General features: G+C 45.3%; 5 protein-coding genes across 7 annotated transcripts; 2 read left to right on the top strand and 3 right to left on the bottom strand.

Annotated features, from left to right (window-relative positions):
- Window positions 1-5,391: 5,391 nt before the first annotated feature.
- NDUFAB1 (NADH:ubiquinone oxidoreductase subunit AB1) lies at window positions 5,392-16,432 on the bottom strand. Its single transcript, XM_052635466.1, has 5 exons — window positions 16,231-16,432; window positions 8,173-8,295; window positions 7,357-7,444; window positions 6,334-6,433; window positions 5,392-5,554 (listed from the first exon to the last, which is right to left on the bottom strand). Exons 1-4 carry the CDS (start codon window positions 16,396-16,398, stop codon window positions 6,342-6,344), a joined length of 471 nt encoding a protein of 156 aa, XP_052491426.1. The 5' UTR covers window positions 16,399-16,432; the 3' UTR covers window positions 5,392-5,554; window positions 6,334-6,341.
- Window positions 16,433-25,124: 8,692 nt separating this feature from the next.
- PALB2 (partner and localizer of BRCA2) lies at window positions 25,125-49,732 on the bottom strand. Of its 3 annotated transcripts, XM_052660329.1 has the most exons (13): window positions 49,614-49,732; window positions 47,270-47,329; window positions 47,033-47,135; window positions 43,237-44,727; window positions 39,469-40,283; window positions 39,068-39,136; window positions 36,807-36,968; window positions 35,670-35,755; window positions 35,251-35,412; window positions 34,020-34,136; window positions 31,152-31,239; window positions 28,641-28,789; window positions 25,125-25,524 (listed from the first exon to the last, which is right to left on the bottom strand). In XM_052660329.1, the coding sequence occupies exons 1-13, from the start codon at window positions 49,686-49,688 to the stop codon at window positions 25,317-25,319; spliced, it is 3,585 nt and encodes a 1,194-aa protein (XP_052516289.1). In that variant the 5' UTR covers window positions 49,689-49,732; the 3' UTR covers window positions 25,125-25,316. The 3 variants fall into 3 exon arrangements, with proteins under 3 accessions (XP_052516289.1, XP_052516298.1, XP_052516307.1); XM_052660338.1 differs by lacking the exons at window positions 34,020-34,136; window positions 43,237-44,727; window positions 47,033-47,135; window positions 47,270-47,329; window positions 49,614-49,732 and having other exon boundaries at window positions 39,469-40,276; XM_052660347.1 differs by lacking the exons at window positions 25,125-25,524; window positions 28,641-28,789; window positions 31,152-31,239; ... (4 more) ...; window positions 39,469-40,283; window positions 43,237-44,727 and having other exon boundaries at window positions 39,083-39,136.
- A 214-nt stretch (window positions 49,733-49,946) lies between these two features.
- Window positions 49,947-78,594, top strand: DCTN5 (dynactin subunit 5). The gene is made up of 6 exons (XM_052655002.1): window positions 49,947-50,093; window positions 50,841-50,909; window positions 65,615-65,733; window positions 68,695-68,806; window positions 74,040-74,142; window positions 77,227-78,594. Exons 1-6 carry the CDS (start codon window positions 50,046-50,048, stop codon window positions 77,322-77,324), a joined length of 549 nt encoding a protein of 182 aa, XP_052510962.1. The 5' UTR covers window positions 49,947-50,045; the 3' UTR covers window positions 77,325-78,594.
- Window positions 78,595-90,636: 12,042 nt separating this feature from the next.
- On the top strand, window positions 90,637-100,750 carry PLK1 (polo like kinase 1). The gene is made up of 10 exons (XM_052654991.1): window positions 90,637-91,038; window positions 91,696-91,864; window positions 93,263-93,407; window positions 94,365-94,458; window positions 95,696-95,915; window positions 98,470-98,625; window positions 99,628-99,705; window positions 99,872-100,026; window positions 100,121-100,303; window positions 100,544-100,750. The coding sequence occupies exons 1-10, from the start codon at window positions 90,637-90,639 to the stop codon at window positions 100,748-100,750; spliced, it is 1,809 nt and encodes a 602-aa protein (XP_052510951.1).
- Window positions 100,751-101,126: 376 nt separating this feature from the next.
- ERN2 (endoplasmic reticulum to nucleus signaling 2) lies at window positions 101,127-125,062 on the bottom strand. Its single transcript, XM_052635589.1, has 22 exons — window positions 124,979-125,062; window positions 122,636-122,741; window positions 122,262-122,295; window positions 121,964-122,036; window positions 116,297-116,369; window positions 116,050-116,157; window positions 115,623-115,724; window positions 113,773-114,037; window positions 111,688-111,766; window positions 111,448-111,595; window positions 111,225-111,346; window positions 110,381-110,536; window positions 109,945-110,119; window positions 104,849-104,933; window positions 104,530-104,719; window positions 104,349-104,448; window positions 104,075-104,274; window positions 102,437-102,584; window positions 102,221-102,348; window positions 101,584-101,707; window positions 101,430-101,497; window positions 101,127-101,339 (listed from the first exon to the last, which is right to left on the bottom strand). Exons 1-22 carry the CDS (start codon window positions 125,060-125,062, stop codon window positions 101,127-101,129), a joined length of 2,781 nt encoding a protein of 926 aa, XP_052491549.1.
- Window positions 125,063-127,497: the final 2,435 nt, after the last annotated feature.

Genomic DNA, 127,497 nt, shown 5'->3' with positions numbered 1-127,497 from the left:
TATAGCTCCTGACTTTCAAGTTTCTTCTATTTTCACCACTTTCCTCTCTATCTCATTGTAATCGCTTGCTGTCTTCCCTTTTTTGTACATTTTCAAACCTACAGAAAGTTGAAAAATGCTAGTGACCACTTCGTGCTTTCACGTGGGTTCACCAGTTGTTAAAACGTTAACTCCATTTGCCTTCTCTTCACATGCGTACTTTATTTTGCTGAGTCATTTGACCGCCTTACAGATGCCATGACATGTTTCGTGTGGATACGTAAGCAGCATCTCCAAAGAGTAAGGCCATTATTACACCTTAGCACGACACGGGTACCTCACCTAAAAACGAATATCAATTCAGTAATATCACCTAATATATAGACGATGTGAAATTAGTAATACTAGTTAATACATCTTCTAGAATGGTTCTCAATCAATAATTCTTAAGCTTCTGAGTCCTGTCTTTTTTTTTTAATATCCTTTTAACTTTGTCGTTGCTAGCCTTGCTCTCCCTTTAAAGAAACCTCCCCTCCGTGTGTGTCTAATCATCATTTGTATCCTGACCCCCTGCTCTCTCCTTCCCGTCTTGAGTGTTAGTTACCCTGTTACCAAGGCTTCTGGAGCTGTGGTTCTGGTCGTGGTCGTGAACTGGCGCCCCCACCTGGCAGAGTCGCCTTGTTCTCTGCCCTGCCCTCCCTCCCACATGTGAGACTTGCTGACTGCAGGGATCCACGACTGAGGACAAACCCAGTTCATGTGAATTACGCAAGGGGATTGTAACCAGAAAGTCGTGTCAGACCTAGGCCTGTGTGGGCCCCCAAGTCACATCCGACGCCTGACCCTCCAGCTCTCAGCTCTGCTTTATTCTCTGTTGACTCAGCTTCTAGCAGATGCAACCCCGAGGGAAAGAGAAGTGTTTTCTTGCCCAAGAATTCCAGAGTAGAAATACCAGACAGGGCTCTTACTGGCGTGTTACCCAGAGACACAATAACCTCAGCATCCGAGACGTGTTGTTCCTGGTGACTTCAGTTCACTGCAAGTCTGGGGCTTTCAGATGAACACTCCAGACTGTAGAAGACCGCCGCTGTGGCAGGCCACCCGGCAGGCTTTGGGCCTCATGCTCTGCGTCAGGCCAGTTACTGGGAAAGGACCTTCTGCAGGGCTCCAGCCTCGGGAAATAATGGGTGCTCCTGAACCCTCTCTCCAGGATGTTTAACATCAGCTCTTGCATTGAGTCTGTCCACTGCCAGGCACCGGGACAGATAAAGTGTGTGCATTCCATTGTCACCACTCCATCACCTCTTGTCCGCCCCTTTACCCATCGGAGGAAACTTTGAGAAGAGACCTAGCCAAGGTCACATGCCTGTCACAGACTGAGGCTGTGATTCAGGATCCAGATGTGCCTGACCCCAGAATCTGTGCTCCGAGATGCTGGTCTTATCGTTGAGAACTTAGGAAAGAGCTTGGCTACTTTGTTTTGGTTTCATAATTTTTTTCTTTTTTCTCCCTGGTTTGTTTATCTTAAGGGTACTAACATATGTTTGTGAGTTGTTTTTTTAACTTCGAACCTTGATATTTATTGCTTGGCCACCATGTAAAAAATCGAGACAGTAAATAGTACATGGGCTTGATAGAGAAATCTCAGATGGTAGGCAAGTCTCACGTAGTTCTAGCTCTCCACACCAGCTGTGTTCCGTCCCTGAAGCAAGCAGAGTTCACTTTAGGCTTAAGCACCAAGAGGCCATCTCATGAGCAGAGGGTCAGTCATTCCCACGTAAACCCCTTATCAGAGTCGGGGTATCCACAGAGGAACTTCAAAGCAGGAGGGAGCAGGTCCAGAGGAGGCGCCTCACAACCATACTCCAGCCTCGAGTTCCAGACCATTATCTGTCATCTGTTTGGGTGTCCCACAAGTAAATCCAACATCCCAGACTGAAACGATATCCCTTTCTTTTTCCTTTTTGGCCACTCCATGTGGCATGCCAGATGTTAGTTCCCTGATCAGGGACTGAACCCGCGTCCCAGTTCAGCGGAAGCATGGAGTTTTAACTGGCTGGGCCACCAGGGAAGCCCCTGTATCCCTCTTCAGTCTGACCCTCCTCTCTTGGCTCTTGCAGATAGCAGCTCACCCAGGACCAGTAGCCCCAAGCCATGAACTTGAGAGATACCCTAGACTCTCACTTCCTCTGTCATCTGACCACCTGCTATTTTTATCCCCAGAGTATTTTTGCAATCCCTCTTCTCTTTATCCCAGCCTCCAAATCTGCATCTTTCTCTTGGGCTCTTCTAGTGCCCAGCACTTTCATCCCCTTCAGTTTACCCTTTGCACAGCCAGCTGCCAACCACTGAGCTCGAGTATGGCTGACTGCATCTGCTCTGGGAAATCCTGCGCCTTCTGCCTACAAGTTCCTTAAAAGACAAATGAGGCCCTGCTTCGTGACCTGATCCCAGCCACAGCTTTAACCAGAGGCCACCCACCCAGGATTTCGCCCTCCAGCCCTAACCCCGGCCTGAGCCGACGGCATCTCCCCTCCTGTGCGCACGTGGTGCTGCTGTGGCTCCTGCCCGTGCCATGGGGCTGACCCCGGCGGAGCCTCAGGAGTACAGCCGAGGCTTCACTGCTTGGGAGTGCCTTTCCCAAGCCTCGGCTCCTAACGAACTCCCAGTTTTCACAGATTTCTTACTTTTTACACAACGTGTTTATATTTAGAAAACACTGATTAACAAAAATAAGCCAAGGTATTTCTACCACATGGTGGTAATCTAGCATTTTGGTATGTGTCGTATGGAAATAGAATCCTGCTGTTTATAGTCTGTTCTGTGGCTCAGCTGGTAAAGAATCTGCCAGCAATGTGGGAGACCTGGGTTCGATCCCTGGGTTGGGAAGATCCCCTGGAGAAGGAAAAAGGCTACCCACTCCAGTATTCTGGCCTGGAGAATTCCCTGGACTGTATAGTCCATGGGGTTGCAAAGAGTCGGATACGACTGAGTGACTCACTTTCACTTTTAAAATAAAATACCGACTTTTCATCGTGTAAAACTGTCCCCATTGAACCGACCCCACACTGTGGGATATCCAGCTGAATGCCGTCCATATACTTTGTTACACCCTATCATGTTGTCTTCTCCTTAACAAATTTCAAACAGGATAGTTGACGGGCTGTCACCTAGTCACCATCTGTTAACACTGCTACCATTTCTTTTTTCTTTTTCCTGAACCATTCAAAAGTTACCTACAGGGACTTCCCTGGTGGTCTAGTGGCTAAGACTTCAAGCTCCCCATGCTGGGGGCCCAGGTTCAATACCTGATCAGGGAACTACATCCCACATGCCACAACTAACACCCAGAGCAACCAGATAAATAAAGTCACCTACAGACATCTTGCTGCTTCACTTCTAAGTTCTCCTGAGCATAAGGTTAGTTCACTACACAATACTGATTATATGTAAGAAATTTAACATTGTTTTATCACCTATGTAGAGTCCAGTTGTCCTCAAAATGTCCTGTTTTTCTCCCCACACCTTTCAAGCTTCACATTTCCCGTGAAGTTAACGTGTCTCTGGTCTCCTTTAATTTAGTTACCCTGTCCTTTCTGTTCCACGTGTTTTTTTTAAAGTCCTACCTTCTGGGTTTGTCTCATGATCAGTTGGATGAAGAATACCACAAAGGTGACGTGTCCTCTCATGACTTCAGGAGCAGCTCAGTCAATGCTTGCTATCATTGGTGATGCCAAATATGAAACATCACATGGATTTTCACGGTCTCCTTTACCAGATGGTGAGCTTCCAGTGAGCAGACTTTACACTTGTGACCCAAGGCCCAGCCTGGAGGAGTGCTCCGCAATGGCTGGCACACCGTAGTTACATTGGGTGCACGAGTGCCCTGGCTGTTCGGAGGAGATAGAACAGCACTGGCCCCAGACGCAGGTCGTCACAGGCCTCCCAGCCGCCCCTTCCCAAAGGGACCTGCCTGCAGCAGACACACTGATCCTCCTGTTTGTTCTGATTGACACACTTTGGAATGCTGTATTTGGCCAGTTTGCTGCCTATGTATAGGGGCACACTGGTTTCTCAAAGAACTTCACAGCAAGTTTTTAGACCAGAAAGGCCTTTGCTGTTTGAACATGCACCCAGAGCCTAAATACCACTGTCACCAAATAATGTGTGGTTGTTCCCCGCACCTCTCCCACTGCCTCATTCTGGCTTCTTTAAGACTTCCACAGAATGGTTATGAGTGGACCATTTCACGGCAGGTATGTGGTTAAGATTTTAGCAATCTCTTTAGTGGCAGTACTGCTGACTTCAGGATTTTAGGCAGCAACAAACACATTTGCAATTTTTGGCAAAATGTGTAGTTGCTGTGGGAGATAAAACAGACAGAACATTTACCCCAGATATTAAATTAAGGTACGTTTGAATCAGGAGTCCTGTGCAGCCTATTTTTTTGCCTGCTGGATCTCTAGTGCCTAATAAGCAAACTATTTGTTTGAATAAATGCAGCTGGGAAAAAGAAAGAGGCAGTCCCTTATGTTCCAATTTTGCAGTTTTCCAAGAATATCTTAAGTACTTAAAAACGTAGCATAGCAATGAATGCTTCCTGTTTACTTAAAAAGGAGGGACACGTGACTGCTTTCTTGTCTGTAGTGGTTCTAAAGTGACACAGAAGGAACTGGCAACACCGGGTACCTCCAGGAGAAGCAGGTGTGTGGCCCAAACCCCACACCAGACTGCAGAGTCCTGTCACCTCGTCCCTCAGCCATGAGATCCTCTGCCGGCTGAGGATCACACAGCCAGCCCCTGCACCTCTGCAACGACGCTGCTTCCTACTTAAGTACACGACTTGGAGCTCCTTCCTCCTGCATACTAGAAGTTCCGCTAAAAGTAAAGCAAGTATTTTAGGATAGGTCTCTCAAGTTAAGTCTCTAAGAGCTGAGCAGTTGCCTACATCAACTCCAAAGACCTAACACAGTGCTAGGAATAAAAGGAACAGGGTTGTTACTGATGTATGACAAACAGACACAAAGTCAAAGTAACCTAGGGGGAAAGAGAACCTTTTATCTTCCCCAAATTACTAAATTACCAAAATTACTAAATGCCATTAATTCAGAAATGGATCCTCAGGACAGGGATGAAAAATTAGTCCCACACACTGGTGTCAGCCGATATGAGGAATAATCAGTAAACTAACGGGGGCACAAAGTATTTTGAGGCAAAACATCATCTTATCACTAATTCATTCCTCATACTGAAGGTGGTCAGAGAGAAACTTATTTCAAGCACTCTGCTGAAAAAGTTATATTTCTGATATCCATGAATATCAATGACAGAATAATCTTTAAAAATGCTAAGCAATGTCAATCTATTAAAAAAAGCAGTCTAGACATAAAAAACTGAAGACTCAGAAAAATCTTGGTTTTACAGATTTATTTTCAAAGGGCAAAAACACTTAAGACAATTTAAATACAAGTCTAGACAGAATTACTCTCCAAGTCAGCAATGATGCAGAAACATGTTCTCACTGCCAGACACTCGCCAGCATCTTCTGAGCCTTCTCTCAGTGAGGAAAAAGGGTCTGGCAAAAGACAAAGTAAATTCAAAAGACGAAGTAAATTCTGGTGTTACTAACTTTAAGTGATAATCTCTGAGGTGCTAAATCCAGGGTAACTAAAGTTACAGACACAAATACAATGTTTTATTTTTAAAGTCTGATCACTCATTCTACAGCCTACAGAACAACAGCTAATATTAAGAGGCTTCTTTACTTTGGGCACTGTATTAGATGACTGACACACACTACAGTTTCACCTTCACGAAAGCCCCAGGCAGGCCCTGTCATACCCCCATTTTACACATGAGGAAACTGAGGCTGCGGAGGCTGCACAGTCTGCCCAAGATCCCAGGCTCACAGGACGCGGCAGTGCTGGGTCAGCTCAGGCGTCTGTCGCCAGAGTTCATGCTCCTACCCAGAAGGCCTCTCCTGCCTACTTAGGAGCCAGGCCATCTCAGCTTCCTGGACAGCAGGCTAGATAGGCCTTGGGGTGGGGGGGTAACTGAGGGAGGCAAAGGCCTCCGCTTCGGGGTGACCTTGCTCAGTTTTTTTGTACAAGTCTGCTTTTAGGAGGAGGGCTGACAGAGTCCTGTCTAGGAATGAACTGCTGTCAATCCCTCTGGAGGATAAAGATGATCACTAGGGTTGGCCCCCTTGGAGTGGCAGATAACCAGAAGGTACCTGCATTTTATAACTCCTGAAAATCGTGTCAAGCACTTCCATTTTTCCATTTCTTCTAAGTTTTTATCGAAGAACCATGGAGAGATTAATTCTATGGGAGAACAATAAGCCAAATTGTTTACCTGATATCTTATTCATATACATCCTTCTTATCTGCAATGTAATCTACAATTTCTTGTGGGCACATTAACTTCTCCGCATCTATATCAGGAATCTCAAACCCTGAAAGTGAAATTTACGACAATGCGTGAATGTAGAAAAAGCAAATCCTTTAGAACCGAAAGCATCTAACCCTTCAACAACATGCATAAGCGCATCAAAAATGTCCAGCAATCTCGAATCCCATTTGTGAGCCTGTTATGTACCAGATGATGTATTTTTCAGACACAATTTGCATACTAGAAAATGCCCCCATTTCAAGGGCAACATTCAATGGTTTTTAGTATATTCACAAGGTTGTGCACCATCACCACTATCTAACTCTAGAAAATTTTCATTACCCCAGAAAGAAACCCCGCAGCCCTTCCGGGTACCACCCCTTTAGTTAGGGTGATCTCTGAGGAACTGTCATTAAGTTCTTCTCTGTGGGATGGCATACAAGTCCCTTGGCTTCCATTCAGGCAGTTCACCTCCTAAATGAGCCGTGGAACCTCGTAACAGTCTCGTTTGTATAACTAACCATCCCAGACAAGGATAACTTGGGAATGTGCATGGAAACCGCTGCAGGAAACCAAGATGTGTGTATGGGTGTGTGTACAGGCACACATCCTGACCTAGGCACACCCGGCGCTTTTCTAGACGTGGACACTTAGGTCTAGCTCACTGGGGGGGAGGGTTCTCCAAGCTGTCACCAGCCATCAGGTGAAGGCTACGCCCTTCATCTAGGAGCCCCACCCCAAGAATCTCAGGGCCACGCTCCCCCAGGCCTCTTCTTGTCACTGAGCCCTTGGTACTGCGCTGGGCGCTCTGCGGACCTGCTTCCCAAATATTACTAAGTACACTGTCCCTGACGTTTACTTCATCTGATAGTAAGCAGGTGGAGGTGGGGGGTAGCGCACTGCAATTGCAAATCCCCATCAGACTCCCAGCATTTCTCTGCGTTTAATCCACCTAAATCAAGAACCAAGACCCAGCCTGTGCGTTACCAAATTCGTCCTCCATGGCCATGATAATCTCCACTTGGTCCAAACTGTCTAAGCCCAGGTCTTTCATAAAATGGGAATTTACTGAAAGCTGCAAGAAAAGAACACCAAATGCAAAATTCAGTCTGTGAGAACGCTTGCTTCTCAAAATAACTGAATGGTGAAATGTCACTTAATCATTACCAAGAAGTTTTTTTTTTTATTATAAAGAGGTCATATTTTAAATATCAAGATCCATAACAATAATAATATACTTTTAACCTGTGGCAACACACACCTGGTGTGCTTTACATGTTAACTTATTCAACCTTAATTTTGAAATAGTTAGCAATATATATAAAGCTAAACTACTTTGTACATTTTACAATGATCTTTGATCACTCTTCTGAATGACATCTGAGAGTCTGTTTTTCCTTGCTGCCTTACTGACCACCAAGACACCACACCTTAGAAGTGACGTCCTCCCTCAGGAATGGCACACAGTGTCTGTTACCACATTGTCTTTAATCCAGACCTCACTATCACTAGACGAATCCTTCAAACAGTATTCACAGTATACGATCAGTTGTGTTTTTTTTAGATGGTGGGCAATAACAGATCACATAGTACGTGTAATATAAATATGTGTACTTGTGTATATATATGCCCTTCCACATGCACTGAGAAGTCTCCAAAAACACACCCAAGAAGCCAGGTCAGCTGGCACCTCCCAGAAGAGCAGGGTTCCTAGGAGCGATTTTTTGCTTTAGACACTTGGGATATTGTACCATGTGATTAAATACACATTTAAAGAAAAACCATTGAAACCACATCAATTACCTTTTCTGGGTCAATCTTGTCATAGAGTTTCAAGACATAAAGAACACGGTCCTTGATTCCCTCCAGTGTCAAAGGCGGTGCGTCGCTATACTGGCGGCACAGCGGTGTAACTCTGCCTGGAACCTAGAGCAAGGGATAAGGGAAGCGCTGCTGTGGAGCCCAAAATGCCTCTAGAGAAGGCACCGGCTACAGATGTCTTTCACAGAGCTTTCACAGGGCCAGCAAATCCACCTCCAGGGAGGCTCACTGTGGCCACCAGGACACACAGAGGCCTAATGCAGGGTAGAGTCAGAAGCCATAGCAGTTCAACAGCATAAAAATGGATTTCTTGGGACTTCCCTGGCAGTTCAGTGGTTGGAACTCCATGTTTCCAATGCAAGGTGCTCGAGTTCCATCCCGGGTCAGGGAACTAGGATCCCACACGGTGTGGCCAAAAAAAAGATCTCCTTTCCTCTGAGTCAGGACAGGCACTCTTCTCTCCTCTGGTCAGCCTCCAGGCTTTGGGACATTTGCCCCACTCAGTGAAACTGCCACGAAAACTAGAGTCTGCAGAGGACCCTAAAGCTTCTCACATCTCAAGCAGCCCACTACCCTTTTAATACCCAAGGCAAAATAACTCCTCAAAAGAGCTGTCAGGGTGAACTGACACTGAGAATCACACACAAGAAGTGTCTAATTTGGCCCTGGTGGTAATTATAGACTTTGGCAAAGACAAATGAAGCCAGTTATGAACCCAAAGAAGAGGATGAGTTCACAGGCATTAGTTTCCAATCTGTTTCCCTTCCAAGTGGGCTTGCCTTGATGCCACCCACTAAATAATGAGACATTCTGATCTTTGCCATCATTGTGTAATATCTCAAATTTCTGATCTTAGCCCACTTGGAATTCAACTAGGTATGACGGTCTTGACTGGATTCCTTCACAGAATGTGAAAGGGAGTCCAAGTCACAGATCAGCAGACTGAAGGCCATGGAAGGCATGGGGCCAAGAGGGGAAAATGAGACAGTCGTCTGGCAGTTCGTAGTATAGAAGTCTTTAACCTCAACTGGTGTGTTCACCTTCTGAAGTTGATTTTAGGTCTGCAGTTTGGAGTTCTTAGGGGATAGAAATCCATAGGAAGTGGGTTTCCTTTTTGGGATTAAGGTCCTCCAAGTCACAAAGGTCTATGAAAAACTGCAAAAACAAAAAAAACCCCCCCAAACCAAACAACACTGCCAGGACTTCCCTGGTGGCCCAGTGGTTAAGAATCCACCTGCCAGTGCAGGGGACACAGATTTGATCCCTGGTCCAGGAAGATCCCACATGCCTGAGGGCAACGAAGCCTGTGTACCACAATTACTGAGCCCTTGCCCTAGAGCTTGTGCTCTGCAACAAGAAGCCACTGCAGTGAGAATGCATTTCAGCTAGAGAATAGCCCCTGCCTGCCACAACTAGAAGCCTCTGCACAGCAGTAAAGACCCAGCGCAACCAAAATAAAATTAATGTATTTTAAAAAACTGCCGGAGCTTCCCTGGTGGCTCAGTGGTAAAGAATCCGCCTGCCAATGCGGGAGTCATCAGTTTGATTCCTGATGCGGGAGGATCCCACATGTGCCGAGCAACTAAGGCTGTGTGCCTCAACTACTGAGCCTGTGCTCTAGAGCCAGGGAACCACACTTCCTGAGCCCATGTGCCACAATTACTGACCCCCGAGTGCCCTAGAGCAGCAAGAGAAATCACTGCAATGAGAAGCCCACGCACTGCAACTGAAGAGCAGTCCCTGCTCTCTGCAGCTAAAGGAAAGCCCTCGCAGCAACGGAGACCCAGCACAACCATAAAAATGAATGATTAAAAAACAAACAAAAAAACCTGCCAATTAACCAAATCAGTACGATCTGTTTAAGAAACACTTATCTTGCAAAAAAGGAAAATCAAGTATTGGAATCAGGTTTAATCAGCAAGCTAAAGAGATCAGAGCACTTGTTCTTTTTGTTTCCATTTATGGTCTCCTTTCCTTTCCGATTACAGCATGTTAAATTAAGGAGACCTCGGATCTGGGGCTGCCACAGGCCAACTTATCAACAATGATTAGAAAAGGTTTCCAAACCACAAAAAAAAGGGAAGACGCAAAAAGGACCAAAGAGAAAGAGGGAGAAGACATGAGTTAATACTGGTAATGACAGAAAAGAAACCTGAGGTGGGAGGATCTAACAGAGGCCTCGTATGTGTGCAGCACAGCAAGAAGTGGTATGAGGTGAATTACCGCTGGGAAAGGGTGAGAGACGAGAGGCTGACGTGCACGGCACCCAAGGGAAGAGGCTGGTGAGGGCACTTTCACATGCAGCTACCCAAGTGGCCCACTAGGTGTCAGCATCGACCCCAGTAGCACTGGCAACTGCCTGCAGGGGGGTTCCCTGTGATTCAGTCAGTTCGGTTCAGTTCAGTTGCTCAGTTGTATCCGACTCTTAGCGACCCCATGAACCGCAGCACACCAGGCCTCCCTGTCCATCAACAACTCCCGGAGTCCACCCAAACCCATGTCCATCGAGTCGGTGATGCCATCCAACCATCTCATCCTCTGTCGTCCCCTTCTCCTCCTGCCCCCAATCTTTCCCAGCATCAGGGTCTTTTCCAGTCAGTCAGCTCTTCACATCAGCTGGCCAAAGTACTGGAGTTCCAGCTTTAGCACCAGTCCTTCCAATGAACACCCAGGACTGATCTCCTTTAGGATGGACTGGTTGGATCTCCTTGCAGTCCAAGGGACTCTCAAGAGTCTTCTCCAACACAGTTCAAAAGCATCAATTCTTCGGCGCTCAGCTTTCTTCACAGTCCAACTTATACATCCATACATGACCACTGGAAAAACCATAGCCTTGACTAGACGGACCTTTGTTGGCAAAGTAATGTCTCTGCTTTTTAATATGCTCTCTAGGTTGGTCATAACTTTTCTTCCAAGGAGTAAGTGTCTTTTGATTTCATGGCTGCAGTCACCATCTGCAGTGATTTTGGAGCCCAAAAAATAAAAGTCTGACACTGTTTCCAGTTTCCCCATCTATTTCCCATGAAGTGATGGGACCAGATGCCATGATCTTGGTTTTCTGAATGTTGAGCTTTAGGCCAACTTTTTCACTCTCCTCTTTCACTTTCATCAAGAGGCTTTTGAGTTCCTCTTCACTTTCTGCCATAAGGCTGGTGTCATCTGCATATCTGAAGTTATTGATATTTCTCCCGGCAAACTTGATTCCAGCTTGTGCTTCTTCCAGCCTAGCGTTTCTCATGATGTACTCTGCATATAAGTTAAATAAGCAGGATGACAATATACAGCCTTGACGTCCTCCTTTTCCTATCTGGAACCAGTCTGTTGTTCCACGTCCAGTTCTAACTGTTGCTTCCTGACCTGCATAAATGAGACTAAACAGGGCCCCACCTGGAAACCACAGGCCAGTCTCAAAAGGTGGCTGCAGTGGGCTGTGCAGGAAACAGGAGGGTGTATCACGTGGGAACTCAGGCTCTGGAAGGAGAAAGTATCCCAGCACTAGCTCTTTGTTACTAGCTCTTTGGCCTTGGGCAAGTTATTTAATCTTGCTATGCCCTAGTTTTCCTTATCTGCTAAGTGACCATAAACAAAGGTCTGTCTAGTCAAGGCTATGGTTTTTCCAGTAGTCACACATGGATGTGAGAGTTGGACTAAAATGAAAGCTGAGAGCCGAAAAATTGATGCATTTGAACTGTGGTGTTGGAGAAAACTCTTGAGAGTCCCTTGGACTGCAAGGAGATCCAACCAGTCCATCCTAAAGGAGATCAGTCCTGGGTGTTCATTGGAGGAACTGATGCTAAAGCTGAAACTCCAATACTTTGGCCACCTGATCCGAAGAGTTGACTCTTTTGAAAAGACCCTGATGCTGGGAAAGATTGAGGGCAGAAGGAAAAGGGGACGACAGAGGATGAGATGGTTGGATGGCATCACTGACTCAATGGACATGAGTTTGAGTGAACTCCAGGAGTTGGTGATGGACAGGGAGGCCTGGTGTGCTGCAGCTCATGGGGTCGCAAAGAGTTGGACACGACTGAGCAACTGAAATGAACTGAACTGACAGTACCCAAGTTCACAGGATTGTTGAGGCATCAAGGAGATAATGAAACGTAGAGGGCTTAGAACACTGCCTGGCACATACAAGTGTTATTCAGGGCTGTCTAGTAGGCTCAGGCAGAGAAGGCGATGGCACCCCACTCCAGTACTCTTGCCTGGAAAATCCCATGGATGGAGGAGCCTGGTAGGCTGCAGTCCACGGGGTCGCGAAGAGTCGGACATGATTGAGCGACTTCACTTTCACGCATTGGAGAAGGCAATGGCAACCCACTCCAGTGTTCTTGCCTGGAGAATGCCAGGATGGGGTAGCCTGGTGGGCTACCGTCTATGGGGTCACACAGAGTTGGATACAACTGAAGCGACTTAGCAGCAGCAGCAGTCGGCTCAGAAAGGCAGTGACCTGCCAGTTTGAGAGTGAGGCAGTAGTGTAGCCCAAAGTACTTGATTGACTCCTTACCTTTCTAGCCTCTTTACTGATTTCCTATCAGGTTACAGTACTGCCAATAGCACTTTACATATGTCATCTCCTTTAGAGCTAATAACAACCCTGTTTTACAGGTGAGGAAACTGAGACAAAAGGTTAGTTATCTTGCCCCAGGTCTCCCAGAATGGCCTCCTGAAGGGTCTTACTGCCTCCTTTCTGGGGATCTCAGCCACGAAAAACAGAGCGGACAAGCACTTCTGAAAAGTGTCCCCAACGGCCAACATTGTTTCTGGTGTTAATTATTCTTCCCCAAGGTCTACATTTAACAATTATATGCAACAAAATCACCTCCCTCAGACATCAGAGAAGCCACTGTCTGCAGGAAAAGAATGAGGACCCAACCCTGTGAACCAGCAGGAATAAACCTGAGTAGTTTCTATTAATATCCATCTTACCCTGAACTGGGTCCATCTCTGAGGGGAACTCAGAGGAACCTAGGTGGCTTTAAAGACCATCTCTGCAAATTACCCCCTGGATGGCTCTACCCAGGTAGCAGACATCCCACCCTCAGTTTGGTTATAAATTCCTTACCTGTCTCCAAAACACCTGCTTGCAGACCTCCATTCCTTCTCCGCCCCTGGGGGTCTAGCCGGAAACCTCAGAGCCAGCCTCCACTCTCCCCATGTTCTCACCATCATGTTTACTGGGTCACCCAGCTAAGTGGGAGGGAAGGTCTCAAATGTTCCTTCAACAAATTGCATTAATCTTTACTCCCTGTGACCCAGACAGAGAACAGCCACATTCCTCAGTGGGTGAATGAGCACCTATACAGCACCCTTCAATATACCTGTCTTCCCACCTCAACTTAGGTCTCTCCCTTTCACAGGCACCAGAAGGTCCACACTAAGTAAATGCTGGGCTCATCCCAGCCTCTGCATGTGCAACTACACCCACCCCCACTGCATGAGAAGCTGCTGCCTTCAGGACCATGCTCAGTGGGGTTTCGCTCTTCTTCTGCACTGCACACACACCTGTCCTCAAACGGCAATGCCTTGCCTTTACCTATTACCTGCCTGGCTCAGCAGCCTTTGAGCTTTACCTTATGTGCCAGGCACGGTGCAGTGGGCTGGATCCACAAAGATAAATAAAGACATCTACCCTTGGAGAAGCCTATGGTCTAATGGAAAACACTAATCCAAACAGATCATTTCAATTATAACAAAAATGTGGCAAGGGCCATGACAGGTATTTGTAGGTTGCTTCAGTAACAGAAGTTGTCATTCAATCCCTGATAGCCAGTGAGGGTAGAGATACGAGACTCGGGAATGACTGACGTGGTCGGATCACAGCCCCAAGTCCACCACCACCACACGTGTCAGTCTGGCTCCAGTACCAGGAACAGCTGAGCCTTCCCTGCACAGGAACTCTTTGGAAATTCTCTGTACTCTGGCTGCCTATCTAGGTTCAGGGCTCTGGGTCAAGTGTAAGACTTCAAGGTCCCATTTGAGGCCACTACATCTTTTTTTTTTTTGGTACCTTCTATTTTATATTGTTGTTATTTTTATATCCAGGAAAGCTGCTTCGGCTCCTTTTTTCAGGGGAAAAAAATTAGAATATAAATGAATAACTAGTTGTTCCAGGGTCTGCACAGTGGATGGATTTGAGGAGGGAAAAGCTGACAGAACAGAATAGGTAGAATGAGCAAAGGTTCAGATGAAATGAACAAAGGCTGGAGGCGGAAGTTTGGGGTGACTGGCATACAAGCAGTAAGAGAAACCAAGAGAGCAAAGAGATGGGTGAGGGAGACTGTGTGGCAAGTGATCTCTCGACCTTACCAACATTTAATGATTTGGTAGAGAAAGTTCCCAACAAGGTGGAACATGAGATGAACCAAGGGAAAATAATGTCAGAAACCACCTAGGGAAAACCGCACAGCAGGGACTAGGCAAGGTTAACATAGCGGCCACGTGTCCAATGAAGACATGAATTGATGTCTTTCTTTTGTATGCATCTCTGTATCTCTCAACTGCTAGCATAAGGCCTGGCACACAGTGCCTCAGTATCTTTGAAGGAGCAAGTATTTACTCTTCAGTTTAGTCCAAAAAGGATACAAGGCAGCTAAATGGGAGCACTTAGTCAAAACCACTCTGTAAGCATAAAGAAAATGGCTGCTCTGCTGTGTATGTAAACCCAGCAGAGGTAGTGGAACCTCTCTGAGCACCGTGCAATTCAAGGCATGGGCCAAGCAGCAGCAGCAGGATCTTCTGGAAGGCCACTGGAAATGAAGACTCTCAGGCCCTTTTCCAGAACCTGTATTTTAACGCAAGTGATCAGAACGCACAATCAAGTTTGAAGAGCAATGCTCCAAGAAGAAGGAATTATCACTTTGCCTCTTAGCCTGACACTGAAGTTGGTCTCAGAAACAAAACGGTAACTATATACACTACTCTTTGAACTTCAAGGTGATACTTTGAACTTTTTGATTCACTGACAGGACAATACCCCCTGGATGAATTTACTACACTGTCAGTAAATCTTGACACTGGCTGCACATAAGAATCACCGACAACTTTTAAAAATAGATGACCACGTTGGACTGCTAGAGATTTTAATTGATTTGGCCTGGGCATTCTTAGGTTTTATTCTAATACCTTAGTGGAGGTTGAAACCACAATTTCATGAAGTCCTAGAGTTTGAAAAGGGCATTCTCTACTTAACTTTGGGAATCTATCTACCCTTAAGACAATAGTTCTTAACCTTGATGCACTTCAGAGTCACCTGGGGAATTTACAGAGCACACATGTCAGTGCCTCATCACAGAGGTAAATCAGATGGGGGGGGCCCACGAGGAACATACTTATTTTTAAGCTACCCAGGTGATTTGAATGTGCAACTAAGGTTGAGAATCATTAACATAAGGAGAAATTCAGCCTCTAAAAGGTTTCATCAGATTTAAAAAAAACTTAAAAACTAACTTGCTTCCTATCCTTATTTGCAGGAGACCCTAAAAGAGGCAAAAGGTGCCACAGGGAGAAACCTGGGGAGAGAACTGCTGTGGAGAAGGCTGTAGGGCGGCGTGTCTTCCTCTTTGCACTCATTAGTTTTTCCCTAGAAAGCCATCACGGTATTTATCATTATCACTACGACTAACGGCGACCGGTATTTTTGAGAGCTCACCAAGCACCGCGCTCGGCATTCTACCAGTATGATCTCCTCTAAACCTCGTTGGAACTGCACAAGGTAGAGTTTTACGATTCAGACTGAGGGTGGGCGACGGTACCTGGTTTGTCCAAAGTTCTGGTCAGAGGCAAGCTGCATTCGAACCCAGGGGTATTTGACTCCAGCTCTGTGCTCTTGTTCACAATCTCTAGGTCACCCGAGTGCCGGCAGGGGTCAACCAAGCACCGTTAGGCAGTGGGAGGGGGAGCAAGCAGGTGTCCCCTGGTCATCCCCACCAACAGGAGCCACAGTAGCCGCGGCCCCGCTGCCTGGCCCCTCCCTCTCACCCCGAGTGGGCCCGACGCCTGACCCCAGCCAAGCCCCCCCACAAAGTCACCGCCAGTCACCTGCGCGAGCACCAAGGCCGGCAGCGGAGCCCCAGGCCTCGTCCGGGTCTCCGCGGCGAAGAGGGTAGTGCTGAGCGGCCGGGCCGCGGCTAGAGTGGGGAGCCTGGGCAGCGGCGCGAAGGCCGTGGGAAGTCGGCGGACACAGGCGCAAAGGACACGAACCGCCATGGCTACACCGACCCAGGATGCACTGCGCCGCGCCCTCGGATTCAGTATCCCCTTGCGCTCTGCGCAGGCGACGCACAGAGCGGCGGCTGTGGGGAGCGGCTGGCAGTGGCGGCCCCTGGCGGCTCCTGGCTGCACTGCGCCATCGGGGCGGGCGGCCTTGCAGTCCAGTTCCAGAGGCGAATAGATGCTAGAGCCAGAGCTAACATGGTGTAAATATTGTCTTTCCCCAAACACTAATCACTGACACAAGAAAGGAACTTATTTTTACTTATTCTCTGAAAGTTAAAGTTTTGATGTCGGTGATTCTGTTAGGGGCAAAGGGACAAAGTAGGTGATTAAATAGTTAATCCCACTAAGGGATTCTAAGTAGAAAAATATGGTAAACCCCTGTAAGTTAATGATCACTCAAGAAAGCAGGCTTTCTTAACAGCAAAACCAAACAGGCTTGCTTAGCAACAAAACCATGCAGAAGAAGCAGGAGACATACCCCCAAACAATAAAATAATGGGTGCGTGAGACCTACATCCTGCCCATTAAGTTCAGTAAGTTAATGACCCCTAGGTCATGCTCTCTGCACAGGTAAGAAACAATAATTTACAGAAAACTAACATTTCAAAATAAAGACCCTCATTGTACTGAGATCTGAAATATTCCCATAGTGCCTTAACAGTCCTGCTTGACCCTGTAGGGACAAGAAAACTCCCTTGCCCAACCTGGAGGAGCTGATGATGAAAGCATGATGTCTAGCCAAGAATGAGGAAGAAAGTGGTCTCTTACCCAGCCCCGATTTTTCCTTTGATTATAAAACTGTAGCCCACTAAGTTCTCAGGGTGCGGCATCTCTCACCTGCTGGATTGTAAGCCTCACTAGCGTCCTAGTCTAATAAATCACTTATCTATCACTTTGCCTCTCACTGGAGTCTTTCTGAGCAGAGACATAAAGGACTGATATACCTTTATGGAGCCACCTGAAATGACACCAAATGGTTCCAGTTCTTCATATTAAGTTTATTGAATAGGTCAAAACTCAGCATAAAAGAAGAATGTGAGTCATGTAAATGTATAACTAAGACTAATAAATGTGGGACAATAAAAGTAATGTACATATTTAAAAACTTGACAGTGTGTAAACTATATAGCTCACAGAAATGGGAACATGGGAGTAAGCTGAAGAGTGCTAATTCATTCATATTTTTCAGCAGGGAAATCGAAACCTTTGAACAGTGGCTTCAAACTCGGAATACTGCCTGGATGAACACTCCAATCATGCCTTCAGTTTACTTATTTCTTTTTACTTTCATTAAATCCAAGTAAAATAAAATGCACTGCCTTGTAATTTCTATTTATGAATTCATGAAAATATCAATAATCTGCTATGTGCTAGTTGTTGAGGCTACATCAGTGAGCAAACCAGATTGGCAATCTATTTTCAGATAGATTGGACAGATATAGAATAAACAACAAAAAATATAACACCTCCCCCCAAAAGAACCCTCCAGGAAGTAGTGATAAGTACAATGAGAACCAATAAAGCAGAGAAGGGGGTAGTGGGGGCTATGAGAGGTGTGCTATTTTAGATAGGGTGGTCCTTGAAGGCCTGTCTTTTGAGGTGACACTTGAGCCAAGACTTTCATCAGTCTGTTCAGTTCAGTCGCTCAGTCGTGTCCGACTCTTTGCGACCCCGTGAATCGCAGCACGCTAGGCCTCCCTGTCTATCACCAACTCCTGGAGTTCACTCAGACTCACATCCATCGAATCAGTGATGCCATCCAGCCATCTCATCCTCGGTCGTCCCCTTCTCCTCCTGCCCCCAATCCCTCCCAGCATCAGAGTCTTTTCCAATGAGTCAACTCTTTGCATGAGGTGGCCAAAGTACTGGAGTTTCAGCTTTAGCATCAGTCCTTCCAAAGAAATCCCAGGGCTGATCTCCTTCAGAATGGACTGGTTGGATCTCCTTGCAGTCCAAGGGATTCTCAAGAGTCTTCTCCAACACCACAGTTCAAAAGCATCAATTCTTCGGTGCTCAGCTTTCTTTATAGTCCAACTCTCACATCCATACATGACCACTGGAAAAACGATAGCCTTGACTAGATGGACCTTAGTAGGCAAAGTAATGTCTCTGCTTTTGAATATACTATCTAGGTTGGTCATAACTTTTCTTCCAAGGAGTAAGCATCTTTTAATTTCATGGCTGCAGTCACCATTTGCAGTGATTCTGGAGCCCAGAAAAATAAAGTCTGACACTGTTTCCACTGTTTCCCCATCTATTTCCCATGAAGTGATGGGACCAGATGCCATGATCTTCGTTTTCTGAATGTTGAGCTTTAGGCCAACTTTTTCACTCTCCTCTTTCACTTTCATCAAAAGGCTTTTGAGTTCCTCTTCACTTTCTGCCATAAGGATGGTGTCATCTGCATATCTGAGGTTATTGATATTTCTCCCAGAAATCTTGATTCCAGCTTGTGCTTCTTCCAGCCCAGCGTTTCTCATGATGTACTCTGCATACAAGTTAAATAAGCAGGGTGACAATATATAGCCTTTATGTACTCCTTTTCCTATTTGGAACCAGTCTGTTGTTCCACATCCAGTTCTAACTGTTGCTTCCTGACCTGCATACAGATTTCTCAAGAGGCAGGTCAGGTGGTCTGGTATGCCCATCTCGTTCAGAATTTTCCACAGTTGATTGTGATCCACACAGTCAAAGGCTTTGGCATAGTCAATAAAGCAGAAATAGACGTTTTTCTGGAACTCTCTTGCTTTTTCGATGATCCAGCGGATGTTGGCAATTTGGTCTCTGGTTCCTCTGCCTTTTCTAAAACCAGGTTGAACATCAGGAAGTTCACATATTACTGAAGCCTGGCTTGGAGAATTTTGAGCATTACTTTACTAGCATGTGAGATGAGTGCAATTGTGCAGTAGTTTGAGCATTCTTTGGCATTGCCTTTCTTTGGAATTGGAATGAAAACTGACCTTTTCCAGTCCTGTGGCCACTGCTGAGTTTTCCAAATTTGCTGGCATATTGAATGAAGCACTTTCACAGCATCATCTTTCAGGATTTGAAACAGCTCAACTAGAATTCCATCACCTCCACTAGCTTTGTTCATAGCGATGCTTTCCAAGGCCCACTTGACTTCACATTTCATCAGCCAGGAGGATGGAAAAGAAACCCTTGAGAGTCACCCTGCTGTTGCTGATGCCAATCAGTCCCTGTGGCTGTGCTCGCGGTCCACCCCAGGCTTCTCCTGCATCCTGTTTTCAACACCACCACTTCACTGCTTATTAAGCAATCATATCACCTCTTTGGAATTGTCAGTGAATAAATGGCCAAGTTCCACATCGAGTAGCAGACTTTCATTTCTGTAGAAAACTGACAGGCACCTGACTGGAGTCCTAGGACTAGGGCCAATAATATCTGCTTAAGTCACCAGTGACAGCCTGGCCTCTGATTGTGCCTTCCTGGCCATGCTCTGTGGCAGACCCACGGGACAGACCTATGATGGTCTCAGAAGAGGGAGCAGTCGCGAAGAGCTCTATTCCCACCAAGTCCACATGTAGGACCCTCTCTTCCCATAACCTCTCTGTATTTCTGTTACATTTGATTCTTTTGGTCAAACACAACAAATTACCTCATTTATTTTTTTAACTTTTTATTTTCTAGTGGGGTATAGCCAATTAACAGTGTTGTGATAGTTTCAGGTGAACAGCAAAGGGACTCAGCCATGTACATGGATGTATCCATTCTCCCCCAAACTCCCTCCCATCCAGGCTGCCCCATAACATGGAGCAGAGTTCCACGTGCTATACAGTAGGTCCTTGTTGGTTATCCATTTTAAATATAGCAGAATCACCTCTTATTTAAATGACATATTTTGGGAGAGATACTTTTCCTTCAGCGAACAAAGAGAAAAATGTCAGCCAAGACAGTCCATAGGGTAAGAGGTTCATTACTGAGATCGAATCCTTAGCAGCTGGGGAAGACTTAAGAGAGCACCAGTGCTCTTCAGGAGCACTTCCATCAAAGGGATATGAACACAGACTATGTCAGCTTCCTGCACACATCACCCTCCCAGCCCACCCGTCAGCCCTCCCTCTGCCCCACACATCTGTACTACCGTCACGTCCCCTCCTGGATCCCCTGGCATCTTATACCACTAATTCTCTCTTCTCCCCGCTATCTTCAACCTTTCCTTCCCTTCTAGCTCTTTTTCTTGAGCCCCTAAACATGCCAAAGTTCCTCCCCACCTAAAAACAAGGCCAGAGGCCTTCTCCAGTGACCTTTACTATACCTCTAATATCACCATTTCCCTTTCCATTCATAGTCAACCTCTCAGAAAAAAAAATTATTTGGCTGATCTGGGTCTTAGTTGCCGTATGCAGGATCTTCGTTGCATAATGAGGAATCTTTAGGTGTGGTATGCAAACTCTTAGTTGCGGCATATGGGATCTAGTGTCCGGACCAGGGACTGAACAGGAGCCCCCTGCATTGGCAGCCTGGAGTCTGAAGCCACTGGACCATGAGGGAAGTCCCCATAGTCAACCTTCTTGAAGGAATAATCTACTGTTTTAAATCTTCAATTCCTCACTTCCTATTCATTCTTTTTTAAAATTAATTTTCATTGGTGTACAGTTGATTTACAATGTTGCATTAGTTTGTGTTGTCCAGCAAAGTGAATCAGTTATATATACACATATATCCACTCTTTTAGATTCTTTTCAATACTTTACAGAGTACTGAGTAGAGTTCCTTGTGTTATACCGTAGGTCCCCATTAGTTATCTATTTTATATATAGGAAGTAGTATGTACATGTCAATCCCAATCTCCCAATTTATCCCTCCCGCCTCCTTTCCCCCTTGGTAGCCGTAAGTTTTTCTACATCTGTGACTCTATTTCTGTTTTGTACGTAAGTTCATTTGTCCTATTCATTAATCCATTCTAATCTAGATTATACTTGACCCCTACTCCCACCAGTGAAACTTCATAAACTGCATCTTAATTGAAGTCCAGTAGATACAACCTCTCTGACCATTCCTTTTCTGCCCTCTTCATGGCCCTATTTTCTCTGCTCATCATTTAAATATTGATCCCTGTGGGGGGTTTGTCCTTGACCCATTCTTGACTTTAAACATATACGTTTTCAGGACTGATTCGCTCTAGAGGCTTTAATTGCCACCTCCATCCAGCCTGGCCTCTTCTTTGGGCTTTGTAGTCCTAGATCCAAATGCCTGTTGCCAGAAGATCTAAAAGCACTCTTTCCCTCCTCTTAAACTTAGGGTATCATGTTTCTCAGGGTTCCTGAGTAAATTAAATCTTTATGAAAATCCCTCAATTGGCCATGATGTGCTTGCAAAGTTATTAACTCATTTGAGGTTAGAGACCGTGAGGACAGAGTTAGGATAGGAGAGAAAGTGAAATCTTTTATGCAAAGGTTATTAAAGGGTTCATGGGGTCACAAAGAGTCTGACACGACTGAGCGACTGATTAAAGGGTAGTAATGAAATTAGCAAAACCCACTATAGATATATCATTAAAAGGCATCTTTAAAAGGGAAGTAATGGTGTATGGGATTTCCCTGGTAGTCCAGTGGTTAAGACTTCACACTTCCACTGCAGGGGATGCAGGTTCCATTCCTGTTAAGGGAAATAAGATCCTGCATGCTGCATGTGGTGTGGCCAAAAAAAAAGAGAGATCATGCATATATACTCTCAATATACTCAAGTTCAGTTCAGTTCAGTCTCTCAGTCGTGTCCAACTCTTTGCGAACCTATGAACCGCAGCACACCAGGCCTCCCTGTCCATCAACAACTCCCGGAGTTCACCCAAACTCATGTCCATCAAGTCAGTGATGCCATCCAGCCATCTCATCCTCTGTCGTCCCCTTCTCCTCCTGCCCCCAATCCCTCCCAGCATCAGAGTCTTTTCCAATGAGTCAACTCTTCGCATGAGGTAGCCAAAGTACTGGAGTTTCAGCTTTAGCATCAGTCCTTCCAGTGAACACCCAGGACTGATCTCATTTAGGATGGACTGGTTGGATCTCCTTGCAGTCCAAGGGATTCTCAAGAGTCTTCTCCAACACCACACTTCAAAAGCATCAATTCGTCGGTGCTCAGCTTTCTTCACAGTCCAACTTTCACATCCATACATGACCACTGGAAAAACCATAGCCTTGACTAGATGGACCTTTGTTGGCAAAGTAATGTCTCTGCTTTTTAATATGCTCTCTAGGTTGGTCATAACTTTTCTTCCAAGGAGTAAGTGTCTTTTAATTTCATGGCTGCAATCACCATCTGCAGTGATTTTGGAGCCCCCCAAAATAAAGTCTGACACTGTTTCCACTGTTTCCCCATCTATTTCCCATGAAGTGATGGGACCAGATGCCATGATCTTCGTTTTCTGAATGTTGAGCTTTAGGCCAACTTTTTCACTCTCCACTTTCACTTTCATCAAGAGGCTTTTGAGTTCCTCTTCATTTTCTGCCATAAGGCTGGTGTCATCTGCATATCTGAAGTTATTGATATTTCTCCCGGCAAACTTGATTCCAGCTTGTGCTTCTTCCAGCCCAGCGTTTCTCATGATATACTCTGCATAGAAGTTAAATTAGCAGGGTGACAATATAAAGCCCTGATGTACTCCTTTTCCTACTTGGAACCAGTCTGTTGTTCCATGTCCAGTTCTAACTGTTGCTTCCTGACCTGCATGCAGATTTCTCAAGAGGCAGGTTAGGTGGTCTGGTATTCCCATCTTTCAGAATTTTCCAGTTTATTGTGATCCACAGTCAAAGGCTTTGGCATAGTCAATAAAGCAGAAATAGATGTTTTTCTGGAACTCTCTTGCTTTTTTGATGATCCAGCAGATGTTGGCAATTTGATCTCTGGTTCCTCTGCCTTTTCTAAAACCAGCTTGAACATCGGGAAGTTCACGGTTCACGTATTGCTAAAGCCCGGCTTGGAGAATTTTGAGCATTACTATACTAGCATGTGCTGCTACTGCTGCTAAGTCGCTTCAGTCGTGTCTGACTCTGTGCGACCCCATAGACGGCAGCCCACCAGGCTCCCTCATCCCTGGGATTCTCCAGGCAAGAACACTGGAGTGGGTTGCCATCTCCTTCTCCAATGCATGAAAGTGAAAAGTGAAAGTGAAGTCGCTCAGTCGTGTCCGACTCCTAGCGACCCCATGGAATGCACCCCACTAGGCCCCTCTGTCCATGGGATTTTCCAGGCAAGAGTCCTGGAGTGGGTTGCCATTATGTGTGCAATTGTGCAGTAGTTTGAGCATTCTTTGGCATTGCCTTTGTTTGGGATTGGAATGAAAACTGCCCTTTTCCAGTCCTGTGGCCACTGCTGAGTTTTCCAAATTTGCTGCCATATTGAGTGCAGATTAGGGCTTTAAAAATTGCCATCTCTAGCTCTTCCCTGCTGGTGTAGTGGTTAAGAATCCACCTTGCAATCCAAGGGACATTGGTTCCATCCTTGGTCCAGGAAAATCCCACATGCCGTGAAGCAACTAAGCCCAAGTGCCACAATTACTGAGCTTACCAGCTGTAACTAGTGAAACCTGCACGCCCTAGATCCTGTGTTCCACAAGAGAAGTCACCACGATGAGAAGCCCCCACTCATTGCAACTACAGAAAGCCTGCACAGCAACAAAGACCCATCACAGCCAATAAATAATCTGGAAAAAAAATTGCTGTCTCTCAAACCACTTAGGGAAAGGTGAAGATGATGTCCTCAGTACAGCTGTGCTGTTGACTGACTCTTGTGAAATGCAGGTACTGGTATCAAGGATGCATGTGAGAATGCAAATGAACAACAGCATTTCTAAATTAGCATTTGAAATAGGCTTTGCGTTACTTTTAGTAGGCATGTGAAAATATTACAAATTTCATAAAAGTATATCGCAGGACTTTCCTGATAGCACAGTTAGTAAAGAATCCGCCTGCGACGCAAGAGACCGAGGTTCGATTCCTGGGTTGGGAAGATCCACCTAGAGAAGGGATAGGCTACCCACTCCAGTATCCTTGGGCTTCCTTTGTGACTCAGCTGGTAAAGAATCTGCCTGCAAGGTGGGAGACCTGGGTTCGATCCCTGGGTTGGGAAGATCCCCTGCAGAAGGGAAAGGCTACCCACGCTAGTATTCTGGCCTGGAGAATTCCATGGACTGTATAGTCCATAGGGTTACAAAGAGTTGGACACAACTGAGTGACTTTCAGTTTGTTCCCTGGCAGTCCAGTCGTTAAGAATCCATGTGCTAATGCAGGGGAAACGGGTCTGATCCCTGATCTGAGAAGATTTCACCTGCTGTGGGGCAACTAAGCCCACGCACCACAACTAGTGAAGGCTCAGCGCCCTAGAGCTTGTGCTCTACAATAAGAGAAATCAGATGGATGAAAAGCCCAGCGCCATAACTAGGCAGTAGCCCCTGCTTGCCACAACTAAAGAAAACCCGTGTGTAGCAACGAAGACTTAGTGCAGTCAAAAACAAACGTATATTGCATATTAGTACACTAAGTTAACTGAGATTTACTGTGTAAGTATCACTGAGTAAATATTCTAGCTGTAAATAATTAGTTCTTGTTTCTGAAAATCATCTTTACAGGATAGGAAAAAATATGCCAAACAGGACGTATCAAAATGAATATTTATTAACATTTCAAGCTTTATGTACATAACCTTTAAAAGGAAATGTGCAAATGTGAGTAATCACAAAAATCCACTTATATACCCTCTCTCCCAAAGTAAGTACAAATGAGCATTCAAAATCAGTAGTGCCCCACCATCAGAACACAGTTTGTCAGAATGAACACAGGTAAGTAAATGTTTTAAAACTCTTTCAAATAGTCTCCTTTAAAGGAGCAACTCCCAAGAGTACTAAGAGGCCAAAAATACCCAGAACACTGTGTTTTCCAGGTTACCCTAACTTTTTAGTAGCGGTATACAAATATATTTCCATCTTTTTGTCCAGCCAACAAATGAGAATCTGTACCTGACCATTTAACAAAAGACCAATTCTGGCCAGAGACAGGAGGAAGGAGGGCAGTGCAGTGACCCAAGAGTAAGTCCCAAACGGCAATGGTTCCAGAAGTCAATATTGCTGCTGCGAAATGGTCTTTCACGTCGCCTTCCAGGAACCTAGCAGCAAGCAGAGGAGAGACAATTCAAATCACATATCAAAAACAAACAAAAAGACATTAAAACAAGAATGGGCCCAAACCATGGTCTCTAAAGCAACAAGAACAAAGACACGTGGGAACACGCATGCGTCCGTGTGAAGTCCTAGGGCTGCTGGCCACGGTCGCTAGCGGCCCTGCCTGTCTCTCTGATGCACCTCTGCATCTCCTCACGACAGCTCACAGTGACCTGCTTCCCACCCGCCAAACCAGCCGAGCCTGGCCTCGCCGTGGTGTCTTTGCTTTTGCTTGTCCCTCTCCTTGACAGGTCTCCCCCCAGGGCATAGCCTGGCTGGGTGTTAGTCATTGTTCAGGCTTGTTGCCCACATAAAGTCACACCTATTCAGCAATCTGAGCTTGCACACACATATACACTCTGCTCCTTGTCTATCGCAGCACCTTTTTACCTTTACAGCAATGTGAGACTATTTGCCTCCGTATCTCTGAGAATATGAATTTGAGATTCTCATTTCTATATTTGGGGGCTGTCTGTCCCACAGAAAATATAAACATCATGAAACAAATCTGGCTGTCTTTTTAAAGACGGGGCTCTGCAGTCAGCTACTGGGGTTTGAAAGAGTGCCAAATTCTAACCACTAGACCATCGGGGATGGTACTGGGGTTTGAATTCTAACAAAGTAAGAGATGTGTGACCCTGCAAGTTATTTAACTTCATCAGTAAAATAGAGATAGATGATACAAGTATCTACTTCATAGGACTGCTTTGGAGTTTAATAAAACAGTTGATATAAAAAGCTTAGTGCAGTACCTAACATGTAAGAAATGCTTTGTTGTTCAGTTGCTCAGCTGTGTCCGACTCTTTGCGACCTGCAGTCCCGCCAGGTTTCCCTGTCCTTCACCATCTCCCAGAGCTTGCTCAAACTCACGTTCATTGAGTCAGTGATGCCATCCAACCATCCTGTCCTCTTTCGTCCCCTTCTCTTCCTGCCCTCAGTCTTTCCCAGCATCAGGGTCTTTTAAATGAGTCAGCTCTTCGCCTCAGGTGGCCAAAATATTGGAGCTTCAGCTCCAGCATCAGTCCTTCCAATGAATATTCAGGACTGATTTCCTTGCTTTCCAAGGGACTCTCAAGAGTCTTCTCCACACCACAGTTTGAAAGCATCAATTCTTTGGCACTCAGCCTTCTTTATGGTCCAACTCTCACATCCACAAATGACTACTGGAAAAACCATAGCTTTCACATCGATACATGACTACTGGAAAAACCACAGCTTTGACTAGCTGGACCTTTGTTGGCAAAGTAATGTCTCTGCTTTTTAATATGCTGTCTAGTTTTATCATAGCTTTTCTTCCAAGGAGTAAGCGCCTTTTAATTTCATGCCTGCAGTCATTGTCCACAGTGATTTAAGAAATCCTTAATAAAAATTAATTATTCCTCACTGCCACATCACCAGTGCCTTGTAGAGTACCTGGTACAGAGTCAACTTTAAGTGAATATTCTGAGTGAACTGAATGATATATTTTATCTCTGGCTCACACCCAACTTTTTTTTTTTGCACTCAACTTTGTGTAGCTGTCTCTTAGCTCATCTTTTGAAAATCCATAACGTTTTCCTTGACAGTCTCTCCCCAACCCTCCACTGCCAATTAAAGTGCCCTTCCATCCCAAACAGTGCAAGCCTTCTGGCATTATGCACACCAAACAGCAAAAAAATTTGTTTCTTTTTTCTTTTCTTTTTTGAGCAGAGAAGGATTTACTGTAAGGGCCAAGCAAACAAGGAGAATAGGTGACTTGTGCTCAAACACCTGAGCTCATTATTTTCTAACTTCTATGAGATTAGAAACAGTAGTGCTTCCTACAGGACTGGTACCAAATAGGCTTTCAAGATTTGCTAAACAAATAGGTTTGCAAAGGGACGAAAGAAATGCTTGACCTAGTAGTTCCATGTGTCTTCAATTTCTGGGCCTATGACTATGCTTCTCTCTTTATATTCAATAAAACAAGTTTTACATAAGCACATATTATAAACAAGAGTTCTGAGGTACTTGTTGCACTAAGAACACTTGCAGAAATTCCACAGGTGGCTACATGCACAAGGAGAGGGACTTTTAGAACATGTACCACCAAGCAAGCTTTGCACAAGATCCAAACAAAGAGAAACACACATATAACCATCAAGGATGCTTACCCCTGTGACTTACTAAAGCCAAACTTTGTGATCCTGATTTACTAGGTCTATTTTCAAACATTAATAAAAGGAGTATTTAGAAATGATACCTTCGATGGTGCTCACTTCACCTAAGAATATGAGCACTACTTCAGAGCTTTATATAGCTCAGAAAACTGTTGGGATGCCCATAACTGTGGCATTGGTAAATAGATCTTCTCATCAGTCAACAGGTAAAATATTTATCAAAAGATAAATATCAACTGCCTACATGATGGAGGTACAGTCAATATTTCAAAGTACATATATCTTCTTTTTTAAAAAAATTATTTGTTTTTGGCTGTGCTGGGTCTTTCTGTTGCTACACGCAGGCTTCTGCAGTTGCGGCAGCAGGGGCTTCTCTTAGTTGTTGTGTGTGAATTCCTTATTGTGGGGCTTCTCTTGTTGCAGAGCACAGGCTCTAGGAAACAGGCTCAGCAGCTGCAGCACAGGCTTCACTGCTCCATGGCAAGCGGAACTGTCCCAGATTGAACTTGCGTCTTCTGTATGGGCAGGGGGATTCCTATCCAATGTACTGCCAGGGAAGTCTAACAGATCTTAAGTGCATTTAAAACTTCCTTAACTTTTATGGAAAGAACATAAACAATAAGTTTCTTGTAGAGAATGTTAATTACTCTGATGTGTTTCGGTGTGGGGAAAAACAAGGCTTGACTATACATAAAATACCTATCTAGGGCCATACTGGTGGGCAATCATTGGATGGCAGGAATCTGAACTTTGACTCAGATCTAGTAAACGTCACACTTCAACCTACTTCTTAGTATTCTTTACCATGATCTGTAGTATTTCATGTTTCCATTCACGTCAGTCACAGAAAAATATTTGGTTTCTATATATGCACAGATGTTTCTCACAATGTCACACTCATTGGACGGCAATCACACACTTGCCTTCCAGCTTGCCCGTGAGGAAGGCAGTAGAGCATCACACCCATACTCAGGGTTGTCTTCGGGTTAATCACAATCAGCTGAAACACAGGGCTTCCCAATAACTCGTTCTCTTTGGTGCAAGGGTGACTCAGAACAACAAACAGGAGCCCCTGACGTAGGAGAAAAATTAACGACCAAATAAATCATCAAGAGTATGTAGGGGGAAAATAAAGCACTGGCAGAGACAAAACTATAGAATCACAGGAATGGCCAACAGACTCTTAAGTCTCGAGGATTTAATCCCTGGATCACTCTTTTTCAGGCCTGAGGGGACCACTGAGCTGGACCTTGGGCTTCTCCAGCACAGGGCTCCCCACAACTTTACAGCCAGTCTTTGCAGGTATGAATCTAGCTGACTTACCAGCTTCCTCAACTTTAGAGCCTACTAACATTCATGCCATCTACCTGGGGAAATGCTGGTGTTAAGAAAAGAGGGCATAGAAATACCTGGAGGGAGTCTTCAAACCAGAAATGTTCACCTGTAAGTTGGTTTTGAAAATTTGGAGCACATTTTCCCATAAAAACAATCTTTCAGTAGTGACAGGATTTTCAGGCTAGTTTGCAAAAGCCTATTTACTTATAGACTAAAAATGACCCAAAAAAGGCACCATCACCTATGGTTATTTCTGCGGGAAAATGGGTTACAGACCTCCCATGACTTTAAAATTACATGTTCTAATAATAACATCTTTAGGTATGAAAATCTATGTCACACACATGTATATTGTTGAAAGTAATTATTTCAGGGGTAAAACGGGAAAGTAATTATTTGGGGGGTAAAATGGGAAAAATTAATTACTAGGTCATCTTAGGATTAACAACATTCATTTCGAATTCATACATTTCTGTAATGACTGAATTCTTATAAGGATAATTAATTACCATTATAATTCATTGGTTGTTAAACAACTGAAAGTCAAAAAATGTTAAATGCTATACATTTAACTAGGGGTTGGCAAACTCTGACCTACAGGTCAAATCTGGCTCAATGCTTATCTTCGTATGGTTCATGAGCTAAGAATGGTTTCTGCATTTTGAAATAGTTAGAAAAAAGAGGAAGACCGTTTTGTGTCATATGAAAATTATATATGAAACTCAAGTTTCAGAAAGCTTTATTGTCCAAAAAGTTTTATTGGCACATAGTCACATGATTTGTTTATATGTTACCTCTGGCTGACCTGGGGCTGCAGTGGTAGAGGAGTTATGACAGAGACCACATGGCCTGCAAAACTGAAAATATTTACTAACTGGCCCTTCACAGAAAAAGTTTGCCGATTCCTATACTGAACTATTCGGAGAAGGCAATGGCACCCCATTCCAGTACTCTTCCCTGGAAAATCCCATAGGCGGAGGAGCCTGGTGGGCTGCAGTCCATGGGGTAGCTAAGAGTTGGACATGACTGAGCGACTTCACTTTCACTTTTCACTTTCATGCACTGGAGAAGGAAATGACAACCCATTCCAGTGTTCTTGCTTGGAGAATCCCAGGGATGGGGGAGCCTGGTGGGCTGCTGTCTATGGGGTCACACAGAGTCGGACACGACTGAAGTGACTTAGCAGCATACTGAACTATTAACTATTATTTCTGGAGGTTGGCTTCATGGTGACATTTTACTTCCTATATCATATATTTCTGCATTAAATGTTTTAATATCAAACAGGTATCAATGTAATAACAAAAATGTAAAATTATTTAAATGCTTAGTAGGTGTATTCCAGAGATGAACTTAACCCTCTTATTTTAGAATAAAGAAAGTTAGCCCAAGATGATGTGATAGGCTACCTAAGATCACACAGCAGTTGAGTTCATTTCCACAGAAGTTGCTAGGCTAGAGGGAGATGCACCCTTTGTGTTCAGAGCCTGTGGGTGCTGATGAGCGCAGGGCTGCCACTGCTCTGGGCAAGTCAGTCTCCGCCCAGCGCTGAGCCAGCTGCTTCTGCCTCTGCTTGTGGCTCAGCAGTCCCTGTTACTCAGGCAGTTACCTCTGACTCCTTCACAAGCACCTTCAGCCTGTTCAGATGTTAAAACTGGACTGTAAGCCAAGTCTACTGACACAGCGCCTAAGAAGCTGTGTTTGTTTCTATACAGTAATGCTAAAGCCTGAGAGAAAACCATGTCGAGGACCCTGTAATCACCCTTCCTAAGGGGATTCATTCACATCATAAATCATTTATGGCAATGTGGCTGGGAGCCAAATCTGAAAATCAGCATATTGTTTCTAGGTACAGTCTAGAACTCAAGGTTTGCCCTTAAGTCATACAGTCAGAAATTTTACCCAGTCATATTGTACGATCACTTATACGCACTCATAAATTTCAAGAAAGAGCAAGGACTGCTATCCAATTTTGAAAAAAAAACAGGCGCCAGAGAGGGCCCAGAAATTATGACTTGCTAAGTTACCACTCTCATTCAGTGAGACCAATAGTAACACACAGACTAGACACAAAGTGGTCCCAGCAGATCAAGACTTACCATTTCAGAGTAAGCTTTGTGACAGACTGAAGCTTGGTAGGAATCATCGATGTGCATCTTTTTCAGGAGCTGACCAGTTTTTAAGTTCCTTGGACACCAAAAATAAATAAGCTCATATCATTCTTCTGACAAACTGGTTTTCACATAATATTCTCTTAGGTATCACAGCATCCTTCAGGAGGTGACCAAGGGAAAAACTAAGGGACACAGGACCTTAGTTCTGATTAGCCACTGATTTAGCTAAAAACAGAACTACAGTTTAACTTTGCCAATAGTGTAATTTGATAGTTTAGCTTTAGACTGAACCTGCTATGCCATTAGGGATAAATCTTTTCAAATTCCAGGAGAAAAGTTTTCCGGGATCTCATTTCACTTGTATTGAAATTAGGCACAGGGCATAGCTCTATCATTGATCTTATTATATGTCTAAATTTTCCATGTAAGTCAACGGTTAGGAAACCAAATCTGGTTAGGAGAGAAACTACATCTAGAATAGACTTATAATTATGTCTCTATAATATGTTAATACTAGAGCTAGACTAAGATAACACAGAGAGAAGGGAAGACTGAGATGGAATAAAAAATGGAAAAAGGAAGACAGAAGACAGTGAATATAAAGAAAAAAAAGTTTGTTGGAACCACTCCTTAGTTCTACTGAGGATGTGACACTGATTTACTGTTCTACCATGTGACTCCACTTATGAGAAACCCTCGGTGTTTTGGCCATGCCACATGGCCATGTGAGATCCTAGTTGAGGTCCTCAGTGAGAGAGAGAACCCACACCCCCTGCAATGGAAGCCCAGAGTCTTAACCACTGGACCACCAGGGAAGCGCTGAGGTGCTGCAACAGAATTTAAGCCAACTGTGGGGCTGAACATACCCCCTTAAACTTAGAACTTAAACTGATACTTAGAAGCTCTAAGAATAGTCCCTTCCCAGCCTCGAATTCTACTGTGATCCCTTATTGACAAAATGCCAAAAGGCTATTATTAGAAAAAGAGGGAAACTGAAGGATGGAATGAAAAAAGGGAGAGTAGGGAACAGCTGGTAAAGAATTTTTGTAATGAAACATTAGGGAAATGGAAGGTGGAGAATGCAAACATGGACCCCACTGAAGGTTTTATTTGGTGGGGGGGGGGGTGGAGAATGAGTATTTATAAAGTGATAGTATAAAATATAATCTGGAGATTGAGTATTGAGACTAATCACTAGATTACATTAATAGTTTAGGAGCCAAACAATGAAGGACCAGACTACAGAAACAGCAGACAGAACAGCAAAGACAATGTTTACAAAGAACGTTGTCTGAAATAAGACCTATGTGCAGAAGCCCCGAGGCAAGTGCCAAACGTGGAAACCTGGTAGGTTAGGTCAGGGTCAAACTCCAGAGGCTCCCTGGTCAGGAGAGACAAAGTTTCTCTCGGGGCCACACTTGCCTAGTTTATTCCTAGAGGGTTAGGGTTGAACAATGCAGAACGGGCGCGTAGGAAGGACACTCATAACTTTCTCTCACCAAGACCCATTCTGGCCTCAAGGGAGTAATTACTGGAGAGTCTTCTGAGGAAAAAAGCCAATCTCTTCCCCTACCACAGATTAACCTTGCAAGTGAAAAGGCCTGATGTGGCTCTCCCCTGTGGTCGGGAAAGAGGTGCCTGGGGACTTCCACTGTCATTTCCCTATCACAAATTTGTTCATGTGAATCATCTAATCTAACAAGTTTTACACATCCAGTAATTTTGGATTGTATTGTAGACACAATGACACATCATATAAACTCTGCATTCTGCTCCTCTGAAGAATACTGATTTTGTTTTTAACTCTAGTCAACAGTTAAATTGGCTAAACTCAAATTCTAAATGCTGAAAACCCAGTTCAGTTCCTTTGCTTTATCTTTTCTTTGCTTCTGCATTAAAAACAGTATTAAAAATCAAGCCTTTTCTACCAAAGCAGTTTCTAAGCAGCCCTTCTGCATATTATTGAATAATGCATGCATGCAGTTTAAAGGTCAGCCAGATATTTAACTAGAGTTCAGGGCTCCTTCCAGAGAAGACAATGGCACCCCACTCCAGTACTCTTGCCTGGAGGAGCCTAGTGGGCTGTAGTCCATGGGGTCGCTAAGAGTCGGACACAACTGAGCGACTTCAGTTTCACTTTTCACTTTCATGCACTGGAGCAGGAAATGGCAACCCACTCCAGTGTTCTTGCCTGGAGAATCCCAGGGAGGGCGGAGCCTGGTGGGCTGCTGTCTATGGGGTTGCACAGAATCGGACACGACTGAAGCGACTTAGCAGCAGCAGCAGCAGCAGCAGCAGCAGCAGCAGCAGGGCTCCTCTGGCTATTTTTCGGGATTTTTCTTTCTTGCTTTATAGCTGCTGCAATCACCTTGATTTCTATCCTTTGGTCCTTTAAGGCAGTAGAACAGAAGTTTTTCTGTAACCAAGTGTGCAGAGTGGGGCCTCACCTTCGAACAGGAAACTTGCCCAGTGACATTTCCTTCCTCTACATATTGAATTTCCTCCAATATATATTTTTTCTCCCTCTTTAGTGCTTTCAGATATTTGTTCTCTTTTGCACAGAATTCATAGGTATTTGAAGTAGAAGAGTTAATCTCAGAAAGCTACTCAGCCATTAACCAGAAAGAGTACATTTTTTACAACAATAAAATTTCACTTATTTTAAAGTACTCTGCTTGGACTATTTGAATTAATATGATGTTCTCATTAAGATAAGTATATAGCATCTGACAGTAAACAAACAATAACACAATCATATTTACAGAGTTTCTTAATCTTAATAACCCTGTAAAAATAAGAGATATATCCTTATATTACAGATGAGAAAAACAGGGCTCTCAAGGGGAAGCTTACCAAATAACAATGTTGTTCATTATAGTGGTACCAAGCAGAGCTTCCTGCATCCCTTGAACCTCAGCAAAAGTTAGTATGGTCTCTTCAGGGGGCATCAAAAGCTGTTTTTCTTTGCTTCTGTATTAAAAACAGTATTAAAAATCAAGCCTTTTCTACCAAAGCAGTTTCTAAGCAGCCCTTCTGCATATTATTGAACAATACATAAGAGACACTAACCTAATGACAGAAAAAAAAAATTCACCCGGAAAACATGTGTATTCTAAACATTCCACAATGAACATATACTTTCACATTATCTATCTGGATATATAGTAAGCACCTCATATTCATCTTCTCCAAAATTAAACTTACCAGCTCTCTCTTTAAACCTGTTTCTTTCAGCACTGCTATCTCAACTGACTGTTCCACCACTACCCAGATGAGCAACCCAGAAACTTGGACTGTATTCTTATCTCTTTCCTCTCTATTTACTCAATCACCAGGTCCTAATGACTTTATTATCTCATCTCTCTCAAATCCACTGCTTCTCCCCACCTCCACTAACATTTTCCTAATTTAAGCAATTATTTATTTTGTACCTGTTTTATTGCAACGCAGTTCATGCAGTCGCAAAGAGTTGGACATGACTTAGCGAACGAACAATTTACTGCAACAGGTCATGGATAAATAAGACTAATGAGGTTCGTACCCTCTGTTATTAGGAAAGACAGATAAATCTAATAAAGTGTAATGAGTATATGACAGACATAGAAGATGCTGAGTTCTGTTTTTAGCATGTTGAATTTGAGGTAACCATGAGATATCTAATAAACAGGCATGTAGGTCCAGAGGTTGGAAAGAGCTCAGAGTTAGAAATATATGTTTGCAAGCAGCCAGGATTCAGATGGTACCTGAAGCAATGGAAACCAAGTATGTGGAACCAGGTAAGTGTATAGGATCTTGAGGTATCTGTAACACTTAAAGGACACACAGAGGTCAAAGGAGACTGAAGGAAGAAGAGACTACGCTTGCTGAGCCCCTCTGCTCCCTGCCCTCTTCCCTGCCATGTCTGGCTCCACCTCCCTACATTGCTTCTGTGTAACAGCCCAGGACAGAGGCAGAGCCTGCTGAACTACACATACAGCGGAGAAAACAAGATGCTACTGATTCAACTTTCTCTGAAGCCCTGTGATGAAATCATTTTTGGTCTAATAGTAAAATCAACCAATGCTTTTCTTCAACCAATGCTTACCCTCCATCTTCGGCAAATGTCATAATTTCGACTTGCTGATCACAAAGGGTCCCACTGCTACTGACAAGCCTCCTCTTTGCCAGGCCAAGCACAGCTTTTATATTTCCAGAACTCAGGAGCACTTGCTTTTCACTTTTACCATCGGGAGAACAAAGTAGTGCCCTAAACCACATATAAGGGAAAATGCAGAGCAGTCAGGAGCAAGCCTTTAATATGAGAAGACTAGGCTCAAACTTTCAAAGGAAATTTCAGTCAGGGATGTCACTCTATTGATAGCTTTTTTCAAAATGAGTCTCTCTTTGGACCTAAATTTAGAGTCTTTCAAGACCCAAGCCTAGGTTATAATTTGCACTCAAAACTCAAAACAAGCTGACAAACATCCAGATAAAGAAAAAAACCCACGCCTTGAGATTACTTACCTGATTTCTCTGATTTCCAAATTTCCCAAAGCCACACACACAAGATTGCAAACATCAGGCACTGCAACTATCTGTAATACTGGAACCTAAATAAAGCAGCCCAAAATTATATTTGGTTATTTCATTTTTAATTAATCTAAATTTTCCAAAATTTGCCACATTTCTTTCTAGTGTCACCGTATCTAGTTTCAAACACTTGAAACGTTCAGCAAACATCCTCTTTTTGCAAGATGTAAACTCAAATAAGCTACGTGCATGATCGTGTTTACTGTGGCGTTTATTTAACATACTAAGTGCTTCTAGCAACAGGAGAATAATTAAATTCTGGTATGTGGACGAATGGAACAATATGCAACCATTTAAGACAAGTTTATGTACTGAACAAATATTTATGAGCAGCACTCTGCCAAACACACTGCTACTGGCTGTGGGTATACTGGAGTACAAGAATGAAATTTGCTAAGACAGTCGATCTTAAGCATTCTCACCAAGGGAAAAAAAGGAAACCGTGAGGTGATATGCTGGTTAACTTGATTATGGAAACCCTTTCACAGTGTGTATGTACATCAAATCATCACACTATGCACTTTAAATATATGACATTTGTCAATTACACCTCAATAAAGCTGGAAAAATAAAATTCAAAATAAACAAGTAGGAAGAATATGTAGAAACAAGCAAACATATTTATATGGTAAGAAAAGACAGAAAAATTTTAAGCATATTCAGACTGCAACCATGTAAAATATATACAAAGGTAGACAAGGACAGAAGAAACTACAGCTAAAAGAAAGCAGAAATAACATTCTGGTGAGAGTTCTCAGTAAGTTTAGAAGTCAGAATAGACATGAAATTTCAAGCTTCTCCAGCAGGTACAGTGTAAAAATCCACCTCTGGAAAAACATATGATAAAGTATGGTATTGACTTTACACTCTACGTGCTGGGCATATGGGTGCTCCCTATATCACTTTCCCATATATTTGGAAATTTTCATAATTAAAGACTGGGGGAAAAAAACATCGTTTTTCTGCTCTGTCTTGCATAGTCACAGATCCCATCTTTTTGGTAAGCTGCCCATCTGTATTACCATGCAACTGATTGCAAAGATCTCTTTCAGCTATAAGATTCTGATTTACCTCTGTAAAGTGCCAGGAATAAATTTTTTCCCACTGCCAAGCATCCAGAGGTTTCCAAAGAGAAACGACGTATTCACAAGCAGTTATGATACACGGCTCTTTGAAACCAGCTATTTCCCACCACGTGGCACTCACATCCACAGAACAAGAACCTGAAGGATTCTGACAGAATGGCAACAACAATGACGTTAAAAGGATTCTTGGGGGCAGAATAAACATCAACAGTGATGGATCACAAGGATTAGATGAAATACCAACTGAATGTGATTAAACTTTCATGCAGGTCAAAGAGACTTGTGGGTCTTATGTAATCACAAAAATTGCCATACACACTCACAGTGATTGACTTTAAAACGTGTAGCTCCAGACTGGAACAGTCAGATTTAATCATCAAAACAGACCATAGGCCATAAGAACTAATTGAAACATTAGTTCCTTAAGAACCTTTGGAAATGAAACATTCTAATGAAATACCCATAGGTTGAAGAGGGAATAAAACTGAAACAACATACTATTTCTAAATGAAGATGCAGAATGTGGTGGCCAAAGCAGTACTTTAAAAAACTCCTATAATTATAAAGGTATTAATATTTATAAAAAATTAATACAGATAAAAATAAAGTAAGCAAGCAGATCAAGAAGTTAGTAAAAGAATAATGAAATTCATGTCAATGTACGGCAAAACCAATACAGTACTGTAAAGTAAAATAAAGTAAAAAAAAAAAGAATAATGAAATAGGCACAATGAAAAACAGAAGGACTTACTAACAATAAAAACAGGAAAAAAAAATGAAAGAGGAAACCAAACACTCAATTAACAATCAACACAACAAAAAACTAGGTTTTGGGGAAGACTTACAGAATGGACAAACCTCTTAAGTCTGATGTAGGGAAAAAAATGCTTTCAGAGGGCTTCCCTGGTGGTCCACTGGTTAAGAATACATCTTGCAATGCAAGATACACCAGTTTGATCCCTCGTCCAAGAAGATCCCACATGCTGCAGGTCAACTAAGCCCCTGTACCCTAGAGCCCAGGCTCCACAATAAGAGAAGTCACTACAATGTGAGCCCATGCCCCACCTAGAGAGCAGCCCCCCGCTCAGTGCAACTATGGAAAAGCCTGTGCAGAGCAACAAAGACCCAGCGCAGTCAAAAATAAAGCAAGTATGCATGCTGATGTATGGCAAAACCAATACAGTACTGTAAAGTAAAATAAAAAAATAAATAAATAAAGCAAGTAAGTAAATAAAAAAAAAACAAACCACTTTTAGAAATGGAGAGTGAGGAGAGGCTTAACTATACATAACAGACCAAAAACTGTAACAACAACAAGTAACTTTTTACCTACAAATTTGAAAATATGAATGAAATGGCTGATTCCTTTCAGAAACTGTTATTAAAATTGATTTAAGAATAGTTTCGAAACAACATAAGTGTATCTTTTACAGAAAAGGAATCTGGGACCCAGAAGCTAAACAGTTTGTGCCAGGTCACATAATAGCCAGTGATCCGGAGAAACAGTGATTCGGAATACGTGGATTTAAATCTTTTTTTCAACACCAGTTGTTCTCAATTAGGGGTGGTGATTTTGCAACCCTCCCCAGGGGGGACAGTTAGCAATATCTGGAGACACTGCTGTCATCACTGCTGGGGTGGGAGGGGTGTGATTGGTAGAGACCACGGCTGTTGCTAAATACCATACAATGCACAGGCCAGTCCCTAACAATAGAGAATAATCCAGCCCCAAATGTTAACAGCAATAAGACTGAAGACCCTTGCTGTGTACCATCCTATTTCAAGTATAAAAAGTTAACCAGGACATGGGTCCAATTCACTTCACAGGATTTACCAGAATATTATTTATATTTCTCAGAACCATATACATCACACAGCCTATGAAAATTAACCATTCACTATGTTATAATCGAGAACTGTTACCCATTTTCTTATAAAGTAAGTGATTCTTCTAGAAGTACTATATTATTTGGGTAGGAGAGTCATGAATGACCCCTCTCTCTCTGTCAAAATGCCTGATTCAAACTTAGATACAAAGTCGAGCTCCCTAGCTTAAGTTTTTCTTGGCAATAGCTTGACATAAAAACTTCTTTAGAAGATCTCAGAATATATATAACAGGTAAATACTGTGAAAAAGAATTTAAATGTTTTTCTGAATCTATTTTATCAAGGATCAAAATCTTCTGAATTTTCCAACCAGTTCATTGCATTTTTCGCATGTAAGACACAAGAGATAAGTCTTCTGACCTTTAACTTTGAAACCAGCTGTAGGGTGCCCGGGTTTAAGCTATCCCAACCAGGAACCTCAATTTCAGTCTGTGGAAACAAAAGTCACATCATTAATGTATATATTATACATGGTATCTGTCTGTATCACTCATTCTTCAAACTATTTCCTATGTTTTATTTTCTATAACAGCAGCAAAGCTCCAAATGCAACTGCTTCATGAATAACAAAGAGAACAGCATCCCTTAAAAATACACATATTTTAATTAATCCTAATTTCCCCAGAATGAACTTAATATTTACAGTGAAGTCATATCAAAGAAACATGGTAAAACGTTTTAAAACACTGAGAAACTGAGTCCACATTCACTAAGACACTTCATTCCTTCAGAGAAAATTTCATGAAGGATGCAGTCTGTACCTGCTCAGCAGAATGTCTCTGTGATCCCTGGAGTTGACTTGCTTCGAAGGTGAAAGACTCGGTGGGCAGAGTTGTTGCTTGGGGACCAGAGTCAGGGTCGCAGGAAGGCTGTCCTGCTCTTCCTGCAACATGCTGGCTGCCATCTAATCTCGGGGGGCTGCTCCAGCTGTTGCACTGTTTACGACTGCTAGGCAGGCTGACTGTGGCTTTTAAGCGAGAAAGACGGAGTGGCGAGCATGTTTGTCCACCCGCCTCTGCAGACACCTTTTCCTTGTGGGCTTGGGAGCCAAAAGCTGGAGTAGCGCCTAATATGGGGAAAGCAGGTGAGCACAGGTCTGCGGTCAGTCTGTCATTATCATCAGAGGCAACAGAATTCAAAGGAGTGAAAAGTAAAATGGACGAAGAAAGGTCCTTTCCCCGAGGCTGGCTTCTTTGGCTTGGCATTCTAGAATGTGCCTTTCCTGGTAGAGTAATTAGTTCCTCTTCCATGCCCTCCTTTTCTATATTGCTTTGTTTAGGGCTTGGTTCGTCCACAACAATGTAACTTTCCCCTTTAAGATGCCCCTCTCCATGTACTTTTGATCCAAAAGGCTCCATCCGCTTTTCTGAGCAGGACTTCAGTTTTTCAAGCTTAAGAAACCCAAAGTCTTCGTCAGGTAACTGAAAGTCTGTGATTTTGAGAAAAGATGACAGATGCTTTAAACTTAGCATTTTGTTCTTATGAGATGGAGTGCTGAAAGCATCATCATCCGAAGAGAAATAAGCGTAATTACTGTAAGAAAGGGAGTCCTCTTTTTGACAATGACTTTCCTTCCCTAAAACAGAAAGCAACAACAAAAACAGATACTCACGAATTCCCACCAAAGAGTGAGTTTCTAAACTCCAAAGTCATGCAGTGTTTTCCCATCCAGGACTCTAAAACTTTTGTGGACAGTTCAACAACCAGACACATAGGTTAGTGCATACTGAGCAGCTCTCCTCTGTAGGACCAAAACCAGACACCGCTGCCTGGGACCAGTCCTGTGCCAGCTCTGCCACTGGTTCGCTATGTTATCCGGGGCAAGTCAAACTCACTTCATTTCCCCTTGTCCCTTCTGAGGGAGCTGGGTTAAGAATCTCTAAAAGTCCTTTCTGATCCACAACTATCATTCCAACAGGCTATCAGAGTAGAGTCTACAAAATGCTGGCTCTTCACACTGAAGAAAACATAGTTCCCTTTTCAAAGATTAATTAGACTTCTAGCAACAGAAGCTCTGTATCATTCAAAATGTAGCTGCATCCAATATCTTATAAACGGATAAGAGAGCTGTGCTACATGTATACAGTGGAATTATTACTCAGCCATGAATATGAATGGAGTGCTGATACATGCTACAATGTAGATGAATCTCGAAAACTAGCTAAGTAAGCGAAAGCAGCCAGACATGAAAGGTCACATATTGTATACTTCCATTAATACAAAATACCCAAAATAAGTAAATCCACCGAGACAGAATACAGATTAGTATTTGCCAAGGGCTGTCAAAAGAAAAAATGGGGAGAAACTGCTTAACGGGTACAGGGTTTCCCTTTGGGATAATGAAAATGTTTTGGAACTACACAGGGATTATGGTGATAAACCACTGTGAATGTAACTAAATGCCACTGAATTGTTCACTTAACTGAAAACGGTGAACTACGTTACATGAAGGTCACCTCAAGAAAAAAAAATTTTCTATGTACCTGTAGGTTACTGAAATCACAGTAGATTATTTCAAAGTATACAAAACAACATTTCAAGCTTATTATTAGATTGTCCTGCTTTCCAGTTCCTTTCTTGCTGGCATAAAAGATGATGATTTTTAAAGTTATGATTATTTTTTCAAAAAACTTTTTATTGGAGTATAGTTTATTTACAAGGTTGCATTAGTTTCTGCTGTTCAGCAAAGTGAATCAGTTATACATACATATGTATTCACTCTTTTTTAAGATTCTATTTACAGGTCATTACAGAATAGTTTCCCCGTGCTATAATTAGGCTCTTATTAGTTATCTATTTTATGTACAGTAGTGAATATATGTCAATCCCAACCTCCTGAAACTATTTTTTTTTTTAAAGAAACTATCTGATTCTTTAACCATGGAAAGGAAGAACAATCCAGACAGAGAGAACTGTAAGTTTATATAAGCATAAAGACCCTAAGGCAGCAACCTGATAGATGAGTTCAAATAAAAGCTAGAAGGCCAGTGTGGCTGGAGCATCATGAGAAAGAGGAGACCCTCTGAGAGAAAACAAAAATTCTTGGCTTTTGTCATACACCAATTTCCAAGGTGTCAATATTTCCATCATGGCCAACTTCAAGCTACCAACATGGTATCAATAAATGCAAAGTTGGAAAGCCATGCAGAGAGTCATCTCAGAAACAGATGTAAGTGGCTTTAGCACATTACTGAGAGTGGTATGAAATGAAACTGGTAAGGACCACTATCATCAGGTGTTATAAATGATTATTATTTTTAAAAAAATATTTTAAATTTATTTGGCTGCACTGGGTCTTAGTTGCAGCATGTGAACTCTTTTAAGTTTACCTGTGGGATCTAGTTCCCTGACCAGGAAATATGGAGTCTTAGCTAATGGACCACCAGTGGAGTCCCCATGATTATTATTTTTATTTAAATTAATTAATAAATTGTGGCTCATAAGTCAAAGCCTGTCCAATGGTACAGAGCTGCTGGCTGCCTGTTTCTGTAAATAAAGTTTTAGTGAGACACAGTCACATTTACACATTACGTATGGTTACTTCCACATTACACTTGAATAGCTATGACTGAGCACAGAGACTGTATTTCCTATTTGGCCCTTTATAGAAAGTTTGCTGAGCTCTCACACATAGACTGTATTTCCTATTTGGCCCTTTATAGAAAGTTTGCTGAGCTCTTACACTTGAATAGCTATGACTGAGCACAGAGACTGTATTTCCTATTTGGCCCTTTATAGAAAGTTTGCTGAGCTTTCACACAGAACTGGAGTGAATTATCTAAATTCCGTGCTCAGTTTATCAGATACATCTCCCGAGTAAATGAATAAAGAAGTTTAAATTATAACTTGTCACTTGATATCCTCCAAAATCTTGTGTCCCAGGAACCTCAGAGACACTATTAGACAGCTTACCTCCCAAAGTGGCTAAGACCTGTTACATTTTATTACACAATCATTCCTAAGGGAGTTTGTCAGTCAATTCTTACTCTGACACTGATTTAATTTCAAATATACTTCCCTGTATTAGTTATTTCTCCCCATGGATAAAAGACTGTATTGTAGTTGAATAAACACTAATTTTAGGTAAACATCCAACACATTTTCCCTCTCAGTGTCAACTTTTTCAACCATATTTGTGAACTCTGACACCATGCAGCCAGATTTGAACCTTTACCCTGTGGCTTTAAAGACACTTTGATCACCTGGCCTTCAATTCCTCATCTGTAAAGTGAGGATAAAAATAGATTCTGGGAACTTCTCTAGTGGTCTAGTGGCTAAGACTCTGCACTCCCAATGCAGGGTTGCCTGGTTTTGACCCCGGTCAAGGAACTAGATCCCACAGGCTGCAACTAAAAAAGATTCCATGTGCTGCCAAATATATATATAAGTAATAAAAAAAATAGATTCTGCCTCATGTACAGCTGGTGTGATGATTCAGTGAGTATCTACATAACATTTAGAAAGTGACGAGCATATAGTGTTAGCGACCACCATCATCAGCCACCACCATCAACCACATCTCGATTTACCTTTAACTCTCTTCTTACTGTGAATAATTGCCTTTTCATTCTGATCTTTGTGCAAGGCAATTTCTTCCTTGGACTTCTTAACACCTGATGTGCCAGAAGTTGGCAAAAGTAGTTCATGGTGGTCTAACAGAGAGGTGCACGCTGACTTTCTTTTTCCTCTGCATTTTTTACCTGATGGCTTGGTAACTGTCTTCCTGGAAAAGTCATCTTCTGTGGAGTCAGTGGAAAAGCTGACTTCAGTTAATGAGAGAAGTTTCTGAGGACTTCCTGAACTTGGTTGTTCTGCGTGTGTGTCAGACACCTTAATTTCACTTTGCTTAGTTTTTTCGTTGGAAACATTAAATTTTTTAGCAGATTTTGTACTCATATTTTTAAAGCTTTTTTTCCTGACACCTAAATGACTCTGAATTACAGCCTCCAGTGCTACTTTCCTCTGGCAGCTTGACATGCGCCGTGTTGTCCTAACGTAATATTCTGCAGGAAAGAGAAGGCCTTCAAGCATTGTGCAAGAATGTATTTGATCTTCTGTAGAAACAGGAGAAATTACTCCCAGGCTAAGATTCTTAGACTGACTTAGAACTTCTTTTTCTAGAAGACTTTCATTTCTACCACCGAGAGCATCATTGGGAGATTCAAGAGACATCTCTGTGTGATTTTGTTCTTTTAAGTTTTGGTTTTCATTTTCCACTAAGTTATCACAAGTGAGTTCATTTATAAAACATAAATTATCTGCCCCTAAGTTAGGACTTCTAGCTGCCTGGCCACTTATACTTCCAACTTTGTTTACCTCTGGGTTATCTGTAGAGACAGTCATTTTTTCCTTCTGTACCTGCAAGTTTACAGGTGAAGCAGAGCTAATGTTTCTTAAGCTGTGAGTAGTAAGTTCACAGTTACTTTGAGAGCGCTTGTGTTCGAGGAGCTGACCGCTACTGCTGTCTGATGGCGTAGGCAGAGGAAGAGTAGTCGCCCTGGGGAAATCATTTCCTCTAAGGAGGGCATCAACATCTCTCTGTGGTTTGGTGCTTGGTAGAATTAATACACTCCCTACATTAGTTTCTGTAACTGGTGCTGGAGAATTTGGAATGGCACACTTAGGACTTGAAAGGGGGTAAGTTCTTAGTTCAGTTACAGGTGTTTTGGGATTTTCTCTATTGATTTTTTCCTGTTCCTTTAGTCTTTTTCCAGAGAGTATGAGTGAATCAGTATCAGAGAGAGGTTCTCTCTCCTGTGAAATATATCTTCTCTCCTCTTTCTTTCTTCTCCCCAGCAGCTTTCTCTGCCTTTTCTTAGCATCAGGGCGATTGACCCTGAAAGGAAAATGTTTCTGATTATCATCTGATCCTTGTATGCGTGATCCTTCCACTGAGACACGTCCAGAGCTAAACAACACAGGCTCAATGTCAAGTGAGCTGGGTGTCTTTTCTCCAGTTTCTTCATCAACATGGGTATTGATCTGCAACGTGTCATGAGGAGATACTGTATTTTTAGGTTCTGAAGAAGAAAAATTATATAGTTAATATTTTTAAAATAAAACAAAAACTACCCCATATTTATTTTTAAATATTACATACAAATATTACCAAACATTTATTTAAAAGAGAGTCAATGGTATATCATTTAGGCAGATCAAAGTAAGTTTTTAATAATCTTACAAACTATAGTAATATTAAGTAAATGTAACAAAAATGGAATTGTGCTGGAAAAATTATTTTCAAACTAAACAATTATCTATTCTTGGGACTTCTCTGGTGGTCCAGTGGCTAAGAGTCCGTGCTCCCAATGTAGGGGGCCCAGGTTTCATCCCTGGTCAGCAAACTAGATCCCACTGCTGCCACTAAAGATCCCACATGCAGCAACTAAGACCCGGTGCAGCCACATAAATTATAAATATTAAAAAAGATGATTCTTTATTGCAATCATCTTTTCTTAGTTTTTTCTTCTTTAAAACTTTACTGAACTACAACTGACAGATAAAAATTGCACATAGTTAAAGTGATGTTTTGAAACATGTATACATTGTGAAATGCTGGCACAATCAAGCTAACTAGCATATCCATCACTTCACATAGCTATGATTTTTTTGTGTGTGATGAGAAGACTTAAAGTCGGCTCTCTCAGCAAATTTCAAGTATATAATATAGTATTATTAACTACTGTCACCATGCCGTACATTAGCTCTCTAGGACTTATTCATTCTGCATAACTGTAACTCTTGACCCTTTGACCAACATATCCTCATTTCCCCCATATCTCACCTGATTTTTTACTTCATGTCCCTTTTTGGGCTCAAGTAATTTTCTTACCACTTTTCTATTTCATTAGCTTCCGATTTTATGATTATAAATTAGCTGACTTTTAACATGAGAAATGACCATTGTTTTTTATTAAAGTATTTCCACCCAGACTTTCATCTTTGTGCACATATACACACTTAACTAAAAAAAAACCATCTTTCCATATTTAAGCAATAAATATAAATTCTAAAAGTTAAAATAGAGAAAAAGAGCAACTGAATAAGCAATCCAAATAAAGTATAGTTTCTCGCTCACAGAATGAGAGAAAATATTTACAAATCATGTATCTGATAAGGGTCCAATAGCTAGAATATATGAAGAACACTTAAAACTCATCAATAAAAGGACAAATAACCTAACAAAAATAGATATTTCTCCAAAGAAGATATACAAGCACACAAAAAGATGTTCAATATCATTAGTCACTAGGAAATGCAAATCAAAACCACAATTAGATACCACTTCTATCTATCAGAACGGTTATAATTCATAAGTATTAACAAAGATGTGGAGAGACTGAAACTCTTGTGCGTTGTGGTAGGAAAGAAAAATGGTACAGTCACTGTAGAAAACAGTTTGGTAGTTCCTCAAAATTAAACACAGAATTATCATATAACCCAGAAATTTCACTCCTAGGTACATATAGAGAGAACTGAAAATATATGTCCCCCAAACAACTTGTACATGAATCTTTACAGCAGCATAAAAGCCAAAATTTATAATAGCCAAAAAGTAGAAACAACCCAAGTGTCCATTAACTGATGAATAGATATACAAACTATATCATATCATATTATATTATGGCTCATAGCTTCACTGAGTTACACAAGCCCCTTCACCATGACAAGGCTGTGATCCATGAAGGGAAATGAAACATTCAACTGCAAAAAGGAATGAAGTACTGATGCATGCTTAGATGAACATATAGATGGATAAATAAAGGTTGAAAACATTATGCCAAGTAAAAGAAGAGAGTCACAAAAGGCCACGTATTGTATGGTTCCATCTATATGAAATGTCCAGAATAGGAAAATCCACAGAAACCAAAAGCAGATTAGTAGTTGTCCAGGGGTTAAGGGTAGGATGGGTACAGGGTTTCTTTTTCAGGTGGTAAAAATGTTCTGAAATTAAGACAGTGATGATGGTTATATAATCTTGATGATGATTATACAAAGAAGCAATGAACTGTAGACTCTAAAGAGTCTACTGTTACTCCTTATCTTCTGACTGTGACAAAAAGAACCACAGCTAGGAGATTTCCCTGGTGGTCCAGTGGTTAAGAATCTGCCTTCTAAGGCAGAGGATGGGGGTTCACTCCTTGGTCGGGGAACTAAGATTCCCCCACGACAGGGGACAACTAAGTCCATGTGGCCCAACAAAAATCCGGTGTGCCACAACTAAGACGCAGCCAAACAAATAAATATATTTAAAAAGAGAATCACAGGCAAATTTACATGGGAAATGAGTAATAAAGAAAGCATAAGAGAATGGGCTAGCCTTACCTGTGTGGGTTAGCTGTGTTGAAACTTCCTGCTGGAGTGAGGAATCTTGTTCTTCCACTGTTCTCCTAAGAGAATTTTTAAACTTCTCAGCTCTTTGGGCACGCTAGAGAAAACAAAAGCAACTCAAAAAACAACTTTATGAAAAAGAAATAAATTTTTGTTAACAGCTTAAATAAAGAGCTGTCTTTATATACTTTGTGGCATTAACAGCAATTTGAGAGAATGTGATTTACTTACTTGAAGGCGGGCCAATGTCTTGGTGTATTCCCTTTTCAGGAATGCTAATTTTTCTTTCAACTGGAAGAGGAAAAACAGCAAACAAAACTGAGCAGGTGGAAAGAAGGCATTAGAGAGAAGGGATGCAGGGCCTACTGGATACCAGCGAGCAGTGGTCAGCAGGTCCCTCCGCTGGAGGTGGGGAGGAAGCGGTACTGCCTCACTCTACTTCCAGTTCTCACAAAACACCAAGTTCTCTAACGCATCTCTGCAAAACTTGTTCCTATCACCTGGAGCAACTCTCCTCAACTTACTTTGCTAATTCCTACTGATTCCTCAAGCCTCAGCTTAGATTTTTATTTCCCTGAGGGAAACTTCTAGGGAAGTTTCTAAACTTCTAAGTCCTTCTCCAAATCCAAGTTAGGATTCCACCTCTCCTGTGTGTTTGCTTTATCACGGTACTTACTATACACACAGTCTGTTCACTTCTCTGTTTCCTCCTACCTCTCTGTGAGATCCTTGAAGGTAGCAGGGGCTATCATCCTCAGACAGTCATTCTACTTATGAGTCAGTTATTGACCCAGGTATCTCCAGCACCGGAAACAGTAACTGCTGCTCACTATGTCGGTTATAGTTCCAGGTGCTATATCTGCAGAGGGGTCAAGGCCACTGCTCGTGGGCAGCTTACACACAGTGAAGGATACAGATAGTAAGTAAGAAAACAAACAGATACGATGATTTCATGTGGTAATCAATACCTAGACAAACAGAGGGATGGGAGGGTATCTGGGATACAGGAGAATGGAATACTTATAGACAGTGGCCAGGGAAGCATTTCTGAGGAAAACCATATGAGCTCCGACCTGATGGAGGAAAGAGCTAGCTTTGGAAAGATCAGAGGGAAGGCAATTTGTCCAAGATCACACAATTTAAAACCAGCACAACTCAAACCATGCAGTCTGGCCCTAGGGTCTGTGCTTGTAACCTCTTCTCACAGCTTCGTACTTATCACCACCCTTATCAACATCTGAGAATTACCTTGTTGATTTGTAAATGAACTTTTCCACCACCACTGCAAGGCAAGCTGGGATGAGAGGACTGATGAGTTATGGTGAATGAATAGTTTTAGCACCATGGTTGGAAGACCCAGTGCAAGATACATTCAAGTTAACAACATCTGTCAGTTCCCTGGTGGCTCAGTGGCAAAGACTTTGCCATCCCGATGCAGCAGGCTGGGTTCCATCCCCGGTCAGGTAACTAGATCCCACATGCCCCAAGGAAGATAGAAGATCCCATGTGCCACAACTAAGAAGGGGGCAGCCAAATAAATATTTTTTAAAAACCACAACGTCTGCTGGCACAAGCACGAGGTGGCATGTATAGGGACAGTCAGAAACAAAACCTGCAAACAAAAGGCTCTAAGCAGAGAAACATGTAAAGAAAAGATGTCACTTCCATTTGTAGGATACTATACAGAATTTTGGAGAAGGAAATGGCAACACACTCCAGTGTTCTTGCCTGGAGAATCCCAGGGACGAGGGAGCCTGGTAGGCTGCAGTCTATGGGGTCGCACAGAGTCGGACACGACTGAAGCGACTTAGCAGCAGCAGCATACAGAATTTAAGAAATAATTTTTTAAAAGGTAAGTAAACATGACGTGGGTTCCGTCCCTCGGTTGGGAAGATCTCCTGGAGGAGGGCGTGGCAACTTACTCCAGTATTACTGCCAGAAAATTTCCATGGACAGAGGAGACTGGAGGGCTACAGTCCAGGAGGTCACAAAGAGTCGGACACGACAGAAGCGACTGAGCAGAAGCAGGAGCAAACAAAGACTAATGTGGATTTTAAACACGGAGAAGCAAAACGGAAGTTGCAGAACCATCTAGATCATACCATTTATGAACATTCACCTTCCCCCAAAATACACAATTACTCTTCGGTGATTATAGACAATACAAACACGCCCCTCCACACCTCCACCACCCGCCCAACATGCACACACAGACACACAAAATATCTTAAGTCCAGATGGTTGAGAGATTTACTTAACGGGGCGGGGTGGGAGAAGCCAAAACTGAGAGTGTGCAGGGTGGGGTGGGGAAGATGTCAAAGGGGACCTTAGCTTTATCTACAGTTTTACATTTTGTACTTTTGCGTTTCTGCTGTAACGAAAAATTGTTCTTTAAACGCCACCAAGGGAGCACGGCGCTCTCCCACACTTTCACTTCCTGTGCCCCCTCAGTCCAGAAAAAAGCGTAGGTTAGAGGTCACTGCCACCCTTGGACAGTCGAAGGAAGCAAAGACAAGCCTAAAATCCTGGGATAGGGGGTCAAAATCTGAGTCAACCCTTCCCGCATCCCCGGCACCTTTTCCTTCTCTTCACAGCTAAGCGTCTTCCCAGGAGGCTCTTCCATCTGACCGGCGGCCAACAAAGAGAGCATTCGTCGCTGGCCCCAGGCCTGCGGACAAAAACAGCCCGGCTGGCCCTGGGCCCCAAGCCACCCCGGGGAAGGTTCGTAGAACCCGGGAGCACCACAACACAGGGCCAGATAGCCCACGCCGGACGGGCGCGCCAACAAACCTGGCCAATCACAGCCGCCGCTCCGCCTGCGCACGCGCAGTCGGAGACGGCAGAGCAATGGCGTGAGGCCGCCTAGCGGAGAACCGAACTATGGATGGCAGCCCCGGCCGCCCAGAGCGGAAGTGGTGGAGCCGCCGGAAGTTGCTTGAGTTCCAGTCAGAAATACCGGCGGACGGACTTTGACAGGAGCCAGAGCCGCGCCTAGGAGTTGGTGGTCATGGAGTTGGGCGAGCTGCTCTACAACAAGTCCGAGTACATCGAAACGGTGCGCGTGTCCAGACATCTGCCCTCCCCTCTCCAAGCCTGCGTTCTCTGAGGCCTCCGTCCTGTCTCTGCCCCACCCCTGGTCCTTTCGGCGTTAGTCCGAGATTACCTGAGAGTTCATGTATAGTCTGGTTTTGTTATTTATTCCTTGCATGGCCAGTTTAGGCTTTTTTTTTTTTTTAATCTATTCCTGATTTCCTCGTAGAGATAAAATGCCTTCCAGAAAGCGGGACAAGTCTCATTCATTCTGATATTGATTACAGTTCTGGGCTTCAGGCCTTGTAAAAAAAAAAAAAATTTTTTTTTTTTGTTAAACTAATGTGTGGTGATTTATTACTATGTGCTGAGGACTGTTATTCGTTTTTTTTAATAGTCAATACCTGATGTATGTAAATTGCTCGAAACGGGTTTAGTGCTCAATCGGCCTTACTCTTATTTTTTCATTGAATTCTCACAACTCTGATATTGGTAAAGTCATTATCCTGGTTTTAGGTCTGTAAAACTGAAGTATAGAAATGAGACTCAGTTCATGTCTGCTGCTGCTAGCTTATGTATGTACCACATACAACTTCTGGGTCTGTTCCTTGAATCCCTAGTTTCCTGATTCATCCGTGCATTTTTGATATTCTGGACTCATTCCATTGCAGACCTCACCCATCTCAAGTCCTGTTCTCTGCAATACGAGCTTTCTTGGTGGAAATTTGTAGCCTAGAATCCACTGATTTTGCTCACCTCTGTTTTCTTTCAGGCATCTGGGAACAAAGTTAGTCGCCAGTCTGTATTGTGTGGAAGTCAGAACATTGTTCTTAATGGCAAGGTAAGGGACAGAGTCAGCTCCAAGATGCATATTTCTGTTTTCTTTCCACTCACTATCAAATCAGCAAGGCAGATGAAATGTTGCCATGTCTCCTATTTACTGATGTACATTCTAAAATTCTGTTTTAAAAGGAATTCTCCAAATTGGATTTATTGGATACAAAAAACGATTCAGTAAAGGGAGGCAGCAGAAAGCCTTTTTCCTGTTATTCCAGGAACAAAATATGATGGCACCCAGAACTGAAATTATTATATAGTATTGTGTGTTCTACGTTACAGGACACAAAACATAAATTTTAGTGTAAAAACTAAAGTGATACTGATATAATTATCCATTTACTAATTAATGGTTCATTATTAATCAAAACTCTTAATGTGAGAATTAGGAAAGATAACTGAAATATGAAATCCTTTTGAAAAATGGAATGTGAAAGGCTTAGAACACTTAAGAACCAGAAGAAATATCAAGGTATATTTGATCTTGACAAAAACTGAAGTCCATAGTTTCTTCCTGCTATTAGGAACACTCAATTTTCCTTGAAATATTAAATCTCTAACTTCTAGAGGTAAAATAATATCACTGTAGTCAGAAGATCACAGATATTTGCAGTAGAGACACAATTACTGTCTCTATTACTGTCTCTATACCATGAGATTTAATGGAAATATAGTTTGGTAGTTAAATATAATTAATAATTATAGAGGCACTGTTTCTGCACCAAATTGGAAAATTGAGTCAACTCCATCTGACTCATTAGCAAGCATGTGGAGTTTAAGTATACAATTCATTGACATTAATTACAGTCACAGTGTTGTGCAGTCATCACCACTACATCTATTTCTAGAATTTTTTCATCACCCGAAGAAAAACTCTGTAAGGAACAGCTCCTGTTCCCTTCTCCCAGGCCCTGGTAACCTCAACCCACTTTCTGTCTCTATGAATGTGCCTATTCTAGATACGTCATTTAAGTGGAATTATATAATGCTTGTCATTCTTTGGGCTGGCTTATTGCACTTAGTACTATATTTTAAAGACACATCCGTGTTTTAGCATGTATAAGAATTTTATTCCTTTGATAACTGAATAATATTCCATTGTGTCTATGTACATTTTATCTATTCATCTGTTGATAAACGTTTGGATTGTTTCTCCCATTCTGCTTTTTTGAGTAATGCTGCCATGAACATTGGCATGCAAAGATCTATTTGAGTTGCTGTTTTCAATTATTTTTGTATATACTTAGAGGTGAGGTGGCTGGGTCATATGGTAGTTCCATTTTTTAGCTTTCTGAAGAACTGTCAAGTTGCACCATTTTACAGTCCCATGGCAATGCAAGAGAGTACCAATTTCTCCATATCCTCACAAACATGTTATTTTCTCTTTTTCTTGAATGTGAGTATGAAAGGTATTTCATTGTGTTTTTTTAAAATTCATTTTTTGTTGGAGTATCATTGATTTACAATGTACTAATTTATGCTGTACATCAAAGTGAATCAGTCATACGTATACATATATCCATTTTCTTCTAGACTCCATTCCTGTATAGGTCATTACAGAGCACTGAATAGAGTTCCCTGTGCTATATAGTAGGTTCTTATTAGTTATCTTTTGTATACAGTAGTGTGGTTTGCATTTTCCTAATGTCTAATGATGATGTGCATCTTTCATCTGATTGGCCGTTTGCACATCTGAGGGCAAAAGTCTATTCAGTCCTTTGACCATTTTAAAACCGTGTTGCCTTTTTATTGTTGAGTTGTATTTCTTTATATGTTCTCCATAATAAATCTTTGTCAGATTTATGATTGCAAATATTTTCTACCATTCTGTAGATTGTCTTTACTTTCTTGATAATGTTCTTTGATGCACAAGAGTTTTTAATTTTGATGAAGTCCAGTTATCTGTTTTTTCTTTTGTTGCTTAAGTTTTTGATGTCATATGTCTAAAAATCCTTACCAAACCCAAGATCATGAAGATTTACTCCTGTGGTTTTTTCTAAGAGTTTGTGATTTTAACACTTTTATTGAAATAGTCGTCGATTCATTTTAAGCTAATTTTTTGTTTGAATTAAACTTAATTAAGTTAATTTTTGCATATAATGTAAAGTTAGGATCCTATTTAATTAAGTCTTGGTGTGAGGAAATTTGCTTGTCCCAGCACCATTTGTTGAAGAGATTGTTCTTTCCCCTTTGAATGGTCTAGTCATCCTTGTAGGAAATCATCTGTACTTAATCATTACTGTAGCCTTGTAGAAAATTTTATAATCAGGAAAGATGAGTCCTCCTTTCAAGATTGTTTTAGTTATCTGGGATCTTGTATTTCTTTCTTGAAAAGTGTTTTCTTTGGCAATATTTGGCGCACACAGGAGACTAATGTGCGATACATATGTTACGAAGCATAAAAATTGCATCAACACCATGAACCCACCACCCAGCTGAATAACTGGAACATAATCAATGCATAATAATACAGTACAACCTGAAGTTTCTCTCTTATTTCTTTCCTCCTTTCAAGAATAGTGCTATTCTGAATTTTTTGTCTTATAAATTCTTTATTTTTCAAAAACTTTTTTTTTTTAACCATATACATGCATGCACGTGTGCTAAGTCGCTTTAGTCGTGTCCAACTCTTTGTGACACTATGGACTGTAGCACACCTGGCTCCTCTGTCCATGGGATTCTCCAGGCAAGAATACTGGAGTGATCCCTCCCGGGATCTTCGTGACCCAGGGATCAAACCTGCATCTCTTATGTCTCCTGCATTGGCAGCTGGGTTCTTTACTACTAGCACCACCTGGGAAGCCCCACCATATACATAGGTATTTCTAAATAATATATTTTGTTCAGCTTTACTTGGTTTTCTGTGACTTTCTATTATTACACTCAATTATTGTAATGATGACAATAGGAGACATACATTACACTTACTAAGTAACATTGTTCTCAACTCCTGTTTCTAAGATTCATTGGGATTTATGCATTTTCACTGTTGTGTACAATTCCATTTATCCCCTCTTCTATGGGTGGATAGTTATTTTGTTTCCAGCTTTTTGTTATTATGAACAATCTGTTTTGTTTTGTTTTTCCCCAGCCCCTGTCCCTTTCAGAACTTTCTGTTTTCCTAAGCCTTTATATCAGGTGTCACAGTGCCTGCAGGGAGAAATAGGGTTTAGATGAGTAAAGAGGACTAGTATAAACCAGAGAGAGTGATGGGGCCTGGTGAATTGGAGAATACAGGACCTAGCTAAGCTCAAGTGGATTGTTGTTGCCACATGGGAATGCAGACATATACTTCCAGAGCTTCTAACTGTCCCAAACTGGAAGTCTGGATTTTTAAAAAAATGTAAAATACCCTACTATTTAAATAGCCTATAACTTAAATGATAAAAATGACTGAAGGGCTAAATAAAATGGTTTCTAGGTGCAACCCTTAGATCTCCAACTTGCCACCTCTGCCTTGTCCTTGTTGAGTTCAGTGAACCCTGCTTTAGCACTGTTTTCCTCCCTTTAAGGTCTTTTAAGACATTTCCTTTCATGTTAACATGCTGTTGCCCGTATTTTTCATCTGACTTCTCTTTAGCTCCATTCTTCTGAGATAGGAGCCAGAATTTGAATTCCTCTTGCTTAATCTCTTTGACCATCTGTGATATCATTTCCTTCTTATGTTTTTTTTGTGTTTGCTTCTTCATTGCAAATATAATTTAGGCTGACTGAGGGTCTTATATGAATTTTCTTTATTTCCAAATTAAGATTGTTGTCTTTATTTAAAATGCACTGAAACAATAACAGCCATTACCAGATACTCAGAACTCTTGATATTCTGTTTCCTTCTAAAAGAAAAAGAAGTCATTTTCTCTGATTGTAGATGGAAACACAAGCAGAAAACAATGATTGAAGTAAATTAAAAATCTTAGATGAGAGAATTATGTACTAGAAATAGACATCTCTCTAAGGTTGAAGAAGATAGCTTTTTAAAAAAAAAAAAAAAAAGAAGATAGCTTTTAAAACCAAGAGAGGAATTCCTAGCAGACGAGTGGTGGTGGTGGTTGTTGTTCAGTCGCCCCATTGTGTTTGACTCTTTGTGACCCCTAGACTGTAGCACTCCAGATCCCCCTGTCCCTCACTGTCTCCTGAAGTTTGTCCAAGTTCATGACCATTGCATCAGTGATGCCATCCAGCCATCTCATCCTCTGGCACCCTCTTCTCCTGCCTTCAATCTTTCCCAGCATCAGGGACTTTTCCAGTGAGTCAGCATTCGCATCAGGTGGCCAAAATACTGGAGCTTTAGCTTCGGCCTCAGTCCTTCCCATGAGTATTTAGGGTTGAATTCCCTTAAGATTGACTGGTTTGGTCTCCTTGCTATCCAAGGGACTCTCAGGAGTCTTCTCCAGCACCACAGTTCAAAGGCATCAATTCTTTGGTGCTCTGCCTTCTTTACGGGCCAGCTCTCACATCCATACGTGACCACTGCAAAAGACCATAGCCTTGACTCTACGGACCTTTGTTGGCAGAGTAATGTCTTTGCTTTTCAACACACTGTCTAGGTTTGTCATAGCTTTCCTGCTGAGAAGTGGTCATCTTCTGATTTCAGTCACCATCCTCAGTGATTTTGGAGCCCAAGAAGAGGAAATCTGTCACTACTTTCACTTTCTATTTGTCAGGCAGTAATGGGGCCAGATGCCATGATCTTAGTTTTTTTTAATATTTAGCTTTAAGCCAGCTCTTTCACTTTCCTCCTTCACGCTCATCAAGAGGCTCTTTAGCCTCTTCACTTTCTGCCATTGAGTGGTGTCATCCACATGTCTGAGGTTGTTGATATTTCTCTCAGCAGTCTTATTTCTAGCTTGTTACTCATCCAACCCAGCATTTCTCATAGTGTGTTCAGCGTATAGGTTAAAGAAACAGGGTGACAGCAGACAGCCCTGTCGTACTCATTTCTCAGTCCTGAACCAGTCACTTGTTCCTTATTGGGTTCTAACTGTTGCTTCTTGACCTGCATACAGGTTTTTCATGAGACTGATAAGATGGTCTGGTATTCCCATGCTTTCCACAGTTTGTTATGATCTGCACAGTTAAAGGCTTTAGCATAGTTGATGAAACAGCAGTAGATGTTTTCTCTGGAATTCCCTTGCTTTCTCAATGATCCAGTGAATGTTGGCAATTTGATCTCTGATTCCTCTGCCTTTTCTAAACCCAATTTGAACATCTGGAAGTTCTTGGTTCACATGATGCTGAAGCCTGGCAGGCACAGTTTTAAGTGTGACCTTACTATTGTGGGAAAGTGAAAGTGAAGTTGCTCAGTCATGTCCGACTCTTTGCGACCCCATGGACTATAACCTACCAGACTCCTCCGTCCATGGGATTTTCCAGGCAAGATACTGGAGTGGGTTGCCATTTCTTTCTCCAGGAGATCTTCCTGACCCAGGGATTGAACCCAGGTCTCCCACATTGTAGGCAGATGCTGTACCATCTTAGCCACCAGGGAAGTTGCAGGAGATGAGTGCAATTGTCCGATGGTTAGAACATTCTTTAGTACTACCCTTTTTGGGAATTGGGATGAGGATTGACCTTTTCCAGTCCTGTAGCCATTGCTGGGTCTTCCAGATTTGCTGACATATTGAGTGCAGCACTTGGAAGGAAAGTTACGACCAACCTAGGTGGCATATTGTAAAGCAGAGACATTACTTTGTTAACAAAGGTCTGTCTAGTCAAGGCTATGGTTTTTCCAGTGGTCATGTGTGGGTGTGAGAGTTTAACTATAAAGAAAGCTGAGTGCCGAAGAATTGATGCTTTTGAACTGTGGTGTTGGAGAAGACTCTTGAGAGTCCCTTGGACTGCAAGGAGATCCAACCAGTCCATCCTAAAGGAGATCAGTCCTGGGTATTCATTGGAAGGACTGATGCTGAAGCTGACACTCGGATACTTTGGCCACCTGACGTGAAGAGCTGACTCATTTGAAAAGACCCTGATACTGGGAAAGATTGACGGCAGGAGGAGAAGGGGACGACAGAGGATGAGATGGTTGGATGGCATCACCGACTTGATGGACATGGGTTTGGGTGGACTCTGGGAGTCGGTGATGGACAGGGAGGCCTGGCGTGCTGCAGTTCATGGGGTCGCAAAGAGTCGGACACGACTGAGCGACTGAACTGAACTGACTGTGACACTTTGATATCATCATTCTTTAGGGTTTTGAATAGCTCTACTGCAATTCCATCATATCCACAGCTTTATTAACAGCAGTGCTTCCTAAAGCCCGCTTGACTTCACTCTCTAGAATGTCTGGCTCTGGGTGACTGAGCACATCATCGTAGTTATCAGGTTCATTAAGATCTTTTTTGTACAGTTCTTCCATGTATTCTTTCCATCTGTTCTTGATCTCTTCAGCATCTACTAGGTCTCTACCATTTCTGTCATTTATTGTGCCCGTCGTTGGGCAAAATAGTCCCTTGATATTTCTGATTTTCCTGAGGAGATCGCTAGTCTTTCCCCTTCAGTTGTTTTCCTCTTGTTTTTATGCACAGTTCATTGAAGAAGGCCTTCTTGTCTCTCCTTGTTATTCTTTGGAACTCTGTGTTTAATTGGATGTGCCTTTCCCTTCCTCCCTTGCTTTTCACTTCTTTCTTCAGCTATTTGTAAAGCCTCCTCAGATAACCTCTTTGCCTTCTTGTTTTTTTTTTCCTTTGGGATGGTTTTGTTTGCTGCCTCCTGTACAATATTGCAGACTTCTGTCCGTAGTCCTTCAGGCACACTGTTTCCTAGATCTAATCCCTTGAATCTGTTTGTCACCTTCACTGCATATTCCTAGGGGATTTGATTTAAGTCATACCTGGCTGGCCTAGTGGTTTTCCCCTCTCTCTTTAGTTTAAACCTGAATTTTGCTGTGAGAAGCTGATGATCTGAGCCACAGTCAGCTCTAGGTCTTGTTTTTGCTGACTTATATAGTTTCTCCACCTTTGGCTACAAAAAAACGTAATCACTTTGATTTTGGTATTGACCATTTGGTGATATCCATGTGTAAAGTCATCTCTTGTATTGTTGGATAAGGTTGCTTCCTATAACCAATGCGTTCTCTTAGCAGAATTCAGTTAATCTTTGCCCTGCTTCATTCTGTTCTCCAAGGCCAAACTTGCCTGTTACTCTGGGCATCTCTTGACTTCCTATTTTTGCATCCCAATCCCCATTGATGAATAGAACATCTTTTTTTTTTTTTATGTTAGTTCTAGGAGGTCTTCATAGAACTGATTAACTTAAGGTTCTTTGGCATTGGTGGTAGGGGCATAGATTTGAATTACTGTGATGTTAAATGACTTGCCTTGGAAATGAACCAAGATCATTCTGTCATTTTTGAGGTTGCATCCAAGTATTGCATTTTGGACTCTTGTTGATTATGAAGGCTACTCCATTTTTTCTAAGGGATTCTTGTCCACAGTAGTAGATATAATGGTCATCTGAATTAAATTCGCCCTTTCCAGTCCATTTTAGTTCACTGATTCCTAAGATGTCGATGTTTATTCTTATCATCTCCTGCCTGACCATGTCCAATTTACCTTGATTCATAGGCCTAATGTTCCAGGTTCCTATGCAGTATTGTTCTTTGCAGCATTGGATTGCTTTCATCACCGGACACATCCACAACTGAGCATTGTTTCCTCTTTGGCCCAGCAGCTTCATTATTTCTGGTAGTTGTCTTCCACTCTTCCCCAGTAGCAAATTGGACACCTTCAGTGTGGGGGACTTATCTTTCAGTGTTACATCTTTTTGTCTTTTTAGACAGTTCATGAGGTATAAACGGCAAGTATACTGGAATGGTTTGCCATTCCCTCTGATGGATCACATTTTGTCAGAACTCTCCACTATGACCCTTTTGTCTTGGGTGGCCCTACATGGCATGTCTCATTGCTTCATTGAGTTACAGAAGCCCCTTCACCATGACAAGGCAGTGATCCATGAAGAGGGGACCAGTGGTTCGTACTCAGTGTTTTCACTACTGGGGCCAGGGTTCAGCACATGGTCTGGGAACTAATATCCCACAAGCTGTGAGGCTCGGCCAAAAAGAAACAAAAACCAAGAGGAACTGTAATACTTTACAGTCAGCAGCAGATGTGAAAGTTTCTTTTTGCCAGTAGGGGTTTTATAGGCCGAACACATGCAGGTCAGATGGGTCAGCTCTTTCAGGTGTGAGTGCACTTCTTTTTTAGTATCTTCTCAGAGCCTGGTGTCTGGCCAGTGATCTGTCTAAATTCACATATATTTGAGGTGAATACACCATCTGCCTCTCTACCCTGACCTTCTGTCTTGGGCCCCAGACCTTTATCCACAGCTGCCTGTTGGTCATCCCACAGGACCCTCAAACTCCACATTTCAAAGTTGAATTTATGATCACATCCCCAGAGTTGCTCACCTCATCCTAGATTCTCTTTTTCTTGCCCAACATCTAAACAATGACCAAGTCATATAGAATCTCTTTTTGTTCCTTTTAAATATTTTATAATGGAATATTAAAAAATAATTTTTATTCAGGTATATTATGTACAATAAAATATACCCATTTTAAATATGGATGAGTTGGATGAGTTTTGGCTGATGTGGACATCTCTGCAACTAGTACCACAGTCACGATAGAAAATATTCCCATCACTCTAGTTTTTCTGCCTCTCTGCAGTCAAGCCACCTGGGTAACCTGTGTAAAACTAATATAGATTAGTTTTGCATTTTCTAGAGTTTCCTATAATTGTAATCATGTACTATTTTGGGAGTCAGGCTTCTTTCATTCAGCATAATGTTTCTGAGATTTATCCATGTCATTGGATATATTCAAGGATTAGTATTGGGTTGGCCAACAAGTTCATTTGGGTTTTTCTGTTACATCCTATGGGGAAACCAAATGAACTTATTTGCCAACCAATAGTTCATTATTTTTTAAACCTTTTTTTTTGCTGTGCCATATGGCTTGTTTTCATTGCCGCGGCAATGAATACCTGGAATCCCAACTACTAGTCCACCAAGGAACTCCCTCATTACTTTGTATAGATGAGCAGTATTATTTGGAACTTTAGGACAGTAGAGAAAACACAGAATGAGTCCCTATGTATTTATTCACCGGCTTCTACAGTTAGCAGTATTCTGGCATTCTTCCTTCATCTCTATACTCACCTGCCAAATTCAAACCAGTTTCGGAGTGGAATATCTTAAAACAAATTGCAAGTATAATTTTGTTGTTGTTGTTCAGTTGCTAAGTCATATCCAACTCTGCGACCCCATGGACTGCAGCACGCCAGGCCTCCCTATCCCTAACCATCTCCCAGTTCATCCAAGTTTATGTACATTGAATCGGTGCTGCTATCCAACCTTCTCATCCTCGCCTGCCCTCTTCTCCTTTTGCCTTCAATCTTTCCCAGCACCAGGGTCTTTTCCAATGAGTTGGCTCTGCTTCCAGAGTAATATTTCTAATGAAGATTCAGTTGTGCTAATCCTTCATTTAAAATCTTTCATTGATCGCTTATATCCTGTATGGAAAAGAAGTCTAAACTTCTGTAATCAGCGTACATAATTCCTCATGATCTGGTCCTTCTTACTTTCTCAGCTGCAACCCCAGCCACATGCACTTTTTTTATATTTTTTACTTATTTATTTTATTTTTTGGTTGTGGTGAGTCTTCTCTGCTGACGTAGGCTTTCTCTAGTTGTAACGAGTGGGGAGTACTTTCTAGTTGTGGTACGCAGGCTTCTCATTTCAGTGGCTTCTTTAGTTGCGGAGCACAGGCTCTAGGCATGTGGGCTTGTGGACTCTAGAGTGCTGCTGGCTCAGTAGTTGTGTCACATGGGCTTAGTTGCTCTGCAGCATGTGGGATCTTTCTGGACCAGAGAATGAACCGGTGTCCTTTGTACTTCAAGGTGGAGTCTTAACCACTGGACCACCAGGAAGCCTCTCATGCACTTTTTAACCTCATTTATTCAACAGACACTTCAAGAATGCCTACTTTTTACCAAAAATTTGGGTAATCCCCCCATTATGCAACCCCTCCTGGCAATGTCTAGGGAAGCCATGTATCACATCCTGAAGTGACGCATTTAATCTGAGTCCAGAAATTGGGAAAGGAAAAAGAACGTCAGTGGATTTACCCTGGGAACATGAAGCTGGAGGCAATGAGTAGTGTTAGGAGATTAGACAAAGGTGGGGGCAGCTGTGAGTCTCCTGAGCAACCAGCCAAGGCAGGAGGGCAGGTGGAATGAGTGCATCTGAAGACGTGCATAGACCAGGTCTGCTGTAGGTATTCTCAACAAATGTTTGTCCATCCATTGACTCCTATTCATGGAATTGTAAGGGCAAAGCTTGTGATGTACTGGGAACATCTTGGAAAAACAGTCAACATTATGAGGGCAATTCTCTTCACCTTAAAAAAGTTTTCCCTTTTGACAGAACATGTGATTCAGTAGAGTATAACATAACTCTCAGTGTCTTGTTTCCTACTGTTTTTTGTTATGTTTTAGGCTATGTAAAATATGCTCTGTTTCCTCTTTGACCCCCCTCCTAGAGTAATGGAAATAAAAACAAAAATAAGCAAATGAGACCTAATTAAACTTAAAAGCTTCTGCACAGCAAAGGAAATGATAAATAAGATAAAAAGACAGCCCTCAGAATGGGAGAAAATAGTTGCAACCAAAGCAACTGACAGAAGATTGATTTCCAAAATATACAATCAGCTCGTGCAGCTCACTGTCAGAAAAACAACCCAATCAAAAAATGGGGTGGAAGACCTAAACAGACATTTCTGCAAAGAAGACACACAGATGGCCAACAAACAGAAGGAGAGATGCTCAACATCACTCATTATTGTTGTTATTGTTGTTCAGTCACTAAGTTGTATCCAGTTCTTTGCAACCCCATGAACTGTACATGGCCAGGCTTCTTTGTCCGTCACTCTCTCCCTCAGTTTGCTCAAACTCATGTCCGTTGAGTCAGTGATGCCATCCAGCCATCTCATCCTCTGTCGCCACCTCCTCCTCTTGCTGTCAGTCCTTCCCAGCATAAGGGTCTTTTCTAATGAGTCTGCTGTTCACATCAGGTGGCCAAAGGACTGGGGCTTCAGCATCAGTCCTTCCAACAAATACTCAGAATTTATTCCCTTCAGGATTGACTGATTTGATCTCCTTGCTGTCCAATTGAATCTCAAGAGTCTTCTGCAACATCACAGTTGAAAAACATCAGTTCTTTGGTGCTCAGCCTTCTTTATGGTCCAACTCTCATATCCATAGATGACTACGAGAAAAACCATAGATTTGACTATACAGATCTTGTTGGCAAAGTGATGTCTCTGCTTTTTAATACACTGTCTAGATTTGTCATAGATTTTTTCCAAGGAGCAGGTGTCTTTTAGTTTCACTGTCCACAGTAATTTTGGAGCCCAAGCCACTTTTTCCCCCATCTATTTGCCATGAAGTGATGGACCAGATGCTATGATCCTCTTTTTTCAAATGTTGTGTTTTAAGCCAGCTTTTGCACTCCTCTTTCACCTTCATCAAGAGGTGCTTTAGTTTCTCTTCGTCTTCTGCCATTAAAGTGGTATCAAGTGCATATCTTAGGTTGTTAATATTACTCCCAGCAATCTTGATTCCAGCTTGTGAGTAATCCAGCCTGGCATTTCGCATGATGTACTCTGCATATAAGTTAAATAAGCAGGGTGACAGTATACAGCCTTTACGTACTCCTTTCCCACTTTGGAACCAGTCTTGTCCCATGTCCAGATCCAACTGTTGCTTCTTGACCTATATGCAGGTTTCTCAGGAGGCAGGTAAGGTGGTCTGATATTCCCATCTCTTGAAGAATTTTCCAGAGTTTGTTGTGATCCACATAGTCAGAGGCTTTAGTGTAGTCAATAAAGCAGAAGTAGATGCTCTTTGGAATTCCCTTGCTTTTTCTATGAGCCATGGATGTTGAAAATTTGATCTCTGATGGTTCTGTGTTTTCTAAATCCAGCTTGAACACCTGGAAGTTCTCGGTTTGCGTACTGCTGAAGCCTAGCTTGAAGGATTTTGAGCCTAATCTTGCTGACGTGTGAAAATGAATGCAATTGTATGGTAATTTGAACTTTTTTTGGCTTTGCCTTTCTTTGAGATTGGAATGAAAACGGACCTTTTCCAGTCCTGTGGCCACTGCTGAGTTTTCCAAATTTGCTAACATATTGAGTGCAGTACTTTAACAGCATCATCTTTTAGAATTTTAAATAGCTCAACTGGAATTCCATCACCTCCACTAGCTTTGTTGGTAGTTAATGCTTCCTAAGGCCCACTTGACTTCACACTCCAGGATGTTTGGCTCTAGGTGAGTGACCACACTATCATGATTATCCAGGTCACTACGGCCTTTTTTGTATAGTTCTTCTGTGTATTCTTGCCCCCTGTTCTTAATCTCTTCTGCTTTTGTTAGGTCTTTGCCATTTCTGTTGTTTATTGTGCCCATCTTTGCAGGAAATATTCCATTGTTATCTCCAGTTTTTTTGAAGAGATCTCTAGTCTTTCCCATTCTATTGTTTTCCTCTATTTCTTTGCACTCTTCGCTTAAGAAAGCTTTCTCATCTCTCCTTGCTATTCTCTGGAACTCTGCCTTCAGTTGGGTATATTTTTCGTTTTCTCTTTTGCCTCTCTTCTTTTGTCAGCTATTTGTAAGACCTCCTCAGACAACCACTTTGCCTTCTTGCATTTCTTTTTCTTGGGGATGGTTTTGGTCACCACCTCCTGTACAGTGTTACAAACCTCCATACATAGTTCTTCAGGCACTCTGTTTACTAGATCTGATCCTTTGAATCTATTCATCACCTCCACTGTATAATCACAAGGAATTTGATAAAGGTCATACCTGAATGGCCTGGTGGTTTTCCCTATTTTCTTCAGCTTGAGCCTGAGTTTTGTAGTAAGGAGCTGATGATCCGAGCCACAGTCAGCTCCTGACTTGTTTTTGCTGACTGTACAGAGCTTCTCCATCTTCGGCTGCAAAGAATATAATCAGTCTAACTGGTATTTACCATCATCTCGTGATGTCCATGTGTAGAGTCGTCTCTTGTATTGTTGAAAGAGGGTGTTTGCTATGAGCAGTGCATTCTCTTGGCAAAACTCTGTCAACCGTTGCCCTGCTTCATTTTGTATTACAAGGCCAAACTTGCCTGTTACTCCAGGTATCTCTTGGCTTCCTACTTTTGCATTCCAGTCCTCTATAATGAAAAGGACATCTTTTTTTGGTGTTAGTTCTAGAAGATGTTGTAGATCTTCATAGAACTGTTCAACTTCAGCTTCTTTGGCATTAGTGATGGAGCATAGACTTGGATTACTGTGATGCTGAATGTAAACACAATGAAAAGGCAAAAAGATATGACACCAGAAGATGAACTCCCCAGGTTGGTAGATGTCCAGTGTGCTACTAGGGAAGAACAGAGGAACAGCTCTATAAAGAATGAAGGGGCTGGGCCAAAGTGGAAACAGTGCTAAGATGGGGATGGGCCTGGTGCTGAAAGTGAAGTCCAGTGCTGTAAAGAAAACATTGCATAGGAACTTAGAATGTTAGGTCCATGAATCAAGGTAAATTGGTCAAGTGGGAGATGGCGAGTGAACACCGACATTTTAGGAATCACTGAACTGAAATGAGTAGGAATTGGCGAATTTAATTCAGATGACCATTATATCTACTACTATGGGCAAGAATCCCTTAGAAGAAATGGATTACCCCCCTCATAGTCAACAAAAGAGTCTGAAATGCAGTGCTTGAAGGCAGTCTCAAAAACGACAGAATGATCTCTGTTCGTTTCCAAGCAAACCATTCATTATTAGAGAACTGCAAATCAAAACAACATTGAAGTATCACCTTACACCAGTCAGAATGGCCATCATCCAAAAATCTACAAACAATAAATGTTGGAAAGGATGTGGGAAAAAGGAATCCCTCTTGCACTGTTGGTGGGAAAATAAAATGATACAGCCACTATGGAGAACAACATGGAAGTTCCTTTAAAAACTAGGAATAAAACTGTCATGTGACCCAACAATCCCACTTGGGCATATACCTTGAGAAAACCATAGTTCAAAAAGGCACATGTATCCCAGTTTTCATTGTAGCACTGTTTACAATAGCCAGGACATGGAAGCAACCTGGATGTCCATCAACAGATGAATGGATTAAAAAGTTGTGGTATATACTTATACAATGAAATATTACTCAGCTATAAAAAGGAGCAAAATTGAGTCAGTTGTTGTGAGATGGATGAACCTAGATTCTGTCATACAGAGTGAAGTAAGTCAGAAAGAGAAAAAACAATAGCATATATTAACGTATATATATGGACTTTAGAAAAATGGTAGTAATGAGTCTATCTGCAGGGTAGGAATAGAGACGCAGATGTAGAGAACAGACTTGTAGACATGGGGGAAGGAGAGGATGAGATAAATTGGAAGAGTAGCATTGACATACAGTACACCACAATCTGTAAAATAAACGGCTAGCGGGAAACTGCTCTATAACACAGGGAGCTCAGCTCGGTGCTCCGTGATGACCTGGAGAGGTACGATTGTGAGCACGGCAGGGAGGCTCGAGAGGGAAGGAATGTATGTATCCTTACAGCTGATTCACGTTGTTGTACAGTAGAAACCAACACATTATGGTAAAGTGATTATCCTCCAATTAAAATGAAATTTAAAAATGTGCTGCTTTGTTTTATAGACCATTGTGATGAACGACTGTATTATCCGAGGCGATCTGGCAAATGTTAGAGTTGGACGTCATTGTGTGGTAAAAAGTCGGAGTGTCATAAGGCCACCATTCAAGAAATTCAGCAAAGGGTATGTAATTTAATCATTTGTTTCGGTCTTGGGCAAGATGCTGCTTCTGGTGGTGAAATCCATGTGTTGAGTCATGGGAAAAGGAGCAGGTCTGTACTTTTGTTTGGAACACTGAGTGAGAACACGCCATAATGAGCACAATTGGTGGTGGTTCTCTTAGTCTAGTTGGTGGTTAGTTGCCAGAAACAATTCACTTAAGCTGGCAAAACCAGGGGTGGGGGCCAGGGGGGATTCTGATTAAACAGACACAGGCATATTTGATGGAATTTCAGGGTGAAAAAAGGGGGCCAGGTTTCACAGGGACTGGAACCTGGAGCTGGACAGCTTGCCAAAATTAAGACCACATTCTGTCTGTCTGCTACTCTGCCACTGAGACAGTTTTTATCTGTCCTTCTCTCTGTACTTCTTCTTCCCTCTTTTTTCTTCCTGCTGTATCTTCCCACTTTTCTCCTGGAGCCAACTTCGCTGCCTCAGCCCTTTAATTACATCACATTTTCATTTAGGCTTATAGCCTAAATACCTATCAGAGATTTTAAATTGTCCTATTAACAAAATCTTGGTTAGAGTGAATCTGATTGGCTTAGTTTGCAGTTAGGTGCCCACCCCTAGTCTACAAACAGCTTTGACCCAGAGGGTATGGTCAAGTCAGGCCGACTGATCTCTCAGTGGGAATAAGGCTTGTCAGAGAAACATCTGACAGGGCAGGGAGACTGCCCGCTATGCTTGATGTGGAGTATCCTCTTTGCTTCCCTCTCTGCTTGCCCTCCTGGCTCCTTCCCATGGCACCAACTGCTTCCATCCAATAATTCAACAATCGTTTATTGAGTGTTTTCCTTATGCCAGTCACTAGGTTATAATCTGGGCATATAAAATATGGATAAAATGGGGTCTCAAAACCTAGTGTTAGAAATAAAACAAACAAATGAATGTAACAAGAAAGAGAGATTCACAGGTGTATAGAACAATCTAGTGGTTACCAGTGGGAGGGTGAGGGGTGAGATAGGGGATGGGGATTAAGTACAGACCACTGCATATAAAATAAATAAGCAACAAGGATATATTATACAGCTCAGGGAATATAGCTAATATTTTATAAACCTCTAAAATAATGAACTACTATGTTGTATGCCTGAAACTTGCATAAAATTAGCTATACCTCAGTTAAAACAACAGCAATCACCACCACCATGTGGTAAAAATGATTGAATAAACAGCTACTATAGAATATAATGCTGCAACAGGATAGCCACTGTGTACTGGAGTACTGCTGACCCTGGGGTATGAACATGGTTAGGGAGGAACAGAAGAGGGCAGTTCCTTCAGACAATAATACTTGGATGTATATCATGCAGGAATTGTCTGCATTTCTTGTAGTGATGCTGGACTCCAGGATTTCATTACATACAAGAATTGGAGCAGAGAGTCATTGTATATCATATGAAATTCAAATGAAAATATTTGCTCATTAGTTCAGAAGGTGCTTGAGGGGGAGCCAGAAAACCTTTTCATGATTTCTTACAGTAACTGATGCTCTGCTAGAATTGTTGACTCCACCTCCTGATAAAGGCATTATTGGGCTGGATATGGTCCAGGCAGAAGACTGAAAATGAACAGTCTTTTCAGTGAATGGAGGGATGTATAAATAAGAACAGTATACATGTAGCAGCCTGGATGGGAGGGGAGTTTAGGGGAAGAATGGATACATGTATGTGTATGGTGGAGTCCCTTTGTTGTCCACCTGAAACTATCACAAAACTGTTAATTGTCTATATTCCAATATAAAATAAAAAGTTTAAAAGTAGTCCTCATGAGAAATACAGAAATATGGAAGTGTAAATAGCAACACATGCATAGAAGGTGAATGTCGATTTCCTCCCCTGTATGTCTCTATACCAGAACCAGATAAGAGTAAAGAGTTTTGAATTTTCAGTTTAAAATTGAAGAGTTGACAGCCTGCTATAGACTATGATAAAATTAAGGAATCCATTGTTACCCAAGGGGTCTAGACTAAAAATGCAAATAAATTAAGGGAGATTTAAATAAGTTATAGGTGTGTGGAAGACAGGTATCATCTCTGCTAAAATATTCCTGACAAAACAGAACACAGGACTGGAAAGAGCCAGTGAGTATCCAGCTGCTTTGTATTAGTTCTAGTCCAAATATTTTACATCCCAAGTACTGAAATTTCTTGGAAGTATGATCACAGACCACTGTCAGTTATATCTGAGGAGTCTTGGAGAATGGGAATGATGTCACAAGTCTAGAGAAACCCTACTAACTCCTTAAGTCTTGGCTTAAATGTCACTTTCAAGTAAGCTTTTACCAAACCACCAGTCTGAATAAAGTCTCTTTGTCATGCCCTCATGATGTGTTATTTTTCCTCTGTAGCACTTATCACAGTTGTAACTAATTACTTATTTAATCATTTATTTAATCTCTCTTCTCCCATGGGCAGGGTCAAGTCCCTTTTGCTTGCTATTGTATTCCCCAGTTCCTAGCGTAGAGTCAGGCAGTAAAACCAGACACCCAGTAAAACCAGACAATATATAAATTTTCAGCATGTTGGGAATTATATCTCATGAACATTACATCAGTCCCCTGAAGCATTATAGAGCAGATTAATGAAAATATGATCTGTGGGCACTTTCAGAGGAGGCTGGAATGAGCAAAACATTCATTTGTTTTTATTTGATGCTAGCTTTTCTAACTTTGAAGGTCTTGCCCTTGCTCTTTTGCTATTTCCTTGCACATTTCTGTAGTCTAATATTTCTGATTTCGGTTTAATAGTCACATGCATCTTCTTCAATGTTACAGAATTCCTCAAGTGTGAGGATTCTTCCCTTGCTAGGAGCAGTCTTATTAAGACAAGATGGTGTTGCAGTTGTGATCTTTAGTTTTATAAACCTTGACCAGAGCTACATCACCTTGACTGTTCTTTGTTCTCTTCTTTTTCTTCTGTAGCGTTGCATTTTTTCCTTTACATATTGGGGACCACGTCTTTATTGAGGAAGATTGTGTGGTCAACGCAGCTCAGATTGGCTCTTACGTTCACGTTGGCAAGAACTGTGTGATTGTGAGTATGCTGACTTGGCTGGCTGAGCAGCCTCACTCCCCTTTGAGCTCCTATCCCTCCCATCAGTGGGCCTTTGCTTCTGTCATCAAGCAGGGTAGAAGTTTTTTCTGGTCTAGTAGTTTGCCAGAATTGTTGTTAAATTTGGAATTCTTCCTAGGCACTAGTAATCATGGCTAACCTTTATGGAATCTTTTCTATATGATGTTAAACTCTTTGGTTATTCCATTTAATTGTCACAACCATCCGAGGATGATAGACTGTAATTATCCCTATTTTCATGTGAGGAGACTGAAGACCTTTGATATTGGGGATTTGACAAGGCTAGTAAATGCTAGAGTTGGAATTTGAACCCTGGTGGTGTGAATAGCCATGCCACTATGTGGCCTACCTGTCACACCTCACCTTAAGAATCTTACAGTCTGGTGGGGTGAGGGGATCTTGAAGGGTAAGTCAAAGCTGGCTTATAGACAAGAGGAGAGAGAGTGTTTCAGGGGAGAGATTGGCACGTGTAAGGGTCACACTCACCAAGAGCATGACTGTAAAGGAGCTGCACGTAGTTCAAGATGCTGGGCCTGCCAGGTGCTAGTGGGCCTCTCACTCAGCAGAACCTGTAGGACACAGGTCTACAGGCACCGTGGCATTAGTTTGTTAATGCCAAACATTAATCCAGCCAAAGCTTTCCAAGGCTGAATTTCTTGACATTTCTTAGATGAAGAGGTTGATTTCAGTTAGGATTTCTGAGTCCATCCTGAGTGAGAATGATCAGAGGCAAACTCCCTAAATTTTCAGGGAAAATATTTCCTACATTTTATATTTGTCCGTCAGATTCTGGGAAAGCCAAGACCCCTTTCCTGTTTTTAAATGGCTGCTCCTATTAACACAAAGTCAGCTCTCTGCTCTGGATAAGACTCAGAGCCTAAAGTATCAGAAAATCTGCAGAAACCATGCAGTCACTTTCCAGGAGCCATGAGGCTGCTGCAGAGGTGGACAGTGCAGAGAGCCACATTGCTGAGAAGACATTCCAGTCTGACTTACTACTCAGAATCAAGGGGAGCAGTTGTTCTGCCAAATATTCTCTGGAGGAGTTCCTTAATATGTATTAGAGACAGAATGTCTTTGGTTCAGCCTGATGTTGAGGAGAGGGAGAAGACAGTGAAATCCATCCTCTTTCCTCACTAACTGCTTGATTAGAGCAGGCTTTCCAAGCCACAGCTGAATTTTTCTGATATTTTCCTCAGTAATGGGAAGACATCAGCATAGTAGCCTAGTCCTTTAGGTCCAGAGCCAGTTGTCTGAATAGTTAATAACCAAATGCTATTCCCAATGCTGAGGAAATTCTAGTCCTGTTGTTCAGCATCTGCTTTTTGTATCACTTTTCAGTGCATCAACTCCTGGTATTGTCATTGTTTGGCACTGGCTGTACTTATTTGCTGAGCCTTTACAAATTCTCAGGAGAAAGATGCTTTGAGAATCTCAAAGCTAGTAGGAACTCTAGAGTCCAGCTGTCCCCATGACACACAGATCTTTCCTGTAGCATCTCATGTAGTACTGTAGCTTCTGCTTGGATATGGGAAGGTATGAGTGTTAATCAAAATTGCCCAAAAGTCTTCAGGAAAAGCCTAACAGGCATTATGGGTCAACTGTTATCATGCCTTGAGCTTTACATTTATCTTTAATCTTAATAGCATTCTGGCAGGCTTGGTTTTACATGCTGTTTCACAGGATGGAAGAAATTTGCTAAATAAGTTGGATAAAGAGATACGGGACTTCCCTGATAGTCCAGTGGTTAAGACTCCACACTCCCAATGCAGGGGGCACGAGTTTGATCCCTGGTCAGAAAACCAAGATCCCACATGCCATGCATTGCAACCAAAAAAAAAAGAAAAAAAGGAAGAAAAAAGAAAACAGCAAAAAAAAGGGAGATAAGGGTAGGTGTAATACCAGCAACATGTAGTTCTTAACTCCTTCTTGAAAAGTTCTCCAGGAAAGAATAAAGAAGCAGTTACAGCTCTTTACCTCCTCAGCTATTGTCAACTCATTCCCGCCTAAGAAGTACCTGCATTTTTTATTGTGCTGCTGTGGAATTGATCAGTTTACCCAGAATTCTCTGAAACCCAAATGAGCACGTTTCTCTGAGCGGGCAGAGTGGCTAACTAGACAAGCAGGTGCCCTCAGGCTGTTTGGTAACCAGGGTAGACAGTGGGAAAGCTCATCTCCACTGCTCTTCTTTTCCAGGGCCCTTTGTCTGGGGATCCCTGTGAGTGTATCCTGCCATATGCAGCACCTTGTTTCCTTTTGCTCAGTGCCCCGTGTGCTTGGTCTGGGTTTTTAGGAGCCTCGGCATCTTAGGGAATCTTTGAGTTAATCTGGGAGTCACCAGGGGAGCTGGCCATCTGCTCCATTTTTGATATTGCCAATAACCCATGATTCATGGAAGAGAGTTTTCTAAGGAGAAGTGAAGATATGCAGTCATAACTTGCTTCTGACCTAAAGATATTGCCCAACTTGGCTGTTATCCACCCAGCTGGAGACAACTTAGTTAGCCCCTGAAGAAATTCAGACCTTAGAGGTATAAGCTTTTTAAAAAATTCATTGGGCAGTCTACCCAGGAGCTCTTGGACATGCATATGATTTAGGTGTTTAATATTGGGGGAAATTTTGAACAGCATGAAATCAAAGTATGTTTCCTATTCTTTGGTAAAGTCTGAGATCTAGATGGGTTAGCATTATCTTGGTATTTGTTTCATGTGTTCCACGTCCTCAGCCCAGTATGTTTTATCTGATATTCTGACCAGAACACGAGTGAACTATAGGCTTGGATGATGTAAATGCAACTGGTAAAGACCAAGACTTTAATTTACTCAGCAAGTCATCTGAGACACGTTGTTGTTCAGTTGCCAAGTTGTGTCTGACTCTTCCCAAAACCATGGACTGCAGTACGCCGGCTTCCCTGTCCCTCACCATCTGAGTTTGCCCAAGTTCATGTCCATTGAATCTGTGATGCCATCCAACAATCTCACTGTCTGTCACCCTCTTCTCTTTCTGCCTTCAATCTTTCCCAGCATCAGGGTCTTTTCCAATGAGTCAGCTGTTCACATCAGGTGGCTGAAATATTGGAGCTTCAGCTTCAGCATCAGTCCTTCCAATGAATATTCAGGAATGAGTTCCTTTAAGATTGACTGGTTTGATTTCCTTGCTTTCCAAGGGACTCTCAAGAGTCTTCTCTAGTACCGCAGTTCAAAAGCATCAATTCTTTGGCGCTCTGCCTTCTTTATTGTCCAGCTCTCACATCCGTACATGACTGCTGTAAAGACCATAGCCTTGACTAAATGGACCTTTGTCAGCAGTGATGTCTTTGCTTTTTAAACACACTGTCTAGGTTTGTTATAGCTTTGCTGCCAAGAAGCAGTCTTTCTAATTTCATGGCTGCAGTCACCAACCGCATGATTTTAGAGCCCAAGAAGAGGAAATCTGTCACTGCTTCCACCTTTTCCCCTTCTGTTTGCCATGAAGTATCGGGACCAGATGCCATGATCTTAGGTTTTTAATATTGGGTTTTAGGCCAGGTTTTTCACTCTCCTCCTTCACCCTCATCAAGAGGCTCTTTAGTTCCTCTTCGCTTTCTGCCATTAGAGTAATATCATCTGCATATCTGTGGGTTTTCTTGCTAAGGGAGATGCCAAGCGGAAGGCATCTGAGATATAACTTTAACCATATACAGAAGCATCTCCTTTTCATTAAGTCATGAAACACATGACTCTCCCAAACCTTATTTCTTGCCCCCAAAATGCTGTGGGTGATGGCAGAATTGAATGACTAACTAATAACTACCATTTACCCATGGCAGAATAAGTGAACTGTTAACTTCATATCCAGAAGAATTTCCCAAGACTTGTCCAGTTGGAGTTTACAAAAGAACAAACAGGGGCTTCCCTGGTGGTCCAGTGGTAAAGAATCCACCTGCCAATGCAGGAGACACAGATTCGATCCCTGGTCTGGGAAGATCCCACATGCCGCAGGGCAACTAAACCCACGGGTCACAACTACTGAGCCTGTGCTCTAGAGTCATGAGCCGCAGCTACTGAAGCCCATGTGCCCAGAGCCCCTGCTCCACAACACAAGAGAACCCCCTGCAGTAAGAAGCCCATGCGCCGCAACTAGAGAACGCCCACACACAGCAAAAAGACCCAGTGCAGACAAAAATAAACGAGTAAATAAATAAATCTTTAAAAAAAGAGGATAATAATCATAAACCTTTAAAAAAAAGAAAAAACAAACATTAAACTGGTAGGTGCAAAACAAACGTACTGGCTAATATGGACCACAGTCACAGAAGTAGATCCTGATTTTATACACAAATGGCTCCAACTGACATCTCAGTTGATGTCATGTGAATTAATCTCCTTCCTCTGGAAGCCTCTCAGGCAGGTCCTTTAGTGATGGAAACCAGGGGCTGGTCCAAGATTCTGTCCTATCCTCTAGAATCCTTACTGGAAAGAGCTTCTTTTCCCGGTAGTCCCAGCAGAAGCCCTGACTTTGAGATTCATCACGGTTCATACACTGATTCCCTAAACCAGGCTTGGGCCAGGCTTGGGGTTTAGAGTTTAGGATGAGATGAAGCACATGAACTGAGATAGGGATGGGGTGGTATCCAACGAAAATATAAGTTCTGTTACAAGGAGAAAGGGAAATGGATGTCGGACAAGCATAACAATAGATATCCACTAAGTAAAAGCAAAGAAAGAAAATTAAACAGAATTCTTGAAGATCAAATTTCATATAGTCTGAAATGCCTAAAGTAGCCTGAACTGTCCCTAGTGTACAACCCCCACTTCAAATTTAAACACACAAAGGACTCACACACACACACTAACGTTTCTCCCTCATGCTTGTCAGGTACCATTGGCAGTAGAGAATTGTGGGCAACCCTTTTGTCCCTGACCATGACAATTATAGGCTTCCCTGATGGCTCAGACAGTAAAGAATCTGCCTGCAATCCAGAAGACCTGAGTTCGATCCCCTGGTTGGAAGATCCCCTGGAGAAGGGAACCGCAACCTACTTCAGTATTCTTTCCTGGAGAGGTCCATGGACAGAGGAACCTGACGGGCTGCAGTCCATGGGGTTGCAAAGAGTCAGACATGACTGGAAACTAAACAACAATAACACAGCAGATAAGACAACTTTTATTCCCATTTCCTGGTCTGTTTCCTATTAACAAGATTTTAATTTTAGGGGCGCCGGTGTGTGTTGAAAGACTGTTGCAAAATTCTTGACAACACAGTATTACCCCCAGAAACTGTGGTCCCACCGTTCACCATCTTCTCAGGCTGCCCAGGTAACCCGTGGGTGTTAATTATTAAAACTAAAGTTTATTTTCTTTCACAAAAGTCATGCATGCATTTTCTGTCTCTTAACAGTATGTTAGTCTAGCTAACTGAAATACTCTACTGACACAGAGTACCTAGAAATGCTATCCAAAATAGAACTTGTATCTTTTTACATGCATAATTGGAGTCATAAGGAAATTATTAGGGATCAGAAGCAAAGTGGAAACTAAATGCAGACTTTCAAGGATGCTTCAGGTGATGCCATTTCTATAGTAGTATGGTTTAGGATTTGATGCCCATGTGGGATGAGAGATAAAGCCTCGGATCTACACAGGGCAACGAGATCCTCTTGAAGGGCTTTCCCTCAGTAAAAAGTTGATGGAGGATGAATCTGCCCCCAACACAGGAAAAGTACAAAGAAGAGTGTCTTTCTTGGCCTGAGCTCTGGGTGGAAAAAGAAAGTCTCTCTAGATGATGGCCTTACCCTCACAGTGGATGGGGGCTTGAACTTGTACTTCTGGCCTGCTCAGAAATGCCCTAACTGAAATATTACCATAAAACATGCCCAAAGACCAGTGAGAGCTCTGGGATACCCAAGAAAAGCAAATATATTGTCATTTGACCTTGGCCGATGGAATGCCCACAGGCAAAGTCCTTATGAGCTCAAGAGATGGGGATTACAGATGTGGGGAGACAAGCAGTCCATGCTCACTGTAGAAAGGTTGGAAAACACCAAAAAGCAAAAAGAAAAAGAAAAACCTCACATTCCCCCACCCCCACCTCAAGACAGTCTCGTCTCTTCTACCTGTTGTTTTACTCAGTGGAAACCTCATAGAACATACAGAGGTACGGAACAGATTCACAGATGGAAGATGATATGAAGAGAGAGATTTGACAGCATATGGTCTCTAACCACTGGGTGGTTTAATTGGTTTTCCAATGTAAAAAAAATCTCATTACTCAGATCATTGAATATGAATTTCAAAGAGACACATAAATCATCCACTAAGATTCTTTCGGGAGGAAATGAGCTATTCTGCACTTTCGTGCATCTCTGCATTTGCAGAGGAGGAAGAGACTCATTTAGTAATTCTCCCCATACTGAGTTCCCACTGTGAAACAGTTTAACAGTTCTTAGCAAGTGCTAGATCAGAACAGTCTTTATTGTTTTGAGTGGTTGTGAGACAAGCATCTGATCTGAGGTGAGAAGTATCTTGTTGGAAAAATAGTTTAATCTCTTCTGACTTATTCAAGGCCCTTAGAAGCAACTTATGATCTTTGAGCATTGATGGCAGATTGCAGGAAAGCACTTCTAGGTATTTGAAATCCCAGTAAATTCTGTGTGTGGAGGTTCTGCCTGGGATCTTAGAGATCATTGTGTAGGTGAGGAAACTGAGGCTTGGAGAGGTTGAATTGTCCAGGGTATCAGTGCTGGTTAGTGGGGAGGCTTTTATTTATTTATTTTCATTTGACTACTCAGCTTTTGCAATCCCAGTTCCCTGGCCAGGCACTGAACCTGGGCCAGGGCAGTGAAAGCAGCAAATCCACTAGACCACGGAGCTCCCAAGACTCTTTGTTTAGAGTCTAGTACTTTTTGCACTAGCAGGGTACTTCTCATGTTTATTTGTGTAGTTTCACAAACAAATGCTAACCATCTAGATACTACTGTTGACAACCTCCCTCTTTAATCAAGAGGCGTGGGGTGGCAGGAAAACCAGCATATTTTTGAAAGTCTCCCCAGAATGAAAGGCAAGGCATCCAGAAAGATTCTGAGTTAGGAACCAAAAACTCAGATGCCCACAGGAGCCAGACAAAGTATGTAAATAGTTGAAGTAATTGCTTATCATAGCTGTTTAAGCATACAGGCATGATATTATGTGAACTTCTCGTGTTTCATGAGAAGCTAAAAATCTGAATGTTTATGTTATACTTCTGAATTTTTAATTGTTGAATACCATTTTTTTAATAGATTAAATACTGTACAGATTCAATATACATTTGGAATGTGCCTGCGAGAGTTGTGTATTTTTTAAGACCATTTTTTCATTCCTGTTTTCTCTGTTTATGTATACAAGAGTATATGTGTGTGTTTTTGCATGTTTATGAGTATATGCATATGTGTGTTTATGTATGTGTATGTATTTGTATATATAATATGAAACTGTTTTTATATATATAAATAGACTCACACTCTATTCTGTTAGGAAACTTGCTTCCTTAGTATATCTTGGGCATCATTTCTTGTCAGTATGGAGCAATTTACCTCATTCCTGGCTACAGGGTTTGCATTGCATAATTATCCCATGGTATAACCAACCATCCTCTGGTATAATGGAGCAAAAAAAGTTATACTTGGTTTTTCATAATTAGAGATTTTGCTGCATTAATGCTTTTGTATCTATATTGTGCAATTGGGCAAGATTATCTGTGGAATAAATTCTGAAAAGTTGGATTATCAGATCACAGGGTATGAACCTTTAAGTTATGCTAGTTATTCCTACATTGCTCTTCAAACATCTGTGTGAGTTTATACAAATACCATACTGTGTGAGTGCCTCTCTCCTAGAAATTCTTCGATAAGTTTCCCCCATCTTTTGTCTATTTGGGCATTTCTGTTCTACTCCCATCTATGATTCAAATATATATAACTGCTCAGGCCTTGGATTCAGTTTCATTGTATGAATATTAGGGCAGTTTCTCCCCTGAAGAGCGCTCACCTTGGCTTGCCCCACAGGCATCACCCCAGAATCCAGGGGATAGATGAATCCTTGCCTGGAACAGCCTCTGATGTAGTCAGATTTGCCTTAACCCTTCAGTAATGTACTAACTTCTTTTACTTGGAATATATTTCTACATTTTGAGAACAGTATTATTCCCACACCACCACCCCCCCCACCTGCAACTCCCTCCACACACAGATTCATATTATCTTGAATATATGGTCAGGAAATATTCTGTTAGCACCAAAGATGGAAAACCTAGTATTTAGACATTTGCAGCTAAAGAAGGCTTCTAGAGGTTTCAGCAGAAGTCAGAGCTGCATGTGGGCCTCCTCTGGCTCCTCGTGGTTGACCAGGTCTTTCTTTCCCCAGGACTCTTCTCAGGGGAGCTCCCAGAATGTACCCAGGAGCTGATGATTGACGTCACCAAGAGCTACTACCAGAAGTTTTTGCCCTTGACACAGGTCTAATGTATCTGCCTTGTGTCTCAAATTTGCTTGAGCGCTAAGATGAACTTGGGGACAAAGTGAGCCAGACAGCATCTACGAAGAGCTCTTGTGTCTTTGACAACTCCCACCCTCTTTCTCTTTTTTTTTCTTTGGTTTCATTCTTTAGAATTTCTCAGTCCTCCCAGGCTCTAAGCTCTTAAGACTTTAATAACAGAACAACTGAAGGGTTGTCTCCAACTGCTGTGCTTAAACTGTATCTATTCACTGTCACTCTGTACCATGATGTGGGGAGCACAGACTCATCTGTTCCCAGCACTCCCACCCCTTGGCCCTGCGGACAGCCGGATGGAGCAGGGCACTCTGTCCCAGCGGGGAAGTTGTGTGTGGCCTGTGGCCATGAGCTGCCACAGTGAGCACCACTCGCAGAGGTCACTGTTGGCATCCCTGCTGCTCATACAGTTGGCCAGTTGCCACAGCTGCTCGTCATCTGCAAAAAAACTGTTTGCCACTTTTCAGAGCCTGGATTCCTCTTGGCTACTAAAACTTGAAGGGAGGGTGGTTAGTATTTCTCTTCTTCCCAAAATAACCTGATCATCTTAATTCGGGGTGAATAATTAAAGACTTTCTAGCATTCTATTCTAGGGCCTTGGCTTTCACTAAAAGCTTAGTGAAAGCATCCAGAAAGCATCCCTTAGCATCCAGATTTTATTTTTGCGAAGTCCCAGGTTTAAGTCTCCCATGTGGATGGGCTAGACTGGCAGCCACTCCTTGCCTCATGGTATTTAGGAGCAGCAGTGTATGCCTTATTTCACTGGAGATGTAGCATTTGTGACACTTGCTCCCTGGCCTGGAACCATTCAAACCACACTACATTTGCCATAAACCTCACAGTTCAGACCAAAATATCTATACTTGGCCCCAATCTCATATGTACATGGGGGCCTCTTAAAATCATTCTAGGGGCATGGAACCCCGAGGAGTAGACAGTTGCCAGTGCTATCCATATGTTCTAGGTAATATCTCAGTCCTTCCCATTCTGCTCTAGTAGGAAGACTTAGAAGTGAATGCCTGAAAAGATTGGCCTTGCTTGATGCTCTAGTGCTGCTGTGAATGGGGTAGGACAGTTCAGCCTCAAAGGTTAGAATCCGGCAGCAGCTGTCTTGATTTAACATCTGGTCTGGGGTTTGCAAAAAGAACTGTATGTACTCATCTTTGCTAGTTCAATGTAAAACTGCTTTCTGGTTTCTTTATTTTTTATGTTTGTACATTAAAGACGTGACACATGAAACAAGTCATCTGAAGATCATCACTCTTCACCTCCAGCAATGGCGACCTGTCTTCCTCACTGTGTTCCTGGTGTCCTCCTACAGACTTTATGGTCCCTTGCCTACTTAGAGCTTACACCAGCCCTATAAGCTGGATGTTTTCGCCACTTTACTGGTGAGGATAAAAACTCAAAAATGTTAGATAACTTGGTCTGACTGGCATGGTGAAGGAGTCACACTCGTGTGTTTGGCTCCACAGCCCACGCTCTTAAGCTCTGCCCCGGTGAGATGGGGCGGTCCACTGCATCCTGTCTCATGCCAGCAGTCTGTGATGGTTGCAGCTTTTTGGGAAGCCATATACCCTAGCTCCCTTCTCTTTTTGGACCACCAAAAAGGATCTTGGAGTTGGCAGAGCTTAGATGTGCCCTTGGCTAACCTCTTGCTCCCGAGAGAAACTTTCCAGGGTGTGTCCGATAGATTCCCTTCCAGTGCGTGTTTGAATACCTCCAAAAGAAAGCTTGCCACTTGATGTGACTAACTGTCCGTTTTCTTCTATTTACTTATTTTATAACTGACATGATTTTTTGACTATCCATTTTGTTGATGAACAACCAAAATTAAGAGAAAGTGGGGTGTTTATTTTCCTGAGCCTTTTAAAAATCTTTAGGTAATTTGAGCTGTTGTCGTTAGTCGCTAAGTTATGTCCAACTCCTTTGCAGCCCCGTGGACTGTAGCCCACCAGGCTTCTCTTGTCTATGGGATTTCCTAGGCAAGAATACTGGAGGGGGTTACCATTTCCTTCTCCAACGGACCTTCTGTCTCTTCCTGACCCAGGGATTGAACCCAGATCTCCTGCATTGCAGGTGGATTCCTTACTGCTGAGCCCCTAGGGAAGCTCAAGTAATTTGAGTACACAATTCCAAAAATCCTATCCAGTTACTAAAGAAAGGACATACAATGTAATAGGTTTTGCCGATCCAGAATCCGGTCCTATGCTCTACTTCCCACAGGCAACCACTCAGAATAATTTTCAGTCCGTTGTACCGTTAGTCTGTTCTTGACATGAACAGATACACACGTCCACACCAGCCTCTGTATTCATGCGGATGTGCTATCCCACATCTTTCTCCTTTTACTTAACAATATGTCTTAAGAGATTGTTCCATTTTGGCACATACAGGTGATAAAAATAGCAATTGTTAACATATATGTTGTTTACCATGTATCACATACTCTTCTGAGTTCTTGCTTTTGGCTCTGCCGGGCCTTAGTTGCAGCACGCGTGTGGGATCTTCAGTCTTGGTTGCGGCATGTGTGGTTTTTAGTTGCAGCATGTGAACTCTCAGCTGTGGCATGTGGGATCTAGTAGTTCCCTGACCAGGAATTGAACTGAGGCACCGTGCATTGGAAGCTTGTAGTCTTAGCCACTGGACCACCCAGGAAATCTCCCTCTTTTGAGTTCTTTACCCTTATTTATGCCTTTAATCCTCACAGTATCTATGAGATAGGTCCAGTTTTTCTCCCTAAGGAGCAGAGATAAATTGTCCGAATTTCTACATCTACAGTGGTGAATTTAGGCATTCTGGCCCTAGAGCTGATACTTTTAATCATTATGCAGAATCCTTCCATGTTCTAATAACTTTTGCAAGTGAAAGTGAAAATTGCTCAGTCGTGTCCAACTCTTTGCCACCCCATGGACTATACAGTCCATGGAATTCTCCAGGCCAGAACACTGCAGTGGGTAGCCTATCCCTTCTCCAGTGAATCTTCCTAACCCAGAAATCAAACCGGGGTCTCCTTCATTGCAGGCAGATTCTTTACCAGCTGAGCTATCAGGAAGCCCAGTACCTTTCATTGCCCCAAGTGGAATCATTTGGCCAGCCTTTGTTGCACAGAAAGCATTTCAAGCAGGCAAGGAAAAAGGGTTGGGACTGGGTATTGTTGACCCATCTGGCAATGTCTGCCATAGGCAGGAAGCCTAGGGCCCCCTCTGAGAAGATGGTCTTCTGGCCCTGGGCCCTATTGTAGCTACAACTGTGTTCTGACTAGTTAAATGGGAGCTGGTTTCTTGCAAGAATTGTCCTGCTTGCGCCCATTAGAGGGTGTCTTACAGTTCTGTAGCACAAGTTAGCAAGCTATAAAAGAACATACAAACTGGATTAGATAAAAATCGAATTTGAATGCTTTGTTGCAAGTGGAAGAAATCCAGCTTGAATCAATTTAAGCAAAAAGGGGGTTTTATTGACTTACACAACAAATCCTGGAAAGGACCAGCTTGAGAAGCAATGTAGTGTGAACCCTGGGTAAGTTACTTAATCTCTCTGTGCTTTCTCATCATAGGCTATACAGTGGGGATCATAGGCTGTAACAGTGAGGATCCACAGAGTTGGAATGTAGTATTTACTACGTGTAAACAGTACGGGCAATTCCTGGTGCTTAGAAGCACTCTATAAGTGATCAGCTATCATTGTAGGGACAACCCTATCCAGAGATACAGGGCTCTTTGCTTTTATATCTTTTTTGTCTTTACATTAGTGGAGGTAGAGACTGCGCTGTGGTAACAAAGAAGCCATCAAAATACAGAAGACTATTTGAATATGAGAGAGAAGGTAATTTCGCTGACCTAACAGTGCAGGGATAAGCAAGTGGTCCAGCAGAGGTAGGTGGCTGGGCTCCACGATGTCATCAGGCACCCAGGCCCCTACTTTCTTGTCACATGACCATGTGTAACTGCTCAGGAGGCTGTAAATGTAGTGTCTAGCTGGGCAGCCAAAACTCGGAGGAAAAAGGTTCTGGTAGTAGGGGAGGAGAGAGTGGACCTTGAGGGTCAGCAGGCAGACTCTCCAGGCCTGTGTGTTGATTCCTTTTCTCCTGCTGCAGCTGATCTTGCGCCACACACTAGGGCACGTGGCAGCTGACAGACCCAGACTGGCATCCTCCCAGCTTGGTGGCCCTGAAAGAAAGGTTTCTTTCCTCGAGTTCTAATTTGGACAGTTCCAAAGAAAGTTTCTCATTGGGCTGTCGTGAGCCACCTGTGGCCAAGAGTATATGGCCCTATAATTAACCCGATCTGGGTCATGACCTTTCCCCGTCCTCACCATTACAGAGAAACAGCAAAGCGTATTTCTATAACAAGGTGCTGGCAAGACAAAACACTAGCTACTATAAATAGTAAGTGAGTGTTTATGGACTGATACTGCTTTAAAGGTGTTGACACTCGTGTGTATCCAAGGAAAAGCCAGCTGGACTCTGTCTCCATGGTGGCTCTCACCCCAGGGGCAATGTGTCACCAGCCAATTACTTTTTTAACCCCAGAGAAAAAAGTCTCTTTGTCCTCAGAATACTCCCAGAAGACCGAGCAGGCGTAAGAGACCTGGGTTGGGACGCTTTCCATTTGACTTAGGGCAGAGAGGGGATTATCAGCTCATGTAGCTGATGAGGCCAAGTCTAGAGCTGCCATTGAGCTGGATCCCAGGACTCAGAACTCACAGGTTCACCAGGGACCTGACTCTTCAGCTCTTGACCCTGCTTTCCTTTGAGTTGGCTTCATTCTCCAGGCTTCGCAATGTGACCCCGCAGCTCCAGTTATTGGTAGAAAGAGCTCTCCTTCTCCGATAAGCCTGTGGACCTGACTATCACTAGCTCAGGATGGAAGTGTCCAGCCTCAAGTAACCACTGTGGTCAGGAAGGTGGAATTCACTGATTGGCTGGACCCAGGGCACGTACCCATGTGGATTGGGAGCTGGTGCTTGGTGGCTGTATTTTATCAGAACAGGAGATGAATGGGTCTGGGCCGGGAAGATTCTGAGGTGTCTAGTTCAGACCTTTTCCCCTTCTCCAGATTTCTTTCTTGCCCAGCCTTACCTCCTGCCCAGTCTCTCATTACTCTTGGTCTTGGGAAGTACCTCCTGAGGGGTATGTGAGCCTGAATTGGGGGCACAGTTGCTTAGCCAAAGTGGAGTGTTCAAGAAAGAGCCATTTGGAGGATGCTCCTCTGCCTGGAGGGGCTTCCCAGGTGGCTCAGTGGTAAAGAATCCTCCCGCCAATGCAGGAGATACGGGTTTGATCTCTGTGTCAGGAAGATGCCCTAGAAGAGGAAATGACAACCCACTCCAGTATTCTTGCCTAGAAAATCCCACGGACAGAGGAGCCTGGGGTTACAAGAGTCGGACATGACTTAGCGACTGAGCGTGTATGCACTTCTGCCAGAAACTGCTTCCCCGTGCACCTTACGAAGGGGTCTTTTTCAGAGTCTAGGTGGAATTTTAACTACATGCCTGTGCTCTTGTCTGAACCCACACTATCTGTGAACTCCTGAGGAGTCAGGCGTGAGCCTGTGATTTTCCAGCACATGGGGTGATTACCTGGATTTGATTCCCCCTACCTCTGGTCCCCACCCCACTCCAGATAAGTCTCATGTTGCAGGATCCTGGGTGCAGGGAACAAGGCTGAATGATTGACTTATGAGTCTTCTGTTGGCCAGTTCTGTTTCACATGGCTGCACAAGGCCATTGTGGTTTGTTGGGGTCTGTGGTGGTTTCTGAGTTAGTCACTTCTGCATGAGCCAGTTCACTCAGACCACAGTTACTTTCTTAGTCACTCAGGCCCATCTGGCTGATAACAGACTGGGAAATGAATCAGACAAACATTGCTGCTGTTTTCCACAGCCTTGGAAATTTCTCAGCTATAAAGCAGGGATCTTGGTGGCTCGGGAAGCTTTCCTTGGTGTCTGGATCTGGCTGGTGAACCCACAGGGTGTCCAGAACATGGAGCTCCAATCTCATTTTGACTCGCCCTCAGCCATTTGCCAGGACAGATTGCATCTAACAAAGCTGAGTGGTTGTTCTGGGTGGTCACATCAAGCTGGCTGGTCTCCTAATGGTAGCTGCTGTAGGGCTGTAAGGCCCCTGTAATGGCAATGGCAATGTTAGAACAGTGTGTTCAGAGGCGTGGTTATTTCAAAACAGGTGTTGGCAAAATGTCCTGCCAACGTGGACCAGTTCCCATAAGTCCATGATTTCTGAAATGCTTCTAGAGCCCCAATGATGGGCTGTGCTTTTGTGCTTTTGCTGCCCCTTTAGGGCTGGGGGCGGGGCCTGGGGGGAGGGGGACCTGACCACATGCTGCAACACTCATTTATTCATTTAACAAATACTGAGCCGCAACTGAGTGCCAGGCGCTGGCCTAGTGAAGAATAAGACAGAGCCAGTCCCTGCCTGTAGGGATCTAACGGCTTAGCCCGGTAAACAGAGCAGTTCTCCGGTGGAGGCCTGAGGGGCTCTTCTTGAGGGTCACCATAGTGATGAAGTGTGGGTGTTGGGGGCAGCAGATTGAATCCCAGCCCTGCTGTTCTCTAGCCAAGTGAATTTGGGCTCGTTATCTCACCTCGTGGAAACTCACATTTCTCATCCTTAAAATGGGGAAGATTCATAGGGGTTATTATGATTAAATGCATTCATACATGTGACGCATGCGTAGGGACTCAGGGTGAGCACTCAGTAAACGGTAGTTATAACTAGTATTATTAGAAATGATACATCTTATAGTATATGGTTGTGCCATACTATTATTACTCTCTGCAACTCCATGGACTGTAGCCTGCCAGGTTCCTGTGTCCGTGGATTCTCCAGGCAAGAATACTGGAATGGGTTGCCGTCCCCTCCTCTGGGGGATCTTCCTGACCTGGTGATCTTATGTCCCGGCCTCTTTTGTATGTCTTACACTATTATTAGGAAGTGAGCCCTTTATAGTATAAGGTGCAGCATTCCTATATATTTTTAAAAATTTAAAGTGAATTTAAGACCATCTTTCCATATCATCTTTCCCTTCATCACAAAGAAAAGGTGGGGCAAAGAAATCACCCCTCCTTGCTTTGTATCTGGAGTGTCAGGCACTTATTAGAAAACCTTTACTCCTCCCAACTGTCAAAAAAAGTAGGGATTTTTTACAACCCATCATACAGTGTCAAGGAGGCCAATCTTAAGAGAGGTTAGGTAAATTTGCCCAGTGTCACACAGCTAATAAATGGCTGTGCTGGAATCAAAGCCAAGTCTTATCTGGCTGCAAAGTCCATGTTTTATGCAGCAAAGCACTTACCCTGAGCACTGCACTTGCTGCTCTGTTGGTTAGTCCCTTGCTTTCCTGAAGTTTCTGCTGCATGTTGGCCACACCCATTCTCGTTATACACTCTGACCTGGATCCTGAAGTAAGAAGAGGTGGCCCAGGACATCCTACTTCCCCAAGGAGACTGAATAGCTTGTTGTGTACCTCCAAGGCCATTGGATATCAGGCAGATGGTTGTGCATATGAAAATCATTCAAGAAAGAGACACAGGAATGGAGTTCATTCCTCTCTGACTTTGATCCTAAGTCTGAAGGCCGTGTGGGTTTTCTTGGCCATGCCAGCTTTTCTTTAGCTACATTCATCTCAGCCTTTCATATCTGCTGGTTGGACTTTCTGGTTTTCAATGGAAGTAGCAAGAGGCTGAGGAAACAGTATGACCAGAGGGGAGGGGAGAAGTATGGAAATTCGAGAGGCCCAGGAACTGGAAAGTCCTGTTGAAGACTCCGAGCTCCCTGGGATTAGGTACAGGTTCTTTTTATTTCAGTAATAATAACAACATTATTCTAGGAGATTCCTCTTAGAATTCCTCCACGAAAACCTTAGGAGATAGGCATGTCTTCTCCTAGATAGAATCCTGGGAGAAGGGCACCGTAACCATCCCTGTTTTATAGACCTGGAAATTGAGGCAGAGAGAGGTTCAGTGACTTGCTGAAATCACATGTTGTTTGAACCCAGGGTTTCTTCAGACCGTGAGTTTAACCAGCATGTCATATTGCTTTTTGGTAGCAGTGAATGAGTGAGTGAGTGAGCTAGTGAACCAAAGGAGTCTGGGATTTGGTTCTTTTTAAAATAAAGTTATTTATGTATTTTTGAGCTGTGCTATATCTTTGTTACTATGCACAGGCTTTTCTCTAGTTGTGAAGAGCAGGGTATCTACTCTTTGTTGCAGTGCTCAGGCATCTCATTTCAGAGGCTTCTCTCGTTGCAGAGCATGGTCTCGAGGGCACACGTGCTCAGTAGTTCCAGTTCCTGGGCTTTAGAGCACAGGCTCAATAGCTGTGGTACACGAGCTTAGTTGCTCCGAGGCATGTGGGATCTTCCTGGACCAGGGGTTGTTTCAGTGCCAGTGTCTCATGCATTGACAGGCAGATTCTTTACTGCTGAGCCACCAGGGAAGCCCTGGGATTTGGTTCTTGCCAGAACAACAAGGCCCTGAGAGGCAGTGTGCCAACAGGTGTGCTTTGGAGTCAGCAGAATTGAGTTGGAATTCAAGCTTGCTACCTCCTGGCTGCATGACTTTAGGCAAGTAACCTGATGTGGAAGTGCTCATTTCCTTATCTTTAGGTGGGAAAAGTAATCCTTTTCTCCTAGGGTCTTTGTGTGGATTAAATGAAATCAGCTCTATAAAGCTCTTAGCCCTGTGCCTGGAATACAGTAAGTCCATAAAGGCTCACTGTTAGTGTTACTATTACTGATACCATGCAGATAGATTGTATTAACATGGCACAGTTGCAGCTATATAAATTTGAATCTCCATGTTGATAAGGACTAGAAGGGAATATGAAAACAGCTGTTAAAGGATGGCTGAAAGGGAATTAAAGTTTCTTCAATGCTTTGTAAATTTTTTAGTAAGTGTTCCTGAATGAAATAAATAAAACATACATGCAGTGGGTGCTCAACAGGCCTTTGCATGTATGAATGAAAAACACTTTTTAAATTAAAAAAAAAATTTTTTTGACCATGCCCTGAAGCTTGTGGGATCCTAGTTCCCCAACCAGAGATTGAACCAGTGCCCTTGGCAGTGAAAGCTGGGAGTCCCAGTCATTGGACCGCCAGGGAATTCCCTAATTTTTTTTTAATTGGTTGAATTTGTTGCTTAAAAATGTATGATAGTGGATACCCTTGGGGGGTTTATTACTGAAAGGGGGCCTGTGCAGGAAAAAGTGAACACTGCTGGCCTGTGATGATAACCCTGTACATGCTGAATTTACTACTAGGGGTTTGAGTACATTTGCAATGCGAAAAAAGGGGAAGTTTTTAAAAAACGGCTTTGTATTTTGTGGCCACTGTATCTGGAGATATGATAAAATTGATTTATGATGTTACATGCTTGTAATTTCATAAATGCTAGTGGAGCCATCTCAAACATGCAAATTTTAAATTAAGAAGGTATTGGTGGGGTATAGCTTCCTTGCTTTTCCTATCCATAGGTAGGTTGGAATTTAAATTCTTTGGATTTTAGAACCAGAACAAGTCTCCATACCTGATAATTTTTGCTATGATTTGTGTCTGTTGGAACCTCTGGAAAGAGGGTGACAACATAAGAAGAGAGGCACTCTCTGAATAGAAATACACATTTGGATTTTGAAAAAGCAATTAGTTAAGTTTCTAATTGGCCCTTGTTGAAATCAGATGTCTGACCCTTAGAGGTTGATGATTGTCCAGTCTGATATGCATGTTTTTGAGTGGGTCAGTTTGGACTCTGAGACTGACAAAAGGGGTACCATGCTGTCTGGCACTGCAGCACGCCTTTGCCTCTGCTGAAGAAAAGTACCCGGCTTGATTGGAATCCCCAGTTCACTGACCCTCATTGCCTGGACCTCACTCTAAGCTGAACCCTAACACTGGTTGTCAGTACACTCTTTCAGCTTCCCAAGGAGCAGTGCTGAACTGAAAGCAGACCCAGGCTCCATGGGCAGAGTTCAGTCAGACTCTGGGACCACTGGAGATTTAGGGCCCCTCTCTGGAGCTCTAAATGATGACAGCATACATCGTGGATGCTGGCTGTACCAACTGGGTCAAATACAAATGCCCACAGGAAAGAGCAATTCTTTGACGTCTAAAATCAAGCTGCTAATCAGCTCTTTTATGTCTGATGCAGAGGCTGATTGCATCCTGACTTGTGATCCCTGCCCAAACCTGCAAGTTGGAGGAGGGCACATCACAGAGACTCTGACCGCCGGCCGCCTCCTGCTTTTGACATATCAGATTCTGGGCCTTCCCTGAGGGTGGCTCGATGCTTTTGATTTGTGTGCTCAGCCTCCTGGGTGAGCCCTAACTTTACTACCACAGGTTGATAGGCTTACTCCGCCTCCTCACTTTGCCCTCTGTACACACACCTTGTAAGGCAGAGTGACTACTCTGGTGTAGCTGTCTCTGGAAAAGGACTGATCTTTTCTAGGCTGTCTCTGGGGAAAAGGGGTGGAAGGTTATATGCTGCTAAGTCACTTCAGTCATGTCCGACTCTGTGTGACCCCATAGACGGCAGCCCACCAGGCTCCCTCGTCCCTGGAATTCTCCAGGAAGGTTATATAAACCCACTGTAAAAATTTTTACATTCAGGACTTCATCCTCTATTAGTGTGCTAGGACTGCAATAACAAAATAGCACAGACTGGATGGCTTAAAAAATAGAAATGTGTTTGCTCACAGTCCTAGAGGCTAGAAGTCCAAGAGCAAGCAGTTGGCACGTTTCTCCTAACGCCTGTCTCCTAGGCCTGCACCTGGCAGCCTTCTCACTGTATCTTCACATGGTTGCCCCTCTGTCTGAATGTCTGTGTCTTAATCTGTTCTTAGAAGAACACCAGTCATATTGGATGGGCCCACCCATTTTACTTTAATCACCTCTTTGAAGGCCATATCTCCAAATACAGTCAACTTCTGTACTGGATGTTAGGACTTCAGCATATAATTTGGGGAGAACACAGTTCAGCCCATAACATATCCTGATCAATTCCTGAATATTTTTCCAGTTAAATTATATTAAAATATTTATCTGCAAAATTATTCCCATGTCTCTTGCACACAGCCCTTCTGGATGAAAGGCCTGGATGAGAATAAAAGATTATTGAAAAAATGTCAGGTTAGTATTGCTGATCAAAAGCCTGGCACCCAGGGAGCTTTGGGGGCGGGGAGAGCATTTATGATCTTCATTTCTCAGAAATATTCTGGAAACTTTCCCCTTTTCCTGAAGGAAAGCTCCCAGTGCCGTCAGCTGGAAGACTGACCCTCAGCGGGCATCTGGGTTCTTGAATTTCAGGAGAGTTCTTACCATTCCCTAAATGATAGGAGTTGCTTACTGAATTTAAACTGTGTAAACAGTGTGGTTTATGCTGCATGGCTGCTTTCCTTCCAGGAATGTAGAATTTTGGTGTGTTACAGGCAGAGGGTGCCTGTGTGACCAAGCCCCAGAAAAGCCCTGGGCTGGAGTCTCTGATGAGCTTCTCTGGTAGATAACATTTCACACGTGTTGTCACACTCATTGCTGGAGGAATTAAGTGTGTCCTGTGTGACTAACTCCACTGGGAGAAGACTCTGGGGCGCTTGTGGCTGGTTTCCTCTGGATTTTGCTCTATGCACCTTTCCCTTGGCTGATTTTGCTTCATAACCTTTCACTGTAATAAATCCTAGTCATCTATGAGTAGGACTATATGCTGAGTCCTGTAGGGGGATGGTCTTGGGGCCCCCCACACAGGGCACGAGGGGGACATACAGGGTGGTTGGTCATGTACTCTTTCTCAGTCTGGGTGCTGCTTACATGAGGTGTACTCATTTTGTGAAAATTCACTGAGCTGTCCAATTAACAGATGTATACTTTTTCGGTACATAGATTCAACTTTATAAAAAAACAATATTGTACACCACAGGGATTAAAAAATAATAATTTTTAAAAACAACTTCCTTTTATTTATAAAGCATTTTAGTCACTCTTTTTTGCCAAGCATTGTGCTGAGAGCTTGGGACATGGGGTAGGAAAGATGTCTTCATTGCCTCTGAGTTTATTGGGAGTTATGTAAAGAGATAACTGTGATATGACTTTTGCTGACTCCTAGCAAAGACATCATAGGATGCTGGGCTTACAACTTGAGTGATTCTCAGGGTTGCCACTTAAGTATCTATGGAAGCCAGACAGGCAAAGAGGCAAAGGAGGGTTAGCAGGGAACTCTGACAAACTGGGAAGGTATGTTAAGTAAGCATAGAGTTGCGACAGCTAATAGTTGTCTCAAAGCTGCCTTTTTATGTAAGCTCTCTTGATTTTTCAGTCCTGTATATGAATCCAAATTTTAAAAGTGAAAGACCAAACAAAACACCTCTGCAGCCAAATTTGACCTTGGCTTACCAGTTTGCCAGGCATTCTGCCAACCTGTCATCTTTCCCTCTTACAAAACAATTGAGGGTCCACTATTTTAGGCACTGGGAAATAGAGCAGTGAGCCAGCCAGACAATTTTCTTGCAGAATGACCCTGGCGGGGGTGGTGGGGTTCTGGTACTGTACTTCTCAAACTTCAATATGTGTGGGAATCACTGGGTAGATTCTGAATAGGGGGGGTCTGCGTTTGAGGCCTGAAGCTTTGGCTTTCTAACAAGCTCCCAGGTGTTGGTGATGCTGGTGGCCCCTGCTGTTTTTTGAAGAAGAGTAGGGGGTTTGTCTGGAAGATGCGTTTGCCTGGCAAGCATTCTCTTTATACTTCTATTTTAGTTTATGGGGTGATTTGGAAGAGAGCTGGTGACTTCCGGGGCGGATATTAGGGCTCCCCCATGCTGTCTCTCATTCTAGGTCTCTATTCTCAGAGTTTATAATCTAGAAGGCGAGGTGGGGATGGAGGAAGGTGCTGGGAAAAGCTTCCTGGAGGAGGTCCTCGCGGACTGCAGGAGCTTCCCCTGCCGTCGAGAAAGGAGAAACCCTGAACTCACCCTCTTCTGGGGCGGGGTCTCAGCAGCCCCACACCAGCTTTGGTTTCCCAGGCATCCCACGTGTCTTCCGTCCGCCATCCCTGCCAATCAAGCTCCTCCCAGGGCCTGGGTGAGAGTTTAAAGGCGGCTGCAGTGCCGAGCGCTCCCAGAGTGCCGCGCGGCGGGCGGGTTTGGATTTTAAATCCCCGCGGCCAATCAGTAGCGCGTAGGCTCTTGTAACGTTCCCGGCGCCGCGTTTGAATTCGAGGAGAGGCAGAGCCGTGCCAAGCCTCTGCCTAGACCCTGCTAGGTCCGCTGAGCAACTCCGGGAACATGAGTGCGGCGGCAACTGCAGGAAAGCTGGGGCGGGCACCAGCCGACCCAGGGAAAGCGCCCGGAGTTGCAGCTCCCGGGGCTCCGACGGCCGCCCCGCCGGCGAAAGAGATTCCGGAGGTCCTAGTGGACCCCCGCAGCCGGCGGCGCTATCTACGGGGTCGCTTTTTGGGGAAGGGTGGCTTTGCCAAGTGCTTTGAGATCTCGGATGCGGACACTAAGGAGGTGTTCGCGGGCAAGATCGTGCCTAAGTCGCTGTTGCTCAAACCGCACCAAAAGGAGAAGATGTCCATGGAGATATCCATTCACCGCAGCCTCGCTCACCAGCACGTCGTCGGCTTCCACGGCTTTTTCGAAGACAACGACTTCGTGTTCGTGGTGTTGGAGCTCTGCCGCCGGAGGGTGAGTGTCGCTGCTGGGGAACTGGAACTGCCCTGGGGGCAGGGGTTGGGGCACTGGGAACCGGAGCTGCTGGGGAAGGGGCGCCCCGGGGCTCAGAGCTGCTAGGGAAGAGGTGCTGGGAACCTGGAACTGGAAATGGAGAAAGTCTTGGGGAGAGGGAAGGTTCTCGGCACTTGGGGCCTCTAGGGAAGGCGGCTTCTGAACGCTAGGAGTTGGGCGGATTGGGGGAGGTGCGGGAGAACCTTGCTTATGGACGCCAGGGCTTCCGGAGTTGCTAGGTAAGGGATATTGCGGACCCTCACTTTCCCGAGTAGGGTTGGGTCAGGCAGAGGGTAGTTGGAGCCAGACTTCGGAGCTTCCGGGGGAGGGGAGGGGCAGGAAAGGGACCTGTTGCTGCCAAGAGTTCCGGGACCGGGATACTGGGGTCTCTGAGCTTCCGGAGTGGTCTGAGAGAGGGGTCCCAGGTAAGGGTTTTGGGAGGGAGCCAGTGGGAGAGGGTTGCTATGAACTGTTGCGGCCTGGTCTGGGGGGGAGTCTGGATCGCAGTTGTCCTGAAGAAATGGGTAGTAGGGTCCTGGCTGCCTTTACCTAATGACACTCCCTCCCTGCCTTGGGTCTGAGCACCGGCTCCCATTTCTCCTTCCCTCCTGCTCCCAGTCTCTCCTGGAGCTGCACAAGCGGAGGAAAGCTCTCACGGAGCCCGAGGCCCGCTACTACCTGCGGCAGATCGTTCTGGGCTGCCAGTACCTGCACGGAAACCGCGTTATTCACAGAGACCTCAAGCTGGGCAATCTCTTCCTGAACGAGGATCTGGAGGTGAAAATAGGTAAGGAGCTGGGACTGCAAGGGCATTTGACATGCAGTGGGAATGAGGAGGAGCTGGGAGGGAGGGTGACGGAGAGGAAATTTGGAAAGAGACAAGGGAGAGAGGAAGAGGATGGTAGGAAGTCTGGGCTGTTGATTGGCTCTAGAATCCTCTCTTAGGACAGGAACTTAAAGAGCTACAAACCAGTGTCTTGTCTGCAGATGTGCTTTGAGGGGGGCAGTGTGTTCTATACAGTTTTTTGTTTGTTTTTTTAAGAATTTGGATTTGTTTTCACTTTTTTAAAATATTTTTTTAATTTACTTATTTCGGCTGCACTGGGTCTCCACTGCTGCATGCCTTTCTCTGGTGCGGTGAGTGGGGGCTACTCTGTGTCGCAGTGTGCGGGTTTCTCATTGCAGTGGCTTCTCTTGTTGTGGAGCACAGGCTCCAGGTGTGCAGGCTTAAGCAGTTGTGGCTCCAGCGCTCTAGAGCACAGGTTCAGTAGTTGTGGCACATGGGCTTAGTTGCTCTGTGGCACATGGGATCCTCACAACCAGGAATGGAACCTGTTTCTCCAGCATTGGCAGGTGAATTCTTTACCACTGAGCCATCACGGAAGCCGCCCCTCATTTTCACTTTTTTAAACTGAGAGCCTTGATGTAAAATTTTGAATTTGGAGCTCCTTTTAAACACTCGAGAGCTCCAGCAGTACAGGGGTAGCGTTCCGTCAAGACAGCTCTTTGCTGTACTTAACAGCAGCTGTTCCCTTTAGATGCCCTATGGTTTGCCACAGTCCCCACTCCGCCGTATCACTTCCTCACAAACTTGCCAAGTAGCCATCTTGACATTTACTTGCTTAATCCCTGAAGGTGTTTGAGTTTTGCTATCCCTGTCAGTCGGAGAAGGCAATGGCACCCCACTCCAGTACTCTTGCCTGGAAAATCCCATGGATGAAGGAGCCTGGTAGGCTGCAGTCCATAGGATCGTGAAGAGTCGGACACAACTGAGCAACTTCACTTTCACTTTCATGTGTTGGAGAAGGAAATGGCAACCCACTCCAGTGTTCTTGCCTGGAGAATCCCAGGGACGGAGGAGCCTAGTGGGCTGCCGTCTATGGGGTCACGCGGAGTCAGACATGACTGAAGTAACTTAGCAGATCCCTGTCAGTTCCCTTTTAGAAGTAAATCCCTCCTTTCTAAGGGGAGGGGTGACGAGAGTCTTTGGGAGGCCCTTCCCTAGGGCCAGCATGGTGGGAGGATTCCTGGGTAACAGGAATCTAGTCCTTGCTGTACACAAGGACTAGAGGCTTTGAGAGATCACTTGACCCTGGTTCTTGATGGTTACATCTGAACCAGCTGTCTGCATTGACAGACGACAGAAGCTGGCATCTGAGCCTCCCTCTTCCTCCCTCTGTCCCAGGGGATTTTGGACTGGCAACCAAAGTGGAGTATGACGGGGAACGGAAGAAGACCCTGTGCGGGACTCCTAATTACATAGCTCCTGAGGTGCTGAGCAAGAAAGGGCACAGTTTCGAGGTGGACGTATGGTCCATTGGGTGCATCATGTAAGTTGGGAGTTGTCTCAGGACCCACCAGTCTCAGCAAGGGGCTTTCTGGACATCTCACTTGGCAGGCTTTATCCTGCAGACCTTGCCGCCTTTGGAAAGGCTGCTCCAGAGGACAGATGGCCTCTGAAGGAAGCTTCATTGCTGAATTGGTATATCCTGTAGGATTCCTGCAGCCTGGGCTGTGGGTTCAGGGAATGAGGGAGGGAATGTCTCCACAAACTTGCTCTAATCCCTTGCTATTCAAAGTACGGCAGACCAGCTGCAGCATCACATAGGAGCTTGTTACGCAGAATCTCAAGACCCAGACTAACTGGATCACAATCTGTATTTTTAAGACCCTTGAGTGATTTCTATGCACAATAAAGTATTAGAACCACTGATCTAAAAAGCAGCATTGGGTGGTAAGAATTAGGCCAGGAGTGGTCCTGGCAGGAAGAGGTTCTGTGGTCTGTCTGGGTCAAGGCCATCAGAGGTGGGTGGTGGGCAGAGAGTTGGACCTGTTCAGGTGTTACCCCTTTTGTTGTTTCCCTGGATACTGGAGAGTTAGAAATGGCTTTCTTACTTCTTTGTCTTGGAATTTCCCACATGAAAACTTGGAGCCTAAAGTACAGAACTATTAACTGTGGGGCTGCCTCAAGGAGCAAGTGACCCCTGCTTGGACCTGTTCCATGTTAGCTGGCAGCCTCTGGCCCCTAGATTACGGCAGGCTATAGCTAAAAAGTCACTGGTCCATTAGAACCCAGTTTCATCACCTGTATTCTACTGAGGGTACCTCCCTGCCAGTGTCGTGGCTCCTGGGGCTGCTTAGTGAACTTGTGAATTGTCCTCTGGGGCCCCAGAGTCACAGTGAATGCCCAAAAGATGTCTGACTTCCTTTCTGGCCCTGAGAGGATTCCTCCCTGCATCTGGGTTTTGGTTGGGGGCCTTGAGCCAAATCCCTCCTTGTGCTTACAGGTATACCTTGTTAGTGGGCAAGCCACCTTTTGAGACCTCTTGCCTAAAAGAGACCTACCTCCGGATCAAGAACAATGAATACAGTATTCCCAAGGTGACTAAAACCACTTTAAGTTTACATTTGTTTTATTTAATTCCCTCCCCCACCAAGTGATTTACAGAGCCCAGCCATTTCTGGGGGAAAGAGATGGGTCAATGCCACCCCATGGGTAAGCGTAAGAGCTTTAGAGGGTCCTGTCTGAAATTGCATACAGAGGCTGATGTATGTGTACAGAAACAGTTTTTCTTGGGATGAGAGTTTGCAGGCTGTCATCGGTTGGGCAGATAACCCAAAAGACATGAAAAACAGAGAGAAAGAGCCAGAGTAGGGGCAGACGGAGAAGTGCTGCTTAGCCTGGCTGTGGACTGTCTTGGTTCAGATGGGCTCTGCCACTTTTTAGCCAGATCACAATGGACAAATGGCCTGAGTCTTCTGAGCTGCAGTTTCCCATCTGTAAAGTGGAGTCCCTGCCCCAGAGCATCTTGCACACAGCGAGCACTCACAGAATCTCAAACCACCGTGAAGGCGAAGTGGCGTGCTTTTGCAGCCCCCAGCAAGAGTGCATTGAGAGGGATAGTCTGCAGCAGTCTGGCACACAGCTGCTTCCACAGTTTGGCATCTTTGTCTTATGTGAAGCCAAGAGCCCTGTCTCCATCAGGATGGATGGGCTGAATCCGTTACAGAGGGTCAATTATTGGGCCGAGTAGAGCGGTTCCAGTGTGGGGGTTGCACCTGACTGCCTCGGTGTGGGTGCTGGCTCCACCACTCACTCGGGATGTATCTTAGGCACTTGACTTCTCTGTGCCTATTTCCTCATCTGCAAAAGAGGGATGGTACTAGAGAGCTTCAGTCCTTGGGTGTTTCTCTGAGAGTTAAGTGAGTTCATCTACACGAATTTGCTGGTAGATAGTAAGTACAAAGTTGATGCTAGGCTTTACTGTGCATTTGACCTACCCTGGGTTGGGTCTCCTTACCAGGGCTCCAAGCTTGGTGCTGTGTCCCCACTTTATAGATGGAGATACAAAGGCCCAGAAAGTTGGGTTGGTTGGCACAGCTGGTGCTGAGGGACAGAACTGGGACTTACACCAGGCCTTTATGACTTCCAAGTCTTTGTTTTCAAGTGCTGTTCTAGTGGTGAGCAATTTGTCAACTTAGTAAAGCTGCCAGTGGAAACTTGGGATGTTTATAGCCACTGAACATGGTGTATTTGGGGCCGGGTAGGGGGTGGTGGTGCAGCAGCTGGGTTGGTCCTGTGTCATATCCTGCTTATGACTCCCCACCTTCCCTCCAGCACATCAACCCCGTGGCCTCCTCTCTCATCAAGAAGATGCTTCAGCCAGATCCCAGTGCCCGTCCAACCATTCACGAGCTGCTCAATGACGAGTTTTTCACTTCCGGCTATATCCCTGCTCGCCTCCCCATCACCTGCCTCACCATTCCACCGAGGTTTTCAATCGCTCCCAGTAGCCTGGACCCCAGCAACCGGAAGCCTCTCACCATCCTCAATAAAGGTAAACCAGAGTGTGGGTAGACAAACTGCCTTGCCTGCCTCTGTGTGTGAATGGATGGTCCCCAAAGCTCAGGTGTGCAGTAGGACAGGCCCCAGTCTTTGAATCCATGGTCCCCATCCTCATGTGGCAAACGCCTTTCCCCATAGCCCTGTCAGGGAAGACAGACCTTACTGTGACTGAGTCAGACCTGTCATGTCCAGAGAGAAGAGAGTGGCTAAATGCCATGCCTGAATAATTCTTAATATATATTTTTTATATCGTTGATATCGCCCTGCATGGTTCATTGGAAAAAATGTTGAGAAGCTTCAGATACACACATGGAGCACAATGTGCGTGGGACCCACATCGCCACCAGAGTCAACACTTGCTAAGATTTGTAGTGTTTGCTTCATCGCTCCTTGTTTGTTCCTTTGAAGTATTTTTGAAGTTAATTCCAGACATCTTGCCATTTTACCCCCAAGAACTTCTGTACGCATCTCTCTAAAAGGATAGACATTTTCTTACAAAACCACATCTCATTGCTTGGTTTGTCGTTGTTTCTAGGTCTCTTCAGAGAGCAGAATTAGAAAATACATAACTGGGGTGGGGATCTCTCATTATATGTGTGTGTATGTGTGTGTATTGTTTTTGTCCCAAACAATATGATAGTAAGTTGTACACATTCTGGCCTTTACTACTTAGTACTTCAGTGTATATTTCCTAAAAACAATTCTTTTACCTAACCACAACACAGGACATAGTTATCAAGTTCAGGAAATTGAAATTGGTGCAAACTTGTCTTACAGCAGTCTTTTTCTCCACTGTGAAATTACTACTTTAATTTTCTTTTGGTAATTTGCAAGGGTCTAATTTAATATTATAGGATCTTTAATTTTATGCTTGTATTTCTTTTTCTCTTACAATGAAAACCTTGTTTGCTTACATGGTATACATGAATTTTCAACATATATAAAGTATGTTATGAAACTATGTTTATTTCCATGCAATTCTTTTTGTCCTTACACTATATTTCACACACACACACACACACACACACACACACACACACACACACACACAGAAAAGCCGCAAGAAAAGCCACTTGAAATACTTTATTTCTCTGTGTGGATATAGCACAACATTTCAGTTTTGACACTGCTGTTTTAAGGATTACCTTTTTCTTTTTGCTTTAATTTTTGATACTTTCTTTGGTTATATGAATATTTCCTTTGATTGGTGATCACTTGGTTAAGGTGGTGCCTCCACTGCATAGCTACTGTTTTTCCTTCGGTGATTAATTTATACCCCATGGGGAGCTTCTCTGAGAGAATACTACTCAGACTTTAGCTCACTGATGTCAGCATCCATGGTGGATACAACAGCAGTTATTGCTGTGGTATTCTAATGGTGATTTTTCCCCTTTTCTTGTTCCTTCTATATCTGTTAACAAACTTCTGTAAGGAAGAGCTGTCACTTCTCTCCCATTCATTTATTTGGTTGGTATGGACTCATGGATATTTATTCTTAGAGCTATAAGACAATATTGTTATTTTAAAGGATTGCTTTTTTTTTTAGTTTTAGATCTTGGACATAAAGCAAAACCCAGAATTAGAGTGAACTTTTTGGGGAATACATAAATCCCATTTTTCATCATCTGTTTTTAATAATTATCATCGTCTGCCTATACTTGTTTTTATCGTTTCCACCTTCTTCCTTTTCTTTCTGCTAGATTTGGGGGGGGGGATTTGTTTTGTTTGCTCTTCCCTGTGGTTTGTGGGTCCTCAGCCAGGTACTGAACCCATGGCAATGAAAGAATTGAGTCCTAACCACTAGACCGCCAGGGCATTCTCTTGCTAGAGTTTTTAAAGCAAGTCTCAAATATTCTGTTCTTTCAAACTTAAGTCTTTATCATAGCATAGATTTTTTTAATTGAAAATTCAGATCTTTAAATATTTTAAGAATTTCGTATTATACAAGAGGAGCTAGCACATGTTGGTGGGGAAAGAATTGAACTTTTAAGCATCAAAGGCAATAAAAATCATCCATAATTCCACCACCCAAATGCACCTAGTCTTAAAATTTCAGGGTGTCTCTTTTTAGATTTCAGTCACGTATAAGTACATAAAGCAGATTTTAGAGGGGGAAACCTCTTATGTTTTCACTGAATGCCTGTTAGGCTATCCTATGGGTTCCAATTTACTGAGCCCTCCTGTTTTCCTGGATACAGAAGATGCTTTTAATTCTTAGATTGAAGCCAGGCAGCTCCAAGGTGCTGAAGACCAGAGGTGCCCAGCAGGGCCCAGCATTGGGTCGGAGGCCTGAGTGTCTAAAGCAATACGGCTGTGTGTGGCCATGAAGCCTGTCTACAGGGCCTGGCTTGGCCCGGCCCTGGAGGTATCAGCAAGTGAGTTTCAGGTGCTGTCACATGAGCAGGGCAGCTCCTGCTCTAATAACCTGCTGCTTACCTAAAGCAGTGGCAGTGTAAAGAGCTTCTCGCGCTGTGGTTGGGGGTCCTAGGCCCTCAAATCCTGCAGCCTTTGTGCCCAACTAATGACTGTGTCTCCTCTCCTTACAGGCATGGAGAACCCCGTGCCTGAACGTCCCCGAGAGAAAGAGGAACCAGTGGTGCGGGAGGCCAGTGAGCCCGTCGACTGCCACCTCAGCGACATGTTGCAGCAGCTGCACAGCGTAAACGCCTCCAAGCCCTCGGAGCGGGGGCTTGTGAGGCAAGGTGGGCGCTGGGCCGGGGCACCTGGAGAGGGCAGGGAGGTCTCAGCCCCAGAGTGCTGGCAGCTTGTCCAGGCCCCCGGCTCCACAATGCCTTTCCTTCTCCCATTTCCTGTACATTACAGCCCAGGGAAGTGGGCCTGCTGGCTCAGGCCCTCCATGGTCAGGCCTCTCCTTTCTTCTTGTGACTCATCTGTTCTGTCTCCACAAGTGCCCCACCTTTCAGCAGCTCCATATGCTGCCTGTGTGCTTCTGCACACACTGTCTCTTCTGCTCAGGGAATTTCTCTGTGGCCTCAAGACAGTGGAAATAACAGACCCAGGCGTGCTCCAGCTTCAGGGCCTTTGCTCACACCGTTCCCTTCCCCCAGCACTCGCTTCATGCAGATCCCTGCATGGCTGACACTCACCGCTTCATGTGCTTCTACCAGCATTACCCCTGTGAGCATCTCCCGGCCCGCAACTCCTAGCATTTCTCCTCCCCCTTACCGGTTTTATGTTTTCTCCACAACACTTCCCATCTAACATAAAGTTTCCACATTTGTTTATTGTATTTGAAAGAGGGGATTATTGCATGCATGGAACATCACATTTTCATACATCTGAAATTAGCTTCTCTTACAATTTTTTAATCACTCAGAACTCAGATTCTCACCATGATAGTTACAAGTAACTTACATTTATGTGCATATTCATTTTGATTGGTCTCTAGCCCTGGAGCCAGTATGCAGGCTCCGGGAAGTAGGTTTTGTCTTTGCTCACTATGCCTGTGACAGCACCTGGCACCCAGTGGGCCTTTGAGAAACGGGTCAGCTGAACACACGTGTAGACTCGGCATGCTGCACTGTGACTTGCTGCCTGTCTCAGCTGCTTGACGGCAGAGGCCCGGCTCTGCTCTCCTCTGGGGCCCCAGGCCTCTGGACCGAGTTCCCTGGTGTGGGCTACCCGAGCACATCAGAGGGGAGGAGGCTGGTTCTGACTGGTTGTCTTGTCTGTTTCTGTCCCAGAGGAGGCCGAGGACCCTGCGTGCATCCCCATCTTCTGGGTCAGCAAGTGGGTGGACTATTCGGACAAGTATGGCCTCGGTAGGTTTCTCCCAGGTGGGTGGGTAGCTTGAGACCCTCCAAGTTGTTACAGGCAGTTGCTTTCCGGACTCTCGGGTCCTCTCCCCTCAGCACTCTTCTGTCTGCACCCCAGGCCTCCTAGTTGCAGCTCCCACTCCCCCTTTCTGAGGTCTCCCCTTTCCACTAGGGTACCAGCTGTGTGACAACAGCGTCGGGGTGCTCTTCAACGACTCCACACGCCTCATCCTCTACAATGACGGTGACAGCCTACAGTATATCGAGCGTGACGGCTCAGAGTCCTACCTCACTGTGAGCTCCCACCCCAACTCCTTGATAAAGAAGGTGAGTGCTGGCTGGCCTGTGGTGTGTTGCAGAGTGAGGGCCGTGCCCGAGGACAGGCTCCAACTCTGGACTCCCTCTCACACCCTCCAACCAGATCACCCTCCTGAAGTATTTCCGAAACTACATGAGCGAGCACTTGCTGAAGGCGGGCGCCAACATCACACCTCGGGAAGGCGACGAGCTGGCCCGGCTCCCCTACCTGCGGACCTGGTTCCGTACCCGCAGTGCCATCATCCTGCACCTCAGTAACGGCTGTGTGCAGATCAACTTCTTCCAGGTGAGCCGGGCCCTGGAAGGTTGGGGTGGGGTGTCTGTGCCTCTCTGCCAGCTCACGGAGTTGGGTGGGGAGTGGGGGCCATGGACCCATCCTTGGCAGCAGCAGTAGAAAGAAATGAAATGTGTCCCCCTCCCGCCAGCTGGCCCATCTTTCGTCTACCCCTGCCAACACACAGTAGCAGCTGGCGTCTTCAATCACCAATAACCCCCTCTGTCCATCTTCTCACCCTCTCCCTCACAGGACCACACCAAACTCATCCTGTGCCCACTGATGGCCGCCGTGACCTACATCGACGAGAAGCGGGACTTCCGTACATACCGCCTGAGCCTCCTGGAGGAGTACGGCTGTTCCAAGGAGCTGGCCAGCCGGCTGCGCTACGCCCGTGCCATGGTGGACAAGCTGCTGAGCTCGCGCTCGGCTGCCAACCGCCTCAAGGCCTCCTCATAGCCCCCTGCCCCCTGGACTGGCGCCCTCCTCCTGCAGCTAGCACCTTGGCCCACGCTGGTTAGCACCGTGGAGCTATTTTATAGTGTGTCCCCAGCCCTGGGGGCCGGGGCAAGAACTTCATCCCTGCAGGTGGGGGCTGCTGTGTAAGTTATTTTTGTACATGTTCCGTGTGGGTTCTGTGGCCTCTCCCCTTGCCCTCAGGCCCACCCTATGAATTGTACAGAATGTGGCTGTTGAATTTAGGACTGTCCTTGGCTTTATACACATTAAACATACGTGAATCTTCCTTTCCTTCTTGTGTTCCCCGAGGGGCACACGCTGTTGCTCCGGTGGCCCCAGCGGCCTGGCCTCTGCTGGTCTGTTGACCCGGGCAGGCTCAGCTCCCTGCTGCCCCTGGGCTCGGCCCCCCGACCCCTGTGGCCGGCGGATAGTAAGGCAGGAAGAGGCTCTCGGAGGCGCAGCTCCTCATGGCGCCATGTGTGTGTAGCAGCAGCCGTGGAAAGCGGTTGGTAAAGTACTGGACAAAGCTGTCGGGGACGGAGCCCAGGGTCCGCCGTACCTCCTCCGGGAGCTCCCTGTAGTGGTGCTTCTGGAGGGTTGGACCAGAGAGCCGGGGCTCAGCCGGACCAGGCCTCAGGCTTCCCCACCATCCAGGCCCCTCCCGAGCCCTGGAACACACCTTGTTCCTCACAGCACGAAGCAGGTCTCGCACTGACGTCCCCTTGTACGACCGGAACCTTCTCAGATCTGTGGGCAGGGAAGGCATTGGCACAGCCGTCCCTGCTGAGGCGTCCCTTCGGCCTCCCGGCGCCCCCCCCGAGTCTGGCCTCTACCTGTCTGCAGCGGCACCGAGATGTGCTTGTGCCAGTCACTCCGGACCACCTCGGAGCCTCCCGCCTCGAGCGCCGTCACCAGGGGCCCCTGCTCAGGCTCCTTCTCCAGCCAGTCACTGACGTCCTAGGACCCACAGAGCTGCTGAGCCTCCTGACCGGGATTAGAGGCCACAGGCCAGGAGGGTCCAATGGCTGGGGGCGTGCAGCAGCCAGAGCTGCTCGGCTCCAGGTAAGGATTGTTGCCTCCTGTTGAGTGGAGCTTCTCTGCTATGCAGGGTCTAGTCCAACCTGTGACAGAGGCACTGTTTTCCCCATTTTACAGATGAGCAAACAGGCTCAGTGACTCAAGGTCACAAGTGGAATGCACTGTCTGGGCCTGGGAATAGCATGAGTTACAACTGGGGCTGAAAGGAATGGGGTATGTTCTCATACCAGGGGCAGCTGAGCTTGGAAAGCGGTGCTGAGGAGGCCGTGCAGGGCTGAGAGGGCGGTGTTTGGGAGCCTGGGCTCTGTCTTGGTTTAAATCAAGGAGCTGGGCTGCCTGGAACACAGATGAGTCTTTTCCCCAGCCAACCTGGTTTCCCTTGTTGCTCAGAACCCAAACTTTCTGAGGCCTCTCTCCAGATTTCCAACTGACCTGGAAGAACTGGAGCTGCTTGGCTCTGCTCCAAAAGAAGGGGTGGGCCAGCACCTGGAGAGCGGAGGGGCGAGCCTGCGGCAGGGGGCTGAGCATGGCCTCCACCAGGTTCCGGGCGACGACCTGGTCTGCAGGGGTGAGAGGGAGGGGTGGCTTCAAGCCTGCCCAGCCTCTGCCTTGCTTACCCCCTCCTCTGCCAGCCCAGGTCACCCTCACCGTGGGCCTCTTCCTCCAGGTGAGCCAGACAGGGAGCCCCTGCAAGGATGTTTGCCTGACGATAAAGACTCTCTCCGAAGGGGTGGCTGCCACCGGAAAGCACATAGTAGAACACGCAGCCTGCAGAGAAGATGTCCACTGCGCTGGTCTGGGGGCCAGAGGGACAAAGATAAGGAAGTCTCTGCTCCAGGAAGTCTGCCTGGCTGCACTCTGCCCGGGGCTGGTGTGGCAGCCTGGGATTTGGTTCAGGCTAGAACTCAAGGATGCTTCCCAAGGCATCTTCGTAGCCCTACATTCCCTCCCCTCTGCACTAGTGAAAGGGACGTGTGGTTTTCATCCAGAATCTTTGTGCCCACTGAGCTTCTAGTTTAGGTCTCCATGCGTTATTCCTCCAGGTCTGGTGGGTGATGCTGACATATCCGAGTGAAGCTGGCTAGGCGTGAGGCAATGAGGCAGCAGTGGGGACTGATCTGGTACCAGCTCTGTCCACAGCTGGCCGCTGGCACTCAGCTGCAGCTGGTTGCCTCCAGGGGACTTTCTTGGGTGGCAGAGCTTTTGATTTTGCAAAAGAATCCAGAAATCTAGACTTAGGTGGAATTTCCCAGAAGTTAAAACAGTGGCCACAAATTTGAAAAATCAAAACCCGCACAGGCTCCTAACATCAGTGCCCTGGTTCTTGGGCCTCTGCGTTGCCACTTCTAGCTCTCTCTCGACTTCAGGGGTGCGGGTGACTCTGTCTGTTCTCCTTGTGTGTTACTCTCATTCATGCCTATGACTTCCCCCTGAACACTGACTCAAAAATCTATGATCCTGGGTCTCCAAGTGCCTCCGGGGGTCAGACAGTGCTCTATGACTCAGTTACATTAGCTCATGTGCGTGTGCGCGTGCTAAATCACTTCAGTCGCGTTCGACTCTTTGCAATGCTGTGGACAGTAGCCCGCCAGGTTCCTCTGTGGGATTCTCCAGGCAAGACTACTGGAATGGGTTGCCCATTATTCCTCCAGGGGTTCTTCCTGCCCCAAGGATTGAACCTGCATCTCTTAAGTCTCCAGCATTGGCAGGCAGGTTCTTTCCCACTAGCACCACCTGGGGAAACCATTAGCTCATCTGATGCTCCCCCAAACCCTCCAATCTGGGTGGCTCTCCACTCTGGCTTCACAGTAAAGTCACTGGGGGTCAGTTACTGGGTGTAGGGCCTGGGCACTTGAATTTTTTCAAGCTCCTCAGTGACTACACCACAGTAGAGATGAAAACCATTTCTAGCTTCGTGCTTCTCAACCTTGGGACTGTTGACATTTTGGACCAGATGATTCTTGGTCCTGGAGGACCATCCTGTGCGTTCTTGGGTGTCTCACAAGCATCCCTGGCCTCTGCCCACTAGGTGGCAGTAGCAACTTCCCTTTCCCTGCCAAGTGGGACGACCCAAAAGGTCTCCAGACATTGCCCAGTGATGGCAAAAGTCACCCCTGGTTGAGAACCACTGCCCTAGGGGGAAAAGGGAGGAGTTATCTCCACTTTACAGATGAAGAAACAGGCTGGGAGGAGTCACTGAAGGCCACAGAACGGGTGATCCAGAGCCCAGGCAGAAGAGACACTGGGTGGGGAGGCATGCCTGCAGCCCGGGGTGGCAAGACTCACAGGGCTGTCTGGAGGTGGGACCTGCAGGAGCTCGGGCGCCATCCAGCCTTCTGTGCCCGGGATGCCTGAGCGGAGGCTGAAGCTGCAGCGGCCAGCGGGCAGCTTCTTGCAGAGGCCGAAGTCTGAGAGGACCACTCTGCCCAGGCCCTGGCTGTCGGGCCCCGCAATGAGGACATTGCCTGGCTTCAGATCGCGATGCACTGTGAGAGCAGACCAGAGCTGAGAGCTGAGGGGGCAGGCAGGGGCTTGGAGGGAGGCCGGGAGGGGCCGGTACCTATGTGTAGGGAATGCAGGTGAGCCAGGCCCGCCATCAGTTGCTGCAGCGCCATCCTGGGCTCCAGGCCCCAGCCGTCCGGCTCCGGGTGTTCCACGTACTGGGGAGCAGTGAGGGGCAGAGCGTCACCCTGCAGCCCAGGACCCCTGGCCCCGCTCCCACCCCGGAGCACAGGCCTCACCTCCCGCAGCGAGGCCCGGCAGAGCTCCAAGGCGATGTAGTGGAACTGGGGTCCCCGCTCGGTGCAGAAGTAGCGGAGCACGTTGGGGTGCCTGTCCGACTCCTGCAGCAGCTGCACCTCCCGCCGGACCAGACTGAAGCACTCACGGAGGAGCCGCTTGACCGCCACTGCCCGCCCCTCAAACTGTCCCCTGGGTGGAGGTCCAGAGGGCAGACCAAAAGGGAATTGTTAGGATCCACACCCACCTTGGGGGTTCTTTGAAAGAGGTGCTCTCCTAGGGATAGTGGCGACCTCAGCCCAGCTCCTGTCTGCCACTCACCGGAAAACAAAAGTCCCACCGGCCCCGCGGCCCAGGACGTCCTTGGGGTTGAAGGAGATCTTCCCCACCACAGTGAGCTGCTCGGCTGCGGGGAGAGGAAAAGGGGTCTCAGGGGCCCTCTGCCCATGGCCGCCACCCCGCCCAGTTTAGACCTGTCCCCCCAACCTCGATCTCTCTCCAGCCTCCCGCTTCCATGCCCCACCGGATGCCAGACAGGGTCCAGTGCCTCAAGCTACCGCTTACTCCAGGCAAGTGACCTAACCGCGGCGCCCCAGTTTTCTCATCTGTAAAGTGGGACTATGTCAAGGATCCTGCATAATATTACTGTGAGGATTAATGGGAAAAAGGGTGGGGGTGAGGTCTGCTCTGCTGTCCTCTTTTATCATTTTTCCCTCTTCTGGCATTTTCTGCCCAGGTTTCTTTCCTTTCCCCGCCTCCACCAGTTACTAATATAATAAACGCTTTTGACTAAGCTGCTGCTGCTAAGTCGCTTCAGTCGTGTCCGACTCTGTGCGACCCCATAGACGGCAGCCCACCAGGCTCCCCCGTCCCTAGGATTCTCCAGGCAAGAACACTGGAGTGGGTTGCCATTTCCTTCTCCAATGGATGAAAGTGAAAAGTGAAAGTGAAGTCACTTAGTCGTGTCCGATTCGTCGAGACCTGGTAGACTGCAGCCTACCAGGCTCCTCCGCCCATGGGATTTTCCAGGCAAGAGTACTGGAGTGGGGTGCTATTGCCTTCTCGACTAAGCTATTAGCTTCAAATAGGAAAGTGAATTTTGGCAGCTGGAAGCATGATGAAGGCGAAGGCTGTGGCAGAAAAGACTGTTCTGGGCGGGGGTCGCAGGGGGTGGGGAGCAGTGGGCGTGTGGATGCTGAACTGTCTAGAATAAGTTCCGGGGCAGCAGGGAGTCCCCAGAAGGCCTTGGCTTCCTATTACGAAGGGTGGGGTTGGATTTTCCTGGTGGTCCAGCGGTTAAGAATCCGCCTGCCAGTGCAGGGGACACGAGTTCCCTGGTTTGGGAAGATTCCACACGCTGCAGTACAACTAAGCTCAACTCGGCAACTACTGAGCCCGTGTGCCTAGAGCCTGTGCTCCACAAGAAGAGAAGCCACCGCAATGGAAAGCCCGTGCACCACAACTAGAGAGGTAACCCCCGCTTGCAGCAACACAAGGAAGGCCTCAGGAGCAATGAAGACCCAGCACAACCAAAAATAAACTTTTTTTTTTTTAAGAAAGGGTGGGTGGGATTGGCTCAGGTGAGTGGAGGAATTGGCAGTTTCTGCTCTTCCTTTCGGGTTACCTGGGAGAGACCCCTCACAATGACCCAGGCACCAGGCAGGCTCCTGCTCAGCACCCAGGGGGCCCCAGGCACACAGCTACGTGCATCTTGTGCCGCTAGAGTTATGTGCCCCTCCATGGCCCTGAGAACACTTTCCCTAGGAAGGGCTGCCAGCTTTAGTCTCTCTAATCGGCTCTAGGAAAAGCAAATGAAAATGAGCATCAGGGATCTGTGAGCAAAGTATTAAGCTGTCCCTCAGCACTGCTCTAGGTTATTTGCGTAAACACTCTCTGCTGATGAGAGGCAGGCAGTAAGTGAAATGTGTATACCCTGGACTCTCAGGAGTGTGGTCCTGGGGCCGTGCTGGAAGCACATCACACACAGGTAAGCTGGGCCTGTCTCTCTGGCAGCTCAGAAAGCAGGGGCAGAGTTACCGGAAAGCCTGTTTGAACAAGCCCTGCTCAGCTGGCTCCAGGTGAGGGTCCCTGAGCACTTCTGGCTCCTCTTTTGTGCCGCTCTGTACCACTCACTTGGTTCTGCTGGTTTCCCATCTTTTCCTATCTGCCTCCCCTGCCTGGATGCCCTCGGCATGAGGTGAACACTCGCTACGTGCTTTCTGGGTTAGATTCAGAACTAACTCTAGATTCAGGAGGACCCTCAGTGCTGGGAGGGAGGCCAGACTTCTGGCCAGGAAGTTTTTGAATGCAGAAATAATGAATCAGGAGGCTCAGTCTGCACAAATTATTCACCATGATTTGCTCAGCCTTCTACATCATGATAATGGAGAAGCAACAAACGCAGGAGAATTTCTAAAGGAATCAAAAGTTGTCACATGGTGGGGAAGTCAGGTACGGTCAGAATCCCCTCTGAGATCCCCAGGAATATGTGATGCACTGTGTTGCTTCTTTTACACGGCTTGGGAGATCATTCAAGCCGGTTACCTACTTCATGGGCATTGCCAAAATTCAAACAGAGATACCATCCCAAAGTTGACCTGCTTTTGAGTTCCCAAGCTGCTACTTACTGGCTTTGTGAGTCTGGGGTGGGAGTGTCATGAACCTTTCTGCCTTCAATTTCCTCTTCTATAAAATCAGCATGATAGTATCCACCTTGTGAATATGAGTTCATACATGCACAATATTTAGAACAGGGTCTGGTGTACAGTAAGTGCTATATAAATTTTAGCTCTCAGTTTTAGCTGGTTGTGCCAGCTTGACTGTGCCCGCTTGCTGCTGAATGTACCATGTAACCAGCAGTCCTGGAGGACACTCTACCAAGCACGTGTAGATGCATTTGTGGAGGTTAAATGAGAGTGGGGCAGGTTTCCACTGCAGATTTTGTGAACCATGAAAAGGTCCTGAGGAACATTCCTTTCCCTGCACTGAGCGGAGGACCAAGGGTTCCAAGGTCAGAGTTCCTGACGTAGATGTCCTAAGAACACGTTAGGGGCCGCCACAGGTGTGGAGGGCTTTTTTGGAGAGTGGTTCTTGAAGCTTTCCTGCCATCTGCCACATGTGTTTATTTGACTCTCCCTGCATGAAAGATTTCGATACACTGGACTCCAAATGGCTGCATATTGAATGGGGCAAGTCCCAGCCATTAACTCTGTCTATACCTCATACCTGCTCAGCACATATTCACTCTGCATATATTTATTAAGAGTGCTGTCGAATCTAAGAATCTCTGGTGGCCAGTGTCAGTCACCAACTCAACAGATAATTCCTGAGTCAAGCTCTGAGTCAGACTGCAGCAGTAAGCAAGGCAGGCTTAGCCCGAGCACCTGTTCTCCAGTTTGCCACAGTCCCCACCACTCCCTATTCTCTCTCCTATGTGACTGCTTCGCTTCTTTGCTTTATCCACCTGACCTACCCGGAAGCATGAGTTTGCAACCCTCTTTTCAGCTTCCAGAATGTGCACCCTGCTTTCTCGCATCTCTGAACCTTCACCTGTGCTCTTGGGGCCACCTGGAGGATTCCTGCTCTACTCTGCCCTGTTCACCTGGGTAATTCCTTCTTCTCTTTGGGGTCACAGCCTAGACTTCACTTTGAGGCCACTTCCTATGTCCCCACATTGGGGCTCCATGACCCTCCTCTGTGTTCCTGCAGCTCCCTGTATCCTTCCGTCCCCATCACAGCATTTATCATAGCACTTAACAATTACCTGTCCCTTCCATGCTTCCCTAGAAGTTATGAAAATACTGAAGTAAAGCTTATGTAAGTTTAAAGAGAGTAAAAGAAATTGAAAGGTTTCCTTTAAAGTGCAGAGGGAACTCAATATTACATAGAGATTGTTACCATTGAATTTTGTCACAAAATGACCACGCTCTAGCTGGGTATTTTATCTTCTTGGATTCTTGTCCTGAAGCACTGATAATACTTTGGTTGTTTTTTCACAGTGAGTAAAGTTTAAGTATTTCATATAACAGGGGAGCCTGGATGAGCCAGGGTTGGAATTCAACATCCTCTTCTCTCTTCCTCTGTGGGTTAGTGGTATCTACAGACCCACAAGGGGACTGAGGAGATGCCTGGGGGAAGGAATTCCATCCTGTCAGCAACTGGGTCTAGTAGACCGTGGTGGTGAGGGACAACTTTGGGATGATGGTGGAAGGAACAGTAAGGTCTTTTGACAAGAACCACCTGGGATGACGTGGAGTCTGGGTCATCTGGAGAAAGACTTGGCTTGAGTCAGAAGGTCCAAGAAGTGTTTCAGGGTGCGATGGAATATTGTGTGGACCCACTCAGAGATAGGAAAGTGACCGGAACAGCAACCTTCAGGGCTCAGGCAACTCTGCGGTGGGGGGCTTTCTACAGGAGCTGAGCCCTCAGGAAGGAAGCTGCTTTCCTCTCAGCACAGGGTGGAGGGGTGAACTCAGGGGGAACTTCGGAAGCAGCATGGGAGCATCCCACCAAATATGGGGCGGACTTCAGGCTGAGTTAGCTCCAAGGTAGGAGGCAGTGGCTTGAGCAATGCCAAAGAAGCAGGAGAGAAGCAGCCTGGACTGACCAATAAAAGCACGCAGAAGCTCCCCTGGGGCATCCCACAGGTTCCAGAGGAAGCTTGAAAGGGCTTCATTATAGGATGAAATTGAGAGAAGAGAGGAAAGATGTTAAAAAAAAAAAAAAAAAGCCCTAAAGAGAAAAGGAACCAAAGGGTACCTAGGTAATTTACTATTATTATTATTATTACCAAATATGATATTCTTTTAACACACATTAATAACATCAGCTTGGCATGATTTAATAATAGTGGTGATGGTAAACCTGTCATATGAGGTGATGTAATGGAGTAGGTGTTATCATTCCCACTTGACAGATGAGAAAACTGAAGGTCAGGGGAGTCAAGAAATTTGTCAAAATTAACAGAGGACTTAGATCTATACCAGTTCTATCTGTATCCAGGGTCCCTGAACATAAAGACAACAGCAAAAATGATGGCAAACATTTCCAGAGGGCTCCACTACACAGCAGGCACTATTTAAAGTTCTCTCCTGTTAACTCTTTTAGGGTCGGCTTCCCTGGTGGCTTCGTGGTAAAGAAGCCACCTGCCAAGGCAGGAGACGTGGGTTGGATCCCCGGTCAGAAAGACCCCTTGGAGAAGGAAATGGGCAACCCACTCTGGTCTTGTTGCCTGGGAAATCCCATGGACAGAGGAGCCTGGTGGGCTACAATCAATGGGGTCACAAAAGAGTCAGACACAACTTGTTCAGTTCACAGATTGAGCAACAGCAGTTGTTCCAGTAATCTGATTTTGGAGCTAAACCTGCCTCTCTCTTTTCTGTCCCTGACTCTGTCCTTTCTTGTTCATGTGAGCTCACCTTCAGGGTCTTCCAGTGGCTGGCCTTGCTCTGGGGGATTCTGAAGCCTCTTCTGGCTCTGAAGGGTGGCACTGGAGGGCTGGGGCTGAGCATCCTGTGAAATGTGAGAAGGGCCTGCAGGTGCCAGGGGAGCCTGGTGCTGCTGCTTCTCTGCCAACTGCTGCTGCTGCTGCTGCTGAAATATGGGGGCTGAAGAGGGCTCGGCCCTGGCCAGCCCTACCCCATGATGGGCCCAGAGGTTGTGCCTGAGATGGCCAGTCCCAGGAGCATTGACATAAAGAGCAGAGTATCAAGGGCCCTGGGAACTGCTAAGAGGAAGGTAGGGGATAGAACTGGACCTGGGTGAGGGAGAAACTCGCTAAGTGGTCTCGGAGAGGGGCAGAGTTCCTCTAGGAAGACCATAAGATAGACCTAAGGTCAGAGGTGATGGGCTTACCTGCCTCATTAGGAAGAGAATCCATCCTCCCAGGAGGAGAGCAGTGAGACTGGCTGCCAGCAGGTCTTGGGGTCCCAGGCCTGGATACAGCTCTGAGGTTTTCTTCTCAGGATGCAGCTCCAGGTCCGGAGGTTCCTCTCGGCTCAGGCTCAGGAGCTGAGGACAAAGGGGCTTTCGCTCTCAGCAGCCCCTCCTGCTACGGAACCCCTAACCCTTATTCATCACGCAGTACAGGGCTGGGCTTAGCTGAAGGGGTGGAGAGTGAGTGGTCTACATGATGGCAAACCTGGCGCTTTCCGTGGTGCTGAAAATTGTGGTGCCCCAGGAGACCTGGGGTGTCACTAAAAAACCCAGATACTCTTGGACATCACCAAAAAATACAAGTATCTGCCTCCAGAGATTCTGAATTCAGTGAGGTTGGAGTGGGCTCCTAGGTGATTCTGATGAGCAACCAGATTTGAGAATCACGTCATTCTGAGAACAGAGCATGCCTGTTCCTTCTAACCTTGAACTATCAGTGACTCTTGTCCAGTCCTCTCTCAGGAGGGTATACTTTCATAGTTTTTCCATTTTCATTTTCTCACTTGATAAATCTTTTGCCACCTCTAAACTGAAGAATAAAGAAAACCATGACTTGTGTTTCACAATGTAGATAGCCAATACTGTTTTGACACTTGTAACACTTTTTCTGGCAATAACAACAAAAAAAAAAGTCTTTCTTCGGAGAAACTGTGAGGTCAGTTGACCCACCTCAAACGTTATGCCTGGAAGCCTGAGGAAAAGGTCCAGGGCTGCCCACCCCTGCGGCATCTCCCCACAGGCCCTCTGCCCATTGAGCACTGACCTCCAAGAAGAGAGTTGGAGCCTGGATGCTTTCTGAGGGTCTGGTCCCAGAAGCCCCACTCCCAGGGGTGGGATGGACTCTCAGCATGGTGGTATGCAGGACTGGGGGTGGCTCATGGTGTCCTAAGGGGCAGGGACAAGGTCAGTGGGCTGAAGGTGACCTCAGCCTTCTAGCTCAGAACCTGGGCTCACAGATCTTTAAGTTTGGGTGGAAGGGGTCTCACCAATGAGAAGCCACTGGCTAGGGAGGGCCACGCTGCCTGAGGGGTATCTGACAGCAGTGCTAGGTGAGCCCCCTCGCTCTCCTGAGACCTGGAGTGTCACCTCCTCTGTGGTGGGGCCATCGGCAGGGGCCAGGGTCAGCCCACGAGGCTATGGCAGAAGATGGAGAGTCATCAGTGGTGGTGGGGGGCTTCTCTCCTGCTTCATCCCCTCTTTCCAGCCCCTCAGAGGCCCTTTCTCACCACTAGGGCCACCCCAGCATGAACCAGTGCTTTAGAGACATAGAAGCCAGCTTCATCCTTTCCCACATACAGGGTCATCCTAGTGGGGGAGAGGAAAGAGGAGAAGAATGAGTGAAGGTGGAGGGCAGTTTCAGTCCCATAGGACTGGTGTCCTTATATTGTCCCCGCCCACACTTACTCTGGCCTGGGTCATGTGACTTGCTTTGACCAATGAGATAACAGCAAATGAGACAATCAGAGGCTTGAGAAATGCTTGTGCATGGGGGCTTGCCTTCTCATGGGGTTCTTTGGAACCTTGAGACCACCACAAGGGGAAAACAAGGTTACTGTGTGGGGGTATGAGAGACCTTATTTGATACCCCCATAGGCCAAAGAATCCACTAACTATGAGATAGGTGAGTGAAGCCATTCTAGATTGTCCAGGCAGAAGAGCACTCAGGTGACCCACAAAATCTTGAAAAATAAGAAATGTTCATTCTGAAGCCCTAAATTGGGGAGTGATTGGTTATATAGCTAAAGCTAACTGATATAAACTCTACAGTCATTGCCTCTAAATCTGTTTCTAGCCCAGACCTCTTGTAGGAGCTCAGTTTTCTAAATCTGAACTCATCACCTCATTCCTTACCTGCTTCTCTTCCTACTCTCCTCTTCCTCCTCCTCCTCCTCCCCCAGTGCTCCCTACCTTTGGAAACAACAGCACTCATGTGCTTCTAGAACCCTGACGGTAATTGGTGACTCCTTGCTCACAATCATCAAACTTTCTAATCACCAAATACTGTCTTTTCCTCTTAATATCTGTTAGCCTCCACTTATTTCCATCTCCAGTGCTTCCGTCCTAGTCCAGAGTGTCTTCATCTTCTGCCTGAACTAATGCAATGTTCTGTGCCTGCTTCCTCCCCACAGCACTAAGATGACTTAACACTGTAGCCAGTTATCTTTCTGAAATGAAAATATGATCAAATCACTTCTTTATCTAAAACTTTCCAATGCCTTCTCCTTAACCTTATTCCTAAACCCTTCAAATGATCTGATACGATCTCTGTTTAACAGCCTCAGACCTTATTCTCTGCTCAGAGTTGTGCTCCAGCCTTGTTTTGTGAACTTACCCTGTTTCCTGGTTGCCATGATCTGTCTCTCTTGCTTTCTCTTCACCCTTTAGGTTTCAGCTTGTACGGCCCTTCCTCTAGGAAACTTTCTATGATTGCCTCCTGCCCCCAGTCTCGATTTAGGTGCCCTTTTAACATTCCCATGATACACTATACTTCTCTTATCTCTTCCCTTATCATACCATATCGTGATTACCTCTTTGCACCCCTGTTTCTTGCACTAGACTCTGAGATTTCTGCAGGTCAGAACACTGGCTATAATTCTGTACTCCCAGAGGCTAGCAAGTGATTGCTATGTAGCAAGTGCTCAGTTAATATTGGGAGAACCAACTGAATGGATGGATAATCCCTGATTTTCCCAGTCTGTCTCCTGGCTCCCCAAGATGGGGACACTAAGGTATTCAGTGTTATAAGCAAGGGTCATTTTTAAGGTTTTTAAAAATCAAGAAACACATGCGCCTGTACGCTCAGTTGCTTCAGTCGAGTTCAACTCTTTGCGACCCTATAGACTGTAGCCCACCAGGCTCCTCTGTTCATGGGATTCTCCGGGCAAGAAATTGGAGTGGGTTCCCATGCCCTCCTCCAGGGGATCTTCCTGACCCAGGGGTGGAACTCGCATCTCCTGCATTGCAGGCAAATTCATTACCACTGAGCCACTGGGAAAGCCCCAATAAACACATAGTGCCTACCAATCAGAACAGATGCCAGCTGTAGCACTGGGGTAGACATACAGAGGCCCTTCCTTGGCCAGATTTTACCCTATTAGTTGCTGAACAGTGAGGCTATCCAGGGGTCCTGGGAGCACATGGCGGGCATACAGGGCACTGGTTATTTACCAAACTTTTTGAAATAATGTGACCCTTGGTCTAGCTGGACTGGTCTGCCATGGTTGGACATCACACCTGCCCATTGGCCCTGGGCTACACTGGTCAAAATAGTTCCAGAAGCTCCTCCCTGGCCCCCAGACATGGGTACTTACAGCAGCTGGGTGTCTAAGGCAGGGAAGTGGGTGGCCGTGTCCTGGGGGCCTGAGGCTGGCAGTCGGATGTGGCCCCAGCGGAGGGCGAGGAAGTGCAGGGTGTCTCGAGCCAGCGTGAGGTGGGGTAGCTGGCGCAGGTTTTCCTGGTGCCATGTGTAGACGCCCACCACAGGGACGCCCAAGTCCTGCGTCCATAGCACTGCCCCGCTCCCTGGGTCCACGGTCAGCAGCAGACCCACCCCGCAGGATGCCAGGTAGCTCATGTCTGCCGGGAAAGATGGTTGCGGAGATGTGGTCAGGGAGCCCTGCCCTGAGGCACTTTGGAGCATCTTGGGGTGGGGAAGCTGCTTTGAGGGTGGGCTGTCAGCAGGGCCCCTCACGTGTGTGGAGGTCAGGTGAGATCACCTGGAGGCTTATCAGGACATGGGAAGTTCGCTGGGTCACTTCGATCAGGCTCAATGGGACAGTTGTGTAAGATGTAGGGGTAAGCTGAGGTCATCCAAAGGCAACTCCAGTGTGAAAATAAGTCCTTGTTACTTAGGATGTGGGGAAGTCAGTCGTGGTCTGGCTGTTGGTCAGTCAGGGTGGTCTGCACACGTGTGGGTAGCATGGGAGTCATGTAGAACGTGAAGGGGGCCCAGCTAGGGGCCTTGTGGGTGTCACCTGTGACGTGTCAGGGTCGCCTGTGTGAATTCTCAGGTGGAATGGTGGAGTCAGGGTCTGGGATTGGCTTAGGGCACCTTCGGGGTCATTCAGGCATTTAGGAAGGGCAGTTACTATTATTTTTTTAAACACAACATGATTATATTTTAATATACAACCAAAATACCGAATACCAGAGTAAATTGATGGCAATAAAATATGGTGTTTCATTTACATTGCATGACAAATGGTTAACACCTTTAGTCATAAATGAATTCTTAGAAACCAGTAACAAATATATTGATTTACTAAGGGAAATGAAAAAAAAAAATAACCCCAAAACTGAAGGAAATGAAATAACACAAGTGACTACTATGGATTAAGCATATATGAAGATGACCGAGCTGAACAATAACAAGAAAAGCAATTTCTTTGTAATATTACATTACCCAAGATTAAAAATCTAACATTTGTACAGTTTTAGGAAACATACCCCAGAGAAGGCAATACCAACCCACTCCAGTGCTCTTGCCTGGAGAATCCCATGGGTGGAGGAGCCTGGTGGGCTGCAGTCCATGGGGTTGCTAAGAGTCAGACACGACTGAGAGACTTCACTTTCACTTTTCCCTCTTGTGCAATGCAGAAGGAAATGGCAACCCACTCCAGTGTTCTTGCCTGGAGAATCCCAGGGTCAGGGGAGCCTGGTGGGCTGCCATCTATGGGGTCGCACAGAGTCGGACACGACTGAAGTGACTTAGCAGCAGTAGCAGCAGCAGGAAGCATATCCATACAGGAAAGGGCAGTCATTATATCAAGGGGGGTGGTGATTCTAGGGGCAGTCACTCAGGGTCATCTCTCCTCTCTGTCAACACTGGGGGTCAGCTGGGACACACGGGGACTGCTCAGGTGTGCAGGGGTTGCTTGGGAGTCACTTGGGGTCTGGGGAGCATCCAGGGTGACCTGGCTGGGCTCACTGCAAGTTTGAAGGAGTAAGGATGCTGAAAGCTTCTCAGGGTACAGGAGGGTCAGAGGCTGCGTGTTGAGTGGGTGACCTAGGCTGTCCATCAAGAGGGTGTCATTCAGTATGTGGGGTCCCTCAGGGGGTCAGATGGGTCTGAAGGTGGTGGCGCTTAGTTGTGGATGCCACTCAGGGTTCCTCAAGTGGGGGATCTTGCTCTAAGGTGGGGCCAGGGCAGGGAGACACTCACATTTACCAGGTGAGCCGTCCACGGGGGGTGCGGAGTAGCGGCGGAAGGTGGTGTTCCAGCGCAGGGTTGGGGTCCTGGGGTCGTGCATGGTGACCGTGTACTCTGGGGACACCCAGAAGCAGGGTTACCAGGAACACCCACGTGACACGCCTCCCCCTCTCTCACCCGGGGGACCTCATTTTGCAGAGGCAGGGGCTTTCGGAGCACCCAGCCTGGAGGCCAGACTCTGTGGGCATCACTATGGCCGAACCAGGTTTGTTTTGTTACTGCCGTGTCCCTGGCTCGTTGTTCAGTGCTCAGTGACAAGTTTGTTGACCAACAGAGTGATTGACTGGCCCAAACTTAGCGTGGAGAGCAATTGCCAGGCCTGGGTGGAGCCAAAGCAGGGGCTGTCCAGAGCTTGGGGAGCAGCTGGGGTTTGACTCACGCGTCCGGCCGATGTAGAGGCGGGGGGTAGAGGGTTGCTCTGTGGTCAGCGTCATCTGCGTCTTCCCTGACTCAGGGTCCACCACAAACCAGGCATCCTGCTTCCGGCCTGTGGAGGTGGGAAGGGTGCCCCCTCTCTAGATGACCTGGAGAGGGTGTGCAGCCTGTCTGCACTGTCCCCTGCTGGCCCAGCTGGACCTCGGTCCTGTCCCTGCTGGACTAGGACCCCAGGCTGGAGGGATGCTTACCTGTGTAGAAGACGCCATCAGAGCTGCGACACGGGGAGGCGTGAACCAGCTCAGGGATGGTGAAGGGCAGCCTCTGGGGAGCGGGAAGAGCAGAGAAACACATGCAACCTATTCGCTGGGCGCAACGTTGATCATATCCATTTCCCGAGAGGCTGAGTAACTTGGCTAATGTCACACAGCTGTAAGTAGCAGAGCCAGCTTCCAGAACCCACACAATTAACCACTCTGCTACACGACCTCTGAAGGAGCTGCAGTAAATCCCACCCCCAGTGCCAAGATGCCACCTGATCATGCGCTCCTGGACTAACAACCTCAGAAACACTCGCTGAGACTTGAAAATTTCAGCAGCCACGACGGCCTCGGAGATGCTGGGGAACTGTGCCAGATTAAGGGACACCCAGGAGACAAGGCTGGCCTCCTTGGTGGCTCAGATGGTAGAGACTCTGCCTGCAATGCAGGAGACCTGGGTTTGATCCCTGGGTCAGGAAGATCCCCTGGAGAAGGACATGGCAACCTGCTTCAATATTCTTGCCTGGGAAATCCCATGGACAGAGGAGCTGGTGGGCTACAGTCCATGCGGTTGCAAAGAGTCGGACACAACTTAGTGACTGACACTTTCACTTTCAAGAGACATGAGGACCAGATGTAAGGGGTGGTCTTGGTTCAAGTTCTGGACTGAAAACAATAAAGCACACCACTGGGACACTTGACAACATTAATACGGGACTTCTCTGGTGGTCCAGTGGCTAAGAATCCACCTACCAATGCAGAGGATATGGGTTTGATCCCTGGTCTGGGAAGATCCCACATGCTCCACAGTATCTAAGCCTGTACACTGTAACAACTGAGCCTGAGCGCTCTGGAGCCTGTGAGATGCAACTAGCGAGTAGCCCCCACTTGCCACACAGCCAAAAGCAAATAATTAATTAAATAAAGTCTTTGAAAAGTGAAACATTAATATGGACTGTGGATTAGATAACACTAATGCCTCAATGTTAAATCTCCTGAGTTTGAGAATTTACACTCAGGTTGTGTAGGAGAAAGTCGTTGTTTAGGAATACACAATGATACTTTAGGAATAAAGGGGCAGAATGTCTGCAATTCTTTCTCAGAGTTCAGAAAAAGAAATTTTATATATAAAACATGTAATAGTATCTATCTTTATCTATAGATAAACACATGTGGAATATTATCTATCTATATCTACTAAGATAGAATAATATAAATTTTATATATACATGTTTAATATTATCTCTATATATCTATCTATTAATATAGAATAATATAAATTTTATATATATGAAAGTGAAAGTGCAAGTCACTCAGTCATGTCCGACTCTTTGCAATCCCATTGACAGTCCATGGAATTCTCCAGGCCAGAATACTGGAGTGTGTAGCCTTTCCCTTCTCCAGGGGATATTCCCAACCCAGGGATCAAAGCCAGGTCTCCCTCACTGCAGGAGGATTCTTTACCAGCTGAGCCACAAGGGAAGCCCAAAAATACTGGAGTGGGTAGCCTATCCCTCTCCACCTGATCTTCCCGACCCAGGAACTGAACCAGGGTCTCCTGCTTTGCAGGCAGATTCTTTACCAACTGAGCTATCAGGGAAGCCCTTTATATACATACATACATACATATATATATACACACACACACATATATACATATATATACATGTAATATTATCTATATCTATCTACTAAGAGAGAATAATGGAGATCAACCCTGGGATTTCTTTGGAAGGAATGATGCTAAAGCCGAAACTCCAGTACTTTGGCCACCTCATGCGAAGAGTTGACTCATTGGAAAAGACTCTGATGCTGGGAGGGATTGGGGGCAGGAGGAGAAGGGCACGACAGAGGATGAGATGGCTGGATGGCATCACGGACTCGATGGATGTGAGTCTGAGTGAACTCCAGGAGATGGTGATGAACAGGGAGGCCTGGCGTGCTGCGATTCATGGAGTCGCAAAGAGTCAGACACGACTGAGTGACTGAACTGAACTGAAGAGAGAATAATAGAGTGAAAGTGATAAGACATTAAAAAAATTGATGCAGCTGGGTAAAGGGAATAAAGAATTGCTCTGTACTATCCTTGCACTTTTTCCTTAGGTTTGAAATTATATCAAAGTGGAAAAAAGTCCCCAAACTCCACATACAGAGCTCTTAGAAGACAGTGCCCCAGGCACAAACATGTACTGAGTCAGGACAGACAACAAAAGAAGGCAATACAACCTACAGCTGGCGTGTAAGGTTAGTGCTGTGATAGGGGAGCACAGAAGCTGAGGGTACCTGGTACAGGCATGAGGGACGGAAGGACTGAAGGAGGACGTTCAGCGGTGCATTCATTCATTCAGTCACTTCACCTATTACTAGCTGGGTGCTGGGGCCCAAGTGCCTTTCTGCACAGAGTTACATTTCTGGTGTGTGTGATAATAAACAAACAAAAATGACAATGCCGGGTAGTGGTTCAGTTCAGTTCAGTTCAGTCGCTCAGTCGTGTCCGACTCTTTGCGACCCCACGAATCGCAGCATGCCAGGCCTCCCTGCCCATCACCATCTCCCGGAGTTCACTCAGACTCACGTCCATCGAGTCCGTGATGCCATCCAGCCATCTCATCCTCGGTCGTCCCCTTCTCCTCCTGCCCCCAATCCCTCCCAGCATCAGAGTCTTTTCCAATGAGTCAACTCTTCACATGAGGTGGCCAAAGTACTGGAGTTTCAGCTTTAGCATGGGTAGTAACTGTTATTAAAACAAACTCAGAAAACTAGGATAGAGAGTGATTAGAGACGCTATTTCACACAGGGAGGCTAGAGACTAAGAACTCAAGCCAAGGGAGTAGTGAGGCTCAGGAGCACGTGGAGGGCAGAGGGACAGAATGCTGAGACCACCGGCAGGGCCACCTACTGAAGAGCCCAGGTGGCATGTTTGAGGAACAGCCAGGGCACTGGGAGTGGGCATGGAGAAGGGCAGACGGAAGTGGAGGCAAGCTGGAGGCAAGAGCACGGGCTGGAAGGGAGTTTGGATGTTAAACTGGGCCTTGGGGGATGAATAGGAACCAGCGTGGGGAAGGGGAGCACGTTTCACAAATATTCTGGTTCTCCTTCTGGGCTCCTGGTGAGATTACCCGTCTTTTGTGCTTAAAGTGGGCACAGCCATGAAACCCGTTTTAACCGAAGGGAGGGCACAGAAGAAACCATGTCACTTTCTACACTCTTTGGTGCGGGAGAAGCCCAGGTTGAGACAGAGCATCTGACAGCTAGAATCTGCAGAAGACCATGGTGGACAGAGCCCCTGAAGACCCACATGGGTCACACGGTGTGAGCAAGAGAGCAAGCCCTGTGGATCCACGGGGATGTGTGTGCTGTTACTGCAGCGAGCTGGAACCCAGGCAGTCTGGAACCCTATGGGGAAAAGGTAAAGCCCCAGAGCTGGCATATTCAAGAAATGAATCAGTGTGAGTGTGTGCACATGTGTGTACACACAGGTGCCTGTGGTGAGTGAAGACGCTGCAGGAGAGAGCTGGTCCTGATGTGCTTTGTTGGAGCGACTGGACTTTATCCCAGGGGCAGGGGAGTGAATGTCACCGATAGCCACACCTGCCCCATAAGACCCGATGGTGGACACATAGCTGGATGAACAGGAGGTCTGCTCTCTGCCTCTCTCCTGGGAGACACACTTGTGTGGATCCCATCAGTGGGCACCCTGTGCTCTGGCTTCTGGTGGGGCTGGGATAAGGGAAGGGGCAGGAACAGGGGGAGGGTTCCCTGGGCTCCTCTCCCAGAGTCATCATGAGCTGGCTGTGCCTCTCCCCCAAAGGCCTCCTGTCATGCGGTCCTCTCCCCAAACCCCTTCCAGCTCCAGGTAGTGATAACTGCTCCCCCCACTGGCTTAGAGATGATAAATAGCATCCCACAGTAAGGGCCATAGGACTCGGCACCCTGCCTTCCGGTTTCCTCCCCTCGGCCCCATGGGTAGCTCAGTTGGTAAAGAATTCACTTGCAAAGAAGGATACCCCAGTTCAACTCCTAGGTTGGGAAGATCCCCTGGAGAAGGGATAGGCAAGGCTACCCATTCCAGATTCTTGGACTTCTCTGGTGGCTCAGACGATAAAGAATCTACCTGCCATGAGGGAGACCTGGGTTCTATCCCTGGGTTGGGAAGATCCCCTGGAAGAGGGCATGGCAACCCACTCTAGTACTATTTGGGCAAACTTCGGGAGATGTTTTGGAGAGATGGCGAGGGACAGAGAGGCCTGGCATGCTGCAGTCCATGGAGTCGCAAAGAGTTAGACACGACTGAACAACAATAAGACTAGGCCCCCATCTTTGTAAGTAACCCCATTAATAACACGTCCTTAATCTCTCCAGTAGGAGTGTGCTGTCTGTTTGCTGGGGCCTGCCTGTTGGACACACCAACATTTCTTATCAATTCAGTTTCCTAGTCACAGAATAAGCCCGTCCTGGCAGGCCTCCCATGGCACAGTCAGAGCTCTGATACTGCCGGCCTCTGTGCTTGGCCACGTGACCAGCTTTGGCTGATGAGACATTAGTGAACGTGATACAGGCAGCCTCCCTATCCAGGGGTTCCGCACCCACAGATTCAACCAATTGCAGATTGAAAATATTTTTTTGGGGAAAAAAAAGGCTTCAGAAAGTTCCAAAAAGCAAAACGATTTTGCTGCACACCTGGCAACTGCTTACATGACATTTACATTGTATTAGGTCTTATAAGTAATCTAAGATGATTTAAAGTATATGGGAGGATACCTTTAGGTTATATGCAAATACTGTGCCGTTTTACATAAAGGATTTGAGCACCCTCTGATTTTGGTGGTGGGAGCTTGACCTGGAACTGATCCTCTGTGGATACTAAGGGATAAGAGAATAGGCAAAGCTTGAAAACTGCTCATCCCCTGGCTTTGCCCCCTCCTGCTGCTTCTGATTCCCTTGTTGATACCATGTGAACAAGTCCAGACTTGTCTGCTTAAAGATAGAGACCCCTGGCCCGGTGGCCCCTGTTGAAAGCCAGCCAAGTACCAATGAGCTTTCAACAAAAAAGAGCCAGCTGATGGACAGCTGACCACAGATGCTTGAGCAAGACCACCTGGCTGAGTCCAGCAACTGGCATCCCACAAAAATGAGTTAAATAAACTGTCTGCATTTGAAGTTTTGGGGCGACGTGTTATTTAGCAAAAAGTAACTGATGCACGGGCTTCCCAGCAGTAAAGAATCCACTGGCCATTGTAGGAGATGCAGGTTCGACCCCTGGGTAGGGAGGATCCCCTGGAGAAGGCAACCCACTCCAGTATTCTTGCCTGAAGAATCCCATGGACAGAGAAGCCTGGTGGGCTGCAGTCAGTGATACTGCAAAGAGTAGGACATGACAGCAACTAAACAACAACCTATACATAGGTTTCCCCTGAAAACCCTCAGAGCCCCTGGAGAAGCTCCTGACACTCTCAGAGACCTGACAGCCTGCTGTACAGATACAGCCAGAGTCACCCCCCACTCCCAACCTCGACAGGCCCCTCCAGACAGCCTTGCCCTAGTGCTCTCAGACTTCATCCTCTGCAGGACACTCAGATTCTGGCCCTAGAGCCCCCTCAGTGCCCTGGCTAACAGAAGTCCTGATCCTCACCCATCCAAGCACAGTACGAAACACACCATTAATCCTTGTTGTTTCTGGGTCCCCAAGATGTACAGGCTGCCATCAGCTGGGTCTGAGAGAAAGACGGTCCTGTGGGGCAGAGGAACGGGGGGAAGGTTCGTTCACACCCCCTGATTCCAAGAGGGCCCTTTCCCTCCAACTTCTCTGCCTGTAGGAGCCCACCCCTGACAGGAGGCGCCACAGAGCTCCAGACCTGAATTTCTTCCCTTCCTTCCAGCCCACGTGCCCCTCCAGGCAACACTGGCTTCCCCATCTCCCAGCTGTCCATGCCTTGAGAGAGCCCAGTCCACTTACTCTGTGACGTATGTTGGCCCCTGGATGATGGGATCTGCAGGGACAAGGACACGACCATGAGCAGTCCCCTCCAAACTCTCCATTGAAAGGCATACCTCACATTGGTACTTACCGTGTGCCGGACACCAAGTGAGCATTTTGTCATGAGCGTAATGTAATACCTCTCCTGTAGGTAGGGTCGTTACACTTGGCCCTATTTTACAGGTGAGGACATTGAGGCTCAGAGAGGAGAAGTGACTTTTCCAAGGCCACTCAGCCTGGGTAAGTGGTAAAGCTGACTGAAGACACCTGAGTATTGGATTCTAGACCCCATGCTCTTATCCTGAGGTGACCTCCCCCAGCTCGAGGTCCAAGGAGTGACAGCCCTTCTTTACCATCTTTCAGTGTCCACTTCAAGTCTCCGGTCTGCTTGCTCAGTGCGTGGAGACTTCCATCCAGGGTAGACACAAACAGGAGGTTCTCTGGCGTGAAGCTCTGAACCTGCAGTGGAAACAAAGCCACCTCTTCTGAGAGGCCTGGGACCACCCTAGTCCTTTCAGGCAGGGACTCCCTGTCCCCCAGAGGGAAACGGAAAGAAGGACGGATGATTGGGAAAGCTGCTGGCTCCACCCCCTGATCTCCAAGACCCTAGAGAGGGGTGACAGTGGGAGCTGGGAGCCTGGCTCCTTTACAAAAGGACATCAGTGACTCTTACAGCCTCCCTAAGAGATTGATGCTTTTATTAAAAATTTTTATTTGGCTTAGCTGGATTTTAGTTGCAGCATGAGAGCTTCCCTGGTGGCTCAGACAGTAAAGAATCCGCCTACAATGCAGGAAACTCAGATTCAACCCCTGGGTCAGAAAGATCTCCTGGAGAAGAAATGGCAACCCACTCCAGTATTCTTGCCTAGAGAATTCCATAGACAGAGGAGCCTGGAGGATTATAGCCCATGGGGTCGCAAAGAGTTGGACATGAGTGACTAACACGTTCACTTTCACTTGAGGGCTCTTGGTTTGGCACGCAGGATCTAGTTCTCTGATCAGGGATCGAACCCAGGCCCTGTGCATTAGGAGCACAGAGTCCTCAGCAGTGGACCACCACAGGAGTCCAGAAAGCGGTGCTATTATTTTTACCACCATACAGGTGAAGGAGACGAAGGCTCAGAAAAGTTAGGTAATCAGCCTAAAACCACACAGATAAACGGCAGGACTGGGACTTGAACCACCGTCTCTCTGGTTCCAGCACCTGGTCCCTTTCTCCTTGGCTTCACTGCCTGCCTCTCTGGGGATGACCCATTCTGCGCCCCCGCCCCCCAAACCGGCCCAGCTACTTTTGGTGCCAGCCTGCAGGGGGCCCCCTGGACCAAGGCTGGTGGGTGGCCACGGTAAGGAGACTGGCACTGCCCCAGCGCCTGGCCCCCGCTGGGCTAACTCACCTGCTCCAGCCCTTCCTTGAGCAAACAGGGTGGGGCTGAGCTCCTAGCAGGAACTCTAACATCCGGGTGGCCCTGGCGCACCTCTGCACAGGCCGCATCCTGCCCCCGGACCCTCAGGTTTGGGGGCAAGCCAATGGTTTTGGAGTAGAATCAGGAAGCTGCCTCTGAGCCCTCTCTTTTCCCGCCCTGTTTTGTGATCTGCCACATGGCAGGAGGGAGACTGTTCTGGGCAAGAAGCCCCAGGCTGAGTCCACGGTTTAGTTTTGTTTGACCATCGGGGGTTTAAAATTTTGTCTACCAATTTCTAAAAATTGGAAAGATTTCACTTAAAAAGTCAAGTTTCTAATTTTTGTCATTTCTAGCTTTTTTCTCTCTCTCTCTCTTTTTTTTTCCCCCTGGAAACACCCAGTCTGGCCACACTGTGCTCACATTCCTAGATGGCAACCATGGGGTGGGTCTCAGGCTGGAAGTGGGCCTGGGGTGGCAGCAGCAGTTGCCGCTGTGCGTTTGTGTGTGTGTGTGTGTGTTAGTTGCTCAGTGGTGCCTGATTCTTTGCGACCCCATGAAGTGTAGCCGGCCAGGATCCTCTGTCCATGGAATTCTCCCAGCAAAAAGACCAGAATGGGTTGCCATTTCCTTCTCCAGGGGATCTTTCCCACCCAGGGATCAAACCTGGGTCTCCCAGGTTGCAGACAGATGCTTCACCATCTGAGCCACTTGGGCACAGTTGCCTCTGGGAGGCCAATAGCTGTGCTGGGGGTTACAGGCTAGACTCCCGGGTTGTAGTCCTGGCTTTTCCCTCTCACTGCATTTCTGTAAGACTGGACTTTTCCGCTCCCGGCACGGTTGAACCGGATTCCCATAGGTCCAGCTTACTTATCCCAGAGGTTGTAAGTTCGGGGTCCAGTCCCTGGTAAGGGGGAGCGCTGTGATCCGCCTGAATTTGTCTGTAAAAATCGGTGTGTGGGCGCACTTCTCCACAGGGGACCTTTAAAGTTCCAAGGAAGCCGGGTTCCAGCAGTTTTAAGAGGCCTGGCAGGAAAGCGAGGGCCCCCCCCTCCCTCGGGCTGTTCCCTCCCCCCACACCCCCACGCCTCAGGAGGGGCGGGGTGCTGGGTCCCCTCTGCAGCTCGTGGGGCAACTGACAACTCCCCCAAACGAGGAGGTTTTCTCCAGCCAGGGGCTGACTTGGGGGCACCCGGACTCGGGAGAGGGCGAGGCGCCCCCTGTGGTCCCGCCGCACCCCTGGACGCCTGCGCCCCCGACCGGAGCTTGGAGGCTCCGCGGCCGCCCGCTTCTCACCTGGGGCCTGAGCGTGCCGAGGAGCGCCGAGAGCTGGAGCAGGAGCGGGGGCCACGGGCCGGACCCCCGGGCCGCGCTCGCCATAGCCCGCGTAGACGGCGGCCGCACGGCTGGCCCGGTCCCTCGGTGCCTCCGGGGAACCGCCCGGCCCCCGCCCGCCCGGAGGAGACTCCGCCCCAGGCTGGGCCAGCTGGGTGCTCGGGCAGGGGCGCAACTCAGCGGCTGTTTCCCTCCTTCCCCTGCCCTTCCCATCGCACTCACACCCGCAACCCCCGGACACCCCGCAAGGGATGGCTCCGAGCTTTCCTGGGAAAGGCATTTTCCCAACGGAGGCCCTTATGGAGAATTTCCCACCTGCCAAGTATTGTTCCAAGTGCTTTTACATCCGTCATTAACTCACTGACTCTTCGTGGCACTTGCAAGGTAAAAGCCGAGGCTCAGAACTCGGATTCGAACTCAGATGGCTGACCTCAGAGCTTGTGCTGTTTGTTACTATGCTAGTGGCCTCTACCGAGAGATGATGAAATGCAAATCAATTACTCATTCAATAAATATTTATTACGTTAAATTAATTAAATTAAATTTGTAATCTCAACCTGGGAAGCAGGGAAGATAAAGTCCCTGTTTTCACAATACTTACAGATTCCTAAGCGTTAGATGGGCCTCCCTGTTGTCTCGGGAGTAAAGAATCCACCTGCAATGCAGGAGATGTGGGTTCGATCCCTGGGTCGGAAAGATCCCCTGGAAAAGGAAATGGCAACCCACTCCAATATTCTTGCCTGGGAAATTCCGTGGAAATCCCTCATTGCCTTCTCATATAGTTTCCCCATCCCCAGCACTTGAGCAAGAATTCCTGTCTCTTGCTTTGTTTTTAAGAACCTCCCAGCTCTAAGACATCCTCTAACCATCAGTATGGTTAGATTTGGAAAACCCAACTGCCTCATGGTGCAAAACTTCTTTTAGAAATAGGTACATCATGAATCCTCTGGTTCACTTGGTTACTCCCTCATGCTTAGCTGGTCCAAGACCCCCAAATCAGCATAATAAATTTAACTTCATAACAAAAGTGATTGTCATTCTAGAAACCACCCCAAGCTACTGAGCCAGTTGAGCCTGCCTTTATGCTTTATGCTTTATGCTTTGTACTCTGCACATCTGTTTTAAAACGTTCATTGTGTTTCTTACTTATGCTTGGCTTTGTAGGACTTTCTCATGCGATAAATTTGACTTACATAGAACACAAACAAGTGAGCTGGTTTAGGTAATTTGTGTGTGTAATGATATAAGTAACAATTCTACAAACTTAGCAAAATTTAAAAATATATATAAATTAGAAAACTCATTCATGTTTTCACCTCTCGGAAGCACAGCATCTCTGTTAACATTCTGTTTTTACTTCCCCCAGTGTTTTTTTTTCCCTGTGCCTATACGTCTGGTGTGTACTGTGTTGAAATATTAACAGTGTTTTCCCCACCAGAGCTTCTTTTTCCCCCTGACAGCCCTTCTCCTATTTGAATGAGGCTGCCCTGACTCTGTTGCCTCAGAGAAGGGATGAGGAAGCAGAAAGAGAGAAAAAGACGCTTCTTTTACCTTTTGAGTATTTCTGTAACTCGTGGCATGAACCTAGATTAAGAGATTGTAGAATGAGAGTGGAGCGGAGTCTCCAGACATGAAGAGGAAGGAGGAGCAAGGGATGAGAAGATGTTGCAGGTCCCTGGGAAAAGGGGATCACTCTGTAGCCCCTTCACTCAAGGAGAGGACCCCACGTAGACACTTGGGATCCAAGTGCAAGGGGGTCTGTGTCTTAATTCCTGGATGGAAATGCTGCGTGCTGTGTCTGGACAGAGGGGGCGCTAGGGAGGTTCCCACTGCCTAGCGTGATACAGAGGTGTGGGCATGTGTGTGCTCAGTCATGTCTGACTCTTTGCCAATGAACGTTTTAAAACAGATGTGCAGAGTACAAAATGTAAAGCATAAAGGCAGGCTCAACTGGCTCAGTAGCTTGGGTTGGTTTCTAGAATGACAATCACTTTTGTTATGAAGTTAAGTTTATTATGCTGATTTGGGGGTCTTGGACCAGCTAAGCATGGACTGTAGACTGCCAGGCTCCTCTGTCCATGGAGTTTTCCAGGCAAGAACACTGGAATGGGTTACCATTTCCTCCTCCAGGGGATCTTCCTGACCCAGGGATTGAACATGGGTGTCCTGCATCTCCTGCATTGGCAGATGGATTCTTTACCATATGAGCCACCTGCTGGAGGAAGGAAGAGGGAGAGAGACAGAGAAGGAGGGGGAAAGACTCTTCAGAAAGAAAAGCGGGACAATGCAGCACAGGCCGGTAAGGACAAGAGACAGGATGCCAGGAGACCACGGCTGTCTCAGGGGATGGCGGCTGGGACAAGGACTCGGGACCCTCTCGCTTCCTGGCACTTTGTCGACTCTACTGAATTTAAACCCATCCTGGAGAAAAGCTGGGAAAAGCCAGATGGAAATGAATTTCTTCCACCTGGCACAAAGGG

This window comes from Budorcas taxicolor, chromosome 2 (genome assembly GCF_023091745.1).
Source record: "Budorcas taxicolor isolate Tak-1 chromosome 2, Takin1.1, whole genome shotgun sequence".
Taxonomy (NCBI): domain Eukaryota; kingdom Metazoa; phylum Chordata; class Mammalia; order Artiodactyla; family Bovidae; genus Budorcas; species Budorcas taxicolor.
This window is presented reverse-complemented; position numbering and strand designations above follow the sequence as displayed.

Coding starts and splice junctions, on each gene's coding strand:
- PALB2 (XM_052660329.1), bottom strand. CDS start 49,688: ATGCTCTCTTTGTTGGCCGCCGGTCAGATGGAAGAGCCTCCTGGGAAG. Junction 35,413..35,669: donor TTGGAAATCAGAGAAATCAG/GTAAGTAATCTC, acceptor TATGTGGTTTAG/GGCACTACTTTGTTCTCCCG. Junction 31,240..34,019: donor ATGAACAACATTGTTATTTG/GTAAGCTTCCCC, acceptor TTGGTGTCCAAG/GAACTTAAAAACTGGTCAGC.
- PLK1 (XM_052654991.1), top strand. CDS start 90,637: ATGAGTGCGGCGGCAACTGCAGGAAAGCTGGGGCGGGCACCAGCCGAC. Junction 94,459..95,695: donor ATGAATACAGTATTCCCAAG/GTGACTAAAACC, acceptor CCTTCCCTCCAG/CACATCAACCCCGTGGCCTC. Junction 100,027..100,120: donor CCAACTCCTTGATAAAGAAG/GTGAGTGCTGGC, acceptor CCCTCCAACCAG/ATCACCCTCCTGAAGTATTT.
- ERN2 (XM_052635589.1), bottom strand. CDS start 125,062: ATGGCGAGCGCGGCCCGGGGGTCCGGCCCGTGGCCCCCGCTCCTGCTC. Junction 116,370..121,963: donor AGAAACAACAAGGATTAATG/GTGTGTTTCGTA, acceptor CCCGCTCCCCAG/AGGCTGCCCTTCACCATCCC. Junction 104,275..104,348: donor CCTGCATTCCCTACACATAG/GTACCGGCCCCT, acceptor CTGCTCTCACAG/TGCATCGCGATCTGAAGCCA.
- DCTN5 (XM_052655002.1), top strand. CDS start 50,046: ATGGAGTTGGGCGAGCTGCTCTACAACAAGTCCGAGTACATCGAAACG. Junction 50,094..50,840: donor AGTCCGAGTACATCGAAACG/GTGCGCGTGTCC, acceptor GTTTTCTTTCAG/GCATCTGGGAACAAAGTTAG. Junction 65,734..68,694: donor TTCAAGAAATTCAGCAAAGG/GTATGTAATTTA, acceptor TTTCTTCTGTAG/CGTTGCATTTTTTCCTTTAC.
- NDUFAB1 (XM_052635466.1), bottom strand. CDS start 16,398: ATGGCGGTTCGTGTCCTTTGCGCCTGTGTCCGCCGACTTCCCACGGCC. Junction 7,445..8,172: donor ACAAGATTGACCCAGAAAAG/GTAATTGATGTG, acceptor CTTTTCTTGCAG/CTTTCAGTAAATTCCCATTT. Junction 6,434..7,356: donor GGCCATGGAGGACGAATTTG/GTAACGCACAGG, acceptor TTTCACTTTCAG/GGTTTGAGATTCCTGATATA.